Source organism: Salmo salar, chromosome 04 (genome assembly GCF_965601325.2).
Source record: "Salmo salar chromosome 04, fSalSal1, whole genome shotgun sequence".
Lineage (NCBI taxonomy): Eukaryota > Metazoa > Chordata > Actinopteri > Salmoniformes > Salmonidae > Salmo > Salmo salar.
In genome coordinates this window covers 41,085,451-41,229,629 of record NC_138294.1, presented here as the reverse complement: position 1 = coordinate 41,229,629, position 144,179 = coordinate 41,085,451, and the positions used below count along the sequence as shown (strand labels likewise).

The 144,179-nt window shown below is 43.1% G+C and overlaps 1 protein-coding gene across 2 annotated transcripts; it reads left to right on the top strand.

Moving 5' to 3' along the window:
- The first annotated feature begins 48,031 nt into the window (after nt 1-48,031).
- LOC145878637 (chromobox protein homolog 2-like) lies at nt 48,032-106,927 on the top strand. Of its 2 annotated transcripts, XM_082974382.1 has the most exons (4): nt 48,032-48,437; nt 62,141-62,789; nt 99,573-99,636; nt 106,320-106,927. In XM_082974382.1, exons 3-4 carry the CDS (start codon nt 99,605-99,607, stop codon nt 106,615-106,617), a joined length of 330 nt encoding a protein of 109 aa, XP_082830508.1. In that variant the 5' UTR covers nt 48,032-48,437; nt 62,141-62,789; nt 99,573-99,604; the 3' UTR covers nt 106,618-106,927. The 2 variants fall into 2 exon arrangements, with proteins under 2 accessions (XP_082830508.1, XP_082830507.1); XM_082974381.1 differs by lacking the exon at nt 62,141-62,789.
- The last annotated feature ends 37,252 nt before the right edge of the window (nt 106,928-144,179 follow it).

Below are 144,179 nucleotides of genomic sequence, written 5' to 3'. Positions count from 1 at the left end.
AGATTCAGTTTTAGCTAGTCATTTTTTCTTTACACTGAGTGAATAGCATAGCTGTGGGAAGTCGGGGTTCTGCAGCACCCCCTGAAAAACCTTAATAAAAAAAATATTTAATCATTTCAGATTCATTATATAAATCCATACAATTAACTTTGGTAAGTGGAGATGGAGAAGACTAAAACGAAAACATATGCTTAAAGTACTTTGCTTTCTCTTTCAAATAATCGTTTGGTGAATTATGGGTGACTCCGTCATTTGTTACCAGTTTCAGTAAAAAAAAAAACGGTAGCATTTCTATGTTAAAAGATTTTTTTTAAATTCCCCATATTGTATCCGGTTCGCTTTCTTTTTTATATTTCATAATATATTACACTTGATCTTTCTTGAATAATTTCCTCCATTTCTTTTTGTCTTTCCTCTAACTTTTATTGCTATCTAGCTGTACTGTTAGTCCTTCCATTTCCTTTGTTAATAGGGACTCTTTTGACCTAAATTGCTTTTGTTTTAAAGATGAGTATTGAATTGCATGGCCTCTGAAGTAAAGACATTCTTATCAACATTACCTTGCTCTTGTATAGAACAAACACCACACAAAACAGTGTTAGAACCAAATAGGTGTATATACTTGACAATCAAAATATCAAAACAGCACACGGATAAATGCACAGTAGGAAGGGACATGCCAACTAGCTAACCGGCTACAAATAATAACGACAACAAAACACAATGGCTTACTCGGTAATTCCAGTACCAGAGCCTATGGACATGAAGGGCGATACACACAACTGGACATTTTTTCGTGCACAATGGCAAAACTATGAGATGGCTACCGGTCTGGATGAAAAGGAAGCAAAATTATGCATGGCAACTCTGCTAGCTGTGATGGGGAAACTAATGTCATCTCAAACAGCGCCATCTTCATATGCCTGAAGCAGAAAGAACTGACCCAGTAAAAATGATAGATGCGCTACAGAAACACTTTGAGCCATCCAGAAATGTGATCTACTAGAAGTAATCAAAATCAAATCAAATTGTATTGGTCACATACACATGGTTAGCAGATGTTATTGCGAGTGTAGCTAAATGCTTGTGCTTCTAGTTCCGACAGTGCAGCAATATCTAACAATTCCACAACAGCTACCTAATACACACAAATCTAAGTAAAGGAATGGAATAAGAATATATACATATAAATATATGGATGAGCAATGACCGACCGAAAAGGCATAGGCAAGATGCAATAGATGGTATAAAATACAGTATATACATATGAGATGAGTAATGCAAGATATGTAAATGTTATTAAAGTGGCATTATTAAAGTGACTAGTGATCAATTTATTAAAGTTGCCAATGATTTCAAGTCTGTATGAGGCAGCAGCCTCTCTGTGTTAGTGATGGCTGTTTAACAGTCTGATGGCCTTGAGATAGAAGCTATTTTTCAGTCTCTCGGTTCCAGCTTTGATGCGCCTGTACTAACCTGGCCTTCTGGATGGTAGCGGGGTGAACAGGCAGTGGCTCGGGTGGATGTGGTACTTGATGATCTTTTTGGCCTTCCTGTGACATCTGGTGCTGTAGATGTCCTGGAGGGCAGGTCGTTAGCTCCCGGTGATGCGTTGTGCAGACCGCACCACCATCTGGAAAGCCCTGCGGTTGTGGGCAGTGCAGGTGCCGTACCAGGCGGTGATACAGCCCGATAGGATGCTCTCAATTGTGCATCTGTAAAAGTTTGTAAGGGTTTTAGGTGACAAGCCAAATTTCTTCACCCTCCTGAGGTTGAAGAGGCGCTGTTTAGCCTTCTTCACCACACTGTCTGTTTCAGTTTGTCCATGATGTGAACTTAACTTTCTACCTTCTCCACTGCTGTGCCATCGATGTGGATAGAGGGGTGTTCCCTCTGCTGTTTCCTGAAGTCCACGATCATTTCCTTTGTTTTATTGACGTTGAGTGAGAGGTTGTTTTCCTGACACCACACTCCGAATGTGCTGACCTCCACCGCATAGAGCGTCTCGTTGTTGTTGATAATCAAGTCTACTACTGTTGTGTCATCTGCAAACTTGATGATTGCGTTGGAGGTGTGCATGGCCATGCAGTCATGGGTGAACAGGGAGTACAGGAGGGGGCTGAGCACGCACCTTTGTGGGGCCCCAGTGTTGAGGATCAGCGAAGTGGAGATGTTGTTTCCTACCTTCACCACCTGGGGGCGGCCCATCAGGAAGTCCAGGACCCAATTGCACAGGGTGGGATTGAGACCCAGGGACTCAAGCTTAATGATGCGCTTGAAGGGTACTATGGTGTTGAATGCTGCGCTGTAGTCAATGAACAGCATTCTTACTGTCGTCACGTTGTATTAGTTAATGTGACGACTGTTGCTCATCGAATGATTAACTGTTTATAATTGTGTGATTAAATGACTCAAGCAATGAATCAAGCAATTATTAACTCATTAACCTGGGGCACCATGGGAAAATTATTTTTATTGAGTTTCTATTTCCCAAATGAACTCAAAGAATATCAGAATATCGATTTTACAACAGTCGCTAAATTAATCAATTTCCTCTAATGTCTCATTTCTGAATGTTGCATAATCCGGGAATCTGCACGAACCCGGGCTCCACCAATGAGTTTACCACACCAATCTTAGTTGATTATTTATTTACTAGCAAGCTAAAATTATGATAAAATAATACACATACACAAAACACAGTCCAGGCTATTGATTAGGACTTAGTATAACGGGCCAACACACTATGGCGCGTTACCCAAAATGGGGATTTAAAAGAGAGAGAAGCAAAGAAAGTACATGAGAGAAATATACATTTGGGTTCATTTGTCAGCTATGCTTATTTAACCCTAGCCTTGCCCCGAACTGCCGCTCTTATGGGTCAGAATATAATGATGTAATTACGTGTTGGAGATCTCGGAGGGGTGTCCCGCATGGCTCGTTTAGGCTTCTCAAGGACGCACTGCTCCGACGCAACTCTCTGGTTGTCCTCAAGATGTCAGTGTGCCTTTTGGCTTAGTGGTCTGATTTCTCCCCCTTTTTCTGATAGTGTCGTCTGAGGACAGACAGCTCTGTAGCTCAGAGCTCACAGCGTAGGAATGAAACAGCGTAGATACCACGATTCGATGAAGAGTGAAGGCTAGGTGGTTCGACTTGAATTCACCCACTTAGACACAGCTACTCATCCGTAGCTTGGGTAGAAAAATATTTCTTTGTCTTCAACCTTATTTTGGGGTTCGTTGACCATTCAGACCGTGGCTGCAGCCTGGGCTCAGTTAGTCTACAGTTCATTCTTCAGTCACATGTCTTGTACCCTCGGGTCAGAAGTGGGCGTAAACGCCTTTAGGGCAATTCTCTGGGCATATCAAGTTAAGAGCAAGGCCTAGATTTTACTCAAATCCAATTTTAGACACTAACTTCACATTTCATCCTTACCAAAACATTCCCTTTGATTTGGATACTTTCCACACAACGTACAATGTATACTGCTCAAAAAAATAAAGGGAACACTTAAACAACACAATGTAACTCCAAGTCAATCACACTTCTGTGAAATCAAACTGTCCACTTAGGAAGCAACACTGATTGACAGTAAATTTCACTTGCTGTTGTGCAAATGGAATAGACAACAGGTGGAAATTATAGGCAATTAGCAAGACACCCCCAATAAAGGAGTGGTTCTGCAGGTGGTGACCACAGACCACTTCTCAGTTCCTATGCTTCCTGGCTGATGTTTTGGTCACTTTTGAATGCTGGCGGTGCTTTCACTCTAGTGGTAGCATGAGACGGAGTCTACAACCCACACAAGTGGCTCAGGTAGTGCAGCTCATCCAGGATGGCACATCAATGCGAGCTGTGGCAAGAAGGTTTGCTGTGTCAGTCAGCATAGTGTCCAGAGCATGGAAGCGCTACCAGGAGACAGGCCAGTACATCAGGAGACGTGGAGGAGGCTGTAGGAGGGCAACAACCCAGCAGCAGGACCGCTACCTCCGCCTTTGTGCAAGGAGGAGCAGGAGGAGCACTGCCAGAGCCCTGCAAAATGACCTCCAGCAGGCCACAAATGTGCATGTGTCTGCTCAAACGGTCAGAAACAGACTCCATGAGGGTGGTATGAGGGCCCGACGTCCACAGGTGGGGGTTGTGCTTACAGCCCAACACCGTGCAGGACGTTTGGCATTTGCCAGAGAACACCAAGATTGGCAAATTCGCCACTGGCGCCCTGTGCTCTTCACAGATGAAAGCAGGTTCACACTGAGCACATGTGACAGATGTGACAGAGTCTGGAGACGCCGTGGAGAACGTTCTGCTGCCTGCAACATCCTCCAGCATGACCGGTTTGGCGGTGGGTCAGTCATGATGTGGGGTGGCATTTCTTTGGGGGGCCGCACAGCCCTCCATGTGCTCGCCAGAGGTAGCCTGACTGCCATTAGGTAATGAGATGAGATCCTCAGACCCCTTGTGAGACCATATGCTGGTGCGGTTGGCCCTGGGTTCCTCCTAATGCAAGACAATGCTAGACCCCATGTGGCTGGAGTGTGTCAGCAGTTCCTGCAAGAGGAAGGCATTGATGCTATGGACTGGCCCGCCCGTTCCCCAGACCTGAATCCAATTGAGCACATCATGTCTCGCTCCATCCACCAAAGCCACGTTGCACCACAGAGTGTCCAGGAGTTGGCGGATGCTTTAGTCCAGGTCTGGGAGGAGATCCCTCAGGAGACCATCCGCCACCTCATCAGGAGCATGCCCAGGCGTTGTAGGGAGGTCATATAGGCACGTGGAGACCACACACACTACTGAGCCTCATTTTGACTTGTTTTAAGGATATTACATCAAAGTTGGATCAGCCTGTAGTGTGGTTATCCACTTTAATTTTGAGTGTGACTCCAAATCCAGACCTCCATGGGTTGATAAATTGGATTTCCATTGATTATTTTGGTGTGATTTTGTTGTCAGCACATTCAACTATGTAAAGAAAAAAGTATTTAATAAGATTATTTCATTCTTTCAGATCTAGGATGTGTTATTTTAGTGTTCCCTTTATTTTTTGGAGCAGTGTATAAACATCAGGCATATACTTGGAAAACTCTTAAAGGTACAATGTTTTCGTAATAACGTCATCTCTTAACCTTTAATAACATTACAAAAATTACATACATTTTCATATTCCATCTCTCGTCATGACCACCATTGTGGCTGACGGAAACCATTGTTCCAAAGTCCCTTTATTGCATGTTTAATGTTCTGAGGCCAGTTCTCCATAGTGAGGACAAAGGAATTTCTCTGTGTCCTAAGATTTATCATGGGCGTGGGGGTCATAAAACCCCCACATCCTCATACCCCTAGATCTCTCCTCCTCTGTTGCGGGTTGAGAGATAATCTGTAGGTTTGTGGTCTCCTGTAACCTGACCTGATCAGCACAGTCATGACATTACATAGGTATTCCTCTTGTACAGATGGGATAGGGCAGTGTGCAGTGTGATGGCAATTGCATCGTCTGTGGACCTATTGGGGCGGTACGCAAATTGAAGTGGGTCTAGGGTGACTGGTAAGGTGGAGTTGATATGATCCTTGACTATCCTCTCAAAGCATTCATGATGACAGAAGGGAGTGCTACGGGGCGATAATCATTTAGTTCAGTTACCTTTGCCTTCTTGGGTACAGGAACAATGGTGGCCATCTTGAAGCATGTGGGGACAACAGACTGGGATAGGGAGAGATTGAATATATCCGTAAACACACCAGCCAGCTGGTCTGCGCATGCTCTGAGGATGCGGCAAGGGATGCCGTCTGGGCCGGCAGACTTGCAAGGGTTAACATTGTCATGACGTTCGCCTGTGGGTAAGGTTTATGACCCCCCCATAAATATCTTTCTCCCTTCCCTCTCTCTCTGACTCTACTGAAGGACTCTTGAATAGCCTTTGTTAAACATAGAAAGGCTGGGAACATCAAACAAGTGGGGGGAAAGGAACCATATTTCGGTAATAGAACCAGTTGAAAATATGTTGTCATCTGAGACATTATGACTGATGACAGGACGACATAAACTGTATCTGGGAAAGTCTACACATTATAGTTATCAGATTCACATGGAAGTGTTTCTCAATTTAAATGCAATTTAAATGAAACTATTTGTGAAAAGATTAAATGTCATTTTAGCTTCCAAATGAGAGAATTGGGTTTTCATAAGATTAGAGACCTGCTCAATCAGTGGCCCGCCCCTGTGAAGAGACATGGGTTATAAACTATGAAACACACCCTTCTCTCCCTCCACTATATAAGCCCTTGACAATAATGTAACCTCCTGTTCCGAGGACGAAAGGACGACGGTCCATACGTTAAAAAGGACTCACATGTCAACTACAGAACTAAGCCAACCTCAGCGTAAGCTTTGGTTGTGAATGGTATGAACTTTGAACTCTTATTCACTAAAGAAGTGAGACATCCTAGCCGTTGAGTTAGCAACATCAGCTGTAAACGTGGGCTAGGAAAGGACGGACAACGTATTCAGTCTAACACACAACGAAGATACTACAACGTATCCAATTTACCACCAGAGATATTCTTCCGAGGACAGCAAGATCTCTGTTGGGCAACACGACCAGCATCTACGACCAACCTACCGAAGCGCAGCTCAGAGCAAATATTTATTGCATTTCCCTTTTCCAAATGGGCGGTAACTTAGAATGCATAAGATACTGTATTTACGATAGCAGAGCTTCTCCCTTTGTTCCTCAGTCTTCCCGCTCTTTCACTCAAACCCAACCCCCTTTCCTTTGTGTAACCAGACGTCATGTCGTCTCCGTCCACCAGGGACGTTTTCTGTATGACATAATTTGCATTCTGTGTATATGTCATTCTGTGTGATTAGTTAGGTATTTAGTAAATAAATAATTCAACCCAATTTTGTATTGCTGATTCAGCTTGTTAGCCAGGGTTCGTGAAGATAACCAAGACTTTACAACTTTCAGATGAGACTGAAATAAGGTGACAATTAATATTGACTGCTATTGATGTAAAATATTACTAGGTCTTTCAGAGTTTATTCGGAAGATAACAGCTCTATAAACACTCTTTCATGGTGCCCCGACTTTCTAGTTAATACATTTACATGATTAGCTCAATCAGGTAATATTAATTACAGAGAAAGGATTTTATAGAACAGCATGTCATATCACTTAATCCGGCATAGCCAAAGACACGACAACATGCTTAAATGTCTTACTCACGTCGTCCACAGAGAAGTAGAGCCCACAGTCCTTGGTAGCAGGCCGCGTCGGTGGCACTGTATTGTCCTCAAAGTGGGCAAAGAAGGTGTTTACTTTGTCTGGAAGCAAGACGTCAGTGTCCGTGACATGGCTGGTTTTCTTTTTGTAGTCCATGATTGTTTGTAGTCCCTGCCACATACGTCTCGTGTCTGAGCCGTTGAATTGCGACTCCACTTTGTCTCTGTACTGACATTTCGCTTGTTTGATTGCCTTGCGGAGGGAATAACTACACTGTGTGTATTCAACCATATTCCCAGTCACCTTTCCATGGTTAAATGCGGTGGTTCACACTTTCAGATTTGCGTGAATCCTGCCATCTATCCACAGTTTCTGTTTAGGGTAGGTTTTAATAGTCACATGTTTAATGCTTGTCAACAAAGTCAATGTGAAACATCAGAGCAGTACATTGCAAACCTGAGGGAGCTAGCAGACATGTGAATTTGGCCCATTACAAGAGGAACTAGTCTGTGACAGGCCTGTCATAGGCACTAAAGATGTAGTTGTGCGAGCGCGCATGCTCAGAGAACCTAACCTCACACTGAACAAATCCATTGACGTGTCGTTCAAGTGAACAAACACAAGACTGTACATTATACCTCCATTGAGCGACGTTCAGAATCAATACGCCAAACATAAGGTCGTAAACAGAAAGAGTTTACAGGGGATACTTACAAACACAGAATGCCAAACGACTGACCCTGTCATTACTGTGGTTCAGTACATGCCAAAGCCAAATGCCCAGCATACAGTGTCACCGTAAAGCATGTGGCAAACGAAACCATTTTGCCAGAGTTTATAAATAAGCACAACACAAACCTCAACTTAACCTGTTAATCTATTAGAGGACCATAATGAGTCAGATGACCAAACAGATGCAATGTGGTACATCTCACGGGTTAACTCTGTGGAAGACAAGGCAAACAAATGGTTCATTAACCTTAAGCTAGCTCCACTCAGTGATGAGCCATTGACATATGACCCCAGCCACACAATTAAATGTCAACTAGACACAGGATCAACAGTGAATGTCATAAGCTATGGGGACTTACAGCGAGACATGCAAGACACTAACCCAGTTCTCCTACCCAGCAAAGCTACACTCAAGCTATATGACGACACACTGATCATTTCCAACAGGAGAATGCAATCTCAGCAGATCATGATGGAAAAAAAATTCATTTCAAAATTCAGTTGAAGACATCCCAGCTTTCTTTGCTGTCAGCTGACATGTGAAAGGCTCAGCCTACTACATGTGAACCACAGCCATGTGCTACATCACGTTGACACCCCAAGCACCACATCCACAGCCAACACTGTAGATCAGCAACATGGTTGTTATTGAAAAATCTGGTAAACTACGAATATGCATGGACCCCAGTGCACTCAACAAAGCCTTAATGAGATCCACTGATATTCTACCAATGATATCCAGCGCAAAGGTATTCTTAGTACTCGATGCCAAAGATGGATATTGGCAAGTCAAACTTGATGAAGTGAGCAGCTATCTAACAACTTTCTGGACACCTGTAGGAAGGTATAGATTTCTGAGAATGCAATTTGGAATCAACCCAGCAGCTGAAGAATACCAGCGCAGAGAAGATGAATCAATACAGGGACTAAAATGAGTGAGTGTGATCGCAGATTACATTCTACTCTATGGATGTGGTGACACACACGAAGAGGCGATGGCAGATCATGACAGAAACCTTACAGCTCGTCTGCAGAGAACAAGAGATGTCAACCTAAAGCTGAACAAAAATAAACTCAGGTTAAAGCTACCTAGTGTGACATACATGGGTCATCTTCTCACCACAGAGGGCCTTCGCCCTGACACAGAGAAAATAACAGCCATTCAGAATATTGGTACACACAGACCGACGTCAAGTCACTACAGCGGCTGTTGGGGTTTGTGAACTATCTTGCAAAATTCATGCCCCGCCTATCTGATGTGTGTGAGCCGCTCAGAAGACTGACTGACAAGGACATTGAATGGGCATGTCTACCACAGAAATGACACAGCAGTTGAGACTATCAAACAGTTAGTCACACAACACCCAGTGCTCAAATACTATGATCTGAATGATGAAGTCACACCGCAGTGCGATGCCAGTGAGACAGGTTTGGGTGCAGACCTTCTACAAAAAGGAGAACCTGTTGCATTTGCCTCCAGAACATTGACTCACACAAAACAAAGATATGCACAGTTTGAGAAAGAATTTCTCTCCATTGTTTTTGCATGTTTGACCAGTATCTGCATGGTAGAGAGTTCATCACAGTACACAGCAACCACAAACCCCCAAGACGATCTTCAAAGAAATCCTTTCTCACAGCCCCCAAGCGACTGCAGAGAATGTTGCTAAGGCTACAAAGATACCAACTCCACATGCAAAAAAACAAGGCAAATAACTACATGTACCTAACTTCTTGTCCAGAACAGCTCAATCAACCACAGAGCACACACAAATTCAAAAACCAACCACCGTCTACGCTATGGCCTGGCCACAACTGACCTGCATGTGGATCACACCAGTGATGTCAACATCTCAACTAAGACAATGGAGTCAATTAAGCACACTGTTGCTAGCTAGCTAACAAGCTAGAAACAAACCAAAACATTGTTTAGAAAGTTGCTGTTTGTAGCCTGGTTTGCTAGATTGACATATACTACACTACTGTACTCACTGTTTAGCACATGGCTTCACATGTGAATCCTTAAAGAGATGGGTGAGGCTAAGGCTTAAGTGGGTGTGAAAGGCGAAGGTGTATATGTTTCATAATTAACTACTCATGGTGTGATTGTGGTAATGTACAGAAACTCGAGTCCTATTGTTCACCTGACCTACAATCAAATGCCGGCCGCTTTGCCTCACGAGAGAATTCTCTTCGGTCTTCGTCACGGCCATGTATATTCCCCCTCAAGCTGATACCACAACATCTCTCAAGGAACTACACTGGACTTTGTGCAAACTGCAAACCGCATATCTTGAGGCCCCATTTATTGTAGCTGGGGACTTTACTAAAGGAAATCTGAGGAAAATGCTACCAAATTTGTATCAACACATCGCCTGCGCCACTCACGCTACAAAAACTCTCAACCATTGCTAATGGCTGACGTTTTGCCAATTTGATTGCCTTACAGAGAATCAAATTGGCAAAACGTCAGTACAGAAACAAAGTGGAGTTGGAATTCAACGGCTCAGACATGAGACGTATGTGGCAGGGACCCCAGCCAATCACAGATTATGAAGAGAAAACCAGCCACATCGCGGACACCGATGTCTTTCTCCCAGACAAGCTAAACACCTTCTTAGCCCACTTCGAGGGAAACACAGTGCTGCTGACGTGGGCCACCACTGCTCCTGTGGACAATGAGCTCTATTTCTCAATGGCCAACGTGGGCCAAAATTTAAGCGTGTTAACCCTCCAAGGCATCCCCAGCCGCGTCCTCCGAGCATGCGCAGACCAACTGACTGGAGTGTTTACAGACATATTCAATCTCTCCCTATGCCAGTCTGTTGTCCCCACTTGCTTCAATATATTCACCATTGTTCCCGTACCCAAGAAAGTGTAGGTAACTGAACTAAATGACTATTTCCCCATAGCACTCACTACTGTCATCATGAAGTGCTTTGAGAGGATAGTTAAGGATCACATAACCTCCGCCTTACCCAACACCCTAGGCCCACTTCAATTTGCATACCACCCCAATAGATCCATGGATGACACAATTGCCATCACACTGCACACTGTCCTATCCCATCTGGAAAAGAGGAATACCTACTATGTAAGAATGCTGTTCATTGACTACAGCACAGCCTTCAACACCATAGTACCCTCCAAGCTCATCATTAAGCTTGGGGCCCTGGGTCTGAACCCCACCTTGTGCAACTGGGTCCTGGACTTCCTGACGGGCAGCCCCCAGGTGGTGAAGGTAGGCTACAACACCTCCAATATGCTGATCCTCAACACAGGGGACCCACAAGGGTGCGTACTCAGCCCACTCCTTTACTCTCTGTTCACCCATGACTGCGTGGCCATGCACATCTCCTACTCAATCATCAAGTTTTCATATGACACAATCAGTCGTAGGCCTGATTACCAACAACGACAAGACAGCCTACAGAGAGGTGTGTGCCCTGGTAGAGTGGTGCCAGAAAATAACCTCTCCCTCAATGTCAACAAAATTAAAGAGCTGATCGTGGACTTCAGGAGAAAGCAGAGGGATCAGGCCCCCATACATATCAACGGGGCTGCCGTTTATTGAAGATAAAAAGCTTCAAGTTCCTCGGCGTACACATCACTGACAATCAGCCTCAGCAGGCTGCAGAAATGTGGCTTGGACCGTAAGACCATCACAAACCTTTACAGATGCACCATTGAGAGCTTGCTGTCGGGCTGTATCACCACCTGGTATGGGAACTGCGCCGTCCTCAACAGCAGGGCTCTCCAGAGGGTGGTGCAGTCTGCTCAATGCATCTCCGGGGGCACACTGCCTGCCCTTCAGGACATCTACAACACCCGGTGTCAAAGGAAGGCCAAGAAGATCATCAAGGACCTCAGCCACGCGAGCCACGGCCTGTTCACCCCGCTATCACCTTGAAGGCGTGATCAGTACAGGTGCATCAAAGCTGGGACCAAGAGACTGAAAAACAGCTTCTATCTCAAGGCCATCAGACTGTTAATTAGTCACCGCTAGCCAGCCCCCACCCAGTACCCTGCCATGAAATGTAGTCACTGGACAGCCACCACACAATTATTCTACCATGCAGCTTAGAAGCTTCTTCCCTATATATGTATTCATTTTATTTAATGTTTATTTAACTAGGCAAGTCTTTACAATAACAGCCTACCCCAGCCAAACCCAAACCTATACAACACTGGGCCAATTGTGCACCACCCTATGGGACTCCCAATCACGCCTGGTTGTGATACAGCCTGGAATCGAACCAGGGTCTGTAGTGACGCCTCTAGCACTTAAATGCAGTGCCTTAGACCGCTACGCCACTCGGGAGCATACATAGTTATGGAACACTGGTCACTTTAAATAATGTTTACATATTGTTTAACACACTTCATATTTATATACTGTATTTTCATCAAGGCCTATCCTATTTAACTATTGCTATACAGTACATATACAATTCTTCAGATATGCTACATGTTCTATCCATATACTGTCCATATTGTCAATATATCTCATCTCATATACAGTACCAGTTAAGTTTGGACACCCTAAGTGTTTTTCTTTATTTTTTACTATTTTCTACATTATAGAGTAATCATGAAGACATCAAAACTATGAAATAACACATATGGAATCATTTAGTAACCAAAAAAGTGTTAAACAAATCAAAATATATTTGAAGTGGAATGCATTGACCTGGAATGCATTTCACAAAGTTATTTTGTGTAATTTCTTTCCTTCTTATTGTGTTTGAGCCAATCAGAAGTGTTGTGACAAGGTAGGGGTGGTATACAGAGACCGCAGAGTGAAGCCCTATTTGGTAAAAAACCAAGTCCATATTATGGCAAGAACAGCTCAAATAAGCAAAGAGAAAAGACATGAAGGTCAGTCAATCTGAAAAATGTCAAGAACTTTGGAAGTCTCTTCAAGTGCAGTTGCAAAAACCACCAAGCGCTATGATGAAACTGGCTCTCATGAGGACCGCCACAGTAAAGGAAGACCCAGAGTTACCTCTGCTGCAGAGGATAAGTTCATTAGAGTTACCAGCCTCAGAAATTGCAGCCCAAATATATGCTTCAGAGTTGAAGTAACAGACATCTCAACATCAACTGTTCAGAGGAGGCTACATGAATCAGGCCTTGATGGTCGAATTGCTGCAAAGAAACACTACTAAAGGACACCAATAAGAAGAAGAGACTTGCTTGGGCCAAGAAACATGAACAACTGACATTAGACCGGTGGAAATCTGTCCTTTGGTCTGATGAGTGCAAATTTGAGATTTTTGGTTCCAACCGCACAGTATATTTGTGAGGCGCAGAGTAAGTGAACAGATGATTTCCACATGTGTGGTTCAGTGCATGTGACAAATACAATTTGATTTAATTTACTCTTTCTGCCTCTCCACCACCTTTTCTTTCATCTCTTCCTCTTCATCTCCACTTCTTTGCCTTCCTTCCTCACCCTCTCGATCTCCTTCTCCACTACATCTCTCTGCCTTTCCACCTCCTCCTTTCTCTCTACCTATTTATTTCCTCATTTGCGTTCTCCACCCCACTTTCTGATACCTTCTTCTTTATTTTCAACCTCTCCCTCCTTCTGTATCTTCTCCTGCAGTTTATAGAGAACTTTGTCTTCATTAATTTCTGCATCCATGCGCTCTCAATAACTCTCTATCTCCCTCTCCATTTCTCTCCTCCAGCCCTCTCTTTCCAGCTGAAGAGTTGGCTGTGAGAGAAAAGATATCTAGTGAAATGTGATCGCTCACTCGGTTGCTGGCAGACGGTGCCACCTTCTGTTGCCCACACAATTCAACTCTCTCCAGGAGCACTGTACTGGGGCTGACTCTCCCAACTCAACTATCAGTCGATGTGCTATTCTATTCAGTCCAGTCTAATGTAGTTTAGTCTAGTCTAGTCTAATCCCCATTATTGATTTACAGTAAAACAGATCAAGTCAGATTTACTCACACTTAATAACAGAGAGGATATAGTATAACATTAGGGAGTGGTTCATAATCTGTGACCGGATCTTTTATTTTTGAGGCTCAGTATCCGTGAGTGCGCAAATTCTAGCTTTATCTCGGATAAGGTACATAAAAGTAGTTAAATCTAAGCTAAATGCCAAAAATATGTTATTTGCAATATTACTGAGCAAAAAACAAACAACCAAAACATCAATAGCCACTACAGTGTTAAAACATGATTATTGTTATGAATTCAGTACCATTTGCTTGATTTTGTGGATCCACAACTATCGTGCGTCATCATTAGCTAGCTATCTAACGTTAGCATGCTATTGACGCTAGTCAGCATAGGCTGCTACATGATAATCATCTAGCTAGCGTCTGTATGTTCCTAGGCTAGCGTTAGCTACCTAGCTAGCCACGCCATCTCTATTTAGAACAAAAAGTAAGCAAACATGCCCAATGTCAAGCTCGGTAAGAGATCATTATTAAATATGTTTAAGTGTTTAATAAGACTGAACTAGATGAAAGGAAATTCAATAATACATATTGTGTTGCACCTTTAACCAATAGCCTAACAAATAAACAAATACTTTTTGTCTTTATTAAGACATCACCTATATCAAATTTCAGCCAGACCGACCAGCCAGCCCGAGCCGCCTGCCCGCCCGACCCCCGTCTAGTCAATAATTCAACTCTCTCCCAACACAATTTATTTTACCACCTTTCTTTTTTTTTATACCCAAGGGAAAGGTTTGGGAGAAGAAAAAAAACACATACAAAAAAAACAAATATACAGTACCAGTCAAAAGTTTGGACACACCTACTGATTCAAGGGTTTTTCTTTATTTTTACAATTTTCTACATTGTAGAATAGTAGTGAAGACATCAAAACTATGAAACAACACATATGGAATCATGTAGTAAACAAAAATAAATTTGAGATTCTTCAAAGTAGCCACCCTTTGCCTTGATGACAGCTTTGCACACTCTTGGCATTCTCTCAACCAGCTTCACCTGGAATGGTTTTCCAACAGTCTTAAAGGAGTTCCCACATATACTGAGCACTTGTTAGCAGCTTTTCCTTCACTCTGCGGTCTAACTCATCCCAAACCATTTCAACTGGGTTGAGTTTGGGTGATTGTGGAGGCCAGGTCATCTGATGCAGCACTCATCACTCTCCTTCTTGGTCAAATAGCCCTTACACAGCCTGGAGCTGAAAAACAAATAATAGTCCCACTAAGCGCAAAACAGATGGGATGGCGTATCGCTGCAGAATGCTGTGGCAACCATTCTGGTGAAGTGTGCCTTATCACTGACAGTGTCACCAGCAAAGCACTCCCACATCATCACACCTCCTCCTCCATGCTTCACGGTGGGAACCACACATGTGGAAATCATCCGTTCACCTACTCAGCATCTCTCAAAGACAGTGGTTGGAACCAAATATCTCAAATTTGCACTCATTAGACCAAAGGACAAGTTTCCACCGGTCTAACGTCCATTGCTCGTGTTTCTTGGTTCACGCATTGTCTTCTTCTTATTGGTGTCCTTTTAGTAGTGGTTTCGTTGCAGCAATTCGACCATGAAGGCCTGATTCACGCAGTCTCCTCTGAACAGTTGATGTTGAGATGTGTCTTACTTGAACTCTGTGAAGCATTTATTTGGGCTGCAATCTGAGGTGCAGTTAACTCTAATGAACTTATCCTCTGCAGCAGAGGTAACTCTCGGTCCTCCTTTCCTGTGGCAGTCCTCAAAGCGCTTGATGATTTTTGCGACTGCAGTTGAAGACTTCCAAAGTTCTTGAAATGTTCCGTATTGACTGACTTTTGTGTCTAAATTTTAACCTCTTATGGCTAGGGGGCAGTATTTTCACGGCTGGATAAAAAACGTACCCGATTTAATCTGGTTACTAATCCTACCCAGTAACTAGAATATGCATATACTTATTATATATGGATAGAAAACACCCTAAAGTTTCTAAAACTGTTTGAATGGTGTCTGTGAGTATAACAGAACTCAAATGGCAGGTCAAAACCTGAGAGATTCCTTTACAGGAAGTGGCCTGTCTGACCATTTCTGGAACTTCTTTGCCATCTCTATCTTTTACTAAGGATCTCTGCTCTAACGTGACACTTCCTACGTCGTCCATAGGCGCTCAGAGCCCGGGAAAAACCTGAATGTCGTCATCCCAGCCCCAGGCTGAAACACATTATCGCCTTTCTCAAGTGGCCGATCAAGGGACTGTGGGCTTAGGCGCGTGACCTGGCCGCCCCCGTCTTTGTGATTTTTTTCCTCTGTTTGCCGAAAAGGAGATTCCCTGTCGGAATATTATTGCTTTTCTACGAGAAAAATGGCATAAAAATTCATTTTAAACAGCGGTTGACATGCTTCGAAGTACGATAATGGAATATTTAGAATTTTTTTGTCACGAATTGCGCAATGCGCACGACCCTTCTTTACCATTTCGGATAGTGTCTGGAACGCACGAACAAAACGCCGCTATTCGGATATAACGATGGATTATTTTGGACCAAACCAACATTTGTTATTGAAGTAGCAGTCCTGGGAGTGCATTCTGACGAAGACAACAAAGGTAATCAAACTTTTGTAATAGTAAATCGGAGTTTGATCAGGGCTAAACTTGGTCGGTGTCTAAATGGCTAGCCGTGATGGCTGGGCTATCTACTGAGAATATTGCAAAATGTGCTTTCACCGAAAAGCTATTTTAAAATCGGACATATCGAGTGCATAGAGGAGTTCTGTATTTATAATTCTTAAAATAATTGTTATGTTTTTTGTGAACGTTTATCGTGAGTAATTTAGTAAATTCACCGGATGTTTGCGGGGGGTATGCTAGTTCTGAACGTCACATGCTAATGTAAAAAGCTGGTTTTTGATATAAATATGAACTTGATTGAACAAAACATGCATGCATTGTATAACATAATGTCCTAGGGTTGTCATCTGATGAAGATCATCAAAGGTTAGTGCTGCATTTAGCTGTGGTTTTGTTTTTTGTGACATTATATGCTAGCTTGAAAAATGGGTGTCTGATTATTTCTGGCTTGGTACTCTGCTGACATAATCTAATGTTTTGCTTTCGCTGTAAAGCCTTTTTGAAATCGGACAGTGTGGTTAGATAAAGGAGAGTCTTGTCTTTAAAATGCTGTGAAATAGTCATATGTTTGAAAAATTGAAGTTTTTGTATTTTTGAGGAATTTGTAATTCGCGCCACGCCTATCATTGGATATTGGAGCAGGTGTTCCGCTAGCGGAACGTCTAGATGTAAGAGTTAAGTAATGGACTGTCGTTTCTCTTTGCTTATTTGAGCTGTTCTTATCATAATATGGACTTGGTGTCTTGTCTTCACTGACATTTTCAACATGTCCCTGTCCGAGTCTGTAATACCAACATGTTTCAAGCAGACCAGCATAGTCCCTGTGCCCAAGAACACTAAGGCAACCTGCCTAAATGACTACAGACCCGTAGCACTCACGTCCGTAGACATGAAGTGCTTTGAAAGGTTGGTAATGGCTCACATCAACACCATTATCCCAGAAACCCTAGACCCACTCCAATTTGCATACCGCCCAAACAGGTCCACAGATGATGCAATCTCTATTGCACTCCACACTGCCCTTTCCCACCTGGACAAAAGGAACACCTACCTGATAATGCTATTCATTGACTACAGCTCAGCGTTCAACACCATAGTACCCTCAAAGCTCATCACTAAGATAAGGACCCTGGGACTAAACACCTCCCTCTGCAACTGGATCCTGAACTTCCTGATGTGCCCTTCCAGGGGGGTGAGGGTAGGTAGCAACACATCTGCCACGCTGATCCTCAACACTGGAACCCCTCGGGTTTGTGCTCAGTCCCCTCCTGTACTCCCTGTTCACCCACGACTGCGTGGCCAGGCACAACTCCAACACCATCAAGTTTGCAGACAACACAACAGTCTGCAAACTGATCACCGACAACGACGAGACAGCCTATAGGGAGGAGGTCAGAGACCTGGCCGGGTGGTTCCAGAATAGCAACCAATCCCACAACGTAATCAAGACTAAGGAGATGATTGTGGACTACAGGAAAAGGACCGAGCACGCCCCATTTTCATCGACGGGCCTGTAGTGGAACAGGTTGAAAGCTTCAAGTTCCTTGGTGTCCACATCACCAACAAACTAGAATGGTCCAAACAAACCAAGACAATCGTGAATAGGGCACGACAATGCCTATTCCCCCTCAGGAAACTAAAAAGATTTAGCAATGGTCCTCAGATCCTCAAAAGGTTCTACAGCTGCAACATCGAGAGCATCCTGACTGGTTGCATCACTGGCTGGTACGGCAACTGCTCAGCCTCCGACCGCAAAGCACTACAGAGGGTAGTGCGTACGGACCAGTACGTCACTGGGGCTAAGCTGCCTGCCATCCAGGACCTCTACACCAGGCGGTGTTAGAGGAAGGCCCTAAAAATTGTCAAAGACCCCAGCCACCCCAGTCATAGACTGTTCTCTCTACTACTGCATGGCCAGCGGTACCGGAGCTCCTAGGTCCAACTGGCTTTTCTAGGACCAACAGGCTTCTCAACAGCTTTTATCCCCAAGCCATAAGACTCCTGAACAGGTAATCAAATGGCTTCCCGGACTATTTGCATTGTGTGTGTCGTCGCCCCCCCCCCACCCCCTCTTTAACGCTGCTGCTACTCTCTGTTTATCATATATGCATAGTCACTTTAAACATACATTCATGTACATACTACTTCAATTAGCCCAACTAACCGGTGCCTGTATATAGCCCCGCCACTGTTATTTTTTATTTCTTTACTTATCTATTGTTCACCCATTTTCACCAATTTTTTTCTTTAAATTACACTGCTGGTTAGGGCCTGTAAGTAAGCATTTCACTGTAAGGTCTACACCTGTTGTATTCGGCATACGTGACAAATAAACTTTGATTAGATTTGGTCTTTCACTAAATAGGGCTATCTTCTGAATACCTCCCCTACCTTGTCACAACACAACTGATTGGCTCAAATACATTAAGAAGGAAAGAAATTCCACAAATGAACTTTTAACAAGGCACACCTGTTAATTTAAATGCATTCCAGGTGATTACCTCATGAAGCTGGTTGAGAGAATGCCAAGAATGTGCAAAGCTGTCATCAAGGCAAAGGGTGGCTACTTTGGAAAATATATGTAAGGATCTATGTGTAGCTGGTGCAGAGGAGTCAGGCACAGGACAGCTGAGATTAGTAAATAAAAGTAACTTTACTCAAAGTCATCAAAATACAAGAGAATTACCAAGCCCACAAATACGGACCACAATACAAAAAACAATCACTCACAAACAAACATGGTGAACAGAGGGTTAAATAATAAACAGTTAATTGGGTGAGTGAAACCAGATGTGTAAGACTAAGGCGAAACAAATGGAAAATGAAAAGTGGATCAGCGGTGGCTAGAAGGACGGTGACGTCGACCGCCGAACGTCGCCCGAACAAGGAGAAGGACCGACTTCGGCGGAAGTCATGACAAAATAATTTATTTTGATTTGTTTAACGCTTTTTTGGTTACTACATGATTCCATATGTGCTATTTCATAGTTTTGATGTCTTCACTATTATTCTACAATATAAAAAATAATCAAAATAAAGAAAAACCCTGGAATGAGTAAGTGTGTCCAAACTTTTGACTGGTACTGTACATTAACACACAGAAACAGCAAATCCTCCATATAATTAATCGCATAGGTCTAATAGTACTGTAGAGCTCTTTTTACTTGCACACAATATAACTGGGTTTCAAACGTCCTGTCCTTAGGGCTCCACCACCCTGCAGCCCCCAAATCCAACACACCCCACTTAGGTTTGGGATCTTAGTGAAACATTCATTATTTGTTTTGGGTGTGTTAGGCCAAGGCCAGAGTAACAACCCAGGGCCAAGGCTGAGCAGCCCAGCAGCTAGGGATTGCCTCAAAAGGTATCTCCCCTGACGTGGTCATATTTTCAATAAAAACACCTTTATTCGTACTGTATTCCATATAAGGCATCCAGACCTTATGAAAGTTGCCCAGTATACCCCTAATCTTGTAATAAAGTCAGCAAAAAAAGAAACAGCCCTTTTTCAGGACCCTGTCTTTCAAAGATAATTCGTAAAAATCTAAATAACTTCACAGATCTTCACTGTAAAGGGTTAAAACACTGTTTCCCATGCTTGTTCAATGAACCATAAACAATTAATGAACATGCACCTGTGGAACAGTCATTAAGACACTAACAGCTTACAGACGATAGGCAATTGAGGTCACAGTTATGAAAACTTATGACACTAAAGAGGCCTTTCAACTGACTCTGAAAAACACCAAAAGAAAGGTGCCCAGGGTCTCTGCTCATCTGCGTGAACGCGCCTTAGGCACGGAGGCACGAGGACTGCAGATGTGGCCAGGGCAATAAATTGCAATGTCCGTACTGTGAGACGCCTTAGACAGTGCTACAGGGAGACAGGATGGACAGCTGATCGTCCTCACAGTGGCAGACCACGTGTAACAACACCTGCACAGGATTGATATATCTGAACATTACACCTGCGGGACTGGTACAGGATGGCAACAACAACTGCCCGAGTTACACCATGAACGCACAATCCCTCCATCAGTGCTCAGACTGTCCACAATAGGCTGAGAAAGGCTGGACTGAGGGCTTGTAGGCCTGTTGTAAGGCAGGTCCTCACCAGACATCACCGGCAACAACGTCGCCTATGGGCACAAACCCACCGTCGCTGGACCAGACAGGAATGGCAAAAAGTGCTCTTCACTGACGAGTTGCGGTTTTGTCTCACCAGGGGTGATGGTCGGATTCGCGTTTATCGTCGAAGGAATGAACGTTACACCGAGGCCTGTACTCTGGAACAGGATCGATTTGGAGGTGGAGGGTCCGTCATGGTCTGGGGCAGTGTGTCACAGCATCATCAGACTGAGCTTGTTGTCATTGCAGTCAATCTTCCTCTACAGGGAAGACATCCTCCCTTATGTGATACCCTTCCTGCAGGCTCATCCTGACATGACCCTTCAGCATGACAATGCCACCAGCCATACTGCTCGTTCTGTGCATGATTTCCTGCAAGGCAGGAATGTTAGTGTTCTGCCATGGCCAGCAAATAGCCCGGATCTCAATCCCATTGAGCACATCTGGGACCTGTTGGATTGGAAGGTGAGGACAATGGCCATTCCCCCCAGAAATGTCCGGGAACATGCAGGTGCCTTGGTGGAAGAGTGGGGTAACATCTCACAGCAAGAAAGGGCAAATCTGGTGTAGTCAATGAGGAGGAGATGCACTGCAGTACTTAATGCAGCTGGTGGCCACATCAGATACTGACTGTTACTTTTGATTTTGACCCCCCCCCTTTGTTCAGGGGAACATTATTCCATTTCTGTTAGTCACATGTCTTTGGAACTTATTCAGTTAGTCTCAGCTGTTGAATCTTGATATGTTCATACAAATATTTACACATGTTAAGTTTGCTGAAAATAAACGCAGTTGTCCAGTGTTTGCTGCACATAGAGAATAAAGTGTTGTATCTGCAAAAATTCACCTGACATCCATCACAGACTGGTCTTACCTGGCTGCCTGACCCTGCTGAGACCCATGTCACCATCTGATCCTCCTAAAATGAGGCATGACAAAGAATGACCTTGGTGTACATTTATACATTATATTAACCAATAATAGAATCAATGGTTCAATAATTTAAATTACCATTATTCCCAGATCCCAGACTGTAACTTTAAGCTTAAGCTGCTGTCCTGTAGCTACTGTAGATCTACCCATCAATTCAAGATGGAACTTTGTATCATTCACTGATATTGTTAATATACTGCAAAATTCTGCTGCGTAGACTGGTCTTCCCTGGCTGTCTGAGGCCCATTTTCATGCCATTCATCTGCCGCCATCACCACATGTTTTAGCATGATAATGCACAGACCCATTCGGCAAAGGAACTGTACACAATTTCTGGAAGCTGAAAATGTCCCAGTTCTTCCATGGCCTGCATACTCACCAGACATGTCACTCATTTGAGCACGTTTGGGATGCTCTGGATCAACATGTATGACACCGTGTTCCAGTTCCTGCCTATATCCAGCAACTTCACACAGCCATTGAAGAGGAGTGGGACAACATTCCACAGGCCACAATCAACAGCCTGATCAACTCTATGCGAAGGAGATGTGTCGCGCTCCATGGGCAAATGGGGGTCACACCAGAAAGACTGGATTTCTGATCCACACCCCTACTTTTTTTTTAAAGGTATCTGTGACCCAGTCATGTGAAATCCATAGATTAGGGCCTAATGAATTTATTTAAATTGACTGATTTCCTTATATGAACTGTAACTCAATAAAATCGTAGAAATTGTTGCGTAATTTTTTTGTTCAGTATATTTTGCGTTATCTATAATCATCTTTATTTTTTATACTCAGAAGGTAGGGGCCTTCATACTTCAGATCATTTGTCTTCATGAATTGTTTCATGTGAGCTTGGTTGCATCCCCCATCTTAAAGTGTAAGAAGGCATTTGATATCACAAAGTATGCTGTGTTTCCATTTCTCCTGGATTGCAATTTCTCAGTTAGTTAGCCCCACCTCACTGCATAAATGCAAATCATTTGTCGAATCAGTTTACAGAGAAAATACATGGATGTACAGTATGTATGTTGGTAACAGATCCATAAGTGTTCTCCAGAATTTCCCAGATATTGTATGTTAATATACAAATCATATGCAATAGCGACATTTTACACCAGTGTAGCTAGCTAGTGGACTATATCTGTAGTGGTGGTCATATGATTGGTTTCTCCCTAACAATAATTTTTATCTCCCCCTCGCTGTTCACTGTTAGTTTTCTGGGACCAATCAGATCACAACAGTCTCCAATTCTTTCCTGTGCAAGAACTATGAGCCAAATGTCAGAGAAATTGTGGACTAATATGCAATGTATTGAGACAGTACATCTCTGGTAACCAACATCCCAGCCAGCATCAACATAGTGTTGTTGTAGTAGGCTATGTAATGGGAGTTTCTGACAGTAGACCTAATAGTGACTGCCATATTGGCAAACCACAAAAACTCACATTGCTGTCCTAGAAAGTAGAAGAGTGATTTAAACATAAAGCTGACATTTTCCTTTGAATATCAGTCAGTTCTCCAAAAAGTTCCCTCAGTTGGCGGTCTTCCAAGTTCTTATCAATAATTTCTGCCATTACAATAGAAATACATGCATACTTTAAATGTCAAATAGCCTAAAAATGTATTGGAACAAGTTGTAGAAAATTGTAATATCAGGAGGAGGCCTACACAGCATTATAATTGGACTTAAAGATGCACTATGCAGAAATCGCTCTGCCAGTTCCTAGTATGCTCAAATTCTAATAGTATGCCTAATTTCAGTTTGTGACAAAACAATCGAGTATAGTGTAGAGAATCATTGTACCATCTAAACTGCTGTGAAATATATTTTCTATAATTCCAAATATTGTATTTTTCGGCTGTTTGAAGCTAGTGTACAAAACCGAAAGTAAAAGACGCAAAATCAAAACGGGAAGCATAGAAGTAGTGCACATAGAACAGATCAACTGCTTCATAGACTTGCATTCAAACAGCTGAAAATACGTTATTTTAGTTATGGAAAATATATTTCACAGCGGTTTAGATGGTACAATGATTCCTCTGCACTATACTTGCTTGTTTCGTAAGATAAACTGAAATTAGGCAAACTATTAGAAATTTTGCAAGCAGGAAAAAACAGAGCATAGTGCATCTTTAAACCAGTACATTTAAATCATTGATGAAGGATTTTGAGGCCAATTCCCTGACCTGTCAATGTTTTTAATTTGCTGTTTTATGATTTTGTTATACTCTTGTGAATTTTTTACTAGATTACCTGTAGTTTTTCATATTGTCTGTCTGTATCTTTGTAAGGACTTGGTGCTGCCTATCTTGGCCGGGACACTCTTGAAAAAGAGATTTCAAATCTTAATGAGCCCTTCCTAGTTAAAAAAAAGAGATATATTTTTTTTTACTGGACTGGCTAATGCCCATGCCCTTTACAAAGTAGTAGAGGCAGGGATAGCCCTGCACATTGTAGCATGTTTGTTGGGTTTGGACTGTATTGGAAGTCATAACAAGAAAGTGATTTGAGTAGTTCAAATTAGGAGGTCTTGTTTAATGACAGAAACCCTCTGTTTGTTTTAGTATTACTGAATACCACTAAGTCTCTGTTCTGCCCCGAGTCCCACTAAGTCCCAGCCTACCTTAGAGGTTAGGGGTCTATGTGAGTTTGATCAGTGGCTGTGTCTCAAACACCCTCGTTTTGCATGTGTGAAGGGTAGTGGTGGTGTGTGTGCAACTGTGTGTGTGAGGCTCTTGATTATGTATGGCACAATGGGACATACAGTTGAAGTTTACATACACTTAGGTTGGAGTCATTAAAACTTGTTTTTCAACAACTCCATAAATGTATTGGAAACAGACTATAGTTTTGGCAAGTCGGATAGGACATCTACTTTGTGCATGGCACAAGTAATTTTTCCAACAATTGTTTTACACACGGATTATTTCACTTATAATTCACTATATCACAATTCCAGTGGGCCAGAAGTTTACATACACTAAGTTGACTGTGCCTTAAACAGCTTGGAAAATTCCAAAAAATGATGTCATGGCTTTAGAAGCTTCTTATAGGCTAATTGACATCATTTGAGTCAATTGGAGGTGTACCTGTGGATGTATTTCAAGGCCTACCTTCAAACTCAGTGCCTCTTTGCTTGCCATCATAGGAAAATCGAAATAAATCAGCCAAGACCACAGATAATACATTGTAGACCTCCACAAGTCTGGTTCATCCTTGGGAGCAATTTCCAAATGCCTGAAGGTACCACGCTCATCTGTACAAACAATAGTACGCAAGTATAAACACCATGGGACCACTCAGCCGTCATACCGCCCAGGAAGGAGACGCATTCTGTCTCCTAGAAATGAACGTACTTTGGTGCAAAAAGTGCAAATCAATCCCAGAACAACAGCAAAGGACCTTGAGAAGATGCTGGAGGAAACGGGTACAAAAGTATCTATATCCACAGTAAAACGAGTCCTATATCGACATAACCTGAAAGGCCGCTCAGCAACGAAGAAGCCACTGCTCCAAAACCGGCATTAAAAAGCCAGACTACAGTTTGCAACTGCACATGGGGACAAAGATCGGACTTTTTGGAGAAATGTCCTCTGGTCTGATGAAACAAAAATAGAACTGTTTGGCCATAATGACCATCGTTATGTTTGGAGGAAAAGGGGAGGCTTGCAAGCCGAAGAACACCACCCCAACCGTGATGCACGGGGGTGGCAGCATCATGTTGTGGGGGTGCTTTGCTGCAGGAGGGACTTGTGCACTTCACAAAATAAATGGCATAATTAGGCAGGAAAATTATGTGGATATATTGAAGCAACATCTCAAGACATCAGTCAGGAAGTTAAATCTTGGTCGCAAATGGGTCTTTCAAATGGACAATGACCCGAAGCATACTTCCAGTTGTGGCAAAATGGCTTAAGGACAACAAAGTGAAGGTATTGGAGTGGCCATCACAAAGCCCTGACCTCAATCCTATAGAAAATGTGTGGGCAGAACTGAAAAAGCGTGTGCGAGCAAGGAGGCCTACAGATCTGACTCAGTTACACAAGCTCTGTCAGGAGGAATGGGCCAGAATTCACCCAACTAATTGTGGGACGCTTGTGGAAGGCTACCTGAAATGTTTTACCCAAGTTAAACTTAAAGGCAATGCTACCAAATACTAATTGAGTGTATGTAAACTTCTGACCCACTGGGAATGTGACGAAATAAATAAAAGCTGAAATAAATCATTCTCTCTACTATAATTCTGACATTTCACATTCTTAAAATTAAGTGGTGATCCTATCTAACCTAAGACAGGGAATTTTTACTAGGATTAAATGTCAGGAATTGTAAAAAACTGAGTTTAAATGTATTTGGCTAAGGTGTATGTAAACTTCCGACTTCAACTGTAGCTCTAAAAACAGGGTGACTGCACAGGCACCGGAGACTCCATTCCGAAAACACCCCTTCTTACTCCATGATACGAGTGCAAGTACGAACTTATCAAAGTTCTAATTAGACTCCATATACTTACTTACTTACTATAAATATCTCGATGTATTTCTGTATGTCAAGTCTCATATTGAGTAGGGGAGATGAGGGATGGTTGTAACACTTTTAGCATTTTTGTTTTATTTTTCAGAGAATGTTTGAGGTACTACATTCAAAATGTGATAGGGACAGCTTCCATCTGTTTGCTACAAATGGGTATAGGTATTATCTCTCTAATCAAACAGACAAGTTGTGACTTTGTCTCATACAAGGATTGAAATGTTACAACTGACCCGGGGTGTGTGTGAAATGTAACTTTTTGAAAGAATGCACAAATCATGATATGCAACGAAATATTGAAAGCCTTTATTGAGAACAACATTGCCATGTTTAACATTTTGTGCTGCTGAAATAATAAAATAATAATACAAATCATAAAAAGTTCCATTAAATGGCTCTTCTCAACTTAACATCTCACAACTAAATAGCAACATCTGGACTAAACAATTTAATGTTTGTGGTGTCCCTTATGGAAAAAACCCCCCAAATAATTCCGCATGTGAACACTTATGATCTTGTGTGAAGCTAATGTAAAAACATGTGAAGCTACATGTGACAACATGTGAAGCTACATGTGACATGTGAGCATGTGAGAACATGATCTCATGTTAAATAAATGTGACATGGGGATGCAACATTAATACACTACATGTGACATTTCACATGTGAAATCATGTGTTTTTGGAACACTTCATGTGACATTTCACATGTAAATACGTGTTTTTGGAACACTTCACATTTGTGAAATGTCATGTGAAATCATGTGCAAATGTGTTCTTGGAAGACGTCACATGAGATATATTGCAGGGATTTGATTATCTGACACAGGTTGCCCCGGCGGGAGGAGTTTACCCCAGGAAAAAAATGATAGCATTCGGCAAAGCCCACGGCGAAGTCAGCTCAAAATAAAAGTGACGTAGATTTAGCACGCAGATGTTCTCAAGACATTTGTTTTACCAATCACCAGGATGTCATGTGATGGTCCCAAACCATCACAAACCATTGTAAGTAAAGTAATGGTATGGTAGTTTTAAAGTAAGTGGTATACTGTTCATCTAAAATATAACCCCACCTGGGATTTGAATTCACAACCTCTGGATTTGAGGTGTGCTGATCTTTCTGCTGAGAAACAATGTCTGCAGCATTCCCCTAGAAATTCATTATGCACTGCTATTTTAGTTAGAAGTTAATCTGACTATTTTCTCATTGATTTCAATGACTTATTTCAGAAATTTGAGGCTTTTCTGTATAGTTGTCTAATATTGGTGGGGCATATTATTCTGTTTCAATGTTACTCTTGAATCACGATGATAAATACAATATCATCGTTTTTCTTGAGTGTGTATTTACCAAAGCTGAGATTTACTTTGAAGTTCAAAGTGCAGGAATGCAGGTGTGGTGGCGTAGTAGAAATATCATCCTGCCGTGAACCAAGAGGTTGTGAATTCAAATCCCAGATTGAATAATAATTACTGTATAAATAAACATACACAATGTAGCCAAGTGTGTCAAATATGAAAGATGAAAACACTATGTTAAAAGCTCTGTGTGTGTATCATAGACACATTTTTGTTGTCTATAAACACGTTTTCACATGTGGAACGTCATGTGAAGTGTTCCAAAAATACATGCTTTTTTTGTGTGTGAGTGGTGTGTGTGTATGTGTGTGTGTGTGTGTGAGGCTTCTTTAGGCTTGTTACAACTAACCCTGACTCTTGCAGTCATTAGCTATCTTCAATTTTAGCTGCATGTTCAAACTTTAGCATTGCTAACTTACATCAAATATATCTACACACACTGGTTATAAACATGATATACAGTACGTTTGGAAAATCTGATGACAAAGCAGGTGATGCCAGAAAAAATAATTTCTTACCTCAAAATCTGATTTTTGTCAATAAAATCTGCAGTCTATCACAGGGTCTTGCTTCTTCACATTAGGGTTGAGGACTAAACTGACCATGTGCATAGTGAGTCACATGATTTTATCTTGTTCCTGATTAAAAATATTGAGAGTGTTACAACTATTCTGTGTTACAACCATCCCTGGTTTCCCCAATAAATTACCTCAGACTGGGAGGAGGTCGAAATGACACCATATTCCCTATAGTATAATACTTTTGACAAAGGCCCTGGGTGGACAAGCTTAAGGAGAGCTTGGACAGTGTTGCATGTTGCTGAGAACTTTGCTTTAGTGCCTCTGTGTTGTGGTTTTGTTGGGGTTAGCCCCACCCATTCCCAAAACAGGAATAGCTAGCACACACACACATCCCGCAGCCCCACACCATCACACACACACTCACAAGCTGTAAGCTCTCTTTTCTGCTCCCTTGCTCGCCTCGAGCTATTTTGTTTGTTGCTTTTCCCATGACCTTTAACCTTCAGTATCAGTGGGATGGCTGTCTGGAGTTAAGAGGTGTCCCCCACCCCCCATGCCAGGCTCTGTGCTTACACACCACTACATGCACTAGCCACACACACACACTAATGTAAAACACTTTGGTGGGGTGTGGGGATGATTGAGAAACTTTGAGATGTATCCCTTCAAAGACTTACATGATTATTGCAAGGAATATAATGGGAGAGGCGTAGGAGACGGGAGAAAGAGAGAGCAGGAGAGAAAAATAGAGAGAGCGACAAAGGGGGAGACGGGAGAGAGCAAAAGAGAGAAATGGAAAGATAGAGAGGAGAAGGGGGGAGAGAGAGAGAGAGAGAGATTGAGAGATGTCAACAAGGAATCGAGTGTACAGTAGCTCTGTCACATCTGTTTAATGATGCTATAATTAATCACTCAGTACAGGTGAATATCTGCACCTGCTAATCAACCTGTAGGTAGCCCAGCGGCTAAGGAGTTGGACCTGCAGCCGAAAGGTCGCCAGTTTGAATCCTGGGCCGGTTTCTGGAAAAAAATGAAACCATGTGTTTGACGTATTTGATACCATTCCACCCATTCTGCTTCAGTCATTACCAAGAGCCTGTTCTCCCCAATTAAGGTGCCACCAACCTCCTGTGGGGGGAACTGAACTGGTAACTGGAGAGCTGCTGTGTTCAGATCCTGACAGTAGTTCCCTACCATTGGGCCATTGAGCAAAGCCCTTTACCCCACAACATGCGTTGCACTGCCGTGACCCTGTGCTCCTCTCAACTATATGTGTGTGTGTGTGTGTGACAGGGTTGGGGTCAATTCAGAATTTCTAAATTCAAACAATGAATTAAATTTGAATTGGCCACAACGCACTGGAAACAGAATTTGAATTGAATTTGAATGAGATACCTGCCCAACATCTTAAAACCATTTCCGGATAATATAGGTTCACGGCATTCTGCTTCCGGTGTCACGACTTCCGCCGAAGTCGGTCCCTCTCCTTGTTCGGACAGCGTTCGGCGATCAACGTCACTGGCCTTCTAGCCATCGCCAATCCACTTTTCATTTTCCATTTGTTTTTTCTTTGTCTTACACACCTGGTTTCAATCCCCCAATTACTTGTTCATTATTTAACCCTCTGTTCCCCCATATTTGTTTGTGAGTAATTGTTTGTCTTGTATGTGGTTCGTTATTGTGGGCTAGGTATATTGTGTTGTATTTTGTGAATCTTGAGTAAATTACGTTGATTACTCATATCTGCTGTCCTGCGCCAGACTCTCTACACCAGCTACACACAGGCGATTACAGAATTACTCACCACCAAATGGAGTCAGCAGGAGCAGACGGCCCCCCTTTCTCGGTCGAAGAGCGCGTCCAGCAGCACGCGACCTTGTTACAACGTCTGGGCACCTCCATGGATTGCGTGCTGCAGACGATGGATAGATGGGAGAGAGAAGGAGGTTTTCCAACGCCTCCACCAACCCCACTACAGCAGGCTCCACGGTCCACCCCTCCTTCACCCGGTCCCAGCGGGATTCGGCTCGCACTCCCGAGGGAGTATGATTCGACGGCTGCCGGATGCCAGGGGTTCCTACTCCAGCTGGAACTCTACCTGGCGACCGTCCACCCGGCTCCTTCGGGACGTGAGAGCATGTCCGCCCTCGTCTCCTGCCTCTCAGGCAAAGCCCTGGAGTGGGCCAACGCTGTATGGAGTGAGGGAGACGCGGCGTTACACCATTACGCAGAGTTCACCCGCCATTTTCGGGCAGCGTTCGACCACCCGCCTGAGGGTCGAGCGGCGGGTGAACGTCTGTTCCACCTGAGGCAGGGGACAAGGAGCACACAGGATTTCGCTTTGGACTTCTGGACCCTGGCCGCCAGTGCGGGATGGAACGACAGGGCCCTGATCAATCACTACCGGTGCAGTCTGCACGAGAACGTCCGTCGGGAGTTGGCCTGCCGAGACACCACCCTCACGTTGGACCAGCTGGTGGACCTGTCCATCCGGCTGGACAACCTGCTGGCCACCCGCGGGCGTCCGGATCGGAGCTCGTCAGTTCCATCCCCCAGCACCTCCGCTCCGATGCCCATGGAGCTGGGAGGTGCTGCGCTTAGGGCGACCAGAGGAGGGGCCATTCCTTGCACCATCTGTGGCCACAGAGGGCACACTGCTGGTCGGTGCTGGGGAGGTTCCTAAGGGAGTCGAGGCAGCAGGCAGGGCACTATCGTGTCACCCCAGGTGAGTCGGCACCAGGCTCACCCAGAGCCCCCTGTTGCTCACATGTATGTGTTTATTAAATTTCCCCCGCATTCCCAGCATAAGTCGCTCGTAGAGTGAGGCGCAGCTGGGAATTTGATTGACCGTTCATTTGCTCATAGTTTAGGGATCCCCCTTGTTCCTGTAGATATGCCCTTCCCTGTGCACACCCTAGAAAGTCGACCATTAGGGTCAAGGCTGATTATGGAGGCCACCGCTCCACTAAGCATGGATACGCAGGAGGGTCACCAGGAGAGAATCAGTATCTTCCTTATTGATTCTCCTGTGTTTCCGGTGGTGCTGGGCCTACCCTGGTTGGCCTGTCATGACCCCACTATTTCCTGGCAACAGAGGGCTCTCAAGGGGTGGTCACGAGAGTGCTCAGGGAGGTGTGTGGGAGTTTCCATCGGTGCGACTACGGTGGAACGTCCAGACCAGGTCTCCACCGTGCGCATCCCCTCAGAATATGCTGATTTGGCTCTCGCCTTCTGTAAGAAGAAGGCGACTCAATTACCACCCCATCGACGGGGGGATTGTGCGATAAATCTCCTGGTAGACGCAGCACTTCCCAGGAGTCACGTGTACCCTCTGTCACAGGAGGAGACGGCAGCTATGGAAACATATTTCTCCGAATCCCTGGGGCAGGGATACATTCGGCCCTCCACTTCACCTTCCTCCTCGAATGTATTTTTTGTGAAGAAGAAGGATGGAGTTCTGCGCCCGTGTATTGACTATCAGGGTATCAATCAGATCACAGTGAGGTACAGCTACCCGCTGCCTCTCATCACTAGTGCGATCGAGTCAATGCACGGAGCGCGCTTCTTCACAAAATTGGATCTCAGGAGCGCTTACAACCTTTTGCGTATCCGGGAGGAGGACGAGTGGAAGACAGCATTTAGTACCACCTCAGGGCACTATGTGTACCTCGTCATGCCGTACGGGTTGATGAATGCTCCATCAGTCTTCCAGGCCTTTGTTGATGAGATTTTCCGGGACCTGCACTGGCAGGGTGTAGTGGTGTATATCGACGACATTCTGATATACTCCGCTACACACGCCGAGCATGTGTTCCTGGTGCGCAGGGTGCTTGGTCGACTGTTGGAGCATAACCTGTACGTCAAGGCTGAGAAATGTCTGTTCTTCCAACAGTCTGTCTCCTTCCTAGGGTACCACATTTCCACTTCAGGGGTGGAGATGGAGAGTGACCGCATTTCAGCCGTGCGTAATTGGCTGACTCCCACCACGGTAAAGGAAGTGCAGCGGTTTATAGGAGTTGCCAACTACTACCGGAGGTTTATCCGGGTTTTTGGTCAGGTAGCGGCTCCCATTACCTCACTGCTGAAGGGGGGACTGGTGCGACTACAGTGGTCGGCTGAGGCGGACAGGGCTTTTGGTCACCTGAAGGCTCTGTTTACCTCGGCTCCCGTGCTGGCTCATCCGATCCCTCTTTGGCGTTCATAGTGGAGGTGGACACATCCAAGGCTGGGATAGGAGCCGTGCTCTCTCAGCGCTCGGGCATGCCACCAAAGCTCCGCCCCTGTGCTTTCATTTCGAAGAAGCTCAGCCCTGCGGAGCGAAACTATGATGTGGGGGACCGGGAGCTGTTGGCTGTTGTAAGGCTCTGAAGGCGTGGAGACATTGGCTTGAGGGGGTAAACACCCTTTCCTCATCTGGACTGACCACCGCAATCTGGAGTACATCCGGGCGGCGAGGAGACTGAATCCTCGCCAGGCAAGGTGGGCCATGTTTTTTACCGTTTTGTTTTCACTCTGTCCTACAGACCAGGTTCCCAGAACGCTAAGGCAGACGCACTGTCCCGGATGTATGACACAGAGGAGCGGTCCATGGATCACACTCCCATACTTCCGGCCTCTTTCCTGTTGGCACCGGTGGTGTGGGAGCTGGACGCGGACATCGAGCGGGCGTTACGCACAGAGCCCACTCCCCCTCAGTGTCCAGCTGGGCGCCTGTACGTTCTGTCTGCTGTCCGCGACCGTCTGATCTATTGGGCCCACATGTCACCCTCCTCTGGTCATCCTGGCATCGGTCGGACGGTGCGTTGCCGTAGTGGGAAGCACTGGTGGTCCACCTTGGCCAATGATGTGAGGGTTTATGTTTCCTCTGCTCGGTGTGCGCCCAGTGCAAGGCTTCCAGGCACCTGGCCATCGGGAAGTTACAACCCCTACCCGTTCCACAACGGCCGTGGTTGCACCTGTCGGTGGACTTTTTGACGGATCTTCCTCCCTCACAGGGCAACACCACGATCCTGGTCGTTGTGGATCGGTTTCACTAAGTCCTGCCGTCTTCTCCCTTTGCCCGGTCTCCCTACGGCCCTACAGACTGTGGAGGCCCTGTTCACTCAAGTCTTCCGGCACTACGAGGACATAGTCTTTGATCGGGGTCCCCGGGTCTGGAGAGCGTTCATGGTCTGGAGAGCGTTCATGGAACGTCTGGGGGTCTCGGTCAGCCTCACCTCAGGTTTTCACGCCGAGAGTAACGGGCAGGCGGAGAGAGTAAACCAGGATGTGGGTAGGTTTCTGCGGTCATATTGCCAGGACCGGCTGGGGGAGTGGGCGGCGTTCATCCCCTGGGCAGAGATGGCCCAAAACTTACTCTGCCACTCCTCCACTAACCTCTCTCCCTTCCAGTGCGTACTGGGGTATCAGCTGGTTCTGGCACCTTGGCATCAGAGCCAGATTGAAGCTCCTGCGGTGGACGAATCGTTTAAGCGCTCGGAGGAGACCTGGTGAGCGCCGACCGCCACCGCAGTGAGGCCCCGGTGTTCGCACCGGGGGACCGGGTCTGGCTCTCGAAACGAAACCTTCCCCTGCCCTGCCGGAAGCTGGGTCCACGGTTTGTGAGGCCATTCAAAGTCCTGAGGAGACTGAACAAGGTATGCTACAGGTTACAGCTTCCCCCAGATTACCGTATTAATCACTCATTCCATGTGTCTCTCCTCAGGCCGGTGGTGGCTGGTCCACTCCAGGAGTCTGAGGTACGGGAGGTTCCTCCGCCCCCTCTGGACATCGAGAGGGCCCCGGCGTATGCTGTTCGAGCCATCCTGGACTCAAGGCGTCGGGCGAGGGGCCTTCAGTACCTCGTGGAGTGGGAGGGGTACGGTCCGGAGGGGAGATGCTGGGTGCTGGTGGAGGACGTCTTGGACCCTTCGTTGCTGCGGGAGTTCCACCGTCTCCACTTCGGATCGCCCTGCGCCTCGTCCTCCGTGTCGTCCCAGAGGTCGGTGTTGGCGCGCTGCTCAAAGGGGGGTACTGTCACGGCTTCCACCGAAGTCGGTCCCTCTCCTTGTTCGGGCGTCGTTCGGCGGTCGACGTCACTGCCGATCCACTTTTCATTTTCCATTTTTTTTGTCTTTGTCTTACACACCTGGTTTCAATCCCCCAATTACTTGTTCATTGTTTAACCCTCTGTTCCCCCATGTTTGTTTGTGAGTAATTGTTTGTCTTGTATATGGTCCGTTATTGTGGGCTAGGTATATTGTGTTGTATTTTGTGAATCTTGAGTAAATTACGTTGATTACTCATATCTGCTGTCCTGCGCCTGACCCTCTACACCAGCTACACACAGGCCGATTACATCCGGAGAACTACTTCCTGTTTTTAGCCGTTGGTCATACTGTATTTTAGCATTGCTAGAATTATCGTGTGTGTGTATATATAGATACAGTGCATTTGGAAAGTATTCAGACTCCTTGACTTTTTCCACATTTTGCTATGATACAGACATATTCTAAAATGGATTTAAAATAAATCCTCATCAATCTACACACAATAACCCATAATGACAAAGCAAAAAGAGGTTAAAATAATTTTTTGCAAAGTTATAAAAAATAAAAACTGATATCATATTTCCATAAATATTCAGAACTTTTACTCAGTACTTTGTTGAAGCACCTTTGGCAGTGATTACACTCAGCCTTGAGTCTTCTTGGGTGTGGCGCTATAAGCTTGGCACACCTGTATTTGGGGAGTTTCTCCCATATCTTCTCTGCAGGTCCTCTCAAACTCTAACAGGTTTGATGGGGAGTGTAGCTGCACAGCTCCTTTCGGGTCTCTCCAAGTGATGTTCGATCTGGCTGAAGTCCAGGCTCTGGCAGGGCCACTCAAGGACATTCAGAGACTTGTCCTGAAGCCACTCCTGCGTTGTCTTGGCTGTGTTCTTACGGTCATTGTACTGTTGGAAGGTGAACTTTCACCCCCAGTCTGAGGTCCCGAGCGCTCTGGGACAGGTTTTCATCAAGGATCTCTCTGTACTTTTCTCTGTTCATCTTTCCCTCGATCCTGACTAATCTCCCAGTCCCTGCCTGAAAAACATCCCCACAGCATAATGCTTCCACCACCATGCTTCACCGTAGGGATGGTGCCAGGTTTCCTCCAGACGTGACGCTTGGCATTCATTGCCTTTTGACAAACTCCAAGCGGGCTGTCATGTGCCTTTTACTGAGGAGTGGCTTCCGTCTGGCCACTCTACCATAAAGGCCTGATTGGTGATGCAGAGATGGGACTTTCCAGAATGACAACCATCTCTGTCAGAGTGACCATCTGGTTCTTGGTCACCTCCCTGACCAAGGCCCTTCTCCCTCGATTGATCAGTTTGTCTGGGCGGCCAGCACTAGGAAGAGTCTTGTTGGTTCCAAACGTCTTCCATTGAAGAATGATGGAGGCCACTGTGTTATTGGGGACCTTCAATGCTGCAGAAATGTTTTGGTACCCTTCCCCAGATCTTTGCCTTGACACAATCCTGTCCGAAGCTCTACAGACAATACCTTCGATCTCATGGCTTGGTTTTTGCTTTGACATGCACTGTCAACTGTGGGACCTTAAATCGACAGGTGTGTGCCTTTCCAAATCATGTCTATCAATTGAATTTACCACAGGTGGACTCCAATCAAGTTGTAGAAACATCTCAAGGATGATCAATGGAAACAGGATGACCCTGAACTTAATTTCGAGTCTCATAGCAAAGGTATTTTATTTATTTTTTGCAAACATTTCTAAAAACCTGTTTTTCGCTTTGTCATTATGGGTTATTGTGTGTGGATTGATGAGGGGATAAGGCTGTACCATAAGAAAATGTGGAAAAATACTCTCTGAATCCACTGTAACTAGCATATCACACAATTAACCCACAAAACATCACTTTTTGAAGACGTTATCCGTTTAAAACTACTCAACTAGAAGTCAGCTACTTGACTAAACCTATTCTCCATATTCTCTATAGCACATCTATTTCTAATACAGTGACTGGTTCTGTGCTACCACATGTTCGTGTGGGTATTGAGTAATATTTAATAAGTGGGTCGTGTCCTGTAGTGAAGTTGGCATGAGAATATGGAATTATATATGAATGAATACAGCAGCGTAAGTTAATGACTTCATCAGCTGGGTTGAGCTGAGGTGGGAGGAGAAGAGATGAGAGGGGAGGAAAGGAGATGGGGAGAACAGTAGAGGAGTGTAGAGAACAGGAGAGAAGACAGAGAGGGGGATGAGTAAGAAGGGATCTAACAGTGAGCCAGGCTGGCTGTGTGTTGATGGGTATGAAAAAGAAAAGCTGTCTGAACGTGTGCATGAAAAAGACTGAGCATTCTGTCTGCACAGTGGATTACTGACAGCTATTTCCAGCACTAGGACTGTGTTTGGGGAGACATGATACTGTCAGGCATGAGCTGTGACTCTCTCTCTAGCTCTCTCTCTCTCTGTCTGTCAGTCCAGTCCAGTCCAGTGTATTGCCCAGAGCAAACTCAGTGCCCTGTGACTCAGTGCTCTGTGACAACGTCTGAAATGTCACCCTATTCCCTATGGAGTGCACTACTTTTGATTGAATAGGGTGGGTGCAATTTCAGACACAGACAGAGCACTGAGACTGCTCCGGTCAAAAGTAGTGCATGGCTCTGTACAAAAGTGCACCATATAGGGAATAGGGTGCAATTTCAGACGCAGTCTGTGTGTTCTGGTTGTGTTTTGAGTGAGGAGGCAGAGGCAGGCAAACTGGGTCATCACAGACACAGCCAGAGGAAAAAAGGAGATTACTCAGACAGACAACGAACAGTGCTGTGAGCAGAATTAGATGGCAGTGTTCTGAGGACAGCCTTTATGTAACAGACCGCACAGAACAGAACAGAGCAGACATTTGAAACAATCTGGGAATATTCTCTTTGCTGTTTGATCACTCACTCACTGGTGGTAGACGTGTGTTTGGCACCACTGGGACAGTGATCTGGTTAGACAGTGTGCTTTGAACACCCAGTCTACTAGAAACGTATTTACTTATAACTTCTGCACTTTCTTTAAATGGTAGGCTATAATATATTGTGACATGCTGCATGCATCACAAAAATACCACTAAATGTATTTGTCTTAGTTTCTTAATGTTGAATAGTGGAGGAGGTAGTTAATTGATCTAGCCGCAAAAAGCTCAAATGCAAAAACTGGAAGGTTTTACATTATAGCTTTCTTCTGTTCGTAGTTATTTTCCCCAAGGTGTACATGTCACCGTTTAGAGTGAACCCCTATTACTCCACCCAACACATAATAAAAATTTCTCGAGCACTTAAACCGAGCACAGAAGAACAGGACAGGTACAGTAATTATGCTGAAAGGTCAGTTTTATTCAAAATTCATAGTTTAACATGAACTGGACCCCCTTTTCCACCTCCCACAGCAGACTGTACCATTCTCCAGACTGTGTCAGCCCACTCTCCCCACTACTCCCAGCCCCGATATGTATAGGGCATGCGACGGTGACACAGTACAATACACTGCACACTGAATTATTCTGATAGGGCACTGTAGACAATATAGGAAGAATAAGGGACAGCACTGCAAATGATATGGTGAAAGGCACAGTAAATCTTGCAGGTTGACATTTATTGTTTATTGTCTTTTCCTGGAGGCAGAACTGAGCAATTTCCCATTAGGCCAGCTGCAAAGTAAACATTTGCCATATGTAACTGACCCTCTCAAATCGGTCTTATGTAGCAAAATTTGAAATTGTATTTTTTTTTTACATAGGCTAAAAGTAGAGACTCAGAGCTACAAAATGTTATATCATACACTACAGTTGAGGAACAATGGGAAAGTAATTCTGCTTTGAAAGATGATAAACTTTTAAACTCACTTTTGAGAAAATTGCCTTTTGAATGTTTTGGTAGTACTATTGGAGAGCTCTTCTTTGTCTACACCCATTCAGCATCGTTCAGACCCTCTTAAGCTTTAGCCCCACCCATCTATTTAACGGTTGAGCCGAATGTACTAACAGCAGCAGTCAAGCAACCAAGCTAACTTGCTAGCTACTTCCAGACATTTAAGTGAGAGCGATCAGCTCACTGAACATTACTCACCCTAGCATGGCTGGTTAGGCTGTTATGTTATCCAGAGCATTGGTGACTGCAACTGTGCTGTAAGGATTGTCCGTTCATAAATTCAGAGCGCATGCCGGACGTTCTGGCCGATGAACTTACTGGCACCGGCCATATTCAACTGGTGTTGAGCTTTCGTAAATTCATCAGTTATTCTGCCTTCTCTGGCACACTCAGACGAGAGTGCTCTGAAATCAGAGCAGAGTGCCAGACAGAATTTACGAATGCACCCGAAATGTTTACTTTCATAGTGGAGTCTTTTGTTAAGACATGTAGCTAGGTAAACAATGAACCATAATCACAACTCATGACGTTACTACCCTGCTTGAATCTGCAGGTAGATAACCAACCAGGTTGAATGTTAGCTAGCTAACAGTAAGCTATAGCTAGCTAAGCAAATGGCTCTGAGATACAAATAATAAGGTCATGCACGTAATGTTAGCTAGCGAGCCAGCCAGCCAGCTAACGTTAGCTAGCTAGGTAAACAATTAACCATAATTACAACTCATGACGTTACTACCATGCATGAATCTGCAGGTAGCTAACCAACCAGGTTCAATGTTAGCTAGTGTAACCGGTGCTGAACTGAACCGCTGTAACTCTGCATTGTATGTGATTGATTGAGACTATAGACGTGAACTTCAGAGATCAGGTTGTTTTACTATATTATCTGCATCTAAAAGAAAAGACAACATATTTGTATTGCACAAATATGTTCTGGCAATTGCCACCTCTTTCTCTCATAGTGCGTAAAAAATATTTTAGAATATAAAAATGAGTACAGCCTCTCCTTATAATGTATCAACACAACACACATTTTACATCGATAAAACTACATAACTGCATCAAAAAGAAAATACAAAATATTTGAAGAGCATAAATATGTTCTGCCAATTGTCACCTTTTTTTAAAACATAGACGCACAATACAAAGGACTGTGATCAGTCGAGGAGCTAGCCATTGTTTGCACTTACAGTACATTAGCTAGAGAAAAAAAAAATATCAAACCAGGAAGTGGAAAATCTGAGAATTGTAGTTCTTCTTTTGAATCCTTATCGAAACTACAGTGTCTGTGGGGTCACGTTGCACTTCCTAAGGCTGCCATTGGCTGTCAACAGCCTTCAGAAAGTTCTTTCAGCCTTCTCCTGTTACTGGGAAGATAATAGTAGCTCAGTCAATCAGTGGACTGCCTATGGACAAAGGGTTTGGGTATGCGCGATCCCGCGAGCACGCCGTTCCTTCTTTTTCTTCTGGAATGAATACGCTATTGTCCGGTTGGAATATTATTGCAATTTTACGTTAAAAATACCCTAAAGATTGATTGTAAACAATGTTTGACATGCTTCTTCGAACGGTAATGGAACATTTTGACTTTTCGTCTCTGGTACTGCGCTCGCGCGTTGTGCCTTTGGATAGTGATCTGAACGTCCGAAAAAAACGGAGGTATTTGGACATACATATGGATTATTTCGTACAAAAATAACATTTGTTGTGGAAGTAGCAGTCCTGGGAGTGCATTCTGACGAAGATCAGCAAAGGTAAGAGAATATTTATAATACTAATTCTGAGTTTAGTTGACCCCGAACTTGGCGGGTGTCTGTATACCTTGCTGTGATGGCAAGCTATGTACTCAGAATATAGAAAAATTGGCTTTCTCCATAAAGCTATTTTAAAATCTGACACAGCGGTTGCATTAAGGAGTAGTATGTCTATAATTCTTTAAATAATTTATATATATTTTGTCAACATTTATGATGAGTATTTTTGTAAATTGATGTGCTCATTCACCGAAAGATTTGGTGGGAATACATTTTCTGAACATCACGCGCCAATGTAAAATGCTGTTTTTGGATATAAATATGAACTTTATCGAACAAAACATACATGTATTGTGTAACATGATGTCCTAGGAGTGTCATCTGATGAAGATCATCAAAGGTTAGTGCTTCATTTAGTTGTGTTTTGGGTTTTTGTGACACATATACTTGCTTGGAAAATGGCTGTGTGGTTATTTTTGTCTATGTACTCTCCTAACATAATCTAATGTTTTGCTTTCGCTGTAAAGCCTTTTTGAAATCGGACAATGTGGTTACATTAAGGAGAAGTGTATCTTTCAAATGGTGTAAAATAGTCGTATGTTTGAGAAATTGACATTATTCGATTTTTGATGTTTTGTATTTCGCGCCCTGCTGTTCCATTGGATGTTGGCTAGGCGTTCCGCTAGCGGAACGGCTATAGCCAACATTAATATATGATCCTGGTGAAATTCACGAAGTATTTTAACAACTGTTACACTAGCTAACATTAGGCTATAGCTAGCTACCCAAATGGCTCTGAGATACAAATAATGTTATATATGTAACGTTAGCTAACGAGCCAGCCAGCTAAAATTAGCTAGCTAGGTAAACAAGGAACCATAATCACAACTGATGACGTTACTACCCTGCGTGAATCTGCAGGTAGCTAACCAACCAGCTAGCTAACAGGATATAGCGAACCAAGCAAATGGCTCTTTCTGTCAAAATTAGAAATGTGTAATACCTGAAAATGTAGCTAGCTAAACTATCTTACCCGTATACATCATTCATGGTTTGACGTGTCTCCGGTTGGATGCCATGGTTGCCCTTAGTTTGAAGATGTAATCCGGAGACAGGTGTTTTCTCTATCTCCTTAGCTATCATACTCGAATTCCACTGATTTCAAAACTCAGTACTCCAGAAAGTGGAGAGCAACACTTATGCAGTTTTAATTCACGATAAAAAAAAATGTAAAGCCACGTTAGACAGGATTACCTACACATACTGACCAGCTCAAATAGACAGAAGTGTGCTATATGGCAGACCAATCCAAACTCATCTCTCTGCATGTCCAGCCCACTCATTATCTCATCCAATCATGGCTAGCAGGAAGGTTGTTTTTACTTAATCTTTGGCTAAACCAACTAGGCTCGTAATTTAACACTTTTATTTGTATTTACAGATAGCATACAAGTTTGTTATTAAGGAACATGAAAGTTCAAGATGGCAAAAACGCATTTTGATAAAAAAATAAAAGTTTACGTTCAAACAGCTCTCCTGTGAAGCAGTGACCCGCGACATACGCCTAGTTTCTTGAAACAGGTCACATATTGTAAACATTTTAAGGTTAGGGTTAGGCATTAGGATTTGCAGTGTGGTTAGGATTAGTTTTAATATCAGATTTGATGACTTTGTGGCTGTGCCAACAAATGACCGCTCTGCAGAGCTGCCTCCAGAACAAAACTAAAAATGCTAACCTGCGCAAATCTCACTCTGGTGCTGCACACAAGATGGGACCCACCCTTGGCCCTGCCAGTAGGGATGCGTGGGTAAAATCACCGGGGAAGCCAATCCCCAAAAATTGCCGTATTACAACCTACTGTATGTGTTGTGATAATTGCGTTTGTTTGCTCAATAACCTGTTAAGGCATATGAATTGACACCCTGATATAAAGGCCTAAAACCGAGCCAATAAGAAGACAGAGAGGAACATCTATTCAGTGAAGTCCACAAACATATTGCATGTAACAAACAGTTACATGACCTACAGCATGGTCAAGCAAGGCAATGTTTCCGACATTTTCAGACTACTAAACAACTATTGATTTAGAACGAGAGTTACTGCAAGTCGCAAAGAAAACAGGAGCTGCCTCCACTATTCCAGCAGCATTTCAACTTCAACTAATCACCTGTGCTTAGCCTCAACTAAAAGATACTAACAATTATTTAGTCCAATCAACATAAGCTTAATATGATGTGGCTGTCCTTGCTTCTAATTTCTGTGTGTGTGTGTGTGTGTGTGTGTGTGTGTGTGTGTGTGTGTGTGTGTGTGTGTGTGTGTGTGTGTGTGTGTGTGTGTGTGTGTGTGTGTGTGTGTGTGTGTGTGTGTGTGTGTGTGCGTGCGTGCAAGTAGAAAAAACATATTGACTCACCCTACTTGTAGAGAAACGCCAATGCCATCCTCCTCTTTCATGTTGCCTAAACGGTCTATGACTTTGTCATTTTATATATTTTTATCAAAAGAGGCCAAATGTTTGTTGGCTTCCCTTGCATTCAAAGCTACTGGCGGCAACAATGTCATACTCATTCTGACCAGACAGCATCAGATAGATACGCTACACATACTGAGACAGGGGGGCACTGTTTTATTCGCTCGGATGCTTTCTTCTGTGAGATACATTCAGCCTCTTGCGAATTTAAGGAAATGTTTGAAACACAGAAAGACGAAAGATTAATTATTTTGTATGTTTTTTCTGGGAAGTCTCGGCTTCCCTTGGCATCCATGAATACATACCACTGGGCGCTGCTCTACTCTGCCCACCCCTCTAAAGGGACTCTCAACTGCTATGGGACAAAATGGGGGAGTGAAACACAGACAAGACATCATATGAGCCCTACATTAAAGACATTTTATGAGCCCAAGCCCCAAAACCCCCAAATTATTGTGCCGTTATCCAATACATAGCCTATGAAATAGGCTACCGCACATTAGTCTAGAAAATAATAAGGTGCCCCTGAAAGCCAGATGGAGATGTGTAAATTACACATACAGTTTATGTACATGCAGTCCTTATATTACTGTAGCATATGCTGCAGCAAATGTAGTGACCACAATGGTCACTTGTACCATTTTTTCTTAAACTGACAAATAAAATCAATCAATCCGAACTGTGCAGCGCAATCAATCCAAACTGTGCGGCGGAAATTTGATGAATGGAAAGAGACATCTGTAACAAAACACCAAAAAGTTGAATGACATTCAGAGATTGTCAAGCCAAGCCTTTGGTACTGGGTAAGCCTACAAGGTAGGGAGGGATGTGTTTTCTGTTTGTCAAGATTGAAATAGACAATTTATAGTGGTCTTAAAAACACACCATGATATTAAAGTGCCCGAAGTCGGTATGTTTTGTTTATTAGTTGTGTGGTGCATTGGCACAGAAACCTGTTGCTGGATAATTCATTGCTTAGATTTTATATAATTACAAATATGCCATCAAAACGTAAAAAAAACGTGATTTCCCCTTAGCTGATAATTATCTGCAACCGGCTCTGATCGTGAAGTATTGAAAAAGACAGGGAGAGTGAGTTCCTCTGGTGGTCGGCGAACTCTCAACCTTCTTGCACATAGCCCTGCCTGGCATCGACTGTGCCACAAAAGTGAAGTAGATATCCACGTTTATAAACACAGAGTAGCTACAGTTGTTATTTGTGTTGGTAAACATTATTTTGAGTTAATTCTATGAGCGGGAGGGTGTTCAATTTATTTTACAGTACTAGAGGAGGGTAATGTGAATATATATTTTTTATGTTGGGGTGGGGGGGGTGCATTTTTTTTTTTTACACCTTGAGTTGGACCAGATCAGACATACATACATACAGTAACAGTCAAACGTTTGTACACACCTACTCATTCAAGGGTTTTTCTTTATTTTTACTATTTTCTGCATTGTGGAATAATAGTAAAGACATCACATATATGGAATCATGTAGTAAACAAAAAAGTCTTAAACAAATCAAAATATATTTTTGATTCTTCAAAGTAGCCACCCTTTGCCTTGACAGCTTTGCACATGCTTGGCATTCTCTCAACCAGCTTCACCTGGAATGCTTTTCCAACAGTTTTGAAGGAGTTCCCATATATGCTGAGCACTTGTTGGCAGCATTTCCATCACTCTGCGGTCCAACTCATCCCAAACCACCTCAGTTGGTTTGAGGTCAGGTGATTGTGGAGGCCAGGTCATCTGATGCAGCACTCCATCACTCTCCTTCTTGGTCAAATAGCCCTTACACAGCCTGGAGCTGAAAAACAAATGATAGTCCCACTATGCGCAAAACAGATGGGATGGCGTATCGCTGCAGAATGCTGTGGCAACCATTCTGGTGAAGTGTGCCTTATCACTGACAGTGTCACCAGCAAAGCACTCCCACATCATCACACCTCCTCCTCCATGCTTCACGGTGGAAACCACACATGTGGAAATCATCCGTTCACCTACTCAGCATCTCCCAAAGACAGTGGTTGGAACCAAAAGTCTCAAATTTGGACTCATCTGATGTAGCACTCCATCACTCTCCTTGGTCAAATAGCCCTTACACAGCCTGGAGATGTGTTGGGTCATTGTCCTGTTGAAAACCAAATTATAGTCCCACTAAGCGCAAACCAGATGGGATGGGGTGTCACTGCAGAATGCTGTGGTAGCCATGCTGGTTAAGTGTGCCTTGCTGGTTAAGTGTGACACTGACAGTGTCACCAGCAAAGCACCCCCACACCATCACTTGTCCTCCTTCATGCTTCACGTTGGAAACCACACATGCAGAGATCATCCGTTCACCTACTGTGCATCTCACAAAGACACGGCGGTTGGAACCAAAAGTCTCAAATTTGGACTCATCAGATCAAAGGACAGATTTCCACCAGTCTAATGTCCATTGCATGTGTTTCTTGGCCCAAGCAAGTGTCTTTTTCTTATTGATGTCTTTAGTAGTGGTTTCTTTGCTGCATTTCGACCATGAAGGCCTGATTCACTCAGTCTGCTCTGAACAGTTGATGTTGAGATGTCTGTTACTTGAACTCTGTGAAGCATTTATTTGGGCTGCAATTTCTGAGGCTGGTAACTCTAATAAACTTGTCCTCTGCAGCAGAGGTAACTCTGGATCTTCCTTTCCTGTGGCGGTCCTCATGAGAGCCAGTTTCATCATAGCGCTTGATGGTTTTTGCGACTGCACATGAAGAAACTTCCAAAGTTCTTGAAGTTTTCCGGATTAACTGACCTTCGATTTCGTCCCACCTACGTAACAGCCAGTGGAATCCCATGGCGCATTATTCAAATACCTTAGAAATGCGATTACTTCAATTTCTCAAACATATGACTATTTTACACCATTTTAAAGACAAGACTCTCGTTAATCTAACCACACTGTCCGATTTCAAAAAGGCTTTACAATGAAAGCAAAACATTAGATTATGTCAGCAGAGTACCCAGACAGAAATAATCAGACACCCATTTTTCAAGCTAGCATAAAATGTCACATAAACCCAAACCACAGGTAATGCAGCACTAACCTTTGATGATCTTCATCAGATGACAATCTTAGGACATTATGTTATACAATACATGCATGTTTTGTTCAATCAAGTTCATATTTATATCAAAAACCAGCTTTTTACATTAGCATGTGACGTTCAGAACTAGCATACCCCCCGCAAACTTCCGGTGAATTTACTAAATTACTCACGATAAACGTTCACAAAAAACATAACAATTATTTTAAGAATTATAGATACAGAACTCCTCTATGCACTCGCTATGTCCGATTTTAAAATAGCTTTTCGGTGAAAGCACATTTTGCAATATTCTAAGTAGATAGCCCGGCATCTCAGGGCTAGCTATTTAGACACCCACCAAGTTTAGCCCTCACCAAAGTCAGATTTACTATAAGAAAAATGTTATTACCTTTGGTGTTCTTCGTCAGAATGCACTCCCAGGACTTCTACTTCAATAACAAATGTTGGTTTGGTTCAAAATAATCCATAGTTATATCCAAATAGTGGCGTTTTGTTCGTGCGTTCAAGACACTATCCGAAAGGGTAAAGAAGGGTGTTTCGTGACAAACAAATTCTAAATATTCCATTACCGTACTTCGAAGCATGTCAACCGCTGTTTAAAATCAATTTTTATGCCATTTTTCTCGTAAAAAAGCGATAATATTCCGACCGGGAATCTGTGTTTTAGTGCAAAGAGAGAGAAAATAAAAACATGGGGTCGCCTCGTGCACGCGCCTCAGTCTCATTATCCTCTGATAGACCACTTACCAAAGGCGCTAATGTTTTTCAGCCAGGGGCTGGAATTACATCATTCAGCTTTTTCCCGGGTTCTGAGAGCCTATGGGAGCCGTAGGAAGTGTCACGTTACAGCAAAGATCCTCAGTTTTCAATAAAGAGAGTCAAGAAGAACAAGAACTTGTCAGACAGGCCACTTCCTGTAAGGAATCTTCTCAGGTTTTTGCCTGCCATATGAGTTCTGTTATACTCACAGACACCATTCAAACAGTTTTAGAAACTTTAGGGTGTTTTCTATCCAAAGCCAATAATTATATGCATATTCTAGTTTCTGGGCAGTAGTAATAACCAGATTAAATCGGGTACGTTTTTTATCCGGCCGTGTAAATACTGCCCCCTAGCCCTAACAGGTTAAAGTAATGATGGACAGTCGTTTCTCTCTGCTTATTCGTAGGTGATTTGAAGTCTGATACAAATCTGATTCCTGGCCATGTAACTTGTTTCTGAATGGTCAGATCATTTTTATTTGCCCTTCAGTGGTTTTTAGACTGATATTCGGCGTATCTTGTTGCTTGCTATCTACTCTGTTGACAGTTTGACAAGAACATGAGGTAGCTAACTAGCTTTGTTAAAACCTCTTAAGGATTTGCCTCTTTTTTTCAACATTTTGAATCTTGAATACTCTGAAAGTTGTTTATGAAAGGAGGTTCTGTTTCCCCTGTGGATATAAAAAGGCAGGACTTACTCATTGTGTGAAGTAGCTTACCTTATGTAAGCATACCTTTCTCTTGATGGACTTATTATAGTCCACAAATGTTGTCTCTGCTCTTTGGGTGGTTATTACAGTTTTATGGCTATATTTGCACACTCACACACAAGTACAGCAGCATGTACACACACACACACACACACACACACACACACACACACACACACACACACACACACACACACACACACACACTATGGTCAGTCATCAGAGAAGATACTACACGTTATATTTTTGTATTTGTGGGACAAAACCAAAATGGTTTCCACATGTCAGTCACTTTTGTCTCAACCTAGTAACATCCTGGCTTCCTCCTCAGTTGATTAATAAGGTGACGGTTTAGAGATGGGAGGTTTTGATAAAGAAATCTGATTAACAGAGGTACCGTTTTGGTATATTGGTTTTATTGAAGAGATCTAATCAAACATGATAATACATTTATTATTTTGCAATTGCAGCATGGGAATAGCTTTTTAAAATGAAAAACTCAGTCCCCCCATACAAAAAATAGAAATGTCACAGTCCACTAAATACTTTAATGGCACTATGAAGGGCAGTAAGATAAGCTGCACCAATAATGCATAGTCACTTGTTTTCGTTACCTGGATGTGTCCCAAATGACTCCCTATTTCCTGTATAGTGCATTACTTTTCATCAGAGCCCCATGGACCCTGGTCAAAAGTAGTACAATAGGGAATAAGGTGCCATTGGGATGCAGACCCAAATAACATACCTTACTTATTCTCCCTAAAAAAAATGTAGAACGATTCACAGACACGTATTGTACACACATCTGCAATGCATATTATGAATATGACTACTGCATATATTTCATGCTAAAACAAATACAAGAACTCAGGTGTATATAAAATACATACATGTGCACTTGAGATAATATATGCATTGCCGCGGGAAGTTGTTTGTCGGTGGGGGTGCTGTGATTTTTTGGGGGGAAGGTTACAGATGGCTATATCAGTCCGCTAATACAGGACTAGTAAAGGCCCAGTGGACTACTTTTGTGAAAAATGTTAATTATTCAAAAATATTTGTTAAACATTTTTTGTTTTTATTATTATTTTTCAGGGGATGCTGCAGCACCCTTAGCAACCCTACTCCCGTGGCTATGAATACATGCACATGTATGCATACTGTGCAGTGCAGTGTGCACTTACAGTACATGCTCATAAAAATGTGTTCACGAGCAGATATACACACATGCTGGACACATGCTCTGACTTTGCATGTTCAGTGGCTGCAGCTTGGAGCTGGAGTGGCTGGGATGGGAGGGGGGAGGATAAGAGGAGGCGGAGGAAGGAGAACAGGCAGGGTTGGAGTCCCACACAAGGGGAGCTAGCCAGTGGAAAATAAACCATGTTCATTGCAGTGTGCCTCTGTTAGGAGAGTGCTTCTCTCTCTGTGGCTCGCTCCATTTTTTGACGACTTATAGAGAGAGTGTGTGCAGGCACAGGCCCTTTATGTGCTCTCTGCTCTCTCTGTGCTTTCTCTCTTTCTCTCTTTTTTTCACTTTCTGTTTATCATGACTATTTTGTCAGGAGCTGGTTGAGAGATAGACTTGGCAGGAGAGCGGCAGAACTGGATTTGTGCGAAAGAACAATCGTAGAAAAGAAGTGCATAGAGAAGAGTTTGTTTTGAACTTTTCTTTCTTCCAGCTTGAGAAGATGGAAATCTTTGAAGAACAAAGAGAGAAAGAGGGACTGAAAGATGTACGACCTGCAAACAACAAGGTAGGAAGTGCATTAGACACAGCACAGGTTTGCTTCTGTGTGAATGTGTTTGGGTGTGGGGAAGGAGGAGTGGAGACAGACTATTCAATTTATTCAGAATATTCATTTTTCTGAGACAAGTTTAGAAAATGTTGTACAATTGTGACATGTTCCCAGTGTTCACACGTATAAAGTCTGTATGCTTACTTGTGTATGAACATTTGTATGTTAAAGTGTGTGTGTGTGTGTGTGTGTGTGTGTGTGTGTGTGTGTGTGTGTGTTCTCCCAGGGCATGCCTGTGCCTCTTTGTGTTCAGACATCCAGACATCTCACACTTACAGAAATAGAGACACACACTGTCTCTCCAGTCACTCCACGGCGTACTGAGTGAACTCCAGGGAAGAGTGTAGAAACCTTAGTGAAAGAGCTTGGTTGGACAACGTATTTGCCTGCTCTGCCCAGCGAGAGAACACTGGAGTAGTCTTCAATAAACAGTTTTCAAAAGATACACAAATAAATTAAATTAGATGGCTATAAGTTATCAATAACATTCTACAGTTGATAAATCTTTTATTGATACACTACATGACCAAAAGTATGTGGACATCTGCTCGTTGAACATCTCGTTCCAAAATCATGAGCATTAATATGGAGTTGGTCCCCTCTTTGCTGCTATAACAGCCTCTACTCTTCTGGGAAGGCTTTCCACTACATGTTAGAACATTGTTACAGGGACTTGCTTCCATTCAGCCACAAGAGCATTAGAGAGGATGGGGCGATTAGGCCTGGCTAGCAGTTGGCGTTCTAATTCATTCCAAAGGTGTTTGAGCTCAGGGTCTGTGCAGGCCAGTCAAGTTCTTCCACACCAATCTCGACAAACTATTTCTGTATGGACCTCGCTTTGAGTATGGGGGCATTGTCATGCTGAAACAGGAAAGGGCCTTTCCCAAACTGTTGACACGAAGTTGGAAGCACAGAATCGTCTAGAATGTCATTGTATGCTGTAGTGTTAAGATTTCCCTTCACTGGAACTAAGGGGCCTAGCCCGAACTGTGAAAAACAGCCCCAGACCATTATTCCTTCTCAACCGAACTTTACAGTTGGCACTATGCATTGGGGCTTGTAGCATTCTCCCGGCATCCGCCAAACCCAGATTCGTCCGTTGGACTGCCAGATGGTGAAGCGTGATTCATCACTCCAGACAACGCGTTTCCGCTGCTCTTGAGTCCAATGACGGCAAGCTTTACACCACTCTAGCCGACGCTTGGCATTGCGCATGGTGATCTTGGTCTTGTGTGCGGCTGCTCAGCCATGGAATTTCATGAAGCTCCCGATGAACAGTTAATGTGCTGATATTGCTTCCAGAGGCAGTTTAGAACTCAGTAGTGAGTGTTGCAACCGAGGACAGACAATTTTTTACGCTCTACTTGCTTCAGCACTCTGCGGTCCTGGTCTTTGAGCTTGTGTGGCCTACCACTTCGCGGCCGAGCCGTTGTTGCTCCTAGACGTTACCATACCATACCATATTTGATGAACTGACTTGTTGGAAAGGTGGCATCCTATGACAGTGCCACGTTGAAAGTCACTGAGCTCTTCAGTAAGGCCATTCTACTGCCAATGTTTCTCTATGGAGATTGCATGGCTGTGTGTTCAATTTTCTACACCTGTCTGCACCGGGTGTGGCTGAAATAGCCGAATCCACTCATTTGAACGGATGTCCACATACTTTTGGTGTATATGGTGTATATTCAGATGCTATTCGTATGTTCGAATATTGTCTTGATATTTGGCTTTTCATGTCATTATTAATGTGGTGTCTGGGTATTTCACTTAGGTTCAGGGAGTTTATGAACTCCTTTGTCTTTCGGTGTTTGTTTTTAGTCATTGCCAGCCATAAACTATGGTGCAATGATGTGAAATGCTTGCTCTCTTTAGGCTTTTTACTGGTGGTTGAGAAGCAATTCATTTCTAATCTAATGTTGGGGAAGTCCCCTGTTTGTTATTAAAATATTATGTTACTGTTATAATCTTTTATATTATGATATGAGGTGTAGCTTATAACTGGGATGTTGGGCTAGCTAGTGTCACAGGATGATACCTGTAGAGGTAGTGTATCAAAAACACAATCAATCAATCAAATATATTTTATAAAGCCCCCTTTACAGAAGTGATGGTCACAAAGTGCTTCACAGATACCCAGCCTTAAACCCCAAGATCAAGCAATGCAGAGGCAGAAGCACAGTGGCTTGGAAAAAACATGTCTCGTGTGTTGCGTGTTGTCCTAGTGGGGTGGTGTGCATTCCACATTTTACAACAATTTTTTATTAAAACATTTGATTAGCAAACTGAATCCCATGGATGTATTGCTGTTTGTGTGTTCACTAATGTTCCCAGTGACTGCTATTGTACATAAAATAAAAAATAAAATAAAAATATATATATATATATATATATATATATATATATTTATATATTTTCGATTGTCATAATGTGTAGCATATTTACACTCTCTGTACCCAACATGATTGTATCTTTCATGACATGGCTAAATTGTGTACCAGAGGGTTTCAAAACACACTTGGTGACCAAAAGGATATCCTGCTAGGAAACAGACTAAAATAGCCCCCCCCTCTATTTTTTCGAAGATCTGAGCAAAGATAGGTCCAGCTGGGGAATATTAACCAATGTGAGTTTCACACAGCCTTGGAACCACATCCCAGTGAACCCATTCACCCTCACAGAACGGGGGGGGGGGGGGGGGGGGGGGGCGGCATACATTTTACAAGTAAGAGAGACGGCATACCTTTTACAGGTAAGAAGAACAGAGAGGGCGACAGAGGTAGGGGAAGCGAGACACAGAATATGTCAAAAAAGAAGGGTTGTGTGGGGTGTTGGAAAAGAGAGATACAGAGAGAGAGAAAGAGATAAAGAGGGTGAGAGAGTGAGCGTGAGAGACTATGAGACTGAGAAAAAGAGAGAGAGGGAGGCATGTTTCAGTGCTCTGACTGCATGCCTGACGTTCTTAGAAGCTGACCTCTATGGAAAATAACAACCAAGGTCACCTCGCCATGGCCACTGGCTCTGGATGACTGACCACTGATGTTGCCATAGAGACGCTCAAGTGGAAAAGTCTCTGATCGACTTGACTTGTGTCACTCTGGTGCTTTTAGTGTATCAATAATGTTCTCTAAAAACATAAAAATAACGTTGTTTATCAGTCATTCAAATGTCGCCAACTGACTCGAAAAGTCTCTGACTGACTTGACTTGTGTTACTCTGGTGCTGTTGTGCATCAATAAAGTTATTTATCAGTTAAGTGTACAACTGACATGAACACTATTAAACTTACTTGACTTTTGTCACTCTGGTGTTGTTGGGGCTGTTGTGTGTCAATAAAGTGAATCAGATTGATTGTTTATCACTTACTTCATGGCTAGTGTATTTGTTCAATTTGGATGCTCTTACAATTGGGGCTGAAATCATTACTCTAAAAAGGGAACTACAGTAAACACTATCCTACTGATTAACATGAGTCCATCTCATCTGTGGATGTGCTCTTCTTATCCTTTTTCTGCTCTTTTGGACTGGTATCTGCACTATCCTCCGTCGTTTAGGAGTGTTTAAGATTGATTTGTAAAACATCTATGTAAAAGACTCATTCAAGTTCTGATTCAAGGGCATAGTGCCTGACACAGCTGTATTAGTGAAAAGAGATATACAAAATCATGATGTAAAAAATGTCTGCCTGCTTTGAATAACAGTGGAGTCCTTTGGATTCATTCAATGTTGATCAATTGAAAGGTGTCCACAAGCTATTTTCTATGTGGATTCATACACTGTTTATGTTGAAAGGCATCTGTATTTGGGTGGAGGTTTTAGTGGAGGGAAAATTTCCACAGACGCCCTGAAGTGCCACATTGACAGTAGCAGATTTGTGTGTGTGTGGGGGGTGTGTGTGTGGGGGGGGGGGGGGGGGGGGGGGGGGGGGGCATTAGGGTCAGAGAATCAGGTTATGCCCTTTAGTGTTCTCAAACCCTGCCTCCGGGATCACTGCCGATGGTGACGCATCACAGGGTCAAAGTTCAGAGCAGAGTGAGCCAGAGGTAGTCAGTGGAGATAGACGATGCGAGGCCATCAAAACATTAAACTGATCCATATTCAGAGCCAGCCGTAACATGTGGCTTAGGTCTGAAAGGGTCATTTGATTTGTGTGGACACAGACCATTTAACAAACGTTTCAGGCCTAATCCCTAAAGAAACCGGTTGAAGGCAACAGTGGCAATGAAAGGCTCCATCCCAACCTTCATCTCTGCTCAGTGGAAAGAGTATGAGGACTGGAGAGAGGAATTAGACTTCAGAACACAGGTTCAGAGTTAGAATGACTGTCAGCCTAATGATACTAATTTACCAGTCAATCTAAGTAACATAATAAAAACATTCCCAACAAAATCTGTCAGTTTGAGCTAGAGATATATGTTTTTTTTTTTGCATGGGCTGCGTCTCAATCCACCTCATCTGCCTATGTCGGCCTTCCGCATCTGCGGGGGAAAGTGGCAAAGCTACAGCGCTGTTTGTCAGATCAGTAGAAATGGTTTTCGCATGAAAACGTCGGTAGCGTCTGAACGGTTTGGCTTCCTAACTAATATGACCCCTCTATGGAAAGGGGAGATTCTCACGTACATGGTGGTGTCCTCCACAAGTGTCAAGGGACTCATCCGAAGGGAACCAGATACTGGTTAAAACATTTATTGGAAGTATGGAGGTAGTTTTGTGTCAACAAAAAATAGGTTTCGAAAAACAAAAATATTCTTATATCGGGATATAGAACAGACACTTCAAAACCTTATTCCTTATTATTTATTTTTTACTGTCTGTTTTGCCATTTATGAATGTGTTTTCAACGCATTTCTATGGACTATAGTAGTAAAGGACAAATGTTGTATATATTTGTTACATACTTACAGGGGTTCTAAAATTCTAAATCAAATAGCTCAATGATCCATGGTATGACCATTTCTTTTTTATTCCATATGCTAGTTTAGTATAACCTGTCTTTTAAATAAGCATCACCATGGGAAAACCATATACACTGAGACTAATATATAAAGACAACATGTTAAGGGTTGGTCCCATGTTTCATGAGGTGAAATAAAAGATCCCAGAAATGTTCCATGAGTACAAAAAAAACGTATTTCTCTCAAATATTGTGCAAAAAACGTGTTTACATCCCTGTTAGTAAGCATTTCTCTTTTGCCAAGATAATCCATTCACCTGACATGTTTGGCATATGAAGAAGCTACAGCATGATCATTACACAGGTGCAACTTGTGGGGGCAATGAAAGGCTACTAAAAAATGTGCAGTTTTGTCACACAACACAATACCACAGATGTCTCAAGTATTGAGGGAGCGTGCAATTGGCACTCTGACTGCAGGAATGTCCACCAGAGCTGTTGCCAGAGAATTTTATGTTAATTTCTCTACCAATGTCGTTTTAGAGAATTTGGCAGTACATCTAACCAGTCTCATGCCAGCCCAGGACCTCCACATCTGGTTTCTTCACCTGCGGGATCATCTGAGACCAGCCACCCGGACAGCTGATGAAACTGTAGATTTGCACAACCAAATAATTTCTGCACAACCTGTCATAAACCGTCTCAGGGAAGCTCATCTGCGAGCTTGTCGTCCTTACCAGGGTCTTGACCTGACTGCAATTTGGTGTCGTAACCGACTTCAGTGGGAAAGGCTCACGTTCGATGGCCATTGGCACGCTGGAGAAGTCTGCTCTTCACGGATGAATCCCAGTTTCAACTGTACTGGGCAAATGGTAGACAGCGTGTATGGCATCGTGTGGACGAGCGGTTTGCTGATGTCATTGTTGTGAACAGATTGCCCCATGGCGGCGGTGGGGTTGTGGTATGGGCAGGCTTAAGATACGGACATCGAATACAATTGCATTTTATTGATGGCAATTTGAATGCACAGAGATACCGTGACGATATCCTGATGCTCATTGACATGCCATTCATCTGCTGCCATCACCTCATGTTTCAGCATGATAATGCACAGCCCCATGTCGCAATGATCTGAACACAATTCCTTGTAAGCTAAAAATGTCCCAGTTTTTCCATGGTCTGCATACTCACCAGACATGTCCCCCATTGAGCATGTCTGGGAAGTTCTGGACCGATGTGTACGACAGCGCTTTCCAATTCCTGCCAATATCCAACAATTTTGCACAGCCATTGAAGTACAGTGGGACAACATTCCACAGGCCACAATCAACAGCCTGATCAATGCAAAGGAGGTGTGTTGCGCTGCCTGATGCAAATGGTGGTCACACCTGGTACTGACTGGTTTTATGATCCACGCCCCTACCTTTTTTTTAAGGTATCTGTGACCAACGGATGCATGCAGTGGGGGAAAAAAGTATTTGATGCCCTGCTGATTTTGTACGTTTGCCCACTTACAAAGAAATAATCAGTCTATAATTTTAATGGTAGGTTTATTTGAACAGTGAGAGACAGAATAACAACAAAAATATCCAGAAAAACGCATGTCAAAAATGTTATAAAATGATTTGGATTTTAATGAGGGAAATAAGTATTTGACCTCTCTGCAAAACATGACATAGTACTTGGTGGCAAAACCCTTGTTGGCAATCACAGAGGTCAGACGTTTCTTGTAGTTGGCCACTAGGTTTGCACACATCTCAGGAGGGATTTTGTCCCACTCCTCTTTGCAGATCTTCTCCAAGTCATTATGGTTTCGAGGCTGACGTTTGGCAACTCGAACCTTCAGCTCCCTCCACAGATTTTCTGTGGGATTAAGGTCTGGAGACTGGCTAGGCCACTCCAGGACCTTAATGTGCTTCTTCTTGAGCCACTCCTTTGTTGTCTTGGCCGTGTGTTTTGGGTCATTGTCATGCTGGAATGCCCATCCACGACCCATTTTTAATGCCCTGGCTGAGAGAAGGAGGTTCTCACCCAAGATTTGACGGTACATGGCCCCGTCCATCGTCCCTTTAATGCGGTGAAGTTGTCCTGTCCCCTTAGCAGAAAAACACCCCCAAAGCATAATGTTTCCACCTCCATGTTTGACGGTGGGATCATGGGATCATAGGATCATGGGATCATAGGCAGCATTCCTCCTCCTCCAAACACGGCGAGTTGAGTTGATGCCAAAGAGCTCCATTTTGGTCTCATCTGACCGCAACACTTTCACCAGTTGTCCTCTGAGTCATTCAGATGTTCATTGTCAAACGTCAGACGGGCATGTATATGTATTCTTGAGCAGGGGGACCTTGCGGGCGCTGCAGGATTTCAGTCCTTCACAGCTTAGTGTGTTACCAATTGTTTTCTTGGTGACTATGGTCCCAGCTACCTTGACATCATTGACAAAATCCTCCTGTGTAGTTCTGGGCTGATTCCTCACCGTTCTCATGATCATTGCAACTCCACGAGGTGAGATCTTGCATGGAGCCCCAGGCCGAGGGATATTTACAGTTCTTTTGTGTTTCTTCCATCTGCGAATAATCACACCAAATGTTGTCACATTCTTACCAAGCTGCTTGGCGATGGTCTTGTAGCCCATTCCAGCCTTGTGTAGGTCTACAATCTTGTCCCTGACGTCCTTGGAGAGCTCTTTGGTCTTGGCCATGGTGGAGAGTTTGGAATCTGATTGATTGCTTCTGTGGACAGGTGTCTTTTTTACAGGTAACAAGCTGCGGTTAGGAGCACTCCCTTTAAGAGTGTGCTCCTAATCTCAGCTCGTTACCTGTATAAAAGACACCTGGGAGCCAGAAATCTTTCTGATTGAGAGGGGGTCAAATACTTATTTCCCTCATTAAAATGCAAATCAATTTATAACATTTTTGACATGCGTTTTTCAGGATTTTTTGTTGTTGTTATTCTGTCTCTCACTGTTCAAATAAACCTACCATTAAAATCAGCAGGGGATCAAATTATTTTTTCCCCCACTGTATCTGTATTCCTACTTATGTGAAATCCATAGATTAGGGCCTAATTAATGAATTTAAATGGACTGATTTCCTTATATGAACTGTAACTAAGTAAAGTCTTCGATATTTTTGCATGTTGCGTTTATATTTTTGTTCAGTTTAGATGAGTGGAACTTTAAAACAAGAAGAGCATAATACCTTTTTAAAATGGAGAACGTTGGATAAATGTTAGTCAGGACAACAGTTCAAATGGTTATAAACTCTGCTGAACTGCACTTTGAGTTCTATCAGCTCCTCTCCTTCCATTTTTCTCTGTCTTCTCTCCCCTTCTCTCCCATCTTCTCTGCTGCTTCCCTTTTTTCCTTAGTAAAATGATCTCACTGCCTCCTCTTTTTTTATGGGAAGAGAAAGTCAAGTTTCACGCCTGAAGACAAAGCACTCATCCGCTGACAGCATCAGCCAGCTGTGGTAGGACACACACGGTAGATGAGAGTATTTGTTAATGCTAGTGAAGATAGCTAATCCTCTTTATACAGTACATGTGGTTTTATGACCCATCCGGGATAGTTCAATACCGCATGCATGTGTACGCAGAGGGGAGTGAATGCGTATGTCCTGTGTGTGTGTGTGCATGTGTGCCAGACAGTGTTTGAGTGGTTTTATAGGGGACTGATCCAGTCCTTTATGGAGCAGCAGTGTGCGTGTGCTGCTGTCTGGGATGTAGCCGTGGGCAGAATAGAGAAGGCTGGTCTGAGCCTGCAGGCTGGGATTTATTTTGTTAGGTAGAGTAAGCCAGCCCCTCATAAAAGCAACAACTCTAATAAACTAACCCCTGCTGGACCACACGCCCGTAGTCACTAGAAAAATATGGCCTCTCTGGCCCCTTCCCTCCCTGGCCAATTCTCGCTCTGGCCCCTTCCCTCCCTGGCCCCTTCGCTCCCTGGCCTCTCTCTTTGGCCCTTTCACTCCCTGGCCCCTTCTCTCCCTTGCCCATTCTCTCCCTGGCCCCTTCTCTCTCTGGTCTTGTTCGCTCCCTCTTCATTGGCCTCTATTTCCCCTCTCTCCCTCTACCCTCACCTTTCTTCCCACTCTTTCCCCTCTCTCTCTCTCTCCACCCTTTCCCCTGTCAATCTTCTCTCCCTTCTCCCTTGGCCTCTATTCTCCCTCTCTCTCCCTTACCTCTCTTCCCATCCTCTCTCCCTACCTTACAGTACCTTTCTTCCCTGCCTTTCCTTTCTAAATTTGTTCTCTCACATGCACGTTATTTTTCTCAACCTTCTCCTCTCTCTCCTTCTCTTGCTTACCCTCTTTCTCTCTTTCTACCTCTCTTAATTTTATCTAATTTAATTTCCACAGTCAATCCCCCTTCCCACTGTTTCTCTCCTCCTCTCTCTCTGCTATAGGGGTGTTTAAAAACACAGGCAAAGAAATAGAAAGACCAAATCTCAGATTGATTCTGCATCCAAAATGGCACCCTATTCCCTACATAGTGCACTACTTTTGACTAGATACTTATGGGCCCGGTCAAAAGTAGTGCACTACATAGGGAAGGGGTTCTTAAACTTTTTCAGCCTGGGACCCAAATATGAAATTATTTGTGTTCCTGGGACCCAAGCTTAGGAAAATATGCAACTATATGTAAATATCGGTACATTTCATTGCCTGTATGCCTAAAACAAATGTAATATAGACAAAAATAAATAACAATTCATTGAAATACCATATACATATCTATTCATGTTTATTTTACCCCATTAAAACACTCTTACATATCTGTCTAGGTTGGAACTGTTGCTGTTAAAATACTGGAATAAACTGATTTGATCACATCACACAATGTATAACAGAACACACACACACACACACACAGTCGTAATGAGAGATGTGTGGCTGGTTGAAGTTTTCAACAAGCATGTCTATTCTGGGCTCAGTTTTTGACAGTGTAACACTGAGGTCATGCTCAGCATTGAGACTGTTTCTGTACTTGTTTTTTTAGTTTGTCAGAGTTGAGAACCCTGACTCGCATAGGTATGTGGTGCTAAACTGGATTAGAACATCTACTGCTTTCTCAGTCAGGCAGGAGACCGCTTCCTGCTGTAGATGAGCAACCCAGAACTGTGTCAAAAAGCATCTTGCTTCAATCAGTTTATTCAAGTTCAGAATACAAATTATTAATTGTATTTTAACAGCAACAGTTCCAACCTAGACTTGTTTTTAACAATCATTTCATTTCATTTTCATCTATACTGTTATTTAGGATTGCACTAAAGTAGCTAGCTAGCTTGCTTTGGCTAATGTTAGCTATTAGCTGTGTACAAGGCCATGGGATTGTTTGAAAGAGAAACTCACATCTATCACAATGAGCGATAGTACTCCCTTATTTCTGCTTTTAATCACCTGTTAAAAAATGACAACAATGCCTTGCTAGCTGACTTACTTTTCCACTGTCGAAGCACTGATTGCTGAAGCATTCTGCCCTGTTCTGAAAAAACTCCCTGGGTTTACCATCATGCTGTGTATGTTTGGTCAGGAGGTGTCGTTTTATATATTTTTTAATTTTGAGAGACTCAATATTAAGCACTTCCTTGTACAAAACACATTGTGGGCGCTCCTCGTTATTATTCAAAGTTTGTATGAAAGAGAGAGAAACTCATCACTGTATTTGCGTTTCATGACGATTGAGCCAGTCAGAACTCAGTCAGTGGCTAGCATGAGTCCATTTGATGACAGAGGTGAGTAATGACGAATGGTAATTACAAATCAGTGGCTGACAGTGCATCATCTGCTGCTGAACGACAGCGCTGCAGCGTGTGGGTCGCGGAGTGATCAAGAAAACTGCAGAAAAAAAATCTGCTAAATTGCGAAGCACACATGCATATTCCTCTCCAACACGCGCACTTGCCAAACTGAGCATAGACCGCTGCTAAGCAGAGAGCGCACTGAACAGAAAGCGCAGTTGCACTTGGCCAAATCAATTCAGGTAATAATGGAAATAATTATACATTTACTCTGACACGTCACGACCCACCATTAACATGTCTGTCGCGACCCATACTTTAATCAAACTAAATCAAGTGTTATTGGTCACATACACATGTTTACCAGATGTTATTGCCAGTGTAGCGAAATGCTTGTACAGTGAAGTAATATCTAACAATTCACAACAATGCACACAATACACACAAACCTAAAAGTAAAAGAATGGAATTAAGGAATATAAAAATAATAGGATGAGCAATGTTGGAGTGGTATGGACTAAAATTCAGCAGAATAGAATACAGTATATACCTATGAGATGAGTAAAGCAAAAATATGTAAACATTATTAAAGTGACTAGTGTTCATTGTTAAAGTGGCCACTGATTTCAAGTCTACGTGTATAGGGCAGCAGCCACTAAGGTGCAGGATTATATAACCGGGTGGAAGCTGCCTGGTGATGGCTATTTAACAGTCTGATGGTCTTGAGTTTTTCAGTCTCTCGGTCCCAGCTTTGATGCACCTGTACTGACCTCGCCTTCTGGCTGATGGGCGGAGGAACAGGCAGTGGCTCGGTTGGTTGTTGTCCTTGATGATCTTTTTGGCCTTCCTTTGACATCTGGTGTTGCAGGTGTCCTGGAGGGCAGGTAGTTGGCCCCCGGTGATGAGTTGGGCAGACCACACCACCCTCTGGAGAACCCTGTGGTTGTGGGATGTGCATTTGTCATACCAGGTGGTGATACAGCCCGACAGGATGCTCTCAATTGTACATCTGTAAAAGTTTAGGTGCCAAGCCACACTGTCTGTGTTGGTGGACCCTTTCAGATTGTCAGTGATGTGTACGCCAAGGAACTTGAAGCTTTCCACCTACTCCACTGCTGTTCTGTCGATGTGGATAGGGGTGTGCTCCGTCAGCTGTTTCCTGAAGTTCACGATCAGCTCCTTGTGTTGTCGACATTTAGTGAGAGGTTGTTTTCCTGGAACCACAGTCCCATGGCCCTCCCCTGCTCCCTGTAGGCTGTCTCATCATTGTTGGTAATCAGGACTACTACTGTTGTGCCGTCTGCAAACTTGACGAGGCATGCATGGCCACGCAGTCATGGGTGAACAGGGAGTACAGGAGGGGGCTGAGCACGCACCCTTGTGTGGCCCCTGTGTTGAGGATCAGCGAAGTGGAGATGTTGTTTCCTACCTTCATCACCAGGGGGTGGCCCGTCAGAATGTCCAGGACCCAGTTGCACAGGGCTGGGTTCAGAACCAGGGCCCCGAGCTTAATGATGAGCTTGGAGGGTACTATGGTGTTGAATGCTGAGCTAAAGTCAATGAATACCATTCTTACATAGGTATTCCTCTTGTCCAGATGGGATAGGGCAGTGCGATGCCGATTGCATTGTCTGTGGATCTACTGGGGCGGTAAGCAAATTGAAGTGTGTCTACAGTGTCAGTTAAGGTAGAAGTGATATGATCTTTAACTAGCCTATCAAAGCAATTCATGATGACAGAAGTGAGTGCTACGTGGCGATAGTCATTTGGTTCAGTTACCTTTGCTTTTTTGGGTAGAGGAACAATGGTGAACATCTTGAAGCAAGTGGGAACAGCAGACTGGGATAGGGAGAGAATGTGTTTAACTTGTCCGGAAGCAAGACGTTGGTGTCCGCGACGTGGCTGGTTTTCCCTTTGTAGTCTGTGATTGTTTGTGGACCCTGCCACATACTTCTCGTGTCTGAGACATTGAATTGCGACTCTACTTTATCTCTATACTGACATTTTGCCTGTTTGATTGCCTTATGAAGGGAATAACTACAGTGTTTGTATTCAGCCATATTCCCAGTATCCTTGCCATGGTTAAATGCGTTGGTTCGCACTTTCAGTTTTGCGGGAATGCTACCGTCTATCCATGGTTTCTGGTTAGGGTAGGTTTTAATAGTCACAGTGGGTATAACATCTCCTATACACTTCTTGATAAACTCAGTCACCGCATCCGTGTATTCGGCGATGTTATTCTCAGAGGCTACCCGGAACATAACCCAGTCCACGTGATCAAAACAATCTTTAAGCGTAGATTGCAATTGGTCAGACCAGTGTTGAATAGTCCTTAGCACAGGTACTTCCTGTTTGAGAGTCTGCCTATAGGAAGGGAGGAACAAAATGAAGTTGTGATCAGGGAGGGCGGGGAAGGTGTCACGACTTCCGCCGAAGTCGGTCCCTCTCCTTGTTCGCCTGACTCATCTACACCAGCTACACACAGACGCATTACAGCAGGGCCTTGTAGGCATTTCGAAAAGCTGAGTAGCAGTGGTATAATTTGTTCTCAGAGCCAGTGCTACAGTCAATGTGTTGGCAGAACTTCGGTAGCGTTTTCAAAAAATGTCCTTTGCTAAAATCTCCAGCTACAGTAAATGCGGCCTCCGGATATGTGGTTTCCAGTTTGCATAAAGTCCAGTGAAGTTCTTTGAGGGTCGTCGTTGTATAGACCTATCTGCTGCCTTTGATACTGTGAACCATCAGATCCTCCTCTCCACCCTCTCCGAGTTGGGCATCTCCGGCGCGGCCCACGCTTGGATTGCGTCCTACCTGACAGGTCGCTCCTACCAGGTGGCGTGGCGAGAATCTGTCTCCGCACCATGCGCTCTCACCACTGGTGTCCCCCAGGGCTCTGTTCTAGGCTCTCTCCTATTCTTGCTATACACCAAGTCACTTGGCTCTGTCATATCCTCACATGGTCTCTCCTATCATTGCTATGCAGACGACACACAATTAATCTTCTCCTTTCCCCCTTCTGATAACCAGGCGGCGAATCGCATCTCTGCATGTCTGTCAGACATATCAGTGTGGATGACGGATCACCACCTCAAGCTGAACCTCGGCAAGACGGAGCTGCTCTTCCTCCCGGTTGAAGGACTGCCCGTTCCATGATCTCGCCATCACGGTTGACAACTCCCTTGTGTCCTCCTCCCAGAGTGCTAAGAACCTTGGCGTGATCCTGGACAACACCCTGTCGTTCTCCACTAACATCAAGGCGGTGACCCGATCCTGTAGGTTCATGCTCTACAACATTCGCAGAGTACGACCCTGCCTCACACAGGAAGCGGCGCAGGTCCTAATCCAGGCACTTGTCATCTCTGGACAAAGACAGTATATCCCTAGAGAGCAATATTTCCTTGAAACAGAGTATGTTACAATCCCTAATGTCTTTCTGGAAGGAGATTCTCGCCCTGAGCTCGTCTACTTTATTGTGCAGAGACTGAACATTAGCGAGTAATATACTCGGAAGTGGTGGAAAGTGTGTGCACCTCCTGAGTCGGACTAGAAGTCGACTCCAAATACCCCTTCTCCGTCGGCGGTGTTTTGAATCAGCCTCTGGAATCAGTTCAATTGCCCTGGGGGGTACGAACAAAGGATTCAATTCGGGAATGTCGTATGCCCGGTTGTAATGCTGGTGAGTTACCGTCGCTCTGATATCCAAAAGTTGTTTCTGGCTGTATGTAATAACACAAAACATTTCCTTGGCTAATAATGTAAGAAATAACACACACAAAAAAAATACTGGAAAGTTGCTTAGGAGCTAGAAGTAGAGCTGCCCTATCTGTCGGTGCCATCTTGCATGATATAGGGAATAGGGTTCAATTTCAGATGCACCCTCAGACAAACTTTAGAGGAAACAGACAGAAACCAGACTATTGTTGAGGCCTTTTTTATTCCCTATGGTGTGCCCTACTTTTAACAGGGCCCATAGGGTCCTTAGGGCTCCGGTCAAAAGTTGTGCACTTTATAGGAATAGGGTGCCATTTGGGACTCTGACTGTTTCAAGTCAACCTTATAGAGTGGCTGTCTCTATGCTCTGTCTCAGTACATGTGCTGCTTGATTCAGATCAGACCCAGCCATGGTAACTGGCTGTTGTAATTGCGAAACTGCAAACTAACTGCAATAGCAGCATACTCTCCACACTCCCTAACAAGTCTGTTAATGTTTTGCCAGAGTGTGTGTGTGCACGCGCACGTGTGTGAGTGAGACAGAGAGCAGAGCAGAGAGGGAGTCCCCTCCAACAGGGCCTCATGGTGGTGTCAGCCTCAGGAACCTGGTGAGCAGTTCTAAGAACTCTGCCTATTGACCAGAGTAAAGGACCAAAATAAACAAGGTCGTAGCTACTGATACAGAGTTTTTGCCCAAGCCCCGCCCTCACTCGCCCCTCCGGAAACCTCTTTCTTAAAGCTAAGGATCCAGATAACATTCTGGCAATGTGTTATTTTACGCACACATTTGTTTTTCTAAAATAGCTGCTGCTCACACTCCCCTTCCCTTCATGTTTCGCTCACCAGGTATCAACATGTGGCGGCTGCTCGCCAGGTGATACACGTGACACAGCTGTCATGTGGATGAAGGGAGGGAGAGGGAGGGAGGGAAAAGAGAGAAGGGGGTGAGGATAAAGAGAGAGCAAGAGGGAGAAAGCGAGAGGTGCAGGGTTGCGGAAGGGAAACGACCATACAGATATAGAACTACTGAACCGGTTTGGGCCTCCTTCCTGCCACCTGTGCAGATCTACAGCGGCAGAGGGTCTCACACCACCCGGGCTCTGTTTGGCCCCAAGGCTGGGGTTCTTAAAGGGATAGTTTGGGATTCTGGCAATGAGGCCCTTTATCTATAAGTCAAATGAATGTATTGTGTTAGAGGTTTCATGATGTTTGTATCTAAACCAAAGTAGATCATTCTATGCTTGTTCTATACTTCAGTAGGGGTCTCTATAAGCTTCAATATGAGGTTCTAAATTTAGCATGAATGTGCATCCTTGTAGCAGTGTGGGCTAATATAGTCAAAATGTTTGCTTTGGGTAAGTTGAGCCAATGGTTTGAGCCAATTGTAAATTTAGCAAATTGAAGTGTTTTCTTCCCAGGCGTAATGCAAAGCATTATCGCTGGGACATGAGGTAACTACAGGGCCTGGCCAATGTTAAAAGTGTTAAAAAGTACAAAGTGTTGGTTAGATTTTAAGCCTATATTATAAGATGTTTGAATTTATTAAAAGACAAAAAAGCGATTTGGATTGTGTTGCATTTTGTTTGGGAAATAAAGATAGAAGAAGGCACTGCGGGCCGAAATATTGTTTGCTATACCCATTAAATGTTATGGAGCATAATTAGTGTGCATCTCTATTTATTTTTTGAGAAATAAAGACAGACATGGTTTTTAAAAGGTAGTGGTAATATTTCATTCAGTGAAAGTCAGTATGGCTGTTTGCTCTCAGGTTAGAATGAAAGGCGGCCAGTGCGTGGGAGAGAAAATATTTGTGGAGTTCAAAAAGTACTCGCACTCAAAACCATGAAAATGAATAACACAATATTTCATTCAGCACATAAATGTGTAGGCAGCTTAACTTACATTGTCACTCAACTTACCCCACACCCAGGGGTAAGTTTTGCCAAGAGACTTCTTTTTTTTGGACAAGCTATGTTTTCAAAACTGTCATGTTTACATGAATTTCCAGCGATACACAACATATTGGAATCGTTGTACATATCTTTGTTAGAAAGAATACTTTATTTCCCTTGACAGAGTGATGCTGAATGTAAAAAATGGCTCAACTTACCCCCCTCTCCCCTATAAAGGAAGTTGCTAACTAGCGTTAGCGCAATTGCTAACTAGCGTGGGGATGGGGGAGATTTGTTTTTTGGTAAAAGAAAAGACTGTAAAATCACCAGGAATTCAGCTAAAAATTACTTTAATTTAGGAAATCTGTTCCCAAGTATTCTCATGAAAAAAATTGACATGCGATCATGTCTCAATGTAATCAAGGTATGAAATTATTATTATTTGAAAATAACTGTGGTCAATTTGCAGTGTACAAATTATTATAATTATGTTCTGGCCCCCAGACCATCCTCTTTGACAAACTTAAAAGAGTGAATGGCTCCCTTCCGACTTATCCTACTCAAGTAGAAGTACTATTACTTTAATTAAATTGTACTCAAATGGAAATAAAACTACTAGTGTAAAAAACTAGTCAAATAAATGTAAAAAGTTGCTAATTTTAAAATTGACCTTAGCTAATTTTGTTACACATGATCTTTTCCATGCAATAAATTGAAAAAGGAAGAGAGGAAATGAATGTACAGTATGAACTAAGTTAATTTATTGTTTGAGTTGCAGCAAGGCACATCGGTATATAAAAAACGAAGTATTTGTCAATACTATTAATATTTGAAAATAAATGTAACATTGAAAGTAATTAAAATGTATTGATATTTTATTATCAATACAAGATAAAGTACAAAAACCAAAGAAATCACCCATTCACGCTCTTTTTCACACTTTTCCACATTCCTCACTCACTCACTCACTCACTCACTCACTCACTCACTCACTCACTCACTCACTCACTCACTCACTCACTCACTCACTCACTCACTCACTCACTCACTCACTCACTCACTCACTCACTCACTCACTCACACACCCGTACAAGGCCAAACGGGGAGTCCCATATCACACTCGACATACTTAAAGGATTTGATGTCAAATTTGCTGTGGAGGCAACAACAAAACATAATGGAAATAAAAATGTATGAGCAAACCCCCCTGAATTAGAGAAGGGCCTACAGATGTCACATTTAATTAATAAACTATATGTAGGCTACATGTACAGAGTTCATAAAGGTTTTTACAACGAGTGGGTTTAATCCTGAATGCTGATTGGTTAAAAGCGCATTCCCATTCCAGCCAGTGCCTATTCCAGTCAAGGTCCCCATCCAGCTCCCCTGTACCTTCTGACCTATTGGGCATCAATGATGAGACAAAATCATCTTCATCAGATCAGTGTTGCCTCTGTTGCTCTGTCTTGTCCTATGTCATTGTGTCAAGACGATGCTAATGGTAGGCCAAACCTGTATAGTGGCAAATACTGCTTTATGTGGCAACTTACTTCATCATATCGCTGACAGTACAATAGCCCAAACAGACTTCCCATACTTGTTATTCTCAGATACTGAGACTGAAGTGTGTCAGATGTTCTCAGACCTAAAAAGATGTCTAATGAGTCCATGTCTTGCTGTACATATTGTGTAGACTCAAACATTTATATGCACAGTAATATTCATAGTTAGACTTATTGAATCTCTGGCTTTTAGATGAACAATATACTAATTTACACAGGCAAAGTACATGTATATGTCATGACCAAGAAAGCTAATGTTAGCTAGCTAGCTAGCTAGTTCATTTAGCTAGCTAGCTAGCTAGATAACTCACTTCCAGACGTTAACCTAATGTCACCGATAGAACAATGAGCCAGATATTTCACCGGATGAATAAATGTGAAGCATCCGGTTGGCGTTTTCACTCACTACTAAATAGAGTATGCTGATGAGAAAAAGCCCAGTGGCTGGCAGTGGAAGTGAGATGGATTTTGGCCTACATTCTGAACATTTTCCCTTCGATTAAACATTTTATCTCAATACAGTTTTCTTTTTCCAAAACTAGAATCTGTAACAAAAATAGTGGACTACGTTTTGTAGACTTTTTGCCAAAATTTCCACATAACATTTTTGTAGGCTTCCACCTCTGACCTGGGTAAGTAATGCATCTATTGCATCGCCTCTCCTGTGCTTGAAGGAGAACTGGTCAGTCTCCTCTGTTTCCAATTTTTTCACACACACCGCTTTGATAAAAACGTTTCCTCTCTTTCACGATACTTCTCGAACTAAAGTTATTTTTGCCTTTCTAAAAGTCTTCCAACTATTATCATTCAGTTTGTATGCACAGCTTGATGTGATTGGCCTGTACTGGCGCAATGCGTGAAATTTGATTTGATTGGTCACTGACTAAACAATGATGAGCAGATTTTTTCTGTCTTCGAGGGGCTCTCGCAAACTTTCCATGCCCTCATGATCTACTATTATGGATAGCCTACAAAATTGTACTCTGTAACGGATGGTTTTAAAAAGGCAGCAAAGTACAATACTTCATTCAAAACATACTTAAGTAAAATTACTGACATTACTCGGAAAAGCTACTCAATTACAGTAACAAGAGTATTTGTCATTTGTTACTTCCACCCGAGTATTGTATTTGTTTACTTTCATATACAGTACACATGATTGAGCTTACCCGGCACCAATACCCTCATAGTATTACACTAAACAGATACTTTTATCCAAAGTGAGTCAGTGCAGTGAGTGCATACATTTTCATTATGTGTTTCTGCAAACATCTCTTTGACACAAAAGCCCATCCGTCTGTATAGTACATTTTTATTTATCTGATACTTCAGCCATATAATGAGGGGGGAAGCAAGAGAGAGGTGAGAGAGAGGGGGAGAAAGAGAGAGATGGGGTGAGAGAAAGACATTGCGAGAAAAAGGGGGATGATAGACAGGTGGATGGCGCTTTTGTTGTATAGGTTTTGCTAAATAAGTTGTTCAAAAGGAGGACTAGGGGTACTAGACAGCCATCTTGCAGTTCCTATTAGGGATGTGCTGTGGTTATTATAGAATATATTATATGATAACAGTTTGATATTAATATCTATCCTTCGCTCTCTGTCTTTATCAATTATTTGTTTGTCTGTTTGTCAGGTAATGGTACGATTCGAACCTGGTCCTAAATCTGTTTGTATGGTCTTGCACCCTCCTATGGTCATTGTCATGCCAAACTTATCATATTATCTATCAGCAATCTTCCTCTCTCTCCAGCCCCTTTGTGTCATCAGTCAGTCCATCATCTCTCTGTCATTGGGTCTGAGGTCTCTCACTAACACAGATAACTTTAAGTTGAGCGGACAGACAGACAGACAACCAGCAGCCCCAGGCCCCTGCTAAAATTATAAGCTATAAATACGACTTTTAGTCCCAGATGGCTCGGCGGCAGGTCCCCAGCTCTATTATTAAGGAAGGCTGTTTATCTCACAGAAAATGTATCCCAAATGGCACCCTATTCCCTATATAGTGCACTACTTTTGACCAAGGCCCTGGTTAAATGTAGTGCACTATGTAGTGGGTAAGTATAATTAGCTGCTCCAGAATGTGATCCAGAATCAGACTATGAACTGGAAGAATCTCTGTCTGACTGTGTTGTGTGTCTCTAATAGTTCTCTAATGGGAAGTGTCCCAAATTACACCACTATGGGCCCTGATCAAAAGTGGTGTACTATATTGGCAAAGGGTGTGATTTGGGATGCATCCATGGTCATGGTTGTTGTTGTTGCTGTTGTTGACTTGGTTTCTTCCCACAGCCGCTGGAGGGCCGTGAGTCTGGCAGGTGAGAGAGTAGTTGACTGTGGGGTTTGTTGCACAATAATTGTGAATATGAATTGCCCAAATTTCAATTGTCCGATTTATGTTAATCTCTGTGTATAGCAGTTAAAATGTATAAATAATCACTCAGTCTGTGGAATGCTGGTGTCGGGAGCTACAATCTAGATTTTTCCAATGGCATTGAATGCCCCCCAACGGTTCCTATAGTGCACTGGTGCTAGACACAAAACCTCTATCACACTTACATAGCCGAGGCCATGGGAAAAAAAGATGCGTATATACAGTATGTGTTTGCGTGCGTGTGCGTGGGTGGGTGCATGTGTGACTGTGTGTGAAAGTGCCCACCTGTGTCGATCACCTACAATGCAATCAACATCTGTAATCAACACCTGTGGATCAGGATAATAATGAAAGAGAACTGATATTAGAAGGCCACAACACCTTCCAAAACCTTACTGCAACAACTGCCAATCCAGGATGGTATCAGTTTATAAGCCAACAAAAATGTTAGCTTTTACAACACCAATCAACCTGACTGATGAGGTTCTTTATAGAGGTTGTAAAGCAATTAAGATGAAATAGGAGCTGAATGTCTGGTGTTAGCTGTAGTGCCTGATGTTAAGGTTCCCTTATTAAGAATTACCCCATGGAATAAGTTACATTATATTCACATTACAAGGTAGAGTTGGGATAATATTGTATTATGTCCACAATGAATATAAGTCTCTTTTCATGTAGTGTGGACATAATCTTAGACTGTTAGGTTGTTGGTTTGCTTAACATTTTGTGTGTACACCAGAGGAGGTTCCTCCGAGGAAGAAAGGGAGGACCATCCTCCTCTGTGAATTTTATAAAAAAGAAAAAAATAACATTTCAAAAGTTATAATTTTTCGATAAAACTATACTAAACAAAATCACGTCACCAAATAATTGATTAAAACATGCTATTTTGCAAAGAAGGTCTACAGTAGCCTCAACAGCACTCTGTAGGGTAGCACCATGGTGTAGTCGGAGCACAGCTAGCTTCCGTCCTCCTTTGAGTACATTGACTTCAATACAAAACCTAGGAGGCTCATGGTTCTCACCCCCTTCCATAGACTTACACAGTGATTATGTCAACTTCCGGAGGACGTCCTCCAATCTATCAGAGCTTTTGCAGCATGAACTGACATGTTGTCCACCCAATCAAAGGATCAGAGAATGAATCTAGTACTGAAAGCACAAGCTTTTGCTAGCTAGCACTGCAGTCCATAAAATGTGTAGAGTAGTTGACTCAGAGAGAGAAAGAAAATATTTGAACAGTTTTGAAACAATGAATTTCTTCCTAAATGAGGAGAAGAAAGAGAGAAATAGAGTGTCATTTTTTCAGTTTCACTTACTTAGCTAGCAAATGTAGCTAGATAGTTTAGCCTACTGAAACACCCTGCTCAAACAGAAGGATACTATGTTAGCTAACGTAAACTAACTCACTTTTATACATCGTGGTAGTCCGTACAATTGACCTTATTTTAGTGCCCAAAAAACGTAATACTTCCAGATCAACTGTAATATCAATACCACTGTAAAGCACAATTTCTCCCCTTCCCAACAAAATCAATGATGAGACCTTTATGATGCCCATCTCTGCATGATTCAAGAAGGCAATGAGCTCCGTCGGGTCTTTTTAAAAATGGCTGGTGGGGAAGCGAAACCTATTGCGTGATTGTAAGAAGGAGAGATGTCGTGTGGGGAAACTGCTTTTTTCAATCGATCTGTCCAACTTATCACCTTATCGCCTCTAAAATGTAAATAAAACACTATAAAGAGTTTATATAATGTGTCATTACATACCTAAATGTATTTGAAGGGTTGTGTCGAATTTGAATCGGGTTTTTAGGGACATGCTAAAGTGATCTTCAGAAGTAAACAGGCTTTGATAGCTTGCAGTGATGACGCAAAACATGACTAGGTATCTCCCCTTACCCTGTCCCTTTCTTGTTTTTAAACAGTGAGAGAAGTGCTTAAACCTGGTGGAGAGAGGCTGTAAGACAGAATTAGTTGCTTTATGCGTGCTGTACATTACGCCATGACACGTCACGATGTAACGTACAGCGTCGGAGGGGTCAGTTTTTTCAACTTTTCTCCAATACTATAGAGCCATTACCATGTCAATCAATGCTTGAATAGAAACGCAGTTCACACCCCAGATTTTGATGTCAACACAGTCGCTACGGTCCCATTAGCTTTCTTTGCAGCCTCGTTTGAATGTCACGGTTGCACACATTTTGTACGGAATGGGGTTAGCATACGTTAGCTGGCTATGACTATCCAAGACCAAACTGGAACTCTTCCAAGTCAAGGTAAGCTTTTTTTTTTACAAATCTATTGCCACCGGGGCACGCCAATGCTTACTGACTGTACACTATAACGTTACTGCATGATTGTAGCGGGTTTACTAATGCGTTGGTTCTATTAGCTATGACTATGATGTTACTTTAGCTAATATGGGGACAATGATGTGTAGCGGTTTGGCTTGGAAAGGTTTTTTGCCTGGTTACATACAGCTGATGTGTTGTGTATTGAAGTCCACAAGCAAAGGGAAGAGGTGAAAGGAGGAGAATGTATAACATAGATGTGAGAAGGAATACAACGTGGCTGCTATGAAACTGCGAACTGTGTTTACGCGTGATCAGGGGTGGTTTCATTCCGCCGATTCTGTTGAAAAACGTTTCTTAAACAGAAGCAAATGGAACAAAACATGGATAAACATAACTGAATTTGTCCAATAGAAACTCTTGTTTGCAACTGTTGGACTAATGATTACACCCACTATCAGCTAGATGCAGGCAAGAGTGTGCAAGACGGTATTGAATGTCACTGTCTGTCTATGTGTCACTGTCTGTCACGTCAAATTTGTCTCTCGACCTGTGTGCACCTACGTTGTAAACTTTCATTCATAGGCTAGGTTGTAGCAACCTCATGATGGGTATAGGGTGAAATTAGAATGTCATGTAGTAGCCTAAACCTATCGATGTTACATTTACCTGGTTGAATGGAATATGAATGACAGTCATCCAATATGCTGTAATAGAAATAAGTCCATGCTCATGAAAAATTGTCCTCCATCATCTGAAACGGCACTGACCGCCACTGGTGTACAAGTCATTTTTTTTGTGTGCACACATCAATTCTTTATGTGCACACATCACCTCAAGGGAGTTACCTACCTAGGGTGTGATTGAGTCAGCGTGTCAGCCTTTTGGTTGTAAACGTATTCCCAGTATCCCCATGCTGCTACTCAGAACCATCATACTCTCTCTCCGAAGGCAATGTGGAAAGAGTTATAACTGCATCTTAAATGGTACCCTACACTCTACTTACTTACCCACTTACTTACTTACTTGTATGTGGAGGAGAGAAGCTTGATATGTGGGCAGGAAAAGTAAATAGCGGTTAGTGTGAGTAGGCCCACATGTTCCCAGAGCACTGAGCACAGCCCCTGCAGACTGTGCTCTCATGTCACACTGCGTTTCCTCTCCATCATATCGCAGGCAGGCAGGCAGGCAGGCAGGCAGGCAGAACTCTCTCACCCACTCAGCCTGGGCTGGAGTTGTGTGCGTGTGCACATATGTTTGAGTTGCAATATTTTGCTATCTAGCTTTGGTGAGCTGTGTGTGTGTGTGAGCGTGTTTGTGTGTGTGTGTGTGTGTCTGTGTGTTTGTGTGCTACCTCATGCTTTAACAGCTCTCTTGATATTGATCGCGTGCAGAGTGAGTAAGTGTCATTGAGTAAAATAATATATCTGGAGGGAGGAAGAGAAAGAGAGTGGAGGTAATCGAGAGGGGGAGAGAAGGCATGTTAAGGCACATAAGAAAGAGAGAAAGGGAGAGAGACTATGTGTGGAGAGGAAAGGAAGGAGGAACAGAGGGAGGATGTGTGCAGAGACAGAGAGACAGAGGGAGGAATGGAAGAGAGAGAGAGAGAGAGAGAGAGGGCATGTTGTGAGTGAGGCCCATTATTTCCCAGATGTATTTCCAGGGAGGACTGATGGCTGGGGAGGATGGCTGCTAGTCCAGTCTGACAGACTGACAGACTGGACTAGCAGAGCTCTGGCTCTGCCCCCCAGCCCTATCCCTCAGCCCTAAAGCCCCCGGGTCCCCCTGCTTGGCTCTGTCACTATGGCCACAAGGTCCTCTTCATGCTTCTCCCCTGGGAGCCCCCTGCATTTATGTGGCTAAGTCTGGCCACCCTCGGGATCATAACATGTTGACCAGACTGCACGCGCATGTTGATTTTGTCCCTCCACACCAAATACGATCAGGACACGCAGGTTGAAATATCAAAACAAATTCTGAACCAACTATATTAATTTGGGGACTGGTCGAAAAGCATTAGACATTTATGGCAATTCAGCTAGCTAGCTTGCTGTTGCTAGCTAATTTGTCCTGGGATATAAACATTTGGTTGTTATTTTACCTGAAATGCACAAGGTCCTCGACAATTAGTCCACAGATAAAAGGCTAAAAGTTTGTTTCTAGTAATCTCTCCTCCTTCAGGATTCTTCTTCTTCTTCTTTCGACTTTACATGGTGGTTGGCAACCAACTTTAAGGTGCATTACCACTACCGACGGGACTGGATGTGGACATCAGTTCATCTTTCAATCACCCACGTGGGTATATGCTCCTGAAAACCACTGAGGAGATGGGAGAGGCGGGACTTGCAGCGCGTTAAGCATCACAAATAGAACCAAGTTCTATTTTAGCGCCTGGCTACTCAAATGCTCGTTGATGTGCGCGAGCAGTGTGAGTGCAATCATTGAATAACATGTATGTGTACTTTTATTTTGCAATGCTCGCGCATGCAACGCGAGCTGTGTGGTCTGCATGTAAGAGCCCTGAGGTTTCTAAATCAGTTGTTTTGTTGCTCTATGTAGTAAACAGAGAGTCAGCAGAACATACAAATATTTTAAAAACATGCATGTTAGCATATTCTGTGCCTTGCTGACCATAGCACATACTGTACGGGGGGGGGGGGGGGGGTGAAAGGTAATACTTACTGTAGTTAATGACTGAGGAGTGTTGCTGTCCTGTGAACTGATGTTAGGCGCTGTCTCAGTCCGTCTCTCCCCCTCTCTCTCTTGCTATCTCTCTCCCTCCCTCCTATCATTAGGGTGTCCATGATTTGAGGTGTCATCAAGTGAAGGATCATCTGTACTGAGTGTCAGTGTCTTTGTTGTAAATATTTTATTTCTGAATGTGTGAAGATGTTTCCTTTTTCAGGTATATGTCTGTTTATGTGTGCGTATGAGTCATATGAGTCGTAGGATAGCACATACTGTACCATTCTTCAACAGATGCAGGGCAAAGGGGAACACTGGAGAATGTGTCAAATGTCTTCTACAGTTCCAGCCCCAGGGGATAGAGCTACAGCAGATACCAAACTGAAGACAAGGCAGCAGCCCTACCCGTGTCTGTCTTCTGTGTGTGTGTGTGTATGTGTGCGTGTGTGTGTGTGTGTGTGTGCTCATCTAGCTCTCAGTCTCATAGCAAAATTTTACATTTCTCCAAATGTCAAATTTTGAAGGTGCTCCAAATGTCAAATTTAGAGCACATTCATTCTCATTTCTATATCATTACTCATCTAAGGCTCGAGTGGGTTGTGCCATATGAAACTATAAGGCTAATCTGTTCTATTCTATAGGCAGTTAGTGCTCTGTGCATCTGTATCGATTGCACTGTTCAGAATAATAATGTATAGACACACACCCACTGTCCTGTCCCTAACCAGCAGTAAAGGGAGGAGAGAAGGGCCACCTGGTTCGTGTGTGTGTGTGTGTGTCTGTTTTCAGAGAGCTTTACTTTTAGGGCGAGCCTCTCCACTTAGTTAAACAAAAGGGCCTCACAGTTGGTCCTTTAGATAAACACACTTCCCTGAGAAAACACGGACATGGTTACATTTTAACCTGCCTTGGTGGAGAGGCCTACAGCTAGCTAAAGCTACATCCTCCCGTCCTCCCGGCCAGTTAGGGTCAGGCAGGCCAGGCTGGGGGCTAGGGGCCAGGATGGGCTGCAGGGGTGCATTTTAGAGTCAGACCCAGAGAGAAAGAGAAATAGAGGCTGGCACCCTATCCCCTAAATAGTGCACTGCATTTGACCAGAGTACTTTGGGCTACCATAGGCTCTGGTGAAAAGTAGTGCACTACATAGGGAATAGCCAGGGTGCCGGAGACAGTCATCTGCTGTATGTGAAGACCTCGCTCCGCTCTGCTACCCTGCATGTCAGACAATGACATCTAGTGACATCACAAGACATCTTGTGGCCCTTTTCGCGACTTCAGATTATCACAGGTGTGTGTAAAATATGAAATAATTAAATAACATGATTTTAAAATAAAATATTTAATGACAAAGTTGTAAAAAATTATCCTAAATATAAACCATCAACTTAGTAATACTTAGTAAACTATCAACTTGGTGTTTAATATGACGGTTTCAGCATGAAATATCTGTTATATATTTTTTACACACTTTAATTTATTTTACTATGTCAACATGTTTTTGTTTTCAATGTTTTAGCCTTTAACTGGTGGCCATTGTGAAAAAAGTAAATAGTTGGACGAGTTGCAGAGGTAATTGAGAATAATGCCATTGTTGATTAGATGATTTGTTTCATTAATCAGGCTATCTTGAACCATATGGTCTGTCAGCTAGAAACTCATGGACACAGATATAAAAAATTAATACTTGGGGACGGCAACCAGCAGTCGTGTAAACAGACAGTGCTCCAGAGGAATGCTGGACTCTGTGACCTCACGTCCTGAGTGCTGCTACAGTGCACTGGGTTCAGCTGAAACAGGGCCGCCCCCTGCTGCGGCCCCCAGCCTCGCACCGCCTTAACCCCCCCCCCCCCCCCCGCCAGAGCAGAGGCCCCTCTGGGCGGAAAAAAACACACCTCCTTCATCCGACACCACCGACACACACATGGACACACACATAAGCACATGCACACAAGTCAGCATACACACAAGTGAATACTCACAAACGAGCACACCCATGCGCACACGCACACACAGTTCCCACCCTCCCTTAGCCCAGCTGTCAGAGCAGCTCCAGTACCAATTCCTGAGGCTCAAACAGTTTCTTCCTACCCTCCCCATCCGATCTGCTAGATCGTACCCTATGCTGTACCCTGTGCTGTACCAAGACCTGTAGAAGTACCCTAACTACCTTAAAATAGCTATAGTAGCCTAACTAATTTAAAACACATACAGAAGTACCCCAACATCAGTTCCAAGACCTGTAGGAGTACCCTAACTACACTATACAGTGCCTTCGGAAAATATTCAGGGGTTAACAACTAACGCCCTTTTGTAAATCAAGGGAGAAGATCCAGGCTTGCGCTCTCAAGATACACCAAAGGAATGTGCTTTGTTTCAATATACTTTAACACGCTCAAAAGCAAATACTGGAACAATATTTCTAACATAGAACATGGGGAATGGTCAGAGGCGATCTATAGAACACTAATGTCATATTGTTTGTTATTTTGTGATGTAATAAAAAAATATGAAGGAAATACTGTAACTTGGAAAGTATACACTATATATATGAAGTTTCCATGCGTTGTGCATGTAATATTAAAAATTATGAAAGTTTTTTTGTTAAGTGCAGGATGTTATGTGAGAAGCTATTAGAGGTAATTGTTTTTCCTAACTTTGCACAGTGAGTAGTTACCGCCCAGAGTGAGTTCAGGGAGCGTCCCAACCTGCTTGTACCGCCCCTTTCGAGTGAACTGTATAAATTATGGGTTAAGAAAAAAAACACATTATCCCAGAACAGCGTGAAGCTGCCGCTGCGTGTTTAAAGTGATTTCAACTTTGAATCTCAACACGCGGTGGAGATGATAAACTCACCACCCGGACGATCACTGGTAGGGCTGATTATCTGTTCTAAGTAAAGTATCTTCGAAAGAGAATTTAAGTAGGATCATCCTGTTACTCTGCTAGCCTATCTTCAAAGAAGCCTATTCAAGAGTGAATGGAAGGAAAGTCTACGCTGTTGTTCTGTCCAGGACTACACGACAGGTCACCAGATACCGGACAACTACAAAGAATTTAACGGTTGTCGTCGGATAAAGCGGACCAAGACGCAGCGGGGAAATGTGCACTCATCTTCTTTATTAATAGGACAAAGAAGGAAAAACCAAAATAAACACGTACACAAAAAGACACAACGACAAATAACAGTCTGGTAAGGCACAAGGCTATACACAGAACAATCTCCCACAAAACACATACCTATATATAGGACTCTCAATCAAAGGCAACTACAAACACCTGCCTCCAATTGAGAGTCCAACACCCAATTACCTAACATAGAAATACTAAACTAGAGAGAACATAGAACATAACCCAAAACCCGGAAATAATAAATCAAACACCCTTCTAAACAAACCACCACCCCAAACCACATAAAACAAATACCCTCTGCCACGTCCTGACCAAACTACAATACAAATAACCCCTATTACTGGTCAGGACGTGACAAAGAAGGACAACAATAGAACAATAGAAGACAATTTTGGACAATCAGAGCCTTACAGGATTTGCACAAAAAGGCCCAACCCCCTTTCCAAGGCTGCCCTGTTCGCCGAGAGATCCCCGGCGAACCCAGGCATTTCACGTAAATACATTTATGATTTCTTACTCAAAGCGGGCAGCGTTTTGTGTGCAAAGTCTATGGTTACTGTAGGTTAGAGAAGTTTCTGAATGAACCAATGTTAATTGTCTCTATCCCTCTCTCTCTCAATCTCTTCTTTAACAAGCAGACATGTTTTTGTCATTCCACTAGGGACCTGTTTTAAGTGTATTAAATCTCCAGTCAGTAACCGGTGCAAAGTGTGTATGTTTATTTTGTGATCTCATTTAATTAGCTATTAAATAAGGAGCTGATTGTGGACTACAGGAAAAGGCGGGCCGAACAGGCCCACATTAACATCGACAGGGCTGTAGTGGAGCGGGTCGAGAGTTTCAAGTTCCTTGGTTTCCACATCACCAATGAACTATCATGGTCCAAACATACCAAAATAGTCGTGAAGAGGGCACGACAATATATTTTCCCCCTCAGGAGACTGAAAAGATTTGTCATGGGTCCCCAGATCCTCAAAAGGTTCTACAGCTGCACCATCGAGAGCATCCTGACCAGTTGCATCACCGCCTGGTATGGCAACTGCTCGGCATCTGACTGTAAGGCGCTACAGAGGGTAGTGCGAACAGCCCAATACATCACTTGGTCCAAGCTTCCTGCCATCCAGGACCTATATAATAGGTGATGTCAGAGGAAAGCCCATAAAATTGTCAGACTCCAGTCACCCAAGTTATCGACTGTTTTCTCTGCTACCGCATGGCAAGAGGTACCGGAGCACCAAGTCTAGGACCAAAAAGCTCTTCAACAGCTTCTACCCCCAAGTCATAAGACTGCTGAACAATTAATAAAATTGCTACTGGACAATATACATACACCCCCATCTACATGTACAAATAACCTCAACTAACCTGTACCCCCGCACACTGACTCGGTACCGGTGCCCCCTGTATATAGCCTCGTTATTGTATTCTTATTGTGTTACTTTTTATTATTACTTTTTATATTAGTCTACTTGGTAAATATTTTCTTAACTATTCTTGAATTGCACTGTTGGTTAAGGGCTTGTAAGTAAATATTTCACGGTAAAGTCTACACTTGTTGTATTTCGGAGCATGTGACAAATAAAGTGATTTGATTTTAAATAAATAATGAATACATTTTGTGAAGTACTGAATCATAAGTAAGGCTCAGGTTTTTGCAGATGCAAGGAGGTTACGACTGTTCAGAATGATGATATGAATCGAGGTTATGATTATAAGTTGACTGTTTATAGATGTAATAGGTAAAGACCTTTTAGAGTTTAATTCGGGAGATGGTAACTCTTTAACCTCTATGGGCTAGGTGGGACGCTTGCGTCCCACCTACTCAACAGCCAGTGTAATCCTGTGGCGCGATATTCAAATACCTTAGAAATGCTATTACTTCAATTTCTCAAACATATGACTATTTTACACCATTTTAAAGACAAGACTCTCGTTAAGCCTAATGGTAGCTTAAAATGTCCAAGGTAGTGTGGAAAATACATTCGAGTTTATCATGTTTTTTTTTGTCTTTGAAGATATGACCACAAATGTGCCCAAAATGCTGTCCATGTCACTGTGTTTTGTTGATATTTTGATCCCTCGATTGATAGGATCACATTTCAGCATGCTCCTAATGATTTCAAAATATTGGGTTATATCTGTGAATTAGAATGACATAACGTGTACCAAAACAGTGATTGCATAATAAGTATTAATAGCCTTCGTATCATGTCCCATACATCCCATTCCCAAAAAGTAGAGTTCTATTGGAATGGCTTCTGTTCATAGATGCGGTAAAGAGGTCAATAGAACGCAGGTCACAGTCATTGGCTCACATTCAACAAATCTGATCTACTGTAACAAAGACGATTTTCGGGAAATCTGTCATGATTTTTGTCTTGTAACAGACCCACAACGTGGTTACTAAAAGTCAGATTGTTGGATATATTTGGCTGTTTTCGCTTCATAATATTTAGAAGTTTTCATTTTCAGGTTTAGAATAAGTGAAGCTAGCATACAGAAATTGGTGGTGGTAGTCAAAGTTGTTTTTACTGTAATGCAGTTTATTGGTGAAGATGACGTGAACATACATTCATAGGCCAGTTTATTAGGTACACCAGCTGTTCACGAAAATGTATCCCTTCCAACAGACAGTGAGTCACGTGGCCATGGCTTGCTATATGAAGCACGCAGACAGGCATTGAGGCATTCGTTTACTTTTTGTTTAAATATTAGAATAGGCTAAATGAGTGACCTAAGCGACTTTGAGCATGGTATGATCGTCAGTGCCAGGCACGCCAGATCCATTATCTCAGAAACTGCCACCCTTCTGGGTTTTTCACACTTGCCAACTGGAAGCAGCTCCAGTGGAAGCAAATGACTCTGAGATATGAATAATAAGATCATACACATAACGATAGCCAGCGAGCCAGCCAGCTAACGTTAGCTATCTAACTAACAGTACACTTTAACTTGAAATGAAAAGACTTGATGTCAAAATTAGAAATGTGTAATATCTGAAAAAGTAGCTAGCTAGACTATCTTAACTGTGTTCTGAAATCGGAGTATATAGCCAGAGCGAATTTACCAGCTACGTATATTAACAGTTGTTGCAGTGACATTCTATTGAAATCAGTACTTGCATAGTGGAGTCTTTTTGTTAAGACATGTAGCTAGGTAGCTTTTTCAGATATTACACATTCTAATTTTGACATCAAGTCTTTTCATTTCAAGTTAAAGTGTACTGTTAGTTAGATAGCTTTAGCTAGCTAGCTAAACAATGAACCATAATACCAACTCATGACATTACTACCCTGCATTAATCTACAGGCAGCTAACCATCCAGGTTCAATGATAGCTAGCTAACATTAGGCTACAACTAACAAAACAAATGGCTCTGAGATACGAATAATAACATCATACACGTAATGCTATCTTACCCGTATACATCATTCATGGATGGACGTGTCTCCCTGTCACGGATGCCATGGTTTAATTTTAAGATTAGTTTGAAGATGTAATCCGGAGACAGGTGTTTTCTCCATCTCCTTAGCTATCATACTCAAATTCCACTGATTTCAAAACTCGGTCCTCCAGAAAATGGTGAGAAACACATGCCGTTTTACTACGCGATACATAAAAAAAGCTGCGTTAGACAGGATTGCCTACACATACTGACCAGCTCAAATAGACGGAAGCTTGTTATATGGCAGACCAATCCAAACTCATCTCTCGGCATGTCCAGCCCACTCATTATCTCAGCCAATCATGGCAAGCTGGAAGATGGCTGTATTTTTCTGTGGCTAAACCAACTAGGCTCTTAATTTAAGAATTGTATTCGTATTTACAGGTGGCATACATGTTTGTTATTAAGGCACATGAAAGTATTACATGAAGGCATTTCTGCCCCAAAAAGTTTACGTTCAAACGGCTCTCCTGTGAAGTAGTGACCCGCGACATATGTCTAGTTTCCTGAAATGGGTCACATTTATCCACGGTCACATTTATTCAGGCTGTATCACAACCGGCCGTGATTGGGAGTCCCATAGGGTGGCGGACAATTGGCCCAGCGTCGTCCGGGTTTGGCCGGTGTAGGCCATCATTGTAAATAAGAATTTGTTCTTAACTGACTTTCCTAGTTAAATAAAGGTTACATATGGAGATATGGCTATGTGAATCCTGTCCAATATGGCCCTATGGAGCTGGTTGGCAGTCATTTTGGAAAACTAGTCCAATAGAGCAGTGGTATTCAAAATCAGGGTCGCAACCAGGGAACTACAGTGGGGTTGGCAATGTTTTTTAAATAATAATAATAATTTTAGGAACATCGAAATTAAGAGTACAGATTATTGAATGGGACAATATACAAATGTTTTTGAGAAAGATACTCTGAAAAATGTAATGTTATTTAGTAAATGTATTTATTGGTATCTTTTCATTTGGATGAAAACCAGATCACTCATGTTTACATTTTCCACCGCCGGTGGCTGGATGGCATTCGCGCTTGTTGGATGCATCTCTGCCTTGTCGTTTGTTGTTATCCGAGCATCTCCACCTTGTCGTTTGTCATTATGTCACGACTTCCGCCGAAGTCGGTCCCTCTCCTTGTTCGGGCGGCGTTCGGCGGTCGACGTCACTGGCCTTCTAGCCATCGCCGATCCACTTTTCATTTTCCATTTGTTTTGTCTTTGTTTTACACACCTGGTTTCAATTCCCCAATTACATGTTAATTATTTAACCCTCTGTTTTCCCCATGGTTTTTGTGCGTGATTGTTTTATGTATGTTCGGTCCGTATTTGTGGGCTTGGTATTACGACATGTAATTGGAATATTTGAGTAAAGTTACTTGTGTTACTCATCTCTGCTGTCCTGCGCCTGACTCCTCTGCACCAGCTACACCCAGACCACTACACATTATCTGACTGGCCGGTGTTGCCCGGAGCTCCCCCATCTGATAAAGGAGTAGAAGGAGCAGAACAAGAGGAGCAAGGCAATCAACGATGGTCGCATGTCACGTCCCATGGAAGCCGAAACACAGCGGCCTCCCACAAAGCAGTCTACACTCCCAACGAGAGGCCCGGAGCAGATACAAACAACGAATAGTTTTGCCTCCTGGAGCCTGATCTTCCTGCACCTTCATCACTGGGGGTGCCTGTGTCTGTGGACACAGTGCCTACTACTACCATTTCAATGTCAACATCGGCAACCTTCCGTCCCTGCTCTGGATCGAGCGGTGCTTCTTCTTCTTAACCTCTATGGGCTAGGTGGGACGCTAGCGTGCCACCCGTGGTGCACTCCATCAACAGCAGGTGCATTTCAAGAGCGGCAAATTTGAATCCAAATAAATGTCAAAATTCAAATTTTTCAAACATACAACTATTTTACACCCTTTGAAAGATAAACATCTCCTTAATCTAACCACGTTTTACGATTTCAAAAAGGTTTTACGGCGAAAGCATAAATTTAGAGTATGTTAGGACAGTACATTTACAAGAGTTGTGTGTAATGTTTTGTCAATTCAAAGACAGGGTCACCAAAACCATAAAACCAGCTAAAATGATGCACTAACCTTTTACAATCTCCATCAGATGACACTCCTAGGACATTATGTTAGACAATGCATGCATTTTTAGTTCTATCAAGTTCATATTTATATCCAAAAACAGCGTTTTACTATGGCATTGATGTTGAGGAAATCGTTTCCCTCCAATAACCGGCAGTCAAGTCAGCGTCACAAATTAAATAATTAAAATTAGAAAACATTGGTAAAATATTATATTGTCATTTAAAGAATTATAGATTTACATCTCTTGAACGCAATCAACTTGCCAGATTTAAAAATAACCTTACTGGGAAATCACACTTTGCAATAATCTGAGCACTGCGCCCAGAAAAATACGCGTTGCGATACAGACTAGACGTCATGTTGGGGAGATCTAAAATCGAAAATACTATGTAAATAATCCATTACCTTTGATTCTCTTCATCAGATGTCACTTCCAGGTATCACAGGTCCATAACGAATGTAGTTTTGTTCAAAAAAGCTGATCATTTATGTCCAAAAATCTCCGTCTTGTTAGCACATGATCTAAGCCAGCCGGACTTCTCGTCATGAACGAGGGGAAAAAATATATTTACGTTCGTTCAAACATGTCAAACGTTGTATAGCATAAATCATTAGGGCCTTTTTTAACCAGAACATGAATAATATTCAAGGTGGACGAATGCATACTCTTTTATAACGTATTGGAACGAGGGTACCCAACATGAACTCGCGCGCCAGGTGTCTAATGGGACATCATCGTTCCATGGCTCTTGTTCGGGCAGATCTCCCTCCAGAAGACTCAAAACACTTTGTAAAGGCTGGTGACATCTAGTGGAAGCAATAGGAAGTGCCAAAATATTCCTCAGCCCCTGTGTTTTTCAATGGGATAGGTTTAAAGGTAATACAACACATCAGGTATCCACTTCCTGTCAGAAAATGTCTCAGGGTTTTGCCTGCCAAATGAGTTCTGTTATACTCACAGACACCATTCAAACAGTTTTAGAAACTTTAGAGTGTTTTCTATCCATATATAATAAGTATATGCATATTCTAGTTACTGGGTAGGATTAGTAACCAGATTAAATCGGGTACATTTTTTTTATCCAGACGTGCAAATGCTGCCCCCTAGCCCTAACAGGTTAAAACATGTTGGTATTACAGACTCGGACAGGGAGAGGTTGAAAATGTCAGTGATGACACTTGCCAGTTGGTCAGCACATGCTCGCAGTACACGTCCTGGTAATCCATCTGGCCCGACGGCCTTGTGAATGTTGACCTGTTTAAAGGTCTTACTCTCATCGGCTGCGGAGAGTGTGATCACACAGTCTCCCGAAACAGCTAGTGCTCTCATGCATGTTTCAGTGTTATTTGCCTCGAAGCGAGCATACAAGTAGTTTAGTTCGTCTGGTAGGCTCGTGTCACTGGGCAGCTCTCGGCTGTGCTTCCCTATTTAGTCTGTAATGGTTTACAAGCCCTGCCACATCCGATGAGAATCAGAGACGGTGTAGTACGATGCAATCTTAGTCCTGTATTGACACTTTGCCTGTTTGATGGTTTGTCAGAGGGCATTATTTATTGTAAGCTTCCGGGTTAGAGTTCCGCTCCTTGAAAGCGGCAGCTCTAGCCTTTAGCTCAGTGCAGATGTTGTCTGTAATCCATGGTTTCTGGTTGGGGAATGTACTTACGGTCACTGTGGGGACGACGTCATCGATGCACTTATTGATGAAGCCATTGACTGATGTGGTGTACTCCTCAATGCCATGAGAGGAATCCCGGAACATATTCCAGTCTGTGCTAGCAAAACAATCCTGTAGCTTAGCATCTGCTTGTTATATGGCAGACCAATCCAAACTCATCTCTCGGCATGTCCAGCCCACTCATTATCTCAGCCAATCATGGCAAGCTGGAAGATGGCTGTATTTTTCTGTGGCTAAACCAACTAGGCTCTTAATTTAAGAACTGTATTCGTAGCTAACAAACTAGGTTCAATGTTAGCTAGCTAACATTAGACTATAACAAGCAATGCAAATGGATTTCTGATTGGAATAATATTACTACACAGATCATACACGTAACGTTAGCTAGCGAGCCAGCAAGCTAATGTTTGCTAGCTAACTAACAGTACACTTTAATTAAAACAACTTTCTGACAAAATAAGAAACGTATATCTGAAAATGTAGCTAGACTCATACCAGTATACATGAATGAACGCTTCATGGCAGACTGGAACCATTTACCTCTGTTTTGTTTATAGCTACATCTTGTTTGACCAGTGTTGTGTCAGGTCACTCCAGTTCACACTGACCGTGGCATGTGCAGAAAGTAGCCCATCACTTGTTCCAACTGATCTGTTGATAGCGTCTGCTAAATTCAGGCCATCAATGTTTTTGAGAAAAGTAGCAAAACTTTTGTAGTTCTCGATGGCTAACATATCTTTCAAAAACACTGCGGTAGAAAGGACTATCAACACATACTGAACAGCTCACATTACAGACAGACGCATGCTACATGACAGACCAATCCAAACTCATCTCCCGGCTTGTCCAGCCCATTCATTATCTCATCCAATCATGTGGGAAGGTCTCTGGCTTTTTCCATGGCTAAACCAACTAGGCTCGTAATTTAACAATTTGATTCATATTTATGGATGGAATACAAGTTTGTTATTAAGCCACATGAAAGTTCACATGTTCCAGACAAAACATAAGCATTTTGATAAAGAATAAATGTTTATGTTCAAATGCCTCTCCTGTGAAGTTGTGACATGCGACCTACACCTAGTTTTCTGAAACATGTCACATTTGTTGATGTAAAAATGAAAATGTAATTGTTTTTCAGCATGTGTGATTAGATTTGGTGTAGGGTGGGGTCTCGAAGTTCTTCTGGAAAAAAATCTTGTCCCCAGAAATTATGGGTTCAAAAATGGGGTCCACTCAAAACAAGTTTGAATAACACCGCTTTAGAGTGTAATATGTTAAATCTGCAATGGTACTACAGCTAGACATCTTTATTCAGACTTTTACTTACTTTGTGTAAAGGCTGAAAGATCTCATCATAAAAGCATTTTGTAATAATATGGCCATGTGTCCAATATGGCCCCATGTAGCTTGTTGGCGGCCATATTGGAAATGGCCACCAGGGGTGTAATAGACAAAATCTGCGATGGGACTATAGCCCCAAATAATTATTTCTAAATGCCGTATAGCTGTGTGTGAAATTTGGAGCCTCTATCACAAAGTCCACAATATCTACGCGTAGCTGCTGGACTATTGTCAAAATGACCCACATGAAGGTCTTAAGTGTACTTCATGATCAGAATTTTCTAAATTATCTGTGGAGTTTAATTAGTGGGTAGATAACATTATGATCCAAGTCTTTTTGATATTGTTTGGGATCATTTTACCCTCTTTTCTTCTAACAGGAAATCCCAATGGCAGCCATTTTGTAAAAAAATCGCCACCCTCATTGTCTGAAAGGCTTCCCAGAATGCCTCCAATCTTTAAAATGTTCCTTAAGGTATCTAGTACTAGTGTAAGTTTGAGAATTGTATCATAAAATGTACAATTAATTAACCTTTCTGCTGGACTATGACCTGTCTTTGCAACTATTTTATCTTCTTAGTTTACCCTATGCTGCTTTTTTTATCTTCTCTTTCATACACAAATAAGTTATTATCACTAGACAATGCTTTCTCTCTATGACTTGACCTGAGGTGACTGTTCACCTCATCCTTATACCTTTACTATTAGCATTGTGTAGAATGTCATATTCACTTACAATGCAACAAAATAAGAATGAATTCTGAGCTTGAGGAAGAAAGGTAAAGATAAGTATTAATAGAGATACTGTAGGGAGAGGAGAGATGCTAGAGAGTGCAGATGGAGAGTTCATTATAAAGTTCTGATAAGTCGTGTTTGCTGAATGAGAATTTTATTTGATCTATTAAAATATCTTGTAATATTATTGTCTTGTAATATTGTTTATTAAAAGATAGTTATGTGTCCGAGTGGGGAATCGGACATAGTGGAAAGACACTGCCCTCTACTGGAATTTGGTCTATATACAGGGAAGAGGAGAGGGACTGGGAGTGAAACAGGGAGGGAGAGAGACAGGAAGAGGGAGAGAGATGGGGAGGGAGAGAGACGAGGAGGGAGAGAGACTGTCAGGAAGACGGGGTGGGAGAGTGATTGGCAGGGAGATGGGGAAGGAGGAAGACGGGTGGGAGAGAGAGTGGCAGGGAGATGGGGAGGGAGAGAGATAGATGGGGAGAGGTACGGGGAGGGAGAGAAAGAGACGGGGAGGGAGAGAGAGACTGCTAGGGAGACGTGGAGGAAGAGAGATGGGGATGGAGAAGGGGGAGAGATAGGGAGAGAGAGACAGGGAGAGGTAGAGGGATGGAGAGCGAGAGACGGGGAGAGGTAGCGGGATGGGAAGAAAGCGGGACGAGGAGGGAGAAAGAGGGACGGGAAAGAGAGAGGAACGGGAAGGGAGAGAGACGAGGAGGGAGACAGAGAGACTGTCAGGGAGACGGGGTGGGAGAGAGAGAGACTGACAGAGAGACGGGAAACTGCTAGGGAGACGGGGGGGCAAAGGGAGGGGGAGAGACAAAGAGGGATGGGGAGAGAGAGAGAGAGAGAGAGAGAGAGAGAAAGAGAGAGAGAAGGAGGGAGAGAGACGGGGAGGGAGAGAGACTGGGAGGGAGAAGGGGAGGGTGAGAGGGAGATGGGGAGAAAGAAAAAGGGACTGGGAGGGGGTGAGGGAGAGGGAGATGGGAAGGGAGATAGATGTGGAAAACGAGAGAGGCTGTAGACTTAGCATAATGACCTAATATATTAATAATAATAATAATATAACGCCATTTAGAAGACACTTTTATCCAAACAAACTTACAGTCACGAGTGCATACATTTTACGTATGGGTGGTCACGGAAATTGGACCCACTGTCCTGGCATTGCAAGCATCATGCTCTACCAACTGAGCTACAGAGGACCTCTTTCGTACTTTTTTGCATAATGCATACATTTTCTGACTCAATAGTAATGTTATGAGTTAGAAAAAACACTTTCTGTCTGGCACACACACACACACACACACACACACACACACACACACACACACACACACACACACACACACACCAATCCCCACATAAAGGACACAAACAGACCTAGACAGACTCACAGATCAAATCAAATCTATTTATGATAATCGTCTGATCATATGCCAGCTGCTACCTCATTTCATTCAAATCTGCCGTTAGTGAATTATAGCCATTTCTCTCATTAAGTAAATCACCAGCTAACAATGGGGTGGCACAGTCTTGCAGCCACTCACCAATAAATTAATCAGTTTTAATGAGAGTTAATGGTGATCTTTCTAAATGGAAACCTTCCGTCCCCGAAGCTGACAAAGATGCCAATTACTGTCCCACACATTATGTTAACAGACACACACACACACACGCACACGCACACGCACACACACGAACTGACAGACATACTCACAATCACACAGAATCACACTTACCCCTGAGTCTGAGGAGGGAGAGAGAGATGTCTGGTGCCATAGCAACCAATGCGGATATCTCCACCCTCCCTCCATCAGGAGGAAAGAGAGAGAATGACAGGAACATAATGAGAGCAGAGAGAGGAACAGAGAGACAGACTCACATACACACAAACACGCAGAGAGAGAGGAACGAGTTGACATGAGACATCAGGGCATCTGAAGACACAGAGAGAGAGGGATAGAGTGAATGAGAACAAGAGAGGCAGAGAGAGAGAGAGGGGGCAGGAAGAAGGAGGGAGCAAAAAGAGAGAGGAAGAGCATCAGAAAAATGGAGGGAAAGAGAGAGAGAGGAAGATGAAGAGCGAAAAACAGACAAAGCGAGGGAGAGAAAGACAGAGAGAAGCTGCTCAGCCTCTCCTAAACACAGACATCTTTCCTGTCTTCATGACTGTGCCTTTCAGTGAGCCGCAGCGTACTAGGGTAGAGTCTGAGCATTGACAGACAGTACATGCAGTGACTGACAGTACTCCAGTTAGCCTTTTTAGATAAAACTATAGTAAATATAATCACATTAACAAATAATTGATTAAAACACACTATTTTGCAAAGAAGGTCTACAGTAGCCTCAACAGCACTCTGTAGGGTAGCACCATGGTGTAGCCGGAGGACAGCTAGCTTCCGTCCTCCTGAGTTCATTGACTTCAATTCAAAACCTAGGAGGCTTATGGTTCTGACCCCCTTCCATAGACTTACACAGTAATTATGTCAACTTCCAGAGGACGTCCTCCAACCTATCAGAACTCTTGCAGCATTAACTGACATGTTGTCCACCCAATCAAAGGATCAAATAATTAATCTAGTACTGAAAGCATAAACTACAGCTAGCTAGAACTGCAGTGCATAAAATGTGGTGAGAAGTTGACTCAAAGAGAGAGAAAGAACATTGTTGAAGAGTTTTGAACAAATTAATTTCTTCCTAAATGAAGGAGAAGCTAGAGAGAAATAGAGAGAGAGAAAGAGATTTTTTATTATTTTCACTTTCAGTTTCACTTACTTAGCTAGCAAATGCAGCTAGCTAGTTTAGCCAACTGAAACACCCTGCTCAAACAGAGCGATGCTATATTAGCTAGCTGGCTATGACTCTTTAACAAAATACTGGAACTCTTCCAAGTCAAGGTAAGCTTTTGGTTTTACAAATGTATTGCCACCGGGGCCCGCCGGTGTAACCGCTTACTGACTGTACACTGTAACGTTACTGCATGATTGTAGCGGGTTTACTAACGCATTAGTTCTATTAGCTATGCTGGCTATGACGTTACGTTAGCTAATATGGTGACAACGATGTGTAGCTGTTTGGCTTGGAAAGGTTTTTTCGCCTGTTCACATACAGCGAATGTGTTGTGCATAAAATCAAATCAAATCAAATGTATTTATATAGCCCTTCGTACATCAGCTGATATCTCAAAGTGCTGTGCATCGAGGTCCACAAGCAAAGGGAAGAGGTGAAAGGAGGAGAGCGCATAACTTAGATGTGAGAAGGAATACAACGTGGCTGCTATGAAACTGTGAACTGTGTTTACGTGTGATCAAGGGTGTATTCATTTCGCCGATTCTGTTGAAAATGTTTCTTTAACAGAAGCAAAGGGAAGAGAACGGGGATAAACATACCTGAATTTGTCCAATAGAAACTCTCGTTTGCAACTGTTGGACTAATGATTACACCCACTATCAGCTAGATGCAGTGTGCAAGACAGTATTGAATGTCACTGTCTATCCATGTGTCACTGTCTGTCACATCAAATTTGTCTCTCGACATCTGGGCTCCTACGTTGTAAACTTTCATTTGTATTTGTATTTATTATGGATCCCCATTAGTTGTTACCAAAGCAGCAGCTACTCTTCCTGTGGTCCAGAAAAATTAAGGCAGTTTATACAATTTTAAAACATCACAGATTTCACTCCACACTGTGTGCCCTCATGCCCCTACTCCACCACTACCACATATCTACAGTACTAAATCCATGTGTATGTATAGTGTGTATGTTATCGTATATGTGTGTGTATGCATGTGTCTGTGCCAATGTTTGTGTTGCTTCACAGTCCCCGCAGTTCCATAAGGTGTTTTTTAAAATCTGTTTTTTAAATTTAATTTTACTGCTTGCGTCAGTTACTTGATGTGGAATAGAGTTCCATGTAGTCATGGCTCATTGTAGTACTGTGTGCCTCCCATAGTCTGTTCTGGACTTGGGGACTGTGAAGAGACCTCTTGTGGCATGTCTTGTGGGGTATGCATGGGTGTCCGTGCTGTGTGCCAGTAGTGTAGACAGACAGCTCTGGTGCATTCAATGTGTCAATACCTCTCATAAATGAAAGTATTGATGAAGTCAATCTCTCCTCCACTTTCAGCCAGGAGAGATTGACATGCATATTGTTAATTATTAGCTCTCTGTGTACATCCAAGGGCCAGCCATGCTGCCCTGTTCTGATCCAATTTCAATTTAAGTCCTTTTTTGTGGCACCTGACCACACGACTGAACAGTAGTCAAGGTGCGACAAAACTAGGGCCTGTAGGACCTGCCTTGCTGATAGTGTTGTTAAGAAGGCAGGCATCGCTTTATTATAAATAGACTTCTCCCCATTTTAGCTACTACTGCATCAATATGTTTTGACCATGACAGTTTACAATCTAGTGTTACTCCAAGCAGTTTAGTCATCTCAACTTGCTCAATTTACACATTATTTATTACAAGATTTATTTGAGGTTTAGGGTTTAGTGAGTGCTTTGTTCCAAATATAATGCTTTTAGTTTTACAAATATTTAGGGCTTTTTCCTTGCCACCCACTCTGAAACTAACTGCAGCTCTTTGTTGAGTGTTGCAGTCATTTCAGTCGCTGTAGTAGCTGACATGTATAGTGTTGAGCCATCCGCATATATAGAAACTCTGGCTTTACTCAAAGTCAGTGGCATGTTGTAGGAAAAATAAAAAAAGCAAGGGGCCTAAACAGCTACCCTGGGGAATTCCTGATTCTAACTGGATTATATTTGATAGGCTTCCATTCAAGAATACCCTCTGGGTTTTGTTAGACAAATAACTCTTTATGCACATTATAGCAGGGGGTGTAAAGCTATAACACGTACATTTTTCCAGAAGCAGACTATGGTCAATAATGTCAAAAGCTCCACTGAAGTCTAACAAGACAGCCCCTACAATCATTTTATGATCAATTTCTCTCAGCCAATCATCAGTCATTTGTGTAAGTGCTGTGCTTGTTGAGTGTCCTTCCCTATATTCATAGCCTAGGTTGAAGCAACATGATAAGGAAAATGTGAGTATCATGTAGTAGCCTAAACCTATCGCTGTTAAATTTAACTGGGTGAATGGAATATGAATGACAATCATACAATATACTGTAATAGAAATAAGGCCATGCTCATGAAAAAAAAATGGTCCTCCCTCATCTGAAACGGCACTGACCGCCACTGCTGTACACACGCACGCACGCACATGCACACACACACACACCAGCAGTCTCAGTATGCATCATCCAGCCCAGGGCCCATATTCATAAAGCGTCTCTTAGAGTAGGAATACTAATGTAGGATCAGTTCCCTCCTGTCCATATCATTATGATGTAAAGGGGAGAGCTTGGCCTGCAGTTATCGAGCATCTCAGAGTAGGAAATTGGTTGTAACTGCTCAAAAATTCTCAGAGTGACGCATATTTGGTCCTGCTTTTACGCATAGGAGTAAGAGCATGTTATCAACCTTCCTATGACATAAAAGTACTCATATTTCAGGGTATATTTAAGAGAGCTCACCGATTAGGAGTTGCCATAAAATAGCTACATTGAGACGATGGCAAGCACGTATATTTAGGGAGATGGGGGATGTTTTACAAACATTTGATAAAAGCAATTTAATTAAAAGATACCGTTTAGATAGGGATGGTATACTTTTTGTAACTGACCTAGTCCGTGATGCTATTTCTCCATCTATGGGACAATCGTGTACTCTATCGACAGAGATGAAAATAATCACCATTTTACGCTTCTTTGTAACAGGAGAAATGCAACAGGTTAACAGAAAATATTTGGTTTATCACAGACTACTATCAGCAGATCAATCCGTCAAACCCTAATGGCAATTACGGCACCTCAAATCATCTGAAGGTTAATTGATTTTCCCACCACTCAACGCCAGATTATTCAAAAACAAGAGGATTGCATGCAAATCACTGGTTTACCGGGAGTTGTTGGCGTCATTGATTGTACCGACATCAACATCATTGTTCCACACATGGATGAGGACACATTCATCGATCGAAAGCGGTACCACAGTATTAATACCCAATGCAGACTATATGACTCTTGATGTTGTAGCCAACTGGCCTGGGTCTATACATGACTCCAAAGTGATCAGTGAGAGTTGTTTGAGCACAATGTTGTTCCCCCTGGATGTCACTTGCTTGGTGACAAGGGGTACCCCTTACCCCTTTCCTTCAACCTGTTCTGAGCACTCACCTCAATTATAGCAGTTGAGGCAATAGGACAAACATTGTTTTCCTGGGCAGTTGAGGTGAGTTGAAGTCGGAAATTTACATACACCTTAGCCAAATACATTTAAACTCAGTTTTTCACAATTCCTGACATTTAATCCTGGTAAAAAGTCCCAGTCTTAGGTCAGTTAGATCACCACTTTATTTTAAGAATGTGAAAAGTCAGAATAATAGAAGAGAGAAGGATTTATTTGAGCTTTTATTTCTTTCATCACATTCTCAGTGGGTCAGAAGTTTACATACTCTCAATAAGTATTTGGTAGCATTGCCTTTAAATTGTTTAACTTGGGTCAAACGTTTCGGGTAGCCTTCCACAAGCTTCCCACAATAAGTTGGGTGAATTTTGGCTCACTCCTCCTGACAGAGCTGGTGTAACTGAGTCAGGTTTGTAGGCCTCCTTGCTCACACACTCTTTTTCAGTTCTGCCCACATCTTTTCAATAGGATTGAGGTCAGGGCTTTGTGATGGCCACTCCAATACCTTGACAGTGTTGTTCTTAAGCCATTTTGCCACAACTTTGGAAGTATACTTGGGGTCATTGTCCATTTGGAAGACCCAAATGCAAGCTTTAACTTCCTGATTGATGCCTTAAGATGTTGCTTCAATATATCCACATAATTTTCCCGCCTCATGATGCCATCTATTTTGTGAAGTGCACCAGTCCCTCCTGCAACAAAGCACCCCACAACATGATGCTGCTACCCCCGTGTTCTTCGGCTTGCAAGCCTCCCCCTTTTTCCTCCAAACATAACGATGGTCATTATGTCCAAACAGTTCTATTTTTGTTTCATCAGCACAGAGGACATTTCTCCAAAAAGTGCGATCTTTGTCCCCATGTGCAGTTGCAAACCATAGTCTGGCTTCTTTTATGGCGGTTTTGGAGCAGAGGCTTCTTCCTTGCTGAGCGGCCTTTCAGGTTATGTCGATAGAGGACTTGTTTTACTGTGGATATAGATACTTTCGTACCTGTTTCCTCTAGCATCTTCACAAGGTCCTTTGTTGTTGTTCTGGGATTGATTTGCACTTTTCGCACCAAAGTACGTTCATCTCTAGGAGACAGAACGCGTCTCCTTCCTGAGCGATATGACGGCTGCGTGGTCCCATGGTGCTTCAACTGTATATAGTGGACTTTATCTCAGCATTATTAAATTATCAACCTATATAAAATCACATGTGAATATTTTTTTTCATCTGAAGGGCTCACAAGATCACAAGGAGTGGAGTAGAAAGGCCATTGGAAGAGGATTTTTCATATGCTCCATGGAGAGGTGTGTCAGCCTGAGGACACTCAAATTAGTATGATATGTTACGTTTGGTTTGGTTACATACAGTGCATTCGGAATGTATTAAGACCCCTAACTTTTCCCACATTTTGTTACGTTACAGCCTTACTCGTTTTGGTCCCCTCATCAATCGACACACAATACCCTATAATGACAAAGCAAATAAATATTTTATTATTATTTATTCTTCTTATAATTTTTTACCCCTTTTTCTACCCAATTGGTAGTTACAGTCTTGTCCCATCGCTGCATGTCCCGTACAGACTCGGAAGCCAGCCGCACCAAACACCGTACACCTGGCAACCTTGTCAGCGTGCATTGCGCCCGGCCACAGGAGTTGCTAGAGTGCAATGAGACAAGGACCACCCAGCCAGCCAATCCCTCCCCTAACCCGGACAACGCTGGGCCAATTGTGCGCTGCCTCATGGGTCTCCTGGTCGGGGCCAGCATGACACAGCCTGGGATCAAACCAGGATCTGTAGGGATGCAGCTAGCACTGCGATGCAGTGCCTTAAACTGCTGCGCCACTCGGGAGGCCCCTGTGAAAACATGTTTTTAGAAATGTTTGCAAATTTATACAAAATTAAAAACAGAAATACGTTACTTACATAAGCATTCAAACCTTTTGCTATGAGACTCGATATTGAGCTCAGGTACATCCTTTTTCCATTGATCATCCTTGAGATGTTTCTACAACTTGATTGGAGTCCACCTCTGGTCAATTCAATTGATTGGACAGGATTTGGAAAGGCACACACCTGTCTATATAAGGCCCCACATTTGACAGTGCATGCCAGAGCAAAAATCAAGTCATGATGTCAAAGGAATTGTCCGTAGAGCTCCGAGACAGGATTGTGTCGAGGCACAGATCAAGGGAAGGGTACCAAAAAATGTCTGTATCATTGAAACCACCAAGAGTCTTCCTAGAGTTGGCCACCCGGCCAATCTGAGCAATCGGGGGAGAAGGGCATTGGTCAGGGAGGTAACCAAGAATCCGATGGTCACTCTGACAGAGCTCCAGAGTTCCTCTGTGGAGATGGGAGAACCTTCCAGAAGGGGAACCATCTCTGGCACCTAAAGACAGGCACATAAAGACTCTCAGACCATGAGAAACAAGATACTCTGGTCTGATGAAATCAAGATTGAACTCTTTGGCCTGAATGACAAGCATCACGTCTGGAGGAAATCTGACACCATCCCTACGGTAAAGCAAGGTTATGACAGTATCATGCTGTGGTGATGTTTTTTAGTGAGAGGGACTGGGTGACTAGTCAGGATCTAGGGAAAAATAAACGGAGCAAAGTACAGAGAGATCCTTGATGAAAACCTGCTCCAGACCGCTCAGTACGTGTACAACAACGCTCCCCATCCAACCTGACAGAGCTTGAGAGGATCTGCAGCGAAGAATGTGATCAACTCCCCAAAAACAGGTGTGCCATGCGTGTATCATCATACCCAAGAGGACTCAAGGCTGTAATCGCTGCCAAAAGTATTTTGTTACGTGTCTGAAAGTACTGAGTAAAGTATTGAGTAAAGTGTCTGAATACTTATGTAAATGTGATTATCCCAGGGTTTTTTCTGTGTTTATTTTTTATTTCTAAAATACTGTTTTGCTATGTCATTATGGGGTATTGTGTGTAGATTGATGAGGAAAAAATAAGCCTTATAGAATAAGGCTCTAACATAACAAAATGTGGAAAAAGTCAAGGGGTCTAAGACAGAAGGTTACTTAAGACAGAAGGTTAAGGCAGAAGGTAAGACAGAAGGTTACTTAAGGAAATTCTTAAGAGTTTGATGCACCTGTTCGTCAATTTAAGTAACATAATGAAAAAATACCCATCAATATCCATCAGTTAAGCTAAAGATATGTCAATCCAATGCATCCGCCTATGTTTGCCTTCCGCATCTGCGGTGAAAGGTGGCCGAGCTACAGCTGTGTTTGTTAGACCATGAGACATCCCAAAAATTGGGTTAGCTAACAGTTTTAGTAACTAATATGACCCCTCTATATAAGGATGAGAATCTCACAAACACGATGGCTTTCTTCATTTTGCTCTACAATCCCCGCAAGCCCAACGGGACTCGTCTGAAGTCAGTACCGTCGATGTAACAACCAATATAGGAAATAAACTTCAAAACCCTATTCCTTAAGATACATTTTTTGACTGTCTGTTTTGTAATTTATGAATGTGTTATTCAATGCATTTCTTTGGGCTATAGTAGTAGGCCAAATTAAATATTTTATCAAAACATTTGTACATAATTTTTTGGCCTAAAATTCTAAATCAAATAGCTAAATAATTCATGGTATGACCGTCTTAAAACAATTCCAACGAAAGGAGGGTGGTTGGTCGGGATGGATGGATGGATGAGTGAGCATACAATTTGAACTTTAGCATTTTAGCTATTTAGTAACTTGTTTGCTACTTTTTAGCAACTTTGCAACTAACCTTCCCCTAATCCTAACCCTTTTAGCTAACCCGTCCCCATCCCCTAACCTTAACCTAACTTCTAACTTTAAACCTAAACTTAACCCTAACGCCTATGTTAGCCAGCTAGCTAATGTTAGCCACCTAGCTAACGTTAGGCACAACAAATTAGAATTCGTAACATATCATATGTTTTGCAAATTCGTAACATATTGTAGGTATTGCAATTCATACATATTGTACAAAATTGCAATTCGTAACATCTCATACGAAATGGATGATGGACATCCACAAATGAATGCATACCATACCATACGAAACGTAACATATCATACTATAAGGAGTGTTGTGGATTTACGAACAGAATAATACGAAATGCTCTGAGACCAGGTTGCATAATCATGTCTTGTGCAATATTGCACGACATCTACAAACTACGACTGATCACTCTACCTCCCAACGATGGAAATCCAGAAACTGACGATGACAGTGACGACAGTGATATTGACACTGATGGAGACAATGGCGATGATGATGTGCGCCCAAATGCCATATGTGGAGAGGAAACTCTTTTCCGCCAGCACTTTGCCAACCATAATTTTAGGTACGCTCGCATAGCAATCTCCACACTTCATTTTGGCGCAGTGTCAGCAGAATGGTCTCGCAGAACCCAATATCTAGCTCAGGGTTTCCCAAACACCAAGGGGTGCATGTTTTGGTTTTTACCCCTAGCACTACAAAGCTGATTTGATCATTTGAATCAGCTGTGTAGTGTTAGGGCAAAAAACTAAACATGCACCTTTGGATCACCAGGACTGAGTTTGGGAAACTCTGATCTAGCTACAGTCAAACATTTAAGCTAAGGAATTGGAGAGCATAATGCAGCTATGCCATAGTGGGCTAACATTTAAGTACAGGTTAGATTACTGTGAACAAATAAACACACCATATTATTTCTTAAGCTTTTTTATTTTAAGAGAGTAATATGCCTCCTGCAAACACAATACTTTTATTAAAAATGTTGATTTCTCCCGTTGAGGCTGAGCAATGTCCTCCTCAGGGTTTTACTTTTGTATTTTTCTATTTGCTATTAGAGTAAAAGACTTTCATCCACCTGCCCGTTTGGTTTTCTTTTTATTACCATGAATGCCGCAAAATATGACATGTTGTGGTTAAAAAGCTAGAAGCCGAAAACAGATTGGTAGTTCTATGTAAAGAGGGTAATGTGAGACAGCTGTTCATAATGTTCTTTCAAACTAATCTCTCAAACTAATTGGATGATTAGCCTATTTCTCACCACAGTGCCAACCTTTCATGCACCGGTGTGCCTGGGAGTATTATATAATCGAAATAGGCCTAATAACCAACGGTAAAACTGTCCGACACAATTATGATTATATTTTATGATGATTACATTTTAATGTAACAATAAAAACAAGACATATGTAATAGCCTACAACACAAACATGACGCTATGTTGATAGACCTATAATTGGTTTGACGTTAATGTTGCGTCAGTCTTGGTTTTGGAAATATGGAATCCACTTTTCTACTTGAAAAACTACAAAACGTCATCCCATGTTGTAAAAGCATGCTGAGATCAACTCATAAGTAACTCATTGCTGAGAATAGGGGAGAAATGTTGGGGAACTACCTGTTATGTCTTACTCTGAGCTGTGAGTAAATTAGGTCACAGTCATTACTTTAGTGCGATACCTAGGAGTAACTAGGTCACTCTCCTAACTAGGTCACTCTAACTCCATCACTCTCCTTCTTGGTCAAATAGGCCTTACACAGTCTGGAAGTGTGTTGGGTCATTGTCCTGTTGAAAAACAAATGATTGTCCCACTAAGCACAAACCAGATGGGATGGCGTATCGCTACAGAATTCTGTAGTAGCCATGCTAGTTAAGTGTGCCTTGAATTCTGAATAAATCACAGACAGTGTCACCAGCAAAGCAACCCCACACCATCACACCTCCTCCTCCATGCTTCACGGTGGTAACTGCACATGCAGAGATCATCCGTTCACCTACTCTGCTTCTCACAAAGACACGGCAGTTGGAACCAAAAATCTCCAATTTGGACTCATCAGACCAAGGGACGGATTTCCACCGGTCTAATGTCCATTGCTTGTGTTTCTTGGCCCAAGCAAGTCTCTTCTTCTCATTAGTGTCCTTTAGTAGTGGTTTCTTTGCAGCAATTTGACCATGAAGGCCTGATTCACGGAATCTCCTCTGAACAGTTGATCTTGAGATGTGTCTGTTACTTGAACTCTATAAAGCGTTTATTTGGGCTGAAATTTGTGAGGCTGGTAACTCTAATGAACTTATCCTCTGCAGCAAAGGTAACTCTGGGGCTTCCTTTCCTGTGGCGGTCCTCAAGAGAGTCATAATAGCGCTTGATGGTTTTTGTGACTGCACTTGAAGAAACTTTCAAAGTTAATGGACTGTTGTTTCTCTTTGCTTATTTGAGCTGTTTTGGTATTTTACCAAATAGGGCTATCTTCTGTATACCACCCCTACCTTGTCACAACACAACTGATTGGCTCACACTCATTAAGGAGGAAATAAATTCCACAAGGCACATCTGTTAATTGAAATGCATTCCAGGTGACTACCTCATGAAGCTGGTTGAGAGAATGCCATCAGTGTTCAAAGCTGTCATCAAGGCACAGTGTGGCTCCTTTAAAAATATCAAATATCAAATATATTTTGATTTGTTTAACACTTTTTTGGTTACTATATGATTCCATATGTGTTATTTCATAGTTTTGATGTCTTCACTATTATTCTACAATGTAGAAAATAGTAAAAATAAAGAAAAACCCTGGAATGGGTAGGTGTGTCCAAAAACGTTTGACTGGTACTGTATGTAAATAAGATATTTCTGTATTTCATTTTCAATACATTTGCAAACATTTCTAAAAACAAAATGCACTTTGTCATTATGGGGTATTGTGTGTAGATGGGTGACCAAAAATATATATTGAATCCATTTTGAATTCAGGCTGTAACACAACAAAATGTGGAATAAGTCGAGGGGTAAGAATACTTTCTGAAGGCTCTGTATACACCTTCAGGTCATGCTACATCAACTGCTGACTGTGGTCTGAGTAGTATTCTAAATCAGCAAGCCTTGCAGTTAACAGACATTATACTATAGCTATGCTTATATTTGTGCTATTTTGATTGTGTAGGCCTATGCTTGAAAATGTTCTTCAGGTGGGGTCAAGACTTACCTCTGCACCACCCTGTAGCACCCACTTCAACACTAAATCTATCAGAAGTCTCCACTGTCTGTAGTAAAAATTTACAGGAATCATGGACATTGAGATTACAGGGATGTGCAATAATATATTATGTGTAATGTTCATTAAGTGTAATGATGATTAAGTGGATGCGTAATACACTTTTTTTAAGGGGGGGGGGGGTACAATCTAATCTAATCTACTCATACAACACCAAGTTATTGACCTCCTCTGACTTCCCCTCTTTGTTTTGTGCTCTGCAGGTGGCTGAGTCAACCTTTGTCTTAATGAGGAAATGGAGATGATCTATCGTCAATGGTTTTTATGGTAAGTGTTCTTACTCTGTTATTCCTCATGGGCTGTGTATTGTAATCAACTCAGATTCACTACCAGGCCTGGTCTGCAGGTGTCAGTCACACGCCCATCTCCTGCAGCTGTGATCCACTGGGCTGCATACAGCACTAGCAGCAGCTGAAAAATATACAATCAGGTTCTACACTCCCCTTCACATCCTCCCATTCCCTCCCTACTCAACACATGATGCAGCAGAATCTTGAACGCCCGAGATGTGAGTGAGAGAGGAAATAGTAAAATAACAAAAAGACAAAAGGGATCAGTTTTATGGCACACGCATACGCTCGCACGCACACACACACGCACACACACACACACACACACACACTGACACAAACACACGTCCTCGGAATCAGCCGCATTCCAGCCCTCTTCAGTCAGACCACCAGAGCTCTGAGTCACCTAACCATATAAAATCAAATCATATCAAAGTTTATTTGTCACGTACACAGATTGGCAGATGATATCACAGGTGCGAAATGCCTGTGTTTCTAGCTCCAACAGTGCAGTAATACCTAGCAATACAAAAACAATACACACATAATCCAAAAAGTAAAAAATAAAGATATTAAGAAATATCAGAGTGAGAAATGTCAGAGTCCGGAATATAAATATAAATAAATATACAGTACCAGTCAAAAGCTTGGACACATCTACTCATTCAAGGTTTATTTAAAAAAAAAAATATTCAAGGTTTATTTTTTACACATTGGAGAATAAGAGTGAAGACATGAAATGTCACATATGACACATGTGGAATCATGTAGTAACCCAAAAAAGTGTTAAACAAATCAAAATATATTTTATATTTGAGATTCTTCAAAGTAGCCACCCTTTGCCTTGATGAAAGCTTTACACACCCTTCGTATTTCATAGTTTTGATGTCTATATGTACAGTTGAAGTCGGAAGTTTACATACACAAAGGTTGGAATCATTAAAACCCGTTTTTCAACCACTCCATGAATTTCTAGTCAGTTAGGACATTAGGAAATCTACTTTGTGCAGGACATCTAGGTTAGGACATCTACTAGGTTAGGACATCTACTACATACTACTAAGTCATTTTTCCAACAATTGTTTACAGACAGATTATTTCACTTATAATTCACTGTATCACAATTCCAGTGGGTTGACTGTGCCTTTAAACAGCTTGGAAAATTCCAGAAAATTATGTCATGGCTTTAGAAGCTTCTGATAGGCTAATTGACATAATTTGAGTCAATTGGAGGTCTACCTGTGGATGTACTTCAAGGCCTACCTTGAAACTCATTGCCTCTCGGCTTGACATCATGGGAAAACTTTAAAAAATCAGCCAAGACCTCAGAAGAAAAAAAATGGTATATCTCCACAAGTCTGGTTCATTCTTGGGAGCAATTTCCAAATGCCTGAAGGTACCACGTTCATCGGTACAAACAATAGCACGCAAGTATAAACACCATGGGACCACGCAGCCATCATATCACTCAGGAAGGAGACGTGAACTGTATCCTAGAGATGAATGTACTTTGGTGCGAAAAGTACAAATCAATCCCAGAACAACAGCAAAGGACCTTGTGAAGATGCTGGAGGAAACAGGTACAAAAGTATCTATATCCACAGTAAAACAAGTCCTATATCGACATAACCTGAAAGGCCACTCAGCAAGGAAGAAGCCACTACTCCAAAACCGCCATAAAAAAAAGCCAGACTATGGTTTGCAACTGCAGATGGGGACAAAGATCGTACTTTTTGGAGAAATGTCCTTGGTCTGATGAAACAAAAATAGAACTGTTTGGCCATAATGACCATCGCTATGTTTGGAGGAAAAAGGGTGAGGTTTGCAAGCCGAAGAACAATATCCCAACCGTGAAGCACGGGGGTAGCAGCATCATGTTGTGGGGTGCTTTGTTGCAGGAGGGACTGGTGCACTTCACAAAATAGATGGCATCATGAGGCAGGAAAATTATGTGGATATATTGAAGCAACATCTTAAGGCAACATCAGTCAGGAAGTTAAAGCTTGCATTTGGGTCTTCCAAATGGACAATGACCCCAAGTATACTTCCAAAGTTGTGGCAAAATGGCTTAAGAACAACACTGTCAAGGTATTGGAGTGGCCATCACAAAGCCCTGACCTCAATGCCATAGAAAATGTGTGGGCAGAACTGAAAAGCGTGTGCGAGAAAGGAGGCCGACAAACCTGACTCAGTTACACCAGCTCTGTCAGGAGGAATGGGCCAGAATTCAGCCAATTTATTGTTGGAAGCTTGTGGAAGGCTACCCGAAACATTTGACCCAAGTTAAACAATTTAAAGGCAATGCTTCCAAATACTATTTGAGTGTATGTAAACTTCTGACCCACTGGGAATGTGATGAAAGTAATAAAAGCTGAAATAAATAATTCTCTCTACTATTATTCTGACTTGTCACATTCTTAAATAAAGTGGTGATCCTAACTGACCTAAGACTGAATTTTTACTCAGATTAAATGTCAGGAATTGTGAAAAACGGAGTTTAAACATATTTGGCTAAGGTGTATGTAAACTTCCGACTTCAACTGTATATATAATGGTGTGTATAGACAGTCTGAACAGTATATGAATAGAAAAGGTGTGTACAGCTGTAGTTATATAGGATGAGACATGACTACAATACCGGATGAACAAAAAATGGGTAAAACAGTATGTAAACATTATTACTGTGACCAGTGTTCAATGACTCTAGGGCAGCAGTCTCTAAGGTGCAGGGTAGAGTACCGGCTAGTAACAGTGACTAAGGTTCAGAGAATGGTACTGGGCGGAGGCCGGCTAGTGATGACTGATTAACAGTCTGATGGCCTGGAGATAGAAACCGCTTATCAGTCTCTCGGTTCAAGCTTTAATGCACATGTATTGTCTCCGTCTTCCGGGGCTCGGGTGGCTGAGGTCCTTAAATATCCATAAAGGCCACACTCCAGCAAAGGAAGTGTGTGTGTGTGTGTGTGTGTGTGTGTGTGTGTGTGTGTGTGTGTGTGTGTGTGTGTGTGTGTGTGTGTGTGTGTGTGTGTGTGTGTGTGTGTGTGTGTGTGTGTGTGTGTGGTGTGTGTGTGTGTGTGTGTGCGCGCGCCAAAGATGATGGACCACAGCACCACCCAGTGACACATACCTTCTGAAGAATGAACAGAGCCTCAAATTTAGATATGGAAAGAATGTGTCTCAAAATGATGCACATGACTGTTGGCTGAGAGGGTTTGAGAAAGTGAAGATGTAGTGAGAAAGATCATGACTCAACCGTATAATAGTACCGCTCTCCTCCTCCTCCTCCCCTTCCCCCTCCTCCTCTTCCTGGCTATGTCAGACCTAGATTAATGTTAGTGATGATCCTATTACTTTGTGATTAGTCTATCTGGGACTGGGAGGATCTGAGCCAGAGCAGAGCCACGGATGGGCATGTCCTGCCCTGTTGCCTGGAGCTCTCTTACCCTGGCAGCCCAGAGTGCCCTCCACTCCCTGGCCGCAAACAAAGGGGCACAGCCCCACCTCACCTACCAACCTTCCCTCCCGCACACCGACCCGCCCGCCCTAACCAGGGGGGACAGCAACAGCCAATAGCACCTCTCAGCCAGCCAGTGTTCGAATGGTTTGAGACAGGCATTCAGCCAATCAGACTGCACTGCAGCAAAGATCGCTGCAGCACTAACAAACAGAGAGAGAGAGCAAGAGGGAAAGAGGGAGAGAGAGAATGATAGAAAGATACGTTTTTTCTCTATCAGACACAGACAGAGGAATTTAGAAAAAAGTTCAGGGAGAGGGAGAAACTCAGGTAGAATCTGTCGATTAAATTATTAGGATGACTGACTGCATTGTTTGAATCTATTTAAGGTACAACAGGTACAACGTAAACAATTGTCCATAAACAGCTCACAGGAAAAATTGACCTGTACTGAAGCTGAATGACATTCATGTAAAATTCATATACTGTATTCCCTAAAGGTTTTCTACAACGCCATCTGATATATCAATACACACAGAGAAAACTAAATTGTGATTGTTACAGTGATTTAATTCCAGACAGACTTTATTGAGAGTCTGGACACAGGCTGATTAAACGTCCTCACCTCCTTTTCATTCCAGCCTTGACCGTTGCCCGATTTAACATACACTTTTCACCAGGGACCCAACTTTCACTGGGGACGGGGACAGGAGGGTGGACATGTCCCACCCACATTCCGAAATTGCATTTTTGTACCCCCCCCCCAGTTTTATAATTGGAATATGATACAAAATGAGGCAATGGTGTGCTTTAGGAGCACGTGGACGCCTCCGAGTGGTCGGGTAGGCTGTTTGTAGTATTTATCCGACTGAATAAAAAACGAACAAAAATAAAATAATGTCCCCTCCAAACCAAAGTTGCGCCCCTGCTTTTCACAGGGCACCCCTGTTTAATATCGACCTATAACAATGCACCTTGATCCATCCACATCCTGGAGGGAACACATTATTTTCACTTTAAGGCCTTCCCACACTGTAGGTCGGATTCAGTCTTTTACGACTACTACGTCACATACTGTAAGATGTTACCAAACTAAAATCTTGATATCAACTGGCCAGATTTTACGATTTGCTTCAGTTCTGTCATCACATTCTGCAATTAGCTTGCGAGGATACATCAGCCAACTGCAGTGGTGTATTTGTATGTGCCAGCACCAGCAGTGCAATTCTCCTTCTATGCTAATGCACGCTTGAAGTGAGCTCGGAAAAAGTTAAAATATTCATTTTAGAAATAGTTTTCACATACAAACTTGTGTCCGAACTCAGAATCAAATATGCTTCCCAAAAAGTAAGATGGTCGCTGTGGTATAACGTGTATTTTGACTAGTGATTTGTGGGCTTGTGGGCTTGCTTTATTGTATTGTATTTGCCTATTTTGAGTAAATTAGGTTCATTTACTCATATCTGCTGCCTGACTCCTCTACACAAGCTACACATAGACCTCATTACAGAATTACACACCTGAAATGGAGTCAGCAGGAGCAGACGGCCCCCCTTTCTCGGTTGAAGAGTGCGTTCAGCAGCACGCGACCTTGTTACAACATCTGGGCACCACCATGGATTGCGTGCTGCAGACAATGGATAGATGCACTATTGTAAAGTGGTTGTTCCACTGGATATTATAAGGTGAATGCACCAATTTGTAAGTCGCTCTGGATAAGAGCGTCTGCTAAATGACTTAAATGTAAATGTAAATGAGAAGGAGGTTTTCCAACACCTCCACCAGCCCCACCACAGCAGGCTCCACGGTCCACCCCTCTACCTGGCGACCGTCCACCCGGCTCCTTCGGGACGTGAGAGCGTGTCCGCCCTCATCTCCTGCCTCTCAGGCAAAGCCCTGGAGTGGGCCAACGCTGTATGGAGTGAGGGAGACGCGGCGCTGGATCATTGCGCAGAGTTCACCCGCCGCTTTCGGGCAGTGTTCGGCCACCCGCCTGAGGGTCGAGCAGCGGGTGAATGTCTGTTCAACCTGAGGCAGGGAATGAGGAGCGCACAGGATTTCGCTTTGGACTTCTGGACCCTGGCCGCCAGCGCGGGATGGAACGACAGGGCCCTGATTGATCACTACCGGTGCAGTCTGCGCAAGGACGTCCGTTGGGAGTTGGCCTGCCGAGACACCACCCTCACGTTGAACCAGCTGGTGGACCTGTCCATCCGGCTGGACAACCTGCTGGCCACCCGCGGACGCCTTAGTGGGAAGTACGGGTGGTCCACCTTGGCCAAGGACGTGAGGGTTTATGTTTCCTCCTGCTCAGTGTGTGCCCATTGCAAGGCTCCCAGGCACCTGCCCAGAGGGAAGTTACAACCCCTACCCGTTCCACAACGGCCGTGGTCGCACCTGTCGGTGGACTTCCTGATGGATCTTCCTCCCTCACAGGGCAACACTACGATCCTGATCGTTGTGGATCAGTTTTCTAAATCCTGCCGTCTCCTCCCTTTGCCCGGTCTCCCTACGGCCCTACAGACTGCGGATACCCTGTTCAATCACGTTTTCTGGCACTACGGGATGCCTGAGGACATGATCGGCGTCTCTGATCGGGGTCCCCAGTTCACGTCCAGGGTCTGGAGAGCGTTCATGGAATGTCTGGGGGTCTCGGTCAGCCTCACCTCATCTTTTCACCCGGAGAGTAAAGGGCAGGCGGAGAGAGTAAACCAGGATGTGGGTAGGTTTCTGCGGTCATATTGCAAGGACCAGCCGGGGGAGTGGGCGGCGTTCATCCCCTGGGCAGAGATGGCCCAAATCTCACTCCACCACTCCTCCACTAACCTCTCTCCCTTCCAGTGCGTACTGGGGTATCAGCCGGTTTTGGCACCTTGCCATCAGAGCCAGATCGAAGCTCCTGCGGTGGACGAATGGTTTAAGCACTCGGAGGAGACCTGGGACACCACCCATGTGCACCTGCAACGGGCCGTGAGGCGGCAGAAGGCGAGCGCCAACCGCCACCGGAGTAAGGCCCTCGGTGTTCGCACCGGGGGACCGGGTCTGGCTCTCGACCGGAAACCTGCCCCTCCGCCTGCCCTGCCGGAAGCTGGGTCTGCGGTTTGTGGGGCCATTCAAAGTCCTGAGGAGACTGAACGAGGTATGGTACAGGTTACAGCTTCCCCAGATTACCGTATTAATCTCTCGTTCCATGTGTCTCTCCTCAGGCCGGTGGTGGCTGGTCTACTCCAGGAGTCTGAGGTGCGGGAGGTTCCTCCGCCCCCTCTGGACATCGAGGGGGCCCCGGCGTATGCTGTTCGAGCCATCCTGGACTCGAGGCGTCGGGCGAGGGGCCTTCAGTACCTCGTGGAGTGGGAGGGGTACGGGCCGGAGGAGAGATGCTGGGTGCCGGTGGAGGACATTTTATACCCTTCGTTGCTGTGGGATTTCCAGCGTCTCCATCCGGATCACCCTGCGCCTCGTCCTCCAGGTCGTCCCCGAGGTCGGTGTCGGCATGCTGCTTGAGCCGCGCGTCAAAGGGGGGGTACTGTCACGACTTCCGCCAAAGTCGGTCCCTCTCCTTGTTCGTGCGGCGTTCGACGATCGACGTCACCGGCTTCCTAGCCATTGCCGATCCACTTTTCATTTTCCATTTGTTTTGTCTTTGTCTTACACACCTGGTTTCAATCCCCCAATTACTTGTTCATTATTTAACCCTCTGTTCCGCCATGTTTGTTTGTCAGTAATTGTTTGTATGTTATATGGTCCGTGATGTGGGCTTGCTTTATTGTATTGTATTTGCCTATTTTGAGTAAATTACGTTTATTTACTCATATCTGCTGTCCTGCGCCTGACTCCTCTACAGAAGCTACACACAGACCTCATTACATTTACTTTCATTAATCTGATGACTGTTATGTATTTAATCAATGGACTATGTTTAATTGTTACCCAATTAAATTAATCATGAAACAATTAACTCATTAGGATTTGGGGCAACACGGAAGAGGTTGTTTAAACAGTTACCATCTCCCGAATTAAACTCTACATGGTATATATATTTTACATCAATAAACAGTCATCTTATTATTCATTACCTCATATCATATCATCATTCTGAACAGTCGTAACCTCCTTGGATCTGCAAAAACCCCAGCCTTAGTTATGATTCAGTACTTAATTATTTATTTACTAGCTAACTAAATGAGAAAACAGGATAACATACACACTTAATATATGAGAAAACAGTCCCTAGCGAATTTGCAAAATATGGCAGCTTGTTATTCAGAAAATGAAGAGGGGTGGGGGAGAGAGTGAGAAAAAGGGACACTCATCGTTGATACATTTTAGAACTATTCTCACATTTATCATATACTTTGCACACGAACCGCCGCCTTTTTGAAGTAAGAATTCATGAATGTATTTACGTGTGAGTGCTGTTCACTGTTTATCTCTGTCAGAACCAGCCCTCCTCAGGAAGGTTGTTGGCCTTTCAGCGGCATGCTTGCATGGCACTGATTGACCGAAAGGCATCTCCCCTTTCCCGTCTTCTACTATTGTTCACTCTGGAAGATAGCTAGCCAGCCGTGTCGATAGTTTCCATTGGTGATGAGCGTAGTAGGATACGGGGATTTGAGAAGAGTTGTACAGTAGGATGATTTGAAAGTTCGCTTTTCTAGATATTTGACTTAAATCAGCTAATCAGCTGTACCAGTGATTGTCCGAGAGTGGAGTTTTCTCCTCTCTCCACCTCGTGTTGACAGTGAGAGTTTTAACCACTTTACACGCACAGCTGCAGCCTGACAATGTTCTGGTCTAGTCTGGGAGGTAAGTTGATTTCCTTCACCTCGTGTTGCGGTTCAAAGTTCCAACCATTTCAAACCTGTAGCTATCGCTTCACGTTTCCTGGTCTGAAGATTGATTTCTCTCCCAAGCCTTTATGCACTCTTGTCAAAAGGGGCCGGTTCCGTCAGGCTGACATGCTCTCTGACCTCACTCGGTGTGTGGCTACTTACTGTACAAAGTTATGTAAAAGTATTAGCTCTTATGCCTCCTAAAATCACATTCCTTTCTATACTTTCATAATATTTTTATATTTCACACACAACGTTACGGATGGAGACCTCATACCTGTAGTGTAAATACTTTTCAAGTTACAGTATTTCCTCCATAACCTTTTTAATGACATCCCAAAATAAAACCCAATATGACATTAGTTTTCTATAGATCATCTCCGACTGTTCCCCACATTCTTATGTTAGAAATATTGTTCCACTTTTGAACTGTTAGAGATTTGGCGGGAAGACTGTCTGTTAACTTCTTGGGGCTATGTGGGACGCTAGCGTGCCACCCGTGGTGCACCCTATCAACAGCAGGTGCATTTCAAGAGCGGCAAATTTGAAACCAAATAAATGTCAAAATTCACATTTTTCAAACATACAACTATCTTACACCCTTTGAAAGATAAACATCTCCTTAATCTAACCACGTTGTCCGATTTCAAAAAGGTTTTACGGCGAAAGCATAAAGTTAGATTATGTTAGGAGAGTACATTGACAATAGCTGTGTGTAATGTTTTGTCAATTCAAAGACAGGCGTCACCAAAACCATAAAACCAGCTAAAATGATGCACTAACCTTTTACAATCTCCATCAGATGACACTCCTAGGACATTATGTTAGACAATGCATGCATTTTTAGTTCTATCAAGTTCATATTTATATCCAAAAACAGCGTTTTACTATGGCATTGATGTTGAGGAAATCGTTTCCCTCCAATAACCGGCAGTCAAGTCAGCACCACAAATTAAATAATTAAAATTAGAAAACATTGGTAAAATATTATATTGTCATTTAAAGAATTATAGATTTACATCTCTTGAACGCAAACAACTTGCCAGATTTAAAAATAACCTTACTGGGAAATCACACTTTGCAATAATCTGAGCACTGCGCCCAGAAAAATATGCTTTGCTATACAGACAAACGGCCATGTTGGAGAGATCTAAAATCGAAAATACTATGTAAATAATCCATTACCTTTGATTCTCTTCATCAGATGTCACTTCCAGGAATCCCAGGTCCATAACGAATGTAGTTTTGTTCAAAAATGCTCATCATTTATATCCAAAAAGCTCCGTGTTGTTAGCACATGATCTAAGCCAGCCGGATTTCTCGTCATGAACGAGGGGAAAAAATATATTTACGTTCGTTCAAACATGTCAAACGTTGTATAGCATAAATCATTAGTGCCTTTTTTAACCAGAACATGAATAATATTCAAGGTGGACGAATGCATTCTCTTTTATAACGTATTGGAACGAGGGTACCCAACATGAACTCACGCGCCAGAGTCTAATCGGCCATCACCGTTCCAAAGCTCTTGTTCGGTCAGATCTCACAGTAAAAGACTCAAAACACTTTGTAAAGGCTGGTGACATCTAGTGGAAGCAATAGGAAGTGCCAAAACATTAATCAACCCCTGTGTGTTTCAATGGCATAGGCTTAAAGGTAGTTCAACACATCAGGTATCCACTTCCTGTCAGAAAATGTCTCAGGGTTTTGCCTGCCAAATGAGTTCTGTTATACTCACAGACACCATTCAAACAGTTTTAGAAACTTTAGGGTGTTTTCTATCCATATATAATACGTATATGCATATTCTAGTTACTGGGTAGGATTAGTAACCAGATTAAATCGGGTACGTTTTTTTATCCAGCCGTGAAAATACTGCCCCCTAGCCCCAACAGGTTATTAACAAAGATATTCCTTTTGTTCATACTGAAGGAGGAGAAAGAGCCCCCTTCTGTAATTTACAACAGGGTGTGAACTGTCTAACATCCAGTAGCTTCCTCCCCCCCTCTGTGGGTGAGAGAGGGCCTGGTTACTGTCATCCCCCGCCAAGCTGATCTGACCCATTCTGATCCACACAGGACAGTCATTACAGCTCATTGACAGAGGTGGCCTAGCATTGGTTCACAACCACAATGCACCAAGGATGTGTTACTAATACTACCATACCGCTACCCAGAGAATGTGGACCACCACTCTCTGACCCCTACTCACTCCACAGTAGCTGACATTTTTCTCAATACATTGCATTTAAGTTTTTCTTGTTTATCTCATGTCTGTTGCTCTCTCACTCTCTATCTCATCTTTATTCCCCCATATTATCTTCTCTCTCCCTTCCCATTCTTTCAACCCCTCCACCCTTTCAACACTCTCCCCCTCACCCTCTGTCTCTCTCTCCCTTCTCCCCCCTCCATTGTCTCTCCCTTCTTTCCCTACGTCCACCTAACATCTTTCTCTCTCCTTCTCCCCATCCCTCCTTCACCCTCTCCTTCTCTCTCTTCCTCTCTCTCTCTCCCCCTTTCTCACTCTCCCCTTCTCTCTTCCTCCTCCCCCTCCATTCTCTCTCCCTCCTTCTTTCCCTGCCTCCCCTTCTTTTCATCTCACTCTCTCCCTCTCCCTCCTTTCTCTCCATCTTATCTCCCTCCTCTGTCTGTTGACTCTCTCACCCCTCCCTCCTCTCTCTCCCCCTCCCTCTCTCTTTCGCCTTACCTCACTCTCCCTTCTCTCTCCCTCATCCCCCTCCATTCTCTCTTCCTCCTTCTTTCCATCCCTCCCTCCCCTTCCTTTCATCTCTCTCTCCCTCTCCCCTTTCTCCCCCTCCCTCACTCCCCCCCTTTTTTCCTCTCTCCTCCCCCTCCATTCTTCTTTCCCTCTCTCCTCCTCCTCCTCTCATCTCTCTCTCTCTGCCTCCTCTCTCAGGCAGGCAGGCAGGCAGGCAGGCAGGCAGGCAGGCAGGCAGGCAGGCAGGCAGGCAGGCAGACAGACAGACAGACAGACAGACAGACAGACAGACAGACAGACAGACAGACAGACAGACAGACAGACAGACAGACAGACAGACACAATTTCAAGTCAATATCTTCAGAATTCATTCAAGAATTCATAACAAGGCTCTTAGTTTCTAGAACTGCAAGACCACTGTGTCCAATGGAGGTCAAAAAGGATTTTGGATCAATTGACTTCAAATTTCATATGCTGGATCCCCTGATCACAAAGATGCAAAATTAACCTGTTAGGGCTAGGGGGCAGTATTTACACCGCCGGATAAAAAACGTACCCGATTTAATCTGGTTACCACTCCTACCCAGTAACTAGAATATGCATATACGTATTACATATGGATAGAAAACACCCTAAAGTTTCTAAAACTGTTTGAATGGTGTCTGTGAGTATAACAGAACTCATTTGGCAGGTAAAAAACTGAGAAGGTTTCATGCAGGAAGTGGCCTGTCTGACAAGGTGTCGTTCTTCTTGTCTCTGTTTATTGAAGAGTGAGGATCTTAGCTGTCCCGTGACACTTCCTACGGCTGCCATAGGGTCTCAGAAGGCGGTAAAAAGCTGAATCGTGGCTTTGCAGGCTCTGGCTGAAAAAAAGTAGCGCGTTTGGGTAGTGGCTGGTTACAGTACTGTGAGACTCAGGCTCGTGCCCGCGTCGACCGAAAGCTTTGTTTACTTTCCTCTGTTTAGCTAAATGGACATTCCCGGTCGGAATATTATCGCTTTTTTACGAGAAAAATGGCATAAAAATGGATTTTAAACAGCGGTTGACATGCTTCGAAGTACGGTAATGGAATATTTAGATTTTTTTTGTCACGAATTGCGCCATGCGCGCGACCCTGATTTACCATTTCAGATTGTGTCTGGGACGCACGAACAAAACGCCGCTATTCGGATATAACGATGGATTATTTTGGACCAAACCAACATTTGTTATTGAAGTAGCAGTCCTGGGAGTGCATTCTGACGAAGACAACAAAAGGTAATCAAACTTTTATAATAGTAAACCTGATATTGGTGAGTGCTAAACTTGCCGGGTGTCTAAATAGCTAGCCCGTGATGCCTGGGCTATGTACTTAGAATATTGCAAAATGTGCTTTCACCAAAAAGCTATTTTAAAATCGGACATATCGAGTGCATAGAGGAGTTCTGTATCTATAATTCTTAAAATAATTGTTATGCTTTTTGTGAACGTTTATCGTGAGTAATTTAGTAAATTCACCGGAGGTTTGCGGGGGGTATGCTAGTTCTGAACGTCACATGCTAATGTAAAAAGCTGTTTTTTGATATAAATATGAAATTGATTGAACAAAACATGCATGTATTGTATAACATAATGTCCTAGGGTTGTCATCTGATGAAGATCATCAAAGGTTAGTGCTGCATTTAGCTGTCTTCTGGGTTTTTGTGACATTATATGCTAGCTTGAAAAATGGGTGTCTGATTATTTCTGGCTTGGTACTCTGCTGACATAATCTAATGTTTTGCTTTCGTTGTAAAGCCTTTTTGAAATCGGACAGTGTGGTTAGATTAACGAGAGTCTTGTCTTTAAATAGCTGTAAAATAGTCATATGTTTGAGAAATTGAAGTAATAGAATTTCAAAGGTTTTGAAAATCGCGCCACAGGATTCAACTGGCTGTTAGAGAGGTTAAACAATTTGAACACTTCAAAACTGCCCCCTTTTCCCCAATTAAATCACATAAATTCAAGGTACAGCCTCCTGGGAACACTCTTTAACGATGCCCCGAGTTTCAAGTCTTTACGTTAAGAATTGACCGTTCTACAGATGGAGGACTGTTTTGGGGATTAAGGAAGACACTTCCTGTTGCGACAAGGCATCCCTATAAGGTCATGATTGGTTGTGTGCTAGGACAGTTAGCTAGCTCAATCACAATCAATGGGGTCGTCATAGTTATGTGAGGGCTGTAGGTAATGCTTTTCTATAGATGAAAAGCCCTATTATCTGTGGGATCAAGTTTTCACAGTGAAGAACTCATTTCACATGGTCTGGAACAATTTTCCTTTTTTACATTTAGCTCAACATTGAATTACTTCAACAATCAGTGAGGATAGAATAGCTTGGATAGACGCGTGTAGGGTGTGAGATGCGACTGAAATTTTGGAGATGGGGAGAGAGTGAGAGAGGGTGGAGAAGAAGGCTTGGCTTGAAGCACTGGGCATCTTGTTGTTATGACACGCATTATCTGAATTAGGCCAACAGAATTACACCTGCGGAGGAGCGGCTTCTATGAAGGAACATTTCATATCTTTGAACTTCAGAGAGTTGGCTTAACATTGGACCAGCTAGCTAACAACCTTGTGTGTGCAGAGCGGCACCAGAACTACATTTGTAGTAAATAAATCCAATGTGAAACGTGATTACTATAGTATCCTTAACTAGCATTGAAAAGATGAATCCATTCTTCTCTAATAAAACATCTCATTCCCTAATTTCTGAATAACACTTGGAATGTCAGTAGGCTACTAGACTGTGCTTTGGAGGGGGAGAGGCAGGTTGATTCACACACACACACACACACACACACACACACACACACACACACACACACACACACACACACACACACACACCACACACACACACATACATTGGCAAAGATTTTCAGCTGACAAGCAGGCAGACACTGGAAAAAGTTTCTGAGTGAGAGTGAGGGCTTTGCATAGAAGCTTTTATAGGACAAAAAAAAAATGACAGAATGTAAAATAATGTCATTAACCGGTTCCCATGCTTTTAAATTTAAGGTTTTGAAAATCACATTTGTTCCCAGTTTTGTTTCTGTTCCTCAAACAGAAATAGACGGTAGCTATTAACGTGGCCAATTCTGTCCTCCCAGGATTATATTTCAAGTAGGAGAGCAGCCTACTCAAGAAATGACTAATGTTGGTAGCCATCTAGATGTCACCATGATGCAGTCTACACAGTGTCCTCCTTAGCTTACACAACCCTGTGTGATTCGGGTCACTCGGCTCTCAGCTGCGTGACATACGTCTGTGTCCATATAGCCTCTCCCCGCTAACCATTTGTTTAACCTCTCTAGGGTATGTGGGACGAAATCGTCCCACCTACTCAACAGCCAGTGGAATCCCGTGGCGCATTATTCAAATACCTTAGAAATGCTATTACTTCAATTTCTCAAACATATGACTATTTTACACCATTTTAAAGACAAGACTCTCGTTAACCTCTCTGGGCTAGGCGGGACGAATTCGTCCCACCTACGCAACAGCCAGTTGAATCCCGTGGCGCGATTTTCAAATACCTTAGAAATGCTATTACTTCAATTTCTCAAACATATGACTATTTTACAGCATTTTAACCTCTTATGGCTAGGGGACAGTATTTTCACGGCTGGATAAAAAATGTACCCGATTTAATCTGGTTACTAATCCTACCCAGTAACTAGAATATGCATATACTTATTATATATGGATAGAAAACACCCTAAAGTTTCTAAAACTGTTTGAATGGTGTCTGTGAGTATAACAGAACTCAAAAGGCAGGTCAAATCCTGAGAGATTCCTTTACAGGAAGTGGCCTGTCTGACCATTTCCGGAACTTCTTTGCCATCTCTATCTTTTACTAAGGATCTCTGCTCTAACGTGACACTTCCTACGTCGTCCATAGGCGCTCAGAGCCCGGGAAAAACCTGAATGTCGTCATCCCAGCCCCAGGCTGAAACACATTATCGCCTTTCTCAAGTGGCCGATCAAGGGACTGTGGGCTTAGGCGCGTGACCTGGCCGCCCCCGTCTTTGTGATTTTTTCCTCTGTTTGCCGAAAAGGAGATTCCCGGTCGGAATATTATCGCTTTTCTACGAGAAAAATGGCATAAAAATTGATTTTAAACAGCGGTTGACATGCTTCGAAATACGGTAATGGAATATTTAGAATTTTTTTGTCACGAATTGCGCCATGCGCGTGACCCTTCTTTACCATTTCGGATAGTCGGCCACACTGTCCGATTTCAAAAAGGCTTTACAACGAAAGCAAAACATTAGATTATGTCAGCAGAGTACCCAGCCAGAAATAATCAGACACCCATTTTTCAAGCTAGCATATAATGTCACAAAAACCCAGAAGACAGCTAAATGCAGCACTAACCTTTGATGATCTTCATCAGATGACACACCTAGGACATTATGTTATACAATACATGCATGTTTTGTTCAATCAAGTTCATATTTATATCCAAAACCAGCTTTTTACATTAGCATGTGACGTTCAGAACTAGCATACCCCCGCAAACCTCCGGTGAATTTACTAAATTACTCACGATAAACGTTCACAAAAAACATAACAATTATTTTAAGGATTATAGATACAGAACTCCTTTGTGCAATCGAGGTGTCCGATTTTAAAATAGCTTTTCGGTGAAAGCACATTTTGCAATATTCTCAGTAGATAGCCCAGCCATCACGGCTAGCTATTTAGTCACCCACCAAGTTTAGCCCTGACCAAAGTCAGATTTACTATTACAAAAGTTTGATTACCTTTGATGTTCTTCGTCAGAATGCACTCCCAGGACTGCTACTTCAATAACAAATGTTGGTTTGGTCCAAAATAATCCATCGTTATATCCAAATAGCGGCGTTTTGTTCGTGCGTTCAAGACACTATCCGGGGTGTAAATAAGGGTCACGAGCATGGCGCAATTCGTGACAAAAAAATTCTAAATATTCCATTACCGTACTTCGAAGCATGTCAACCGCTGTTTAAAATCAATTTTTATGCAATTTTTCTCGTAAAAAAAGCGATAATATTCCGACCGGGAATCTGCGTTTAGGTAAACAGAAGAAAGAAAACAAAGCATTCGGTCGACGCGGGCACGCGCCTGAGTCTCACAGTACTGTAACCAGCCACTACCCAAACGCGCTACTTTTTTCAGCCAGAGCCTGCAAAGCCACGATTCAGCTTTTTGCCGCCTTCTGAGAGCCTATGGGAGCCGTAGGAAGTGTCACGTTATAGCAGAGATCCTCAGTCTTCAATAAACAGAGGCAAGAAGAACGACACCTTGTCAGACAGGCCACTTCCTGCATGAAATCTTCTCAGGTTTTTGCCTGCCATATGAGTTCTGTTATACTCACAGACACCATTCAAACAGTTTTAGAAACTTTAGGGTGTTTTCTATCCAAAGCCAATAATTATATGCATATTCTAGTTACTGGGCAGGAGTAGTAACCAGATTAAATCGGGTACGTTTTTTATCCAGCCGTGTCAATACTGCCCCCTAGCCCCAACAGGTTAAAATGGTGTAAAATAGTAATATGTTTGAAAAATGTAAGTTTTCGGATTTTCGAGGACTTTGTATTTCGCGCCACGTCCATCATTGGATATTGGAGCAGGTGTTCCACTAGCGGAACGTCTAGATGTAAGAGGTTAAACAAATCAAAATACATTTTATATTTGAGATTCTTCAAAAAGCCACCCTTTACCTTGATGTCTGCTTTGCACACTTGGATTCTCTCAACCAGCTTCACCTGGAATGCTTTTCAACAGTCTTGAAGGAGTTCCCACATATGCTAAGCACTTGTTCGCTGCTTTTCCTTTACTCTGCAGTTTGACTCATCCCAAACCATCTCAATTTGGTTGAGGTCAGGGGATTGTGGAGGCCAGGTCATCTGATGCAGCACTCCATCACTCTCCTTCTTGGTCAAATAGCCCTTACACAGCCTGGATGTGTGTTGGGTCATTGTCCTGTTGAAAAACAAATGATAGTCCCACCAAGCCCAAACCAGATGGGATGGCGTATCGCTGCAGAATGCTGTGGTTGCCTTGCTGGTTAAGTTTTCCCCTTATTCTGACTAAATCACAGACAGTGTCACCAGCAAAGCACCATCTCACCTTCTCCTCCATGCTTTACCATGGGAAATACACATGCAGAGATCATCCGTTCACCCACACCGCATCTCACAAGACACGGCGGTTGGAACCAAAAATCTGAAATTTGGACTCCAGACCTAAGGACAAATTTTGACCGGTCTGATGTCCATTGCTCGTGTTTCTTGGCCCAAGTAAGTCTCTTATTCTTATTGGTGTCATTTAGTAGTGGTTTCTTTGCAGAAATTTGACCATAAAGTTCTGATTCACACAGTCTCCTCTGAACAGTTGATGTTGAGATGTGTCTGTTACTTGAACTCTGTGAAGCATTTATTTGGGCTGCAATTTCTGAGGCTGGTAGCTCTAATGAACATATCCTCTGCAGCAGGTAACTCTGGGTCTTTCATTCCTGTGGCGGTCCTCATGAGAGCCAATTTCATCATAGCGCTTGATGGTTTTTGTGACTGCACTTTAAGAAACGTTCAAAGTTCTTGAAATTTTCCGTATAGACTAACCTTCATGTCTTAAAGTAATGATGGACTGTCATTTCTCTTTGCTTATTTGAGCTGTTCTTGACATACTATGGACTTGTTTTTTTACCAAATAGGGCTATCTTCTGCACAGTATACCCCCCTACCTTGTCACAAAACAATTGATTGGCTCAAACGCATTAATGTTGTAAATGACTATTGTAGCTGGAAACAGCAGATTGTTAATGGAATATCTACATAGGCGTACAGAGGCTCATTATCAGCAACCATCACTCCTGTGTTCTAATGGCACATTGTGTTAGCTAATCCAAGTTTATCATTTTAAAAGGCTAATTGTTTATTAGAAAACCCTTTTGCAATTATGTTAGCACAGCTGAAAACTGTTGTACTGATTAAAGAACTGGCCTTCTTTAGACTAGTTGAGTATCTAGAGAATCAGCATTTGTGGGTTCGATTACAGGATCAAAATGGCCAGAAACAAAGTCCTTTCTTCTGAAACTCATCAGTCTTTTCTTGTTCTGAGAAATGAAGGATATTCCATGCGAGAAATTGCCAAGAAACTGAAGATCTCGTACAACGCTGTGTACTACTCCCTTCACAGAACAGCGCAAACTGGCTCTAACCAGAATAGAAAGAGGAGTGGGAGGCCCCGGTGCACAACTGAGCAAGAGGACAAGTACATTAGAGTGTCTAGTTTGAAGTCCTCAACTAGCAGCTTCATGAAATAGTACCTGAAAAACACCAGTGTCAATGTCAACAGTGAAGAGGCGACTCCGGGATGCTGGCCTTCCATGCAGAGTTGCAAAGAAAAAGCCATATATCAGACTGGCCAGTAAAAATAAAAGATTAACATGGGCAAAAGAACACAGACACTGGATAGAGGAACTCTGTCCCAGCTTTGATGCACCTGTACTGACCTCGTCTTCTGGATGGAAGCGGGTTGAACAGGCAGTGGCTCGGGTGGTTATTGTCCTTGATAAAAAATTTTTGCCTTCCTGTGACATCGGGTGTTGTAGGTGTCCTGGAGGGCAGGTAGATTTCCCCCCCGTGAGACATTGTGCAGACCACACCACCCTCTGGAGAGCGCTGAGGTTGTGGGCGGTGAAGTTGCCGTACCAGGCGGTGATACAGCCTGACAGGATGCTGTCGATTGTGCACCTGTAAAAGTTAGTGAGGGTTTTTAGTGACAAGCCACATTTTTTCATCCTCCTGAGGTTGAGGACGAGCTGTTGCACCTTCTTCACCACACTGTCTGTGTGCATGGACCATTTCAGTTTGTCGGTGATATGTACACCAAGGAACTTTCCACCTTCTCCACTGCTGTCCTGTCGATGTGGATAGAGGGGTGCTCCCTTTGCTGTTTCCTGAAGTCCACAATTATCTATTTTGTTTTGCTGACATTGAGTGAGAGGTTATTTTCCTGAAGCCATACTCCGAGGGCCCTCACCTCCTCCCTGTAGTCTGTCTCGTCATTGTTGGTAATCAAACCTACCACTGTTGTGTTGTCTGCAAACTTGATGATTGAGTTGGATACGTGCATGGCCACTCAGTCGTGGGTGAACTGGGCATACAGGAAGGGGCTGAGAACGCACCCTTGTGGGGCCCCAGGATCAGCGGAGTCGAGATGTTGTTTCCTACCTTCACCACCTGGGGGCGGCCTGTCAGGAAGTCCAGGACCCAGTTGCACAGGGTGAGGTCAAGACCCAGGGACTCAAGCTTAATGATGAGATTGGAAGGTACTATGGTGTTGTATGCTGAGCTGTAGTCAATGAACAGCATTCTTACATAGGTATTCCTCTTGTCCAGATGTGATAGGGCAGTGTGCAGTGTGATGGCGATTGCATCATCTGTGGACCTATTGGGCCGGTAAGCAAATTGAAGTGGGTCTAGGGTGACAGGTAGGGTGGAGGTGATTTGATCCTTGTCTAGTCTCTCAAAGCACTTCATGATGACAGAAGTGAGTGCTACAGGGCGATAGTCATTTAGTTCAGTTACCTTGGATTTCTTGGGAACAGGAACAATGGTGGCCATCTTGAAGCATGTAGGGAGAGCAGACTGGGATAGGGGTTGACTGAATATGTCCTTAAACACACCAGCCAGTTGCGCATGCTCTGAGGACACGGCTAGGGATGCTGTCTGGGTTGGCAGCCTTGCGAGGGTTAACACATTTAAATGTTTTACTCACATCGGCCATGGAGAAAGAGAACCAACAGTCTTTGGTAGCGGGACGCATCGGTGGCCCTTTATTGTCCTCAAAGCACGCAAAGAATCAGTTTTATTTGTCTGGAAGCAAGACGTTGATGTCTGTGATGGGGCTGGTTTTCTTTTTCTAATCCGTGATTGTCTGTAGACCCTGCCACATACGTCTCGTGTTTGAGCCGTTGAATTGCAACTCCACTTTGTCTCTGTACTGACACTTTGCTTGTTTGATTGCCTTACGGAGGGAATAACTACACTATATTCGGCCATATTCCCAGTTGCCTTGCCATGATTAAATGGTATGTGCTTTCAGTTTTGCGAGCATGCTGCCATCAATCCACGGTTTCTGGTTAGGGAAGGTTTTAACAGTCACAGTGGGTACGACATCTCCTATACACTTCCCTATAAACTCGTTCCCCGAGTCAGCGTATATGTCATTGTTGTTCTCTGAGGCTACCCGGAACATATCCCAGTCCACATGATCAAAGCAATCTTGAAGCGTGGAATCCGATTGGTCAGACCAGTGTTGGACAGACCTAAGCACGGGCGCTTCCTGTTTTAGTTTCTGCCTATAGGAGGGGAGCAACAAGATGGAGTCATGGTCATATTTGCCAAAAGAAGGGCGGGGAGGGCCTTGTATGCATCGTGGAAGTTAGAGTAGCAATGGTCAAGCGTGTTCCTTGCTCGTGTACTGCAATCGATATGCTGATAGAATTTAGGTAGCCTTGTTCTCAAATTAGCTTTGTTAAAATCACCAGCTACAGTAAATGCAGCGTCAGGATATATGGTTTCCAGTTTACATAAAATCCAGTACATTTCCTTGATGGCCATCTTGTTATCCTCTTGCAGAGGGGATATACACGACTGTGACAATAACCGAGGAGAGTTGTCTTACATGAGTTGTTAATCATGAAACATACACCCTCACCCTTCTTACCGGAGAGATGTATATTCCTGTCGGCGCTATGCACTGAAAATACCGTAAGCTATATTGACTCCGACAGCATGTCCCAAGCTAGCCATGCTTCTGTGAAACAGAGGTGTCTGTGACCAACAGATGCATATCTGTATTCCCAGTCATGTGAAATCCATTGATTAGGGCTTAATTAATGCCTTTCATTTGACTGATTTCCTTATATGAACTGCAACTCAGTAAAATCTGAAATTGTTGCATGTTGTGTTTATATTTTTGTTCAGTATAATAAGAACATAACAGGACTCTTTGTGTGTGGATATAACTGAGTGCAGAACAAAACTGGAAGCTCTCATCCAACACAGAAATAACTCAGTAACTAAACTAAAGGATCAACTCAGGACAAGGAATCTGTTACTGTCTTCAAAATAAACAACAAAACATTTCCCAGAAAGTGACTATAACATTTGACCACGCACACTCAAACAAAGTTTTCAATTTTAGTCATTCAATTTCAAATTCCTTTAGTCACAATAGGAGTAGAGAAACAAGGAAAGGGTCTGATGAGTCTTTCTCTAAAAGGGCAGATGACGAACACCGACCTCACAGCTGACCTATGACTTATTATAGTTCTTCCCTAAAGTTCAGCGGTGGAGATTTATTGACCACCAGTGTCTATGAGGTGACTCGCTGTCTCTGAAAACAATATGCTACACAGCTAGGCTGCTGAAAACAATACATGGCACTGGGTTTGACCGGGGTGTGTCTCATAGTGAGGACACACAACTAATCCACTTGTAGAGATGGTTCAGTCCACTGGAAAGCTACCATATGAGGAATTCTTTGAACATTGACACTGTCTCAGATTTTCTCAGTGGAGGTGGGGGGCTTGGCAGTGTGTGTGTGTGTTGAGGGGGAGAGTGTGTTTGGGGTGGCAGGGAAGGTGTGTGTGTGCGTGTGCGTGTGTGTGTGTGTGTGTGAGTTAGTGTCCATGTATTTATGTCACACTCCAATGCTTAAGGATGTGAAACATTGTGAGACATGTTTGATTCGGGTGGGGATGTGCCTGTCTACACACCACCGCTCTCTGATATGACAAAGGGAAAGGAGGTGTGGTGCTCTTCCCACTGCTGCTGTAGGAGTGGGTTTGGGGAGTGAGGGTGTAGTGTGTGTGTGTGTGTGTGTGTGTGTGTGTGTGTGTGTGTGTGTGTGTGTGTGTGTGAGTGTGTGTGTGTGTGTGTGTGTGTGTGTGTGTGTGTGTGTGTGTGTGTGTGTGTGTGTGTGTGTGTGTGTGTGTGTGTGTGTGTGTGTGTGTGTGTGTGTGTGTGTGTGTGTGTGTGTGTGTGCGTCCTCTAGGATATGAGTCAGGCAGGGAGTAGGGTAAGGAGGGCTGTGTGTGGAGTCAGAACAGGGAGAGGATGAATGACGGGGTTAATTTACTTCCCTCGTCTCCCTGCCACCAGTGAAAGTGTTCTGAGTCATCACAGACATCATGGCATTGGTGGTGTAACCACACACATACACACACACGCTGTCGTCCGAGTCATATCCTAGAGCAGTGGGTGGGGAGGAACAGAGGACAGATGCATGTGTGTGTGTGTGTGTGTGTGTGTGTGTGTGTGTGGGGGGGGGTCGAGATTCCATCAAGGCCAGAGGGAGTGTGGTCAGAGAGGGGGACTTATACAAGTCACAAATCTGGGACCAGCACCATTACTAACTAGCATAGCTGTTCCCTTTATTGCAAAAAGTTATTGAATAATTAGAATCCCATTGTCATCTTCAACCTAGGCTACAGTCCCCTCCTCATTCTAGATATATGGCATTTAGCAGAGACTTTTATCCAAAGCAACTTACAGTCATGAGTGCATTTCTTTCTTTTTTTTATGTATGGGTGGTCCCGGGAATCAAACCCACTTTCTTAGCATTGCAAGTGCCATGCTCTACCAACTGAGCTGTTTCTCTCACTGACCCTCAACATACTCATACTCACCGAGCACACACTATACAGTAACCTAACCAGTCATGCCACTCTTTATTCACAGTTCTGAAACACTCTGACAACAGTTGTGAGGGTCTACTGTACTGATTGCTTCGCCAAAACAGAAAAATAAACCTGTGGTTTTTGAATGCACTTCATTCAATTTCTGTCTACTGTATGTACCCCACGGAATAAGGAGGTGAGAGGAGGTCCCTACTCGTCATGGCTTAAGGAAGAGGTGAGTGAGTGCAGTAGGTGAGAGAAGGTCCCTGCTCCTCATGGCTTAAGGAGAAAGTGATAGAGTGCAGTAGGAGGTGCAGGAGCATAACATTCCTCCCCATGCCCAGAAGTAATCACAAAAAATGTGAACTATGTGGCTGCCATCCCAGTGAGACTTTGAACAGTGCTTAAAATAATAATAAAGTAATATTAGCAAAGTGAACCCAGATGGGACCTAAAGCATTGTGTGCTCTCTCGCTCTCTCTATCTCTCACTCTCACTCCTTCACTCTCACTCCTTCACTCTCACTCCTTCACTTTCACTCTCACTCCTTCACTCTCACTCCTTCACTCTCACTCTGCAGTTCTAGACCAAGCCAGTTATTATCTACAGAAACGTAACTTGATCCTACGTCCCAAATTGCACCCTATTCCCTTCATGGCAGGGGTGTCAAACTCATTTTGCCCCGGGGGCCGCATTCGGTCTTCAACGTGATACAGAGGGACGCACTGAAAATGGGTTATATTTCCTCACTGTCAAAATGTTCAAAAAAATGTCCTCTATCTATCGTTTTGGGAATTTTCGATGCTCACTGACTATCTAGCTTTCATTTTGGTGATTATTAGTGAGCTGGACACTGTATGAATTTAGGTCCATTATGATTTCTACACAGTTTTCATTTGGTTATAGTCATTTTAAAGTATATTGAGTTTGTCCCCATCCCCAAACTACCCGCAGGCAGGATTGAACCCCCTAGTTTGACACCCCTGCTCTACAGTGGACTCAAAAGCAGAGCATTATATAGGGAATAGGGTGCCATTTGGGATGCTTCCTGGGGGAGGAACAAGAATGGAACAGTATGAACTTCAAGACAAAGAAACATGACCATGCACACACACACACACACACACACACACACACACACACACACACACACACACACACACACACACACACACACACACACACACACACACACACACATATATACTGTATACAGTAAACAATTTAATTCAAATATGTATGAATGAATCTGTACATGAACAGTATTTCAAATCTTTGTTTATATTGAAAACTATGTACACATTTGTGAATGTACACATTGATGATGTGTGTGAATCTTCACTGCCTGTGAATAGCAAAAGGAAGTGCAATCAAAGAGATACAGTGACTTCAGAAAGTATTCATACCCCTTGGTTTATTCCCCATTTTGTTGTGTTACAGCCTGAATTCAAAATGGATTTAAAATAAATAACAATCTTACCCATCTACAACCAATACCCCAGAATGACAAAATGAAAGCATGTTTTTAGAAATGTTTGCAAATTTATTGAAAATGAAATACACAAATACATAATTTACGGTACATAAGTATTCACACCCCTGAGTCAATATTTTGTAGAAGCACTTTTCGCAGTGATTACAGCTGTGAGTCTTTCAGGGTAAGTCTCTAAGAGCTTTTCACACCTGGATTGTGCAACACTTGCCCATTATTCTTTTCAAAATGCAAAATAGTTACGAGCAATAATGAAGTGGTTAAAAAAAAGTATATGGGTATTTGCTGATCGCAGTTCGCCATGAATAAAGTGACCCTCCCTATATTTTCAATCAATTATTCTGCAAAAGGTGTGTAAACGGCATTTATGTTAGTCTATCCTCCACCCATGGCTTTTTGGTATAGGGTACTATCTTCATTTTCCCTGCTTGTATAATGGGACCTACAGCAGTAATTTATTTGTCTAAGCTGTCCCAGGATATTAACACCAGTGTTATGGATGGTAAGAGCCCCTATATGTGACAGTGTACACCCACTCTATGTCTGTAGTGTTTGACCTGACACCATCACTCTGGAGAAGAGGCACCAAGATCTGGAGATGGAGAACCATATCCAATTAGTATTTTGTTTGGAAAAGGATGGGGTGATATAGACCATCCATGTTATCTGTGAGGGCTCTGTTGATATTGTGTGGGGTCAAAACCAAGTGAATATGAGATAATTAGACTAGCAAAAAGGGTTTCCTCTGAAAATAACTCTATACAGCCTCTAAAGGAGAAAAGATACCAAGTATATTACATCCAAGCTCAGAAATCCCCTCCTACCTCCTTTAAATAACGGAGACATTGCAAAATAAATGCCATCAGACACAACCACATCCATTAAGAAGAAGACACCAAGACCAGAGATTTTGCAACATGCATGTTCTGTTTATACCCAGCCTAGTGCTGTGTGGTGCGAGACGGACATGACGGTGTGTTTCGGATTGTGACTGACTGGGCAGACACTGGAGATGACAGGACGCCTCTGGGGGTGAAGGAGGACGGGGAGGGTCTGTCAGATCATACAAGGTGGGGGCGGTGGGGATGGGGGTGGTGGACTGACAGGTGGGATGAGTGGTGGTGGTTTGAGCAGTGGGATGAGGGTGTTGGTGGTTGTGTTGATGGTTGGGATGGTGGTGGGGTTGAGCAGTGGGGTGAAAGTGGGTGGTGGTGTTGATGGTGGTGCTGGTGGTGGTGGGTTGAATGGGATGAGTCTGGTGGAAGTCAGTGGAGGCTGCTGAGGGGAGGATGACTCATAATAACGTCTGGAAACGAGCAAATGGAATGGCCTCAAACACATAGAACCCATGTGTTTGATTCCATTCCACCAATTCCGCTCCAGCCATTACCACGAGCCCGTCCTCCCCAATTAAGGTGCCACCAACCTTCTGTGATGGTAGTGGTGTTGATGGTTGGGATTGTGGTGATGGTGGGGTGAGCAGTGGGGTGAGGTTGGGTGGTGGTGGTGGTGGTGCTGTGACGACTTCCACCGACGGTGGTTCCTCTCCTTGTTCGGGCGGTGCTCGGCGGTCGGCGTCGCCGGCCTACTAGCCATCACCGATCCATTTTTCCTTTTCTGTTGGTTTTGTCTTTGATTCATTCACACCTGGTTTTCATTTGCTTTAATTTCTGTGTGTATATTTACCCCTGTTTCCCTGCTTAGGTTTGTGCGGGGTTATTTTCATGTTGCTCATGGAGGTTTTTTCCTCAGTTTATTCACGTGTGTACCGTGTGTTAAGTATAGTAGGAGCGTTGTTTTCCTCCTTCCGTGAGTAACTGTGTGTTCCATTGTCTCGGGCGTTTATGGACCTTGTACCTGTACCGTTTTGGGACTTGCCTATTAAAGACGCTACATTGACATCTCTGCTCTCCTGCGCTTGACTCCTTAGCTACCTTCAGTACGAATACGCAACAGGTGCACTGTAAAACATTTCCTTGTAAATGTACAGCATTATACTGGCACCAGGAAAATACTGTACATTTAAAGTGAAATTCTCGCTGAAATCTAAATGTAAGAAAAACAATACATTTGTACATAAAAACATTTATTGAAATTGGTAACAACAAAAACAAAATGTACAACAGAATTGAAAATAGAAGTAACAACAGTAAACACATACACTGCCGGTCAAAAGTTTTAGAACACCTACTCATTCAAGGGTTTTTCTTTATTTTTACTATTTTCTACATTGCATAATAATAGTGAAGACATCAAAACTGTGAAATAACCAAAAAAGTGTTAAACAAATCCAAATATATTTGCGATTCTTCAAATAGCCACAGTTTGCCTTGATGACAGCTTTGGACACTCTTGGCATTCTCTCAACCAGCTTCATGAGGTAGTCACCTGGAATGCATTTCAATTAACAGGTGTGCCTTCTTAAAAGTTAATTTGTGGAATGTCTTTCCTTCTTAAAACGTCAATGGGACAGTTGTTGCTCAATATGCATAATGTGACTAAAATGTTGTTCTAAACAACAACAACAAAAACAGTACATATACGTGTCTTATTATATGGGCAGAAAGCTTAAATTCTTGTTAATCTAACTGCGTTGTCTAATTTACAGTAGCTATCACAAATACCATGTTATTGTACGAGGAGAGTGCACAACAACAAAACACTTTTACCACAGCGACAGTTTGATACATTCACATCTGAAGGTAAATCATTTACTTACATTCTGAAATCTTGCTCTGATTTGTCATCCTAAGGGTCCCAGAGATAAAATGTAGTGTAGTTTTGTTTGATAAAATCCTTTTTCATATCCTAAAAAGGTTCATATAGTATGCACGATCGATTTTGTATTTCCACTCGTTCAACTTGCAAAGAAAGGAATCTGTGAAAATTGAACGCTAAACGTTATTTCAACCAGTCAAATTACATTCGTATTTATTCCTCAGACACTCAAAAAAGTAACCAGTCTTTCTATATCATTCTGCATTCAGTATGTCCACTGGAAAGCCAATTTTAGCAAGGAAAGCACGACACCATTGAGCGCCGATGACACAGGCGGTGTTCACTTGATTGACTGTATCTTTGTCCAATAACCACCAATCACACCAATCATTTTGAAACCTAGTTAGCTAGATAGCCAATGAGCTGTGCTTTATGAGAGTAGGTGGAAACCCTTTGTGTGAAGCAAAATCTTTCATCTAACCTTGCGCGTATGAGTCGAGTGGCATTTGGACATTTATGCAAGAGCATGTCGAAGTGCGTTACGCATATCTGTGAGTTATGAAAACTCAGTCTTTGCAAATTTTGAACTTACAATATGGCTACTAATACTGGAAAAGCTAAATCAAAGTCCAGGTATACAGATTTTGGATGATATTCTAGCAGAAATCTACCGGGAAAGTGTCACAGACTTTAGACAAAGGAGAGGATGCTACCTTAGACTGATAAGTGAAATACCAGTCTTTATATTTATATTATTTCACATTGTAAATCCGAGCTAATGCAGTTGTTTCAATGGTTGCAAAGTAATCATTTGAAAGATTTTAAAAATATTTTCTTTGATTGCTATATAAATATAAAATATTTCAAAAATCTCTCAAATGAATACTATGCAACCATTGAAACAACTGCATATATATACATATATATATATACACTGCTCAAAAAAATTAAGGGAACACTAAAATAACACATCCTAGATCTGAATGAATGAAATAATCTTATTAATTTTTTTTTTCTTTACATAGTTGAATGTGCTGGCAACAAAATCACACAAAAATAATCAATGGAAATCCAATTTATCAAACCATGGAAGTCTGGATTTGGAGTCACACTCAAAACTAAAGTGGAAAACCACACTACAGGCTGATCCAACTTTGATGTAATGTCCTTAAAACAAGTCAAAATGAGACTCAGTAGTGTGTGTGGCCTCCACGTGCCTGTATGACCTCCCTACAATGCCTGGGCATGCTCCTGATGAGGTGGCGGATGGTCTCCTGAGGGATCTCCTCCCAGACCTGGACTAAAGCATCCGCAAACTCCTGGACAGCATCAATGCCTTCCTCTTGCAGGAACTGCTGACAGACTCCAGCCACATGAGGTCTAGCATTGTCTTGCATTAGGAGGAACCCAGGGCCAACCGCACCAGCATATTGTCTCACAAGGGGTCTGAGGATCTCATCTCGGTTCCTAATGGCAGTCAGGCTACCTCTGGCGAGCACATGGAGGGCTGTGCGGCCCCCCAAAGAAATGCCACCCCACACCATGACTGACCCAACGCCAAACCGGTCATGCTGGAGGATGTTGCAGGCAGCAGAACATTCTCCACGGCGTCTCCAGAGTCTGTCACGTCTGTCACATGTGCTCAGTGTGAACCTGCTTTCATCTGTGAAGAGCACAGGGCGCCAGTGGCGAATTTGCCAATCTTGGTGTTCTCTGGCAAATGCCAAACGTCCTGCACGGTGTTGGGCTGTAAGCACAACCCCCACCTGTGTACGTCGGGCCCTCATACCACCCTCATGGAGTCTTTTTCTGACCGTTTGAGCAGACACATGCACATTTGTGGCCTGCTGGAGGTCATTTTGCAGGGCTCTGGCAGTGCTCCTCCTGCTCTTCCTTGCACAAAGGCGGAGGTAGCGGTCCTGCTGCTGGGTTGTTGCCCTCCTACGGCCTCCTCCACATCTCCTGATGTACTGGCCTGTCTCCTGGTAGCGCCTCCATGCTCTGGACACTACGCTGACAGACACAGCAAACCTTCTTGCCACAGCTCGCATTGATGTTCCATCCTGGATGAGCTGCACTACCTGAGCCACTTGTGTGGGTTGTAGACTCCGTCTCATGCTACCACTAGAGTGAAAGCACCGCCAGCATTCAAAAGTGACCAAAACATCAGCCAGGAATCATAGGAACTGAGAAGTGGTCTGTGGTCACCACCTGCAGAACCACTCCTTTATTGGGGGTGTATTGCTAATTGCCTATAATTTCCACCTGTTGTCTATTCCATTTGCACAACAGCATGTGAAATGTATTGTCAATCAGTGTTGCTTCCTAAGTGGACAGTTTGATTTCACAGAAGTGTGATTGACTTGGAGTTACATTGTGTTGTTTAAGTGTTCCCTTTATTTTTTGGAGCAGTGTATATATATATAATCCCTAATGAAATATGTGTATGAACAGCAAACAAGGCACTCGAAAGCCACAACATGTCAAAGTCATCAGACAATACACATTGGGCTCCCGACTGGTGCAGTGGTCTAACACACTGCAATACCTGGTTCGAATCCAGTCTTCATCACATCCGTGATTGGGAGTTCCATAGAGCGGTGCACAATTGGCCCAGCGTCGTCTGGGTTTGGTCTGGGTAGGCGTCATTGTAAATAATAATTTGTACTGACTTGCCTAGTTAAATAAAGGTTAATAAAAAAATAAAAAATAAAATTGGTACACACACTTCACCTCAGTGTTCTCCACTCTATATAATATATGTTTATAGATGTGTTGTTTATTTTATGTATTTCTAAAATAATGGTTCAATAAAATAAGTAATAAACTTGAGTTCTTACTGATTAAAAAATAATAATTCAATAGTAGTAAAGACTGATTTCAAAGAGACCACATTCAAGTCCTCTCAGTACACTCAACTACTTTTCTAATTCCCCCCTTCTGACACCCAGGTGACAGACATCTCAGCTTGGATGTCGGCCCACCTCCTCAAGCTCAGTCTCGACAAGACATAGCGGCTCTTCCTACCAGGGAAGGCCTGCCTGCTCCAAGAACTCTCCGTCATGTTTGATAACTCCCCGGTGTCCCCCTCTTAGAGTGCAAAGAACCTTGGCATGGCCTTGGACAACACCCTGTCAGTCATTGCAAACATCAATGCAGTGACTCGCTCCTGAAGGTTCATGCTCTACAACATCCACAGACTACGACCTTTCCTCACACAGGAAGCGATGCAGGCGCTAATTCAGGCACTTGTCATCTCCCGTCCACACTACTGCAACACTCTGTTGACTGGGCTCCCCTCTTGTGCCATCAAAGCCCTGCAAATTCAGAAAGCCGCAGCGCGCCTTGTGTTCAACCTTCCCAAGTTCTCCAATGTCACCCTGCTCCTCCGCACATTACACTGGCTTCCTGTCGAAGATCGCATCATCTTCAAGACCCTGGTGCTTGCCTACGGAACCGCAAGGGGAACTGCCCCTCCCTACCTTCAGGCTACGGTCAACCCCTACACCCAAACCCAGAGCACTCTGTTCTGCCACCTCTGGTCTCTTGGCCCTCCCACCCCTAACAAGCTTCCCCTAATGTCAGGAGAGTGGAGTCCCTGCCCATCTTCCAAAAACTTCTAAAACCCTACCTTTTTAAAGAGTATCTTAAATAAATCCCCCCAAAAGGCAATTGTCTTTTCCTACTAGCACTGTCTTTACTGATAACTACTTTTTTGGGGGGAAAATGTACTTGCTACAATAGTGATGATATGTTGTTGTATAACCTAGCTATCCTAACACTAATGCACTAATGTAAGTTGCTATGGATAATAGCGTCTGCTAAATTACAAAAAAAGGCTCTGAGAGGCGCAGGGTGAGGGTGAGGGAGCTGACCTGGCCTAAAATAAAAACCTTTTCCATGTAAAGTGCACTGCTTTGACACTCTATTTCCCATTGGGCTGTGGTCATAATGTGTGCACTATACAGTCTATGGAATAGGGTGTAATTTCAGACTTAGCCCTGGACCTGCACTGATCACTCTGTCTGTCTGTTTTCCTCATTACCACTCCCTGTGTTACACCATCATTGCCACTCTATTCCATTCAGCACTCTTACCTGGTTACTGTTGAGTAGGAAACGTTTTGAAACAGGGACTAACTGTACCGGAGCTTGTCCAATAACAAAACAGATTTTGGTGTTTCTGTTGCACTCTTTGTTGCTACAGTGGGCCCCACTGAACAGGACCCTGTAGTGTTTCTCAGGCAACACCTCATTCCAGATTACACAACACTGAGAGCCTTGTGTGTCAGTAAACAGCTGCCAGAGGCCACCTATACTGTACTCAACCTCCAGTTAAACTGCTGTAAACACCGGGTTTACACACACACCACACCTTTGCTTCCTCCCTATTGTAGCAAGGCTGCTCAAGGCTCCTGCTTCTACGTTGGGGTTGAGGTTTGGATTAAACCTGAAATAGGAAATAGAGGTGAAGTAGAGATTTTTGCTTTTTCAATGACCTCTTATGAAATAACCTGTAGTTAATTTTTACTCTTTTTTTTTATAGATCTCTCCCTCTGAAGGCTACTGAATACTCTGCTCTCCATCGGGCCAGCTAAATCTTTACTGTATAGCCATACAGTCTTTGTCTGTGTCCTTTATGCTACCCTATTCACTATTGGCCCTGGTCAAAAGTAGTACACTAAATAGGGAACAGGCTGCCATTTGGGACGCATTCCTTTGAGTTTGAAGTTTGAAGTCTAGCACATCATTAATTGGGGGATTAGACACCCTGAGAAGTTGTTAATCACCACAGTCATTCACACTGCACACAGACTCACTGGTCTGCCCTGGGCTCTCTCCTCTATGTGTTGGGGCTAGAGGCTGGGGCCTGGGAATGGGGGCTGGAGCTGGGGGATAGGGTGACTGGTGTGAGAATAGGGGCTCTAGGGAAGTGAGGTGAGTCTAGGCATGTGGCTATGGGTGAGACAGGGAGAGACTGGACTGAGACTAGGGGAGACAAGGGAAGTTTCGGCCTGTGGGAGATAAGGGGAGAGTGGGGGAGAGTGGTCCAATGCTATTGGAGCTGATGGTTGTTAATTAGAGGGAAAGCTCTGCAGAGACTGATGGAGGAGAAAGGCTCTCAGGATGTGAGTCCAGGGTGAGAGAGTTCACGCACAAAACACTGGCTTTTCATCACGTCATGACTCATTCAGTGCGTGTTGTGTGTATGGTCGGTGAGTGTGTGTGAGTGTGTTTACACGTACATGTATGTGTGTGTAAGACAAAGAAAGTGAGAAAGTGTGTAGTTGTGTTTGTGTGCATACTGGCGTTTGTGTATGTTGCGTGTGCGTGGCATGCATACTGGGGTGCATTGTGTTTGTCTGTGTGTGTTTGTGAGTGTGTGTGTGTGTCTTACCTCACTGGTTAGGCATTCCTGTAGAGAAAGCGGTGTGAAGTGAAAGAGTGGTACTCTCACAGTGCAGGTATTCATGGCTGTAGCCCCTGTGGGCAGGACCGGCCTCCACTGTTCACAGGACAAAGCCTGTCCAGCAGAGCCCAGACACACTCACACTCACATACACTCACAGAGACAGGGAGGAACAAGGGGAAAGAGGGAGAGGGGGTAGAGGATGGGAGAAGGGGGATAGGAGAGGGGGGAAAAGAAAGAAGAGCGATGAGAGAATGTGTGTAGGAACAGACAGAGGGACGAAGTGGAGAGGGAGAGGTGTTCCATGTAATTTCAACAAGCCATGACACCCACCATCTCAGATTGTTCTGAATTCAATTGCTTCTGTAGTTAGAAGCAAGTAAGATTGGCATTCCTGAAACAAAATTTCTTGTTGAAATTAAAAAGTATCTGGCCATCTTAATTAATAGGATTCAGATGATAGTCAGTAAATATAGTACTCAACATCCGATTTGGACCAAAGTTATTTTTACCAATGAGTAAGACATGAGGAATCCACATTTTCTTGGTCAATAGCCACCCATGGACCACCCACACCCTAGGTAAATCCCACCCCAACAACCAGTATACAGTATAATTTATCTATGTTTGACAAGTAGTATGAAGCTGCAGCTTGTAGTATTGCTTCTCCATACTATGTAATGTATTCCCTGTGAATCTGGTGATGTTTTTACCCATGTTCAGAGAAATTTGTATTTGAAGTCACTTGCATTATTTACCAGAATGTAGTGTGAATACCATGTTTTGACCATTAGATGCCACTGTTCATACTATACCGCCACATGCTTTTATCCATTTCGCTGGTCTTTTGTGTTTATTAATTAAAACACTATTATTGGACACAGTGATTCCATGCAACTTATTACATGACTCGTTAAACACATTTTTACTCCTGAACTTATTTAGACTTGCCATAACAAAGGGGTTGAATACTAATTGAGTCCAGACATTTCAGTTTTTCATTTTGAATAAATTTGTAAAAGTTTCTAAAAACATAATCCACTTTGACATTATGGGAAATTGTGACACAAAATCTCAATATAATCAATTTTAAATTCAGGCTGTAACACAACAAAATCTGGAAAAAGTCAAAGGGTGTGAATACTTTCTGAAGCCACTGTACAATTTTCCATAGTGGTAGGCCTCTTAGAGAGCTGGCACATGCTTTCACAGAGGACTGGCTTGAATTGTGAGGAGGACCACAAAATGTATTTTAATCATGAGCCAAATATTATGGTTTACTACCCAAAGTTGCAAAGTAAATGTTGTGATCTATTTAATAAACACAAGAGACCAGCAAAATTGATATGGGTGTGGCTGTATAGCAGGAAAAGCGGCATCTAGTGTTCAGATCTGGTACTTTCATACAACTTTATGGTAAATAATGCAAGCGATTTCAACAACAAATTTCTCTGAACAGAAAGAAAAAACATCAATGAATTCACAGGGAATACATGACATAGTATGGAGAATCAATACTCGAAGCCACAGCTTCATACTATTTGTCAACCTTGTAGAACTGATACTGTATACTTGTTTTTGGGTTGGATGGGGTGTGGGGTGTGGGGGTCTGTGGGTGGCTTTTGACAATTTTTGCGGGATTCCTCATGTCTTACTCATTGGTAAGAAGAATTTTGGTCTAAATCGAATGTTGGGCACAATATTTATTGAATATCTTCTGAATCCTATAAATTAAAATGGGAAAATTAGGTGCAATCAATCAGCTTAATTTCTTAGAGATCAAATTATATTTCAACAAAAGAATGTTTCAGGATTGCTAATCGTATCTGTTACTAACTAGTTAAACGATTTCAGAAAAATCTGAGAGGGTGGGTGTCAATCCTCTTTCTTGTGCTTTTTGTGGTGGAACGGCCCAGGGGAGATAGAGAGGAGAGGAGCAAAGAAGGCACTCGGAGAAGGTCTGTGTGTAGCAACAGAGAGAGAGGGGGACAGGAGAGTGAGAGTCAGAGTCAGAGTGGACAAGAACCTGACACCCTCAGCACACAGGGGGACAAACACCCACAGGGATGTGACAGCATTCTTTCCCTCATATGCCCCTCTAGACACAACTACAACAACATAACCAACAAAAATGGGTCACAACTCCTGCAGCTCTGTCGGACGCTGGGTATGTACATAGTCAATGGTAGACTTCGAGGGGACTCCTATGGTAGGTACACCTATAGCTCAGCTCTTGGCAGTAGTTCTGTAGACTACTTTATCACTGACCTCAACCCAGAGTCTCTTAGAGCGTTCACAGTCAGTCCACTGACACCCCTATCAGAACACAGCAAAATCACACTCAAAATGAACAGAGCTTTGCTCAATCATGAGACATCAAAGCCAAAGGAACTGAATAATATTAAGAAATTATATAGATAGAAGGAAAGTAGTGTGGAAATCAACCAAAAAACAATTAGGCAACAACAAATTCAAACCTTTCTAGATAACTTCCTGGACAAAATGTTTCACTGTAATAGTGAAGGTGTAAACATGGCAGTAGAAAACCTAAACAGTATATTTGACCTCTCAGCTTCCCTATCAAATCTAAACATTTCAAGCAGACAACCTAAGAAAATTAACAACAATGACAAATGGTTTGATGAAGAATGCAAAAACCTAAGAAAGAAATAGAGAAACCTATCCAACCACAAACATAGAGACCCAGAAAACCTGAGCCTTCATTATGGTGAATTATTAAAACGATACAGAAATACACTACGGAAAAAGAATGAACAGTGCGGAAGAAATCAGCTCAATGTAATTGAAGAATCCATATAATCTAACCCCTTCTGAGAAAATTGGAAAACTCTAAACAAACAACAACACAAAGAGTTGGATAAACCACTTCTCCAATCTTTTTGTCTCTATAACAAAGAACAAAGAACAAACAGCAAAAACATTTACATGATCAAATACAAATCTTAGAATCAACTATTAAAGACTACTAGAACCCACTGGATTATCCAATTACACTGAATGAACTATAGGACAAAATACCAACCCTCCAACCCAAAAGGGCCTGTGGGGTTGATTGCATCCTAAATGAAATTCTAAAATATACAGACCACAAATTCCAATTGGCTATCCTAAAACTCTTTAACATCATCTTCAGCTCTGGCATTTTCCCCAATATTTGGAACCAAGGACTGATCACCCCAATCCACAAAAGTGGAGATAAATTTGACCCCAATAACTACCATGGGATATGCATCAACAGCAACCTTGGGAAAATCCTCTGCATTATCATTAATAGCAGACTCATACATTTTTTCAATGTACTGAGCAAATGTGAAATTGGCTTTTTACCAAATTACCGTACGACAGACCACGTATACACCCTTCTCATGCTTTGTTGATTTCAAAAAAGCTTTTGACTCAATTTGGCATGAGGGCCTGCTATAGAAATGGATGGAAAGTGGTGTTGGGGGGAAAATATACGACGTTATAAAATCCATGTACACAAACAAGTGTGCGGTTAAAATTGGCAAAAAACACACTTTTTTCCCACAGGGCCGGGGGGCGAGACTGGGATGCAGCTTAAGGCCCACCCTCTTCAATATATATATATATCAACGGATTGGTGAGGGCACTAGAATGGTCTGTAGCTACCCGGCCTCAACCTACTAGAATCTGAAGTCAAATGTCTACTGTTTGCTGATGACCTGTTTGCTGATGATCTCTCCCCAATGAAGGAGGGCCTACAGCAACACCTATATCTTCTGCACAGATTATGTCAGACCTGGGCCCTGACAGACAAAAATAATGGTGTTCCAAAAAAGTCCAGTTGCCAGGACCACGAATACCAATTCCATCTACACACCGTTACCCTACAGCACACAAAAAACTATACATACCTTGGCCTAAACATCAGCACCACAGTTAACTTCCACAAAGCTGTGAACGATCTGAGAGACAAGGCAAGAAGGGCCTTCAATGCCATCAAAAGGAACATAACATTTTACATACCTATTAGGATCTGGCTAAAAATACTTCAATCAGTTATTGAACCCATTGCCCTATATGGTTGTGAGGTCTGGGGTCTGCTCACCAACCAAGAATTCACAAAATGGGACAAACACCAAATTGAGACTCTGCATGCAGAATTCTGCAAAAAATATCTTCAGTGTACAACGTAAAACACCAAATAATGCATGCAGAGCAGAATTAGGCCGATACCCGCTAATGATCAAAATCCAGAAAAGAGCCGTTAAAATTTACAACCACCTAAAAGGAAGCGATTCCCAAACCTTTCATTACAAAGTCATCACCTATAGAGAAATTAACCTGGAGAAGAGCCCCCTAAGCAAGCTTGTCCTGGGGCACTGTTCACAAACACAAACAGACCCCACAGAGCCCCAGGACAGCAACACAATTAGACCCAACCAAATCATGAGAAAACAAAAAGATAATTACACAATAGAAAGAATTTACAAAAAAACAGAGCAAACTGGAATGCTATTTAGCCCTAAACAGAGAGTACACAGTGGCAGAATACCTGACCACTGTGACTGCCCCAAAATTAAGGACATCTTTGACTATGTACAGACTTAGTGAGCATAGCCTTGCTATTGAGAAAGACCTGGCTCTCAAGAGAAGAAAGGCTATGTGCACAATGCCCACAAAATGAGGTGGAAACTGAGCTCCACTTCCTAACCTCCTGCCAAATGTATAACCATATTCAGGGATTCTTAATAGTCAACTTTTGTAGAAATTCGCCGTTTTGAATCCAAAATAGGTGACCTATGTGATTCGTATAGATCTGATTAGAAAAGTTTGGGAGGGGGAGTTGGATCACTACTGGCTGCAAGCGATCGAGTGATGCGTGTTTGTAACCGTCTGTAGCCATGAAGTGCTCTGAAAGGTTGGTCATGGCTCACATCAACACCATTATCCCAGAAACCCTAGATACACTGCAATTTGCATACCACCCCAACAGAGCCACAGATTATGAAATCTCTATTTCACTCCGCACTGCCCTTTCCCACCTGGACAAAAGGAACACCTACGTGAGAATGCTATTCATTGACTACAGCTCAGCGTTCAACACCATCGTGCCCTCAAAGCTCATCAATAAGCTAAGGACCCTGGAACTAAATACCTCCCTCTGCAACTGGATCCTGGACTTCCTGACGGGCCGCCACCAGGTGGTAAGGGTAGGTAACAATCCATCCGCCACGCTGATCCTCAACACGGGGACCCCTCAGGGGCGTGTGCTCAGTCCCCTCCTGTACTCCCTGTTCACTCATGACTGCACGGCCAGGCACAACTCCAACACCATCATTAAGTTTGCTGATGACACAGCAGTGGTAGGCCTGATCAACAACAATGATGAGACAGACTATAGGGAGGAGGTCAGAGACCTGATCGTGTGGTGCAATATGATATGATCAAGACAAAGGAGATGATTGTGGATTACATGAAAAGGAGGACCGAGCACGCTCCCATTCTCATTGACAGGGCTGTAGTGGAGCAGGCATCACTGCCTGGTATGGCAACTGCTCGGCCTCCAACCGCAAGGCACTACAGAGGGTAGTGCGTACGGCCCAGTACATCACTGGGGCCAAGCTTCCTGCCATCCAGGACCTCTATACCAGGCGGTGTCAGAGGAAGACCCTAAAAATTGTCAAAGCCTCCAGCCACCCTAGTCATAGAATGTTCTCTCTGCTACTGCACGGCAAGCGGTTATGGAGCACCAAGTCTAGGTCCAAGAGGCTTCTAAACAGCTTCTACCCCCAAGCCATAAGAGTCCTGAATAGCTAATCAAATGGCTACCCAGAGTATTTGCATTGCTCCACCCCCCACCCCACTCTGCTGCTACTCTTATTATCTATGCATAGCCACTTTAACGACCCTACCCTACCTACATGTACATGATTATCTCAATTACCTCGACACCGGTGCCCCCGCACAATGACACATTGACTCTGTAGCAGTACCCATTGTATATAGCCTGCTATTGTTATTTACTGGTGCTCTTTAATTATTTGTTTTTCTTATCTCTTACTTTTTTGGGGGTATATTCTTAAAGCTGCATTGTTGGTTAAGGGCTTGTAAGTAAGCATGTGACAAATAAAATGTGATTTTAAAGCCCCTTAAATTTAAATTGAATTGAGAGGAGAGGGAAGAGAGTGAAGGAGGAGGACAATAGGAGAAGGTCTGGACACAGGAGAGAGGGAGAGAGAGGGCGAGAGAGGAGAGGGTGAGGAGAAGGGCAATGGTAAAGGGTCTGTGTGTAGAAAAAGAGAGAAAGACTTACAGGATAGGGGGAGACAGAGGGAGAAAGGGGAAGAGGGGAGGTCTGATATGTGGTCACCTCACAGATTGAGCTGGAAGACATTACTCAGATGAGTGAGAAGGATAAAAACCTCAACTTATAGAACTAGCACTCCTATGATCCATAACAATAGTTGCTCTCAAATCAAGATATCAGAGCAAAAACCACATGAAGTTATGATGCTATTTCCATGTAGCTTTGGATTGTCGACTTTCTCTAAACAACAGTGGAAATATACAGTTTTCCATTTACATTTGGCCCTCTCTCCCTCTCTCGCTCCCTTCCCTTTCTCTCTCTGTCTCCTTTCTGTTATTTCCCTACATGAATCTATCCTCTCTCCCTCATTTTACTGCCCCTCCTCATGGATTCTCCCCTCTCTCTCTCTCCCCTCCAATCCCATCCCTCTCTCCCCCCTCCCACCAGCTATGGTTGAGCCAGCCGACCGGTCGGTTTTGGGCTCTAAGGATTCTCTGTGTGTTCCTTCCAGCCCGGCCGGTCGTCCCGTCGCTGCCCCCCCTGCTCAGCCCTTTCCCTCTCAGATCGGGTAGCCCGGTTCACTGTGTCCTTAGACAACCCGTGTGCATCTAAAGGAAAGGAAAGGGGCCCCAATCTGGGGAGGCCCACCTCCAGCACTCAGAGAGCCAAACTCTAAAAACGTAACCCTCAACTACTGCCTTCCTTCGTGTAGCTGCCTGAAACACTATTGGGGAAGTAAAGTATTTCATCATGTACGCATACACACATGCGTACGTGCACATATACAGTACCAGTCAAATGTTTGGACACACCTTCTCTTTCAAGGTTTTTCTTTATTTTTACTATTTTCTACATTGTAGAATAGTTGTGAAGACATCAACACTATGAAATAACATATATGGGATCATGTAGTAACCACAAAAGTATTAAACGAATGAAAATATATTTTAGATTTTAGTTTCTTCAAAGTAGCCACCCTTTGCCTTGATGACAGCTTTGGGTTTTTGTTAGGAAAACTTGGCGCCTGACAAGTGACCGGAAATATTTTAATTGATCGGACATTTGAGACATTGAACGGTCATCCATATGCATGGAGTGCGTACCCCATTAGGGCATAACCCATCCACGCAGTCAGTGCTATCAATAAACAAGGGATATTGGCCAAAAGAGCCACATTTACAGTGCATTTGGAAAGTATTCAGACTGCTTGACTATTTCCACATTTTGTTACGATACAGCCTTATTCTAAAATTAAGTAAATAGGGTTTTTTTCTTCATCAATCTACACACAATACCCCATAATGACAAAGCAAAAGCAGGGTTTTAGAAATGTGCTAATTTATTCAAATGAAAAACTGAAATATCACATTTACATAAATAAACCCTTTTTCGTGACCCTGTCTTTCAAAGATAATTCATAAAAATACAAATAACTTCACAGATCTTCATTGTAAAAGGTTTAAACACTGTTTCCCATGCTTGTTCAATGAACCTTAAACATAAATACTTATTTCCCTCATTAAAATTTGACATGCATTTTTCTGGATTTTTTTGTTGTTATTCTGTCTCTCACTGTTCAAATAAACCTACCATTAAAATTATAGACTGATCATTTCTTTGTCAGTGGGCAAACGTACAAAATCAGCAGGGGATCAAATACTTTTTTCCCTCACTGTAGGCTAATTCGTTCATTTTTTATATTTTTTATAAAGATAATCATTATATTGTTAGATTATAGGAGTAACTCTGGTGGGCCTACAACATACTTCCTCACCTCAAGTTCAACTCTCCGAGTCAGTTTGATTGCCGTTGCACACCTCCTTCATATCATAGGCCTGTATTATAATGGGCTAATTGCCACACCAAGCCCAAGCCTCCTCTCTCACTCTCTCCTCAGCAGCAGGCACATGCACGTAAGAGCTTTCTTAAATCTCCTAAATACAGGACAGACACTTCAAAACCTTATTCCTTATGATTTATTCATGAATGGCAATGCGTTTCTAAGGGCTACCCCCCCCCCCCCCCCCCCCCGCCCAAGTCTGAACTAGCCTGACAACTCGCAATAAATTCTTCCGCTGTTTTCTACATACTTTAGTCTGACTGCCATCATTGAAGTCGTTTGTGGTGACGAGGGGCACGAGGGGCGTTGTACAACACAAAGTCATCAGCAATTAAATCATCTCTAATCAATCCGAGTATCAAAGCCAGTGACGCTTTACCCACGTGTGTTCTGGCTTTGGCCCAACCCATCGGTTTCTGGACCAATCAGACGGGGCGGTACTTAGATCCAGACTCATTGTGGAGAAGAAACAAACATCCGTGGGTGTGGCGTAGCATTTGGCAGGAGAAAAAATCTGGGTAGCCAGGCAAGCAATGAACAGCAACCTACAATATATTACAGTAAACCAATGCTGCTACTAGCATTACTGCAGTACTTCAGATAAATAAGGGTGTTAATGCTCCTTATTAAGTGAATATGACAGGTATCTCTCCTTTTAGCCTTTTAGTTTGAGTTGCAGTGTCTTACTAAACACTGACACACAGTGACTGTCAAAAAAAGGCTTTATGATCCCTGACTGGTGATGCCCTGAATTCCCATGGTGACCCAGAAGCTGTGACCCTGACATCAGCCAGTGAGAGAGAGAGAGAGAGAGAGAGAAAGAGTGTACGTGTTTGTCTATTCCTGTGTGTGTGTGTGTGTGTGTGTGTGTGTGTGTGTGTGTGTGTGTGTGTGTGTGTGTGTGTGTGTGTGTGTGTGTGTGTGTGTGTGTGTGTGTGTGTGTGTGTGTGTGTGTGTGTGTGTGTGTGGTGTGTGTGTGTGTGTGTGTGTGTGTGTGTGTGTGTGTGTGTGTGTGCTCTCTGGGTCACCAGGCATGTAGGTGCCAGGGCAGGCAGGGCCGGGTGGGGCAGGAAAGAGCACAGCAGACCTCCGTGAACCCAGTCACAGCTACTGAAAGTCAGTGTCTGTAACAAGGTAAAACACACGTGTCACATGTACCACTGTGGCACTGATTGGTGGGGCGAAACAGAACAGAGCATGAAACAGAACAGACTTCCACGAACTAACTCAGTCACTACTAGAAGTCTGTGACAAGGCAAGATATGTGTCATGTGATACATTGGCTGGCCTGTGATTGGTTCTGTTGGCTTGCGAAAAAAACTGTGTTTGAAGAATGGCCTGGTTCTTGTTTGAGCTCTTTCTGTCTAACAACCCATTCAGTCCTTGCAGTGTCTATTTTCCCAAACCCAGAACTGAAATATTGCGTAATTCCATCAGATACTCGATTAAGTTCTGGGGGCAGACGTGATAGAAAAGATACTAGAACGAGGAGCGTAAGCAGAACGGTAACTCCACGAACCTCTCTTTACAAGTTACGCAGTTCTAAGGGCCAAATGTCCCTTCCCCCTTGCGAAATTCGAAATATGCGAACACCTGTGAAATCATGATCTGTCCAAATGATCCTGCGCACTGGGTCGTTGTTTTGTCATCGCATCCCACTGTCTGTTGACAGATGCTACGATACCAGTTATGTAACATGTGTCTGTCCACGAGAGATTATGCAGTGTCTAACAATACATGCAGTGTGTTGTACAGTTTATGGAACTGGATTTTTGTCACAAGGTTTTTGTCTAAGTTAAAGCAGAGAATCCTTTCACTCCCAAGCGTCTTGGTTGCATACACTCTTAGAATTTTTTTCCCCAAAAGGGTTCTTTGACTGTCCCCATAGGATAATCCTTTTTGGTTCCAGGGAGAACCCTTTTTGGTTCCATATAGAACCCTTTTGGGTTCCATGTAGGACCATTTCCAGAGGGTTCTTCAAAATGGGTTCTTCAAAGTGACAATTTAGAATGGAAATTCATTTTGATATGCTATAGTAGGCATAAGGTTTAGGTGTAGGATATAGTGAGAGAGAGAGAACTGCAGGTTTTCAGTGAATTTATGTAAATCACGAGGATCATTCGAATTTCCCGCGGCGCCGGACCATTCTATGCAACAACAGAGTGATCAAATTAAGATACCACATCTGAGTCTCTTTGGATAAAAATGTCTGCTAATTGACATATATTATTATTATTATTTATTATCAATAGTAGTAGTAGTACCTGCATTTTGTAGGTGTGTACACAGTGATCTATTGGCTGCTAAAGTTTTTCAATGGACTTTTATCTCTAGGATGCAAGTACCCTGCTGTTGGTTCATTCTGTAAGAGGCTTATCTGCTTGAAATTATAGGATCTTCATGGCATTCAAGTATCTCATCTGTTTAGCTCCTTCTGAGATCAAAGGGAGATGTTACCAGTTGCCTCTGACACCTCTGTGCAATGTGGTGATGTATGACATTTTGGGGGGTGCAACTGGTTTTATCACTCGTTTGGCAAAAAGTTGCTCTCCGTATATTTGTGTTTGTTTGCCTGTTCTTTGGATTCTGAGCTTTGTGGGACTGTGAGTAAGGCGGGTTAGTGTCTCTTTAAAGTAAAGCTGTGTTTTTGTGTGTGGTGTTTGGTATGTTTCTGTGTGCTCTGAATTCCTCCCGCACTGCAGACAGTCTGAGCAAGGTGCATGATGGGAAGGTGGCTGGCTGGCTGGCTGGCAGGTGGGGGTTTGGGGGTTCAGGGGGAGGAGGGGGGAGGTAGGGTGAACGGATGTGGCGGCAGGCCAGAATCAATTGGCGGTGTAATGAGATGGCCCGATGCCAGGTAACCATGGAGCTACCCCTCTCTTTCTGCTTTCTCTCCCTACTCTCTCCATCCCTGCCTACCAGAGCAGGGTTCAAAATGAAACAGAGAGAGAGCGAGAGGAGGAGTGGAGGAGAGAGACGAGGGGGAGAAGCGGAGGGAGGGGGAGACGATGGTAGGGACAAACAGACAGACAGACAGATAGACAGACGAGAGAGATTTTTATTTTATTACAAAAAATTACTTTAATAAAAACCACTAAACTAAACCACTAAACAGTGTCGAGCCTGCACCAGCCCCAGCATCATCTCATGTTTCCTGGTCTTCCACACTGCCGTTTTTGCATGCCCCGAAAGGTTGTTTACTAGACTGTCCCTTTGCCTGTTGGCTAGGCTAATCCTAGACCCTCCAATGTATAGGTCCAGCGTCAGCCCCAACCCTAGGCAGGTACATAACCCACCGAGGACAGAAAACAACCATACCTGCCTGGAACAATAAGAAAAAACTGATGCTGCACTGTCTCCTCCTTCCCACAGAACAGACACCCCCTCCCCACTGATGGATCAAGGTGCTGTTCATAGCAGTATCCCTGTGTGAGAGAGAGAGGGAGAGTGAGAGAGAGAGACAGAGCGAGAGAGAGAGAAAGAGCGAGAGAGAGAGAAAGAGCGAGAGAGAGAGAGAGAGAGAGAGAGAGAGAGAGAGAGAGAGAGAGAGAGAGAGAGAGAGAGAGAGAGAGAGAGAGAGAGAGGTGTGTTGATTTGAGCAGAGAGAAAACAGGGGGGGAAAGTGTCTGAAATCTTAGTATTTGAGGAAGAGAGAAAGAAAAACAGAGAGAGAAAGAGAGAGAGAGAGATTCAAGGCCTGAGGTCGTCTGCCTTTGGCCTATAGAGCAGGGTTGGAACCGGTTCAGGGAACAGAACCGAACACCGGAAAATAACGTAATTATTTGTGGAACAGAACCCAAACCGGAAACAAAAGTGATCTATGCTGTTCCAGAAGAGAACTGCTATTTTAAAAGTATTGGAACCAGTTAATAACATTATTTTATGTTCCAGGCAATTTTATCCAGTCCCACAAAAATCGCAACAAAGCTCCTAAGCAAAGCCCTAACTCTATCACTCAGAAACTTATTCCAGTTTTTGCCTGGCAGCTGGAAATCTTTGCTAGTGTGTGTGTGTGTGTGTGTGTGTGTGTGTGTGTGTGTGTGTGTGTGTGTGTGTGTGTGTGTGTG

Bases quoted from the DNA above. Each gene is read 5' to 3' on its own strand.
- LOC145878637 (XM_082974381.1), top strand. From the start codon at position 99,605: ATGGAGATGATCTATCGTCAATGGTTTTTATG. The intron at 99,637-106,319 runs GTAAGTGTTCTT...GTCTCTCCTCAG, and splicing joins TATCGTCAATGGTTTTTATG to GCCGGTGGTGGCTGGTCTAC.